This window comes from Ruditapes philippinarum, unplaced genomic scaffold (genome assembly GCF_026571515.1).
Source record: "Ruditapes philippinarum isolate M1 unplaced genomic scaffold, ASM2657151v2 ctg3469_1_1_1_1, whole genome shotgun sequence".
Classification (NCBI taxonomy): Eukaryota; Metazoa; Mollusca; class Bivalvia; order Venerida; family Veneridae; genus Ruditapes; species Ruditapes philippinarum.
Genome location: NW_026865765.1, coordinates 7,368 through 151,546, shown reverse-complemented (window position 1 = coordinate 151,546; position 144,179 = coordinate 7,368). Strand labels below are relative to the sequence as shown.

The window sequence follows — 144,179 nt, the reverse complement described above, 5'->3', positions numbered from 1 at the left end:
ATATATGATAAGATCACAATACATGTATACCAGAGATCATGAAAGTACAACAATACAGTGCTTTCGTACAGAAACCAGTTTCATAGCTCCAACCTTTTTCTTTTGGCAGAAATGTTATTATATTATATTAATTTTGATGTAAATGAATAATTTTTGATATTATGTTTTTGTGTAGGATATACAAATAAGGTAACTTTTGTGGAAACAATTTTCATTGTTATCTATATTCACACATTTATTTACAACACTGCCAAATCCAAATCCTTATATAATAAAAGACATAACTCTAACCTCCAGAGATTTTGTCATGTCAATGTTAAAATAAACAAGAAGTTTTATAATAAATGTAGTCTTGAAATGATTTGCATTGAAGCTTGCATTTACTCTTTAAAGAAAAGATATCTTGGATAATAAGAATCTTAATCAATAATGGTAAATGGATCAGTTTAGCATGCACAATTTTTGATATAGAGAAATTGATTAATTGGGGTATTTAGTATTTAAAATAAAGATAAGTGAAATAAAAAAATGATTTTGGAAGGAAACTTTAATATGTAAATGAAAATGAGTTATTTTCTTATCCAATTTTCTATAATCCTTTCATAATTATTGGTTATCAGCCACTGTTCTTTTAAACCTGGTTAAATTAATGTAGGTGTACATGTCAAAGGTGATCTTTTGAAACCAAATGGAAAATTCTATGGTTTAAACGAATTTTATGACACATATAACATAGATTCTAACTTTATGCACTAGTTTGGTATCCAGTTTCCTTTCAAGTTATGACAGAACATGCAATGTCCCTCAAAGACCTTTTATACCACTGTTCTTTTAAGTTATTTTAAAATTTACTAAGGGCACAAGCTTATGTACGAGGTATTTCTTAAAAACAAAATACAACCTACTTGTATATAGAAATGGTGCGAAAAGCTGAATGTAACATTAAGTGTAGAAGAATAAAGTTACTATTTAGCTCACCTGAACATAAGGTTCAGGGTGAGCTATTAGTATCAAAGGGGGGATACTCCGGCGTCCGTCCTCCGTCGTCCGTCGTCATACGTCAACAATCATCTTCTCTGAAACTAATGGGCAGATTTACCTCAAATTTGGTCTGTAGCATCCTTGTGAGAGTCACACCTAAATTTGCCCATGCCATTTCAATTGGCCTCTTTTAGGGGTCAACAGAGCTAAAAATAGGAAAAACGTTAAAATATCTTCTACTTCTAAAGTAAATGACGGATCCTCACCAAATTTTGAATGTAGCATTCTTAGGTAGTCTTGTATCAAATTTGCTCATTTTTATTTGATTAGCCCCTTTTAGGGGCCACTGAAGCTAAAAATAGAGACACATTTGATTATCATCTCCTACTGAAATAATTGATGGACAATCCCCAAATCTTGTCTGAAACATAGTCTATTATCAAGTTTGCTCATATTAATTTGATTGGCTGATTTAAAGGGCCACTAAAACTAAAAATAGAAATAACTTTAAACATCTGCTTCTACAGAACTAATTGATGGGCCCTGTTGGTTTCAGTAAAATAAAAGCAACTAATTCATTACTTTTAAAATTGAAATTAAAAGAGAACGGACTCTATAGTTATTTTTAAAATGAGATAGAATCATAAGAACACCTGCTTTGGTATTGTCTGACAAACCACAATTTATTATTTTCTGTCTTCGAAAAGTATGGCAATTTTAGATCTTTGCTCAACTGTTGTAACTTTATTTTAGGTTTGAAAAATAGCAACTCAACTGCATAAATATGCTTTTTCTTAAATGATTTATTTAAAGAACAAATACCAAATACTACAAGAGCACACCAATATAATAAATACCAATTTGTAATTATGAGAGAGACATCAATTTTTCAGAATGATTTAAATACCTTCCATAAGACCTGGAATCTTTTATGTCAAAAGATAGACCCATAGTTACCCTTTTATATGTTTGTAAAGCAAAAAACGATAGCCAGATGTAAAAATGATCAAACTTATATTATAAGCAAAGAAAAGCCTTTGCCCTTTTTTCAGGTCAAAAATAAATATATAGCCTAATGAAGTTCCTTGTTAACTGAATAATATATAACATATGATTATATGTAACATTGGTAAATATAGAATTGTAAATTGGTCATTAAACACCTGCAATACATTACATGTATGTTATTGTTATATTAATTCATAGGTTTTATACGCACAAATACAATGTACGGTATAGAGTAGGATGCCCTCGGCCTACATATACCTATTGACGAGGAAAATAAATAACATGGAACACACACACACACACACAAATTGTTGTGGAAACAAACCAATCGTCGTACGTACTGTAGTCAAAGGAATATATTGAGAGCCAGAGAGATCATAGGTTAGTGTTGACTGTTTTTAAGAGCACGCGGATCTACATATAACAAGACAAATATTCTATAACATAGATAACAATTTATGTTAAAGGTCGCCGATAGAAACAAATATTCACAGAGGTCAAAGCATCAAAGTCTGACATACTCTTCAAATCAAGGATTGAGAAGAATTTCATTTACAGAGATGAATGATATCTTTATTGTAAATATATGAAATAACCCATGCTTTAATAGCTTTATTACTTTTGTATATACATGTATTTGTATGCAAATCAGTTGAGCAAAAGAGCGAGTTCTCTGCATTTTAGTGCTATCCGATTTCAGATAACGGCAAGAAAATATAATTATTTAAATTAAGTGCAGAATTTCTGATATTACGTAAATATTGAAGTGATTCAAACCAAATGAACTATACTGGCCCTATTTGCTCTGTTATATTTTTTCTTACTTTCATCAACATTTTCGAAAAATCAGTAAATAGTAAATAAATAATTTATTCATTAATGTAATATTTAAAAGATAATTTTAGAAATATTTCAATTTTATTCAATGCCGTCAATAGTTGATTGCAGCTGCATGCCATACAACAGTTAAAAACATGGCTTCACACAAAAGTGCAAAATTTACATACACTGTCTTCTTTTATGTGAAAATAAGTAACTTAATCAGAAATAAGATTAAAAGAGAATTATTTATTAACATTGATAATAGTTCGAAAGTTTGTTCATAATGATATAACAGTTTCCGAGTATACAAACATTGCCTTTAAGGCTGGCTGATAGTCCATTATCTTCCGCATAATCACCGTTCATCTGTAATTATACCATTTTTATTAATTTTAAAGTATTAAGTATAATTTGATAAATTAGCTCTTTTATTATTTTGCACTTATGTAAAAGTCGTTTTACGATGCCGATGAAAGAAAATCTGCCATTAAATTAATTAAGGTATCTTGCAGTTCATGAAAATCCAGAGTGTAAGTTAGGTAATTTAATATATTATCATATGCCAATCGTTATTGATAGTGCATATTTTCTTGAAAAATTCCAACAATTTGTTAGTTTATTCACCTTCCCGGATGGATGAAAAACTCAAACTATTGCAAGCGTGTAAATTTCTGATTTGACGTACAATGCCACAATGTTGTTGTGTCAACACTATTTAATATACCAACCTGTATGTAATTAATTTTAAGGTGTTTTTCTGTATCAACTATTAACATAAGCGATCCCTCGGAAGCTTTTTTAAGCAGCAAATAACACAGAAACAAATTATTTTTTTCGTTAGAAAACATGAGTTTAACAACGTTTAAAAAAGTAGCGTATAATGTGAATTATTTGTCATTAAAGTAATAACATTTAAACAAAGTACTAGTAGTATTTTGACTTTTTTTATAAAATGCAACATCATTATAACTGTACGATTTGCGTACGATTATTTGTAGACTACAGACCTTCCAACAAAATTTTATATGGAGTTTTACGATAACAGATTTCAATAAAATGTTGATTTGATGTCTTAAGTGCAGATAGAAAGCTTGTTTTTATTTATTTTGGTACAAAATTATACCGCTTCGTGCGAATTACTATCGCTGCCAATTTTCACATAATTCAAACAATGTTCTCTAAAACCACAAAACGTAGGATAATGCACTTTGTATTGTTATTTGGAGAACATCTCCGCGCATAATGATACGCTAGCTTTTGTTTAGATTTAAGAATCGTTTGTCACCTTAATCTAACATAATAAGGAACTTACCGGGGCTCAGCAGACGACATTTTCTCGCGAGTATATTTTATATATAGTCACGTGGTTCCCCTTGTGGGATTTGTGCAAATCTTTGGCTTTTCGTTAGTGACGTTCTTTAGGGATTTGAATTCTCTCCAGTATTTCTTACTTAACTATTGTATTATCACCCTTATGTGATTCAAACTTCATAATCTCTGATCTCCTTTTGAAATTCTATTTTAATTAGCTTAGTTTATTGTATACACGCATTCCTTTACCTGGGGACCATTCGCCGTAATACATGGAATGGCACTAACGTGTCATATCAAGACATCTGCGGATGTTTCCAAAATAGTAAAATGCAAATTCGCTTCAGCCGGTGCTTGGGATGTGGATAGTAGTTGACAATTTCAGTACCGCCCATGAACAGGCTAAATCAAATCGAACTTTCTTTTGGTATTCTATTTCCCTTCTCCCTATTTAACGTTTGACTTTGGATTTTACTCGTATTGATCTAAAGGATTTGATATTCAAATGCAATCTGATTAAAATCAGTTACAAATAACGCTCCGCTTTTAGATCTGACCGTGACCATATACGAAATTATTTCTGGTGACTATTTACACAGCCAATCATCGGCGAGCTTTCATAATTTTGAAAGCGATGTAGTTTCTAATGTCAATCCTGGGAAAACCAATACTGAGTAGGTAATTTTAAAGATTTCAAGAATAAAAATGGCGTTGTCCATATAGCCGACAGGTAAACTTGCTAAACAATCTTGCCCATTAAAAATTGACCCTTTTTTTCAAGTAATTTGTTAAAAACTACTTCAAACGTATTTTTTCTATTATTTTCTATTCTAGTATTCTAAGGCCTATGTAAATAAAAGCACAGAAGGCGCTGAATTTGTTTGGGTCTCAGAATGTCAGAAAGGTGAATGTTGTGAGATTATCAACCAATTTGTTTTAGTGTAGTGTCAGCAATGCTGTTTCCAGTGTTATAACTGCATTAAATTGGCTATAAGGCTAAAAGCAACACTGATATTCAATTCAATGTTATTTTGCTTAAACAATTTTAAAAAAATGAGTTGCCATTAATGGGATTTGAACACCAGACCTCTTGCTTCCTAAACGAGCGTGAAACCCCTTGACAACGGGGAAGTCATAAGAAAACTGCCTAAAGCAAACAACATTATTCTAAATTAGGGTTTGTAATCCTTGTTAATTTCGAATTAAATTGAAAATGATTATCGATCGTCTACTGCCTAAAGTCGACTTGTCCTAGAGTCAACATCCTTATCTTATTTTTTCAAAAAGTCTAAATAACAAATGTTCATTTAGGCGATCACAATAATCCGAAGCTTTAAGCAAATAGCCGAGCAATTTTCATTGATGAAAATGAAATTCATCCGCGCAACAAAATTATTTGAATATATTACCGGTAATTTGCGGAAACGTTAAAGAATTACACAATATTAGAAATATTCAACCAATCGGGAACAATTTTTTATTCTCTAAAATGTTTGAAAATTAATGCGCTTTGTCGCAAATAGCGAGTGTATATATACAATTAAGTTGTCGGAGTCAGTTGATGACCGGTTGAGTCAAGACTCCGTCGGAACCTGAAAGAACTCCGTCAGAATCCGTTGGAGTCGATACTTAAATATTTCATGTATCACGAGTTTCATGCTATTTTCAGGTTAATTGTTACCTATATAAAGGGAATGAAATTGGAAACAGGGGTTATTAGTTTGGGATTAGTTTAGTTGAGTTTAGTTGTGTTAAGAGAATATTACATGTGAGGATTATTCAGGAATATTGTCTGTAAAATAAAATAAAATATTTGGATTTATAAAAAAAAAGAAAGTTAACAAGAAATTATTGTGTTTTACTTTAAATAAAATAAATTCCAGTGTGGCAAAGAAATAGCATGCTACAGTCCTAAAACTGAAAGTTATAACACTTCGCCACATTGTTTGGTCCCACAAACCGGATAACATTCAGTGGATACAATAAGTGAAGGAGAGTGCTTTTAATAAGAAATGTGATTTGGATATTGTTCAGTGAAGAATTGTTTGTTATTGGATAAAGTTATTTGGTGAGTGTGACTTCAACTAAAACTAAAAATGACTAAAGTTAAACATTTAAAAGGTGTTAGGACAAGATTTAGAAATATTCTGCAGAAAAATATTGATTTTGGAAACGATCTGATAAGTATTGATAGCGAAAGCTGTAATATTGAGAAAAATGTGCTGGAAACAAATAAATGTATTCAAACTTTCAAAGTGTATTGTGAAAAGTTAGAAGTACAAAGTGAAAAATTGGCAGCAGCTATCGAAGAAGGTGATTCAAAAGTAATTGAAACAATTACTGAAGAAGATTGTGAACTGTGTTCTGAAGCTGTAGAATGCACTATAAATCTACAACAGTTTAAAGAAATGCTTCTCAACGAAAAAGAGAAGAGCGAAATGAAACATGTTAAAAGTGAATCCAGTGTAGAAACACATTCAGATGAGTTTATGGCACTACACAAGGACATGCAAAAACTCATGCAGCTACAAATTCAACAACAAGAAAGACAACTGGACATTGAAGTAAACAAAGGTAAACATTCTTCTACAAAATTACCTAAACTAGATTTAATATCATTTGGAGGAGATAAGACAAAATGGAGTGAATTTTGGGATTCATTTACATGTTCAGTGCATGAAAATCAATCACTTTCAAATAGTGAAAAATTCAATTATTTACATAATAAAGTCTTCGGAGAGGCTCATCGTGCGATCTCAGGTCTAACATTATCGGACGCTAATTATAAAATTGCAATCGATATCTTAAGGGAAAGATTTGGAAAAGTGCAAGAAGTAGTTGACTTACATTACAATAAATTAATCAATTTGGAGCCAGCATCGAATAAAACCGGATGTTTAAGAAGCTTGCTCGATACAGTTGAAAGGCATTTACGCAGTCTAGAAGTGTTACATCAAGATATTGATCAAGCTGTGTTTGTGTCAATGATACGAGCTAAACTACCAGAAGAAGTTCTTGTTCAGTTAGAACTATTAAATGGGTCGAACAATGAGTGGAGTATAGACAAGCTTCGAAAACTATTGAATGAATATATTCTTGCCAGGGAAAGAGCAGAAAAGAAAGATAATGTGTTGGAAAAGAGAATACATGCATCGTCTACTCAATCAGGATACAAGCAAAATTCAGCTAAACTAAGGAGTTATACATATTCAGCTCAGCCAAGAAATTATACAAATTCACCCCAAACGAGGAGTTATTCGAAATCAGCACAATCAAGAAGTTATTCAAGTTCTGCTCATGTGCTTACAGTAAATAACCCTAAGCAACTTACACATAGACAACAGACTGAAAATTATGCAGATAAATGTCGTTATTGTCAGCAGAAACATTGGAGCGATGAGTGCACACAATGCCGAACTATAAATGAAAGAAAACAGCAATTGAAAGACAGCTGCTTCAAGTGTTTAAAGACAGGCCACAAATCAAGTGAATGTAAGAAAAACAAAATTTGTGCACACTGTGGTGAAGTGAACAAGCATCACAGAAGTTTGTGTCCTCAAAAATTCAAGGTGAAGGTATCAATGACGCATTTAGCAAACGAAGAAACAGAATATAAAGAGACTGAAAATTCTGAGGAAAATATTCTCGTGTCGTCAAATGAAATGGTTCTAATGCAGACGGCAATTACAGATATTAAAAATCCAGATACCTCTGCAACACAGTCTGTTAGACTTTTGTTGGACTCTGGATCTCATCGGACATATATAGCTGAAAACTTAGCAAGAAAGTTACATCTCAAAGTAACGGGAGAACAGGAAATAAAACTTGTAACGTTTGGTAATGATAGTACGCAATGCATCAAAACAAAATGTGCTAACATTGATGTTAAACTGAAAAATGGTGAATACCATTCAATCAGTGTGAACATAGTTCCGATAATAAGTGGCAATTTGCATCGAAGTCCAGCACGTGTTTTGAATAAGGAGCACGTTAAACATATTATTGGAAGTGTTAATTTAGCTGATTCATTACCAACTAGAAACGAAACATAATCAATAGAAATGTTAGTTGGAAACGACTATTATTTGGATTTTATTCTGTGTCAAAAGATCGAACTAAATCCTGGTTTGTTCCTTCTTGGGTCTAAGTTAGGATGGTACCTTACCGGAAGAACTTCTGATCAAGATAGCGATGGCCCATGTATGCTTATTCTAACGCATGGTAATAATGCAACAAATACAAGTTTATTTGCCGATGTGGATAGTGTTGTACCTGTGAAACCAAATTTAGAAGACTTTTGGAATGTGGAGTCAATAGGTATTATAGAAAAACAAAATATCTCAGATGATGAACATGCAATGAAAATGTTTCAGGATACAATTCAGTTTGAAAATGGCCGATACCAAGTCACGTGGCATTGGACTGAAGAATTTCCTGATTTACCTGTGAACAGGGACTTGGCAATAGGTCGCTTAAAAAGCTGTGTTAATAAACTAAAAACAAAACCTGAGTTAATGATGAAATATGATGAAGTTATGAGAGATCAGCTAAGTAAAGGTGTTATAAAGAAAGTTGAAAAACCACAAGTAGATGGTTTGGTACATTATTTGCCACACCATGCTATTACCACACCACAGAAAACAACCCTTAAGATACGCGTAGTATACGATGCTTGGGCGAGAACCAGAAAAGAAAATAAAAGTCTAAATGAGTGCATGTACAGGGGACCAGTAATGCTACAGGACCTCTGTGGTATGTTACTACGATTCAGGATGCAGCCGATAGCAATCGTTGCCGATATAGAAAAAGCATTTTTGCAAATTGGATTAAAACCTAGTCAGCGTGATGTCACAAGATTTCTTTGGTTGAAAGACTGTAAAAATCCTACTGTAGTTACTGACAATATACAAGAATTCAGATTTTGTAGGATTCCTTTTGGAGTAATCAGTAGTCCGTTCTTATTAGGAGCAACGGTAGACTTCCATTTAAAATGTTATGAAAATCCAGTTGCAGAAAATCTAAGAAACAACATTTATTTAGACAATGTTATCACCGGAGCTGAAAACACAAGTGAAGCAATACAGCTATATACAAAATCAAGGGCAATGTTTGCAGATGCCTCGATGAATTTACGGGAATGGATTACCAATAGTGATTTTGTAAATGAGTCATTCCAAAGGAAGACAGAGCCGATACGAAAAGTGTTAAAGTACTTGGACATCATTGGAATGTCAATGAAGATACAGTTACAATAACAGGCCCAAAAAACAAATCAAATGAACCGGAGTGGACAAAACGTACTGTGTTGAAAGCAATTTCGTCCGTTATTGATCAACTTGGCTTGCTATCACCAGTACTCTTACGAGGAAAAGTGTTTATTCAATCATTATGGTAGAAAAATATCGACTGGGATGACAATGTGACTAAAGAAGATAAAGAAAAATGGTTGTCTATTTTAATAGATATTCGCAAAATAGACACGTTGCAAATTCAAAGATGCGTTTGTGCGTTAACAGGACATTCTAAGAAATATTTATTGTTATGTTTCTGTGATGCATCGGAAAAGGCATTCTCAACAGTGATATATTTGCATGTTTCAGAGGAAAATACAACCGACGTAAATGTAATATTTGCAAAGACAAGACTTGCGCCTATTAAGAAACTAACAATTCCTAGGATGGAGCTTCTAGCAGTTCTGATTGGACTGAGGTGCTTAAAATTTGTTAAAGAGCAATTAAGAGTGCCTATTGAAAAGCAATATTTATGGACAGATTCAAAATGTGTTTTACAATGGGATACGTCGGATAAGAAATTACCGTTATTTGTAAAGAACAGAGTCAGTGAAATCAAAGAGCAAATTGATGTTTACATGACAAACATACCAAGTAAAGAAAATCCTGCAGATGTTGCATCCCGAGGGACAACACTGGAAACATTAGCAACTGACTTTAATTGGTAGCACGGTCCTAAGTGGTTGTTGAAGCCTACCTCTGATTGGCCAACCGATTATAAAAAAAACGATGATAGCTCACAAATAGTTGAAATGGAAGAACAAACAAACAAACAAGACAATAAAGAGACAATGTTAATGCAAGCTAAAATTAATGCGGAAGAACATAGTAATAATCCTCCATTTGACATTGACAGTAAAAGATTTTCTTCACTTACAAAACTGCTAAGAGTAACAGCTTTTGTGTTGCGATTCATACAGAAACTAAAGAAAGTTGAAAGAAAATATGGTTATTTAGAATGTGAAGAATTGTTAGAAGCTGAGAACATGTGGATTAAGCATATTCAAGAAACTCATTTTCAAAGTGACATCAATTCTATTTGAGGTAAAAAAAGGTACAAATAGACAACACCAATTAGGGCTATTTCTTGACGATCAAGGGGTATTAAGATGCACTGGAAGACTTGAAAATGCGAATTTAAGTGAAGGTGCCAGACAACCAATACTTCTTCCAAGGAACGATCATTTTACTGAATTGATTGTGGAAAAACCGCATAAAGAACTACTACATAGCGGTGTTTCGCAGACGCTTGCAACAACGAGACAAAGATTCTGGATTTTACATGGTCGTGCAACAGTGAAAAGAGTGCTAAATAAGTATGTTGTCTGCAGACGCAACGAAGGTGGTTGCTATAAAATGCCACCATTTTGACGCTACCGAGGTCAAGAGTGACAGAATCAGTACCATTTTCAAGAATAGGACTAGACTATTTTGGTCCAGTGTACTTGAAAACAACAACAGGTGACGAGAAAAGGGCACGGGTATGCTTATTTACGTGCTTAGTAACTCGTGCTGTGCACCTTGAACTAGTTTGTGACATGACCACAGAAGAATTTCCCGTCGGTTCATAGCTCAAAGAGGTACTCCATTGCAAATAATAAGTGATAATGCAAAACAGTTTAAAACCGCTAGTTTAGTGATAGATAAGATTTGGCATGGTATATTAAATAGTAACGAAGTTCAAAGCTACTCTGCAAATGCATGCATCCAATAGAATTTTATTATAGAGCTCGCACCCTGGATGGGCGGATTTTACGAGAGGCTAGTCGGTCTTGTAAAAAGATCATTCAGAAAAGCTGTGGGGCGAAAACTCTTAACTATCATTCAAGCTCAAACACTTATCAAAGAAATTGAAGCCGTAGTGAACTCAAGACCTTTAGTATATATTGGTGATGATGTAAACTCTACAATTGCATTAACACCGAGTCATTTTCTTACGTTGAATCCAAAGATCGGTATTCCACAAGTTTCGGACGAAAAGGACAGTGACTATTTGCCAACAGAAAGCTCTTCGGAAAAGTTGTTGAAAATTTGGAAGAAAGGTCAAAAACTTTTAAATAAATTTTGGCTGATATGGAAGAATGATTACTTACTAAGCTTGCGAGAAAAAATGCAAACACGTTTGAAAACAAGTCGTATTCAGTCACCTGTAAATCCAACAATTGGAGATATTGTTATTGTAAAAGAAAACTTTTCTCGAGGCAACTGGAAACTGGCAAAATTGAGAAGTTAAATGTCAGTCGAGATGGTGCTATAAGATCTTGTCAAATTAAATTGGCTTCAGGAAATGTTCTGAATCGTCCAATGAATTTACTTTTTCCCATTGAAACGACTCAAAATAATATTGTTTCAAAAGAAAAAAAGTGATGAAAATGTGCTTGAAGAGCAATTAATACGTTCAAACAGCAACAAAAAAAGATGCAAAGTTATCAGATGTCCGAACGTTATGTACGTTCTGCAGCATCAAAAGCGTTAAAGGCAATTAAACAACAGTTATCTGAATAAAAAGTGAATAGTTAAGGCGGAGTTTAATTAAAAAACTATGTTCACTTTAACGTTAAAGTTTATACACTGTGAATGCTCCGCCGGACATTTGTTTGTTTACGCAAGACTCACATGTACAAATAACCTCAACGGAGCATAGTTACTTTGTAAAATTACCAAAAGTTTTTCTCGCAAAAATCGTGCAAGTCATGGAAATAGCATATAAAATATGAAGAAACTTTGTATTGTGTCATCATTTCACAGTAGACACCTACAGATAAATATTAGAAAAATCGCAAAAATATTAAAATGTATCAATGCAATACTTGTCAAAAGATGTATAAGTATAAGAGAAATCTACTAAGACATGTTAAAGAACGACACAGAGAGGTTGAACATGGGAATTGTCCTGTTTATTCATACATCGGGGATATTTGTGCAAACATTTGACACTAAAACATGGCTACACATCATCGAAGTCACGTGAAACTGCTATATCAGCCACCAGAGGAAACGCGCATTCACAGAACTCATACTACGATGACGTCAGTGACGATGATTCTATACTAGATTTATTGTCATACAACGACACACACAACGACTTTGGGCCAGTTTTAGACAGTTTTGATTTGAACATGCTTGATGAAACGAACAACAATCAGTATGATGACGTCAGTAGAAATAACGTCAGAGACGTAGACGTAAATGATTGTCAGGCAAGTGTTGAGTGCAAGGATGTTGAAGTTCCAATTGAAATAAACAATAGTGGAAGTGAACGTCAGAATGATATTTGTGACTCAATAAGTGACGTTAACGTCAACGTAAACATCAACAGAATAAATGGCAACCAAAAGGATTCTGGACATAGTACAGAAATTAAAAACAGTGAAACTGAAAGTGATAGTGAGAAGGAGGACGGTTATAGTGTCGTAACAAGTTTCTACGAGGGAGATAATATTGACGTCGACGTTGACAGTCATTATGATCAAAACACAGAAAATTCGACGTCTGAAAGTATTGTTTATGAAAATAACAACTGTTGTTTGGATAGTAAAGACACAGATCTTTCCGACGTCGGCAGTGACAACGACGCTATCAATAATAACGTTTGTGATAAAGATATGGTTATTATTTCAAGTGACGGAGAATCTAGTGGAGGAGACAGTGACCCAGAATATCAACAAATCGAACCAGCCACGTTTCAATACAAATCCAAAGTGTGGAACTTTACATTTAGACAACGGTTATGTATACGTCAAGGAAAAGAATACGTTTAAGGGGAGGATATTGGGTGTGACTATTTTGAGTTTGACAAATAGAAAAAAAAAATGTGTTCGTGTGTTTAATTATGTTAAAAAGACTAATATTACTTTTCAATATGGGAACAAGAATTTGAGACTGCCATGAGAAAATTGATATCTTATTTTTTTGTATATTATACTTGTTTCTGTATATATTGACTTGGAAATGATATTGTTGGAAAACATTTTGATTGAAATGCTTTTATAATAAGTAATTACAAGTATAATATCAAATTTACATATGATAGATGAATATTAACAGTTGTATAATATCTGAATAGTTGAAAATGTTCTTATTACATAATAACATCATACAGGATAAATATTGTTGAAATTTCAACTCTTTAATTTGAACTTAAAGCAATGCTTTGTTTATTTCGCTTTGGCGGGAGTGTCGCAAATAGCGAGTGAATATATACAATTAAGTTGTCGGAGTCAGTTGATGACCGTTTGAGTCAAGACTACGTCGGAACCTGAAAGAACTCCGTCAGAATCCGTTGGAGTCGATACTTAAATATTTCATGTATCACGAGTTTCATGCTATTTTCAGGTTAATTGTTACCTATATAAAGGGAATGAAATTGGAAACCGGGGTTATTAGTTTGGAATTAGTTTAGTTGAGTTTAGTTGTGTTAAGAGAAAATTACATGTGAGGATTATTCAGGAATATTGTCTGTAAAATAAATAAAATAATTGGATTTATAAAATAAAGAACGTTAACAAGAAATGATTGTGTTTTACTTTAAATAAATAAATTCCATTGTGGCAAAGAAATAGCATGCTACAGTCCTAAAACTGAAAGTTATAACACTTCGACATACGCTTGTCATTTGACAATCTTTACGCAGTGATTTCTCCTGAATTTTTCAGCGTAAGTGTACTTATAAAGGGAAGTAACCGTTTGAGGAGTTCGTGATGGACTTCATGCGGATTTTGCAAATAAGCATATCAGGGTCTGAAATTTAAACATTATTTGTTTGGTCTGATTACCAAAAACAAATAAAAACGGTTTGATTGCATGGCTAAAAATAGCTTTCTCGGGAAATCCGAATTATAAAGAAGGCGAAACATATACAGTCGTCATCAGATCTACATAAAAGAAATAAGTAGATCTGAACTTTAGTCAGATTGTATTCAAAAGCAGCCGATGACCTGATAATGGAGGAGCAAGAAACCATGTTCAATGAAAGATTTTACAAGATTTTAATAACGTAATAACGCAATACATGTTGATATGAGTATTACCGCTTACTTTCAGATAGTTACTGATCTATATGTTTTATACATGTTTACATGTGTAAATGATAATTTAGTACCAGGTATTTTTTGGATAAAAGTCTTGATGTATACGCATTGTTATTATATCTATAAATAAGAAATTCATCAAAACCCATAAATAAACGTTCCCTCAGAGATTCATATGTTCTTATTTTTGCTGAGCAAACACTTTGATTTTATTAGCACAGCAGTAACATAGTATATTGGCTAAATTATCGGGCTTGGTTCTAATGTAACATTTCAACATATCTTTCTGAAAGCTGTTTTGAGCTGTTTAATAAAGATTTGGGAAAAAACCCCACAAATATATATTTATTTCAAAATACATACGGGCGTACACAGTACGTATAACAAATAAGCATATAATATATTCAAACGGTCAAAGTCAAAACTTAATTTATAAACATATATCATTAATTTACACAGTATTTTAGCAATGAGAAAATGTTAAGTATCAAAAATATCACTTATTGACACAATAAACCAAATTTCAATGAAAGTACTGGTAAATGAATACTTAGGACAGATACCATTCTGTCAATAAGGGTATTAACACAAATATAAGTATATAATACACATGTGTTGCTGACATACACATATCTCCGCTGTTCCAGACCGCTTGACTTTGTTGGACAGCCCTCGTATATACATGTTCAACAATCACACGTGTTCTTAGGTTCAACATTTTACACATACCAAATCACCACATAGTTTAACCGCACACTGTAAGCATGTTTTTCCATTGAAATACAAAACAAAAGCTTCAAATGTTTTATTTCTGGAAAATACATTTCATACATGTGTACTCAATTAATTATATAACAAAATGTATTTAAATTAGAAAACTTTGATTAATCAAAGTTTTCATTTTCCTTTCAATATATATTTAAACAATAAAATCGCCATGTTCTAATATTTCATTCAGGTAATAAATTGTTAATTTAGTGCGTAGCGTGCATTTTATTAGATATAATAATTAGCCAATAAGATTCCTTTCTTTTTTGTTAATTTCGTTTACGATTAGAATAAATTCGCTTTGACGGAGGAGTTAACCTAAGATCTAATTGCTTATTTGTTCAGTAATCATAGCTTAACACGAATTACCTAAGTGATTATTTTGACTGTTTGATAATGTAAAATACCCGAAGAAAAGTAAATCATACTACTGTTTGCGATCATGGCCAATTCGTGGATATCATTGATAATTTTAGATATTTAGGTTATAAATTTTCATATACTGGTAGTTCTTCTGAAACAACTAGGCCTGCTTCAGATCAAGATCTTGGAGCATCTTATAATTTATTGGATATCTTTAATAGAATAAAGCTAGATATTAAAATAAATTGCAACTTTTTTGATAGTCTCATAGTCCTAATTACATGTATGTTAATATGTTTTGGAATAAAATCAACTTGCGCTTACATATAGCATGTACCTGGACCAGTATGTCAATTGTAATTAAGCAAGCGCATACTATGATTTATGGTTGTCATAGTTTCATATGTATAGTGAAATTTTACTGACATTTTAATTTTAGCTTAATTTCTAAACAACGCCTATGAGATTAGATCAAGTTTTACTGGCATAGGCAGCTAAAAACATGCCAAAACTTAATACTTTAAAGAAATTCAAATCAAAGTTTTTTTGTTTACTATAGAGCTATAACCAAAGCGATACAAAATAACAAATTAAGAAAGCAGCTGACATGTTTCACTTTTAGTTTTTATTCCTTAGAAATTTAAACTTGGAGATATAAAGGTTTAAACAAAAATGAGAGGACATGTAAAATTTGCACTCACACTTAGTGGACCTTTGGACATTTAAAAGAATACACATTTATATATCGTGGGTCAGCTCTGCAAGGAAGGCAGTATTAATTGAATTTTTGGGTTGAAGTGAATACTAACGCAACAAAAGATACGATGCTGTACTTATATATATTATGATCATATACAAAAGGCATTATTTAATTGAATACACCATATAACATTAACTGACATACATGATTCATTTGAGTATATATTTATACCTGTAATTATATAAATGAATAAATACAAAAATGGAAATATATTGTATAGCACAAACTGGCTTTTTGACTGTTTTAAATAATGGCGGAGAAAGGCGGAAGGAGTTATGATTGGTTATTGACCCTAGCAAAAGTAAATCGAATTCATCGAAAAGGAGTATTTAATAAATGAGACCCTGTAAGAGTATCATTAATCTAAGGGCTGCAAGCTCTGTGGTATTATCTGATCTTTGCAATCTAAATCGTACTGTATATATGTATGTATTTTCCTGTATAAGTTTATTTTATGTACTATAATTCATCTTGCAGGGCACCAGAGTTTGATACATACGGAATAATGCATGAGTCCTAGAGTTGCATTAATTATCATTTATGATAGCCACACTTTATTCTTCCATATCGTTGCTACTTCCTTAACAAAGAAACTTAAAATTAAAAAAATAGTTGCCTCGAATGGGATTTGAAGCCCAGACCTCTGACACACTAAACGAGCGCGTTACCCCTGCACCACGGAGTTATACGAAGAACGCCTGAATAAAATCAAGTAATACTAAATTTAGAATTTCCATTGCATTTCGCGTTTGTAATCCTTATTAATTTCGACGTATTTTGTTCACGATAAACTTGTTGTTTAACATTGATGTAAATAATTTAGCGAAAATCTTCTCGCCAAAACAGTCCGACAGCCACATTTATTTGTGTAATACGCTCTGATCGACATCGCTAAAAATAGCATTTTCATTGATTAAAATCATATTCATCCGCGTAATTTGTGATTGTGCGGTTATTGACAATTCTATAACCCAAAGTTACTTTTAAACTTTGAATGCGTTGTAATTTGTCGGATACTTGCAACAAATTAAAAATATTTCTTTCTTTTAAATCGCTAGTTTTAAGCTGTTTTAAGAACTACTTGTTGTTAGGTTTGTCGTGAAACCGCTGTGTCAGAGATTGAATGTCAGCTTTGTATTTCCTGATCTTTGATCAGAAAATACAAAAATGATGTAATTTGCTGTGTGTGTATATGTGTGTGTATTTAAAAATGATATAATCTAGGATAGTTCATTGGAAGTATAGGTTAAGTATATGTTAATAAACATTTACCAGTACTATGTAATTAATATATACACCCTATGACATATATCAATTTGTTATTAGCCAATATTAACAATTTTCTGAAGAATTGTATTAAGTTTTATCTTTATAAATGGAAGAAGATTTGTTTCCATTGAAGGTGACAAAAGGAAAAAAAATCTAAAGCCTTTTCAAATCAGGGCATATTGAGAGAAACACTCAGGTGTCTTCGTCTTACTGAAATATTGCACGGAGTGGGCATCTGAAGGCTTCCTCTGCCACTAAAGATAGCAAGTCGCCATATAAATCTAAACATATCTGTGTTACTTAATAATAATAATCTACCCAGCTAGATTACGGAACGTGGATGGTTCTATGGAGGCCTAATAAAGTAAGTTAAGCACATTTAAAAAATATAATTCAAACTGCAGGGATCCATGAAAAACAAGATAAATTCGTCGTTAGAATGTAATTCGTGAATCACGTACGAGTACATAAGGGGCGCTATCACAGCGGTAATGAACAAACATACTTTGTTCAAATGTTGTGGACAATTTTTATGCAAATATACTTCAAGAAATATTATATTATATATTATATTGAAATGGTAGAAATAAAATTTAGCATTGAATGCAAACGCCTTTTTACCATTACATTGTATCTGTGTATGCTTCAAATGAAATGATATAGTATATAATGTAGATTATAAAGTAAACAGAGTTTATCAATTGATGGAAATGGCGGAAGCTAGTCGAGATAGAGATATGTTGAGAACATTCTGTACCTCTGAAGCTGACTGTCAATCATTGCTGTTTGAAAATGCCTCCTTAACACTAGTCTGCCTATTGCAATTTTAGATGCGGTGTGACACCACTCAGAATTGAAACAATAGAAACAAGAGAATATGAAAATTTGGAGAATAAATATCCAAACATTGCTGCGAGTTGTGTACAATGTAAAATGTTTGAAGATTTCAGGAACCAAATGTTGAGCAGGAAGAATATTGTTGAACCTAATCTTATAGATTTTAATGACAATGTTGCAAGTTGTATTTACAGATGATCCAATTATTCGAATATATGTCACAAAATATGAAACTGAAAAAATCTTTTTTGTGTGTAAATTATGTATATTTTCCCTTAAAAAGTATTTTAAGTATTAAATATTACAGAATGTTAACAAGAGGGAAATTCTTAAATATCTTCTGTCTTGAATAAAAATGTTTTACAGCGATTCAATAAAAGCATCCTGTTAATTTGTGTTAAAGCTATATTGTTTGTGTTAATTGTATGATCTGCATGTATTACATAATATTGATGCATAGCAAGAATATATGCACAAGATGCCAAGTTATGATATTCTGTAAAATAAATAGATAAATAAATATTAATTGATTAAAAAATTAATTAATTAATCAATTAATGAATTAATCAATTTTATAAATAAATACAGTAATTCTAATTTGTAATGTTAACAAAATCAAAAATCATATTGTGGAAATATGAAATATTATACAACGAAATATATTATCCACGGCTAAAATAAACACGTGAATTTGTATTACAGATACGGTACGCCACTGCACAGATATTTATGATCATTTCTCGACATGAAATAGATAAGTATGTACTTTGTAGATACAAAATACTGCTACTGATTAACACCGGCAGCAGTAAAATTTCTTCAAACATGTGTTTATCTTAATCTAATTCAGCATTTAATCAATCTTGAAGAGCAATTACTTAGTTACTGATGATAAACTATGTAATTAAATCTTACAATTAATGTAGAGGAAAAAGCCTTAAACGGTCTATTTAAAAACCTCTATCTCAAAGGTCCCATTATCAGATTCCATAACACAAATGTTATTTTTGTGATTTATGAAGAGCTTAATTGTATAATATTTTTTTAAACATATTTAAAGTGTTCAACTGTTCAAATATCAAAATTACGTGTAAGAGTTTTTATCATGTAGCAAAGACTGAAAATCTGGAAGAAGGGCGATCCTTCAGAAGTATAAATCACAACAAAATGATATGAAAATTGCAGATTTGCTTTGATTGAATCTGTACATGAAACAGTGCAACATCCCTCACGCCCCTTAGCATCGGCTTGAGCCATACTCAATCTTCAACGTTTAAAAGTGCTGGAATCAATCATCCCGAAGGATCAAAACATTATAACAACACTTAAGTAAAGAACGGGGCACCATTTTACAGCTGTCACAGGGCACGTGACACCTGCTAGTGAAGTATAAAAATCTGAAAGAAGGGTTAACACTGGGAAGCCCTTTTACATATGACACTGAAAACGGGAAAGTGGACAAATGAATAATATTTACATTCTTTTGCTGTTTATTTGTTATTAATAAAATGATCCATTTATTTAAACATCGGAAACTGACATTTTGATAATATAATAAATCATTGCCGAACTGATATTGAATTTACATAATTTGCACCGGTTTGTAGCCTTAACTAATTATTTAACATTGAAGCGGACTTTAATATAAAATGCCAAGCAAAAAAATCAAGTAATCAAGTACCCAATTGTCTGGACACAGTGGATTGGTGTACCAGTTTTCCTGCTCGCGTTAAGTGAATATTAAGATATCATATTATATATCGGAATAGGTAATATAACGAGTTGATTATGTATCTGTTGTACACACATATTATCATTTGACACTTTAAAATGTTTTATTTAACAGATGTTGATGTGATATATTTACAAAGTAAACTTACCTACCTACCTACCTACCTACCTACCTACCAACTTCTTACTGACTTACTTACTGACTGACTGACTGACTGACTGACTTACTTACTTACTTACTTACTTACTTACTTACTTACTTTACTTACTTTACTTACTTACTTACTTACTTACTTACTTACTTACTTACTTACTTACTTTAGGATTTTCTTTTACTAGAGTTATAGCATACTGTTCAAACAATATTTGTGAAAATGTAAATAAAATATATTGAGTATTGATGAATTAATAAATCACCTTATCTGGGACAACATTTGTAGTATTTCACGTGATGCCTTTGTGAAATAAATTAAATCTATTAAAAACGTGTACACGATTTTTTAATATTGAACATTATTTAATTTAAGTGAATGCATTCGTCAAAGAATGACTTTACTTTTCGATAAAGTGTAAAGGTCCACATTTGGATTGGATTGGTTGAATAGTGTTGTACGAACATTTTTATATCAAGTAATAAGTACTAGCTTAATGACAATAAAATAAAACACATTTATAGCATTCACAAAATTCTCCCATTTGTTAGGGTAAAACAGTAAAACTAAAAACAATAGTTAGGCACAGAAATCTAAACATATTAACTAAATTAACATCAATAAGCATGTGACATCTAGAATAAGCAATACCAATATTTCTTTTTTGAATTTGTAGGTCATAAATTAATTTTATATTCAAATGTAGAAACTTTTATCTATTATTGCTAAACACTTTTTAATAAATTAAAGATTGTTTATATTTTCCAATCAAATATACCTGTATAAAAAGTTACAAAATATGTCGAACAATAACAACAAGTAATATCTGTGAAAAATAAGAACTAAAACGTATAACATTTGCATCACTATATTCCTGTTTTAGTGAATTTTGTTTATTGTCTTCTTCTGTTTTATTACAGTTAACTTCATCCTTTTCGCCATTACCATTCCGAAAGTTCAAAATTTCATCATCTCTATCTCTTATTGCGGTCATGTTTTGAATAAGTGCTGGCCAAATTTCTTTAATACCAGAAACAAATTCTATCGTATCCTCAATAGCAAGAATTTGCTTAGCGTCCGTAATAGATACACTGTCGTAAAAGCTTTGATCCACAGTTTTATTCAACTCATTTAGTCGCGAATTGATTTTTAAAATATTTGTATCAATAGCATGACTCTTCGCCTTGAAAACGGCATTGTAATTCTCAAGTTTTGCTTGTAAATCCTTCTGGGATTTTATTGTAGCTTGCAGGAGATTCGATATTGATTGCAGATGATTGTTTAAATGATCTGCCCTCATATTTAAAGCATTATACTTATTTTGCAATTTCTGCAGAATACTGTTTTCCATTGCTACTATTTCTTGAGTAAACTGTTTCTTAATATCCTTATTTTCAAACATGTTGTCGTGAAGGGCAGATATTCCGTTTGCCAGCGTTTCAATATCGTGTTCAATTTCTTCGAACTTTCTCGTCATGTACACCCTGTTTTTAATAATATCGTGATTGCCATACATTCCCGATGAGTTACTGTCTGATTTTATATTTAAACTTTTTCCATCGATTGTTCCTTGGTAGCTTCTAATATACGCACCATCGGCCTGTAAATGTTCTTTTCCATGATTCGTAGATTCAACAATTTTACCTTTCACCGGTGCCTTTTTACACCTCTTCAGTCTTTCAATAATCTCCAAACTCATTGATGAAAAATTATTGTTCTTAAACTCATGATCATTTAACATGCACAAAGCGAAACTACGTTTAAGCACAGCCAACTCTTTCCTGATAACATGTCTTATACTACGAGTTAATTGCTTGTTTTCAAATTGATTTTTTGTCTTTGATTGAATTTTTGTGTGTGCCGGTTTGGTTAATTTCGGAACTCCTGCTGATTGAAATAGTTTTTCTGGAGTACTTCTCTCACGTTCTGTATAACGACGTAAGTTATACGCCAGTCTTATGTTGACATCATTAACATTACGTCTTAATAAAGACAACTGCTTATCTACAGATATAAGTTTCTGATCAATATGATAATGGTCACTGTCGGCACAAACCGTTTTTATGCTCTCCGGAGAAATTGAAAAACTCACCAAACATCCTTTAGAATCCTTTGACACGCTTTTCGAGTTGGTAAATAAAAATCCTTCCGTCAAAATTAGAATGGAAATTTTAAGAAAAAAAGACATTTTAGATAAACATTATTTACGTAATTAAAATGTCAAATGTAAGACTATTACACCTCTTAACAACAGACGCAACTAGTCCATAAACGCACACACGCATGTTTTTTTTTCAAATAACAGTACTTTTTTCATTTTTTTCATGAAGCGAAATATTAGTTAACTTCATTTATTGTCAAAAAATTTTCCTCATTGCAAAAACTTTGATTATTTTTCTTTCTTTATTTCTTTTTCCATTTTTTTTTCAAATAGTTTCAAGCAGATGGAAAACTTAATTAAATGAAAATTATCCGATTCATGCTATTTAAGATAATTAAATAGTTATGTTCTAATCAAAACACGGAACATATTTATGCCAATTAACAACGGCAACTAACTATTTATATAGGGTGCAAATTGTTGTTTATTACATAAAATGTCAGTTACGTATGCGCCTGCTTAATCATAAAAAGAACTTTTTTAGCATTGCTGTAGGAGTAAACACATAGATCTTATATAACCATTGGTTAAGGAATCATAGCTTAACGTGAGCCACGTGCTGTTATCATTTTCTAAAGTAGATATATTTTCTTCCGCTTGGAATAAGAAATCAAATAGCTTTTATATATAATTACTTATAATGACAGATTTGCGTCCATATTTATGTTTATGTTTACGTGGAATATATTTGCTCAATGAAACGTAATTGATTCCATGTATGTCCTAATTGTTTTTGTTTTTTTTTGCTAACACTTTACTACAATATCAATAGATATTTTTTCTATAAGTAGAATTGACCAAACTCTACAACAAAGATAAATATAAAACAACCACAAACATTGAAGGTAAACCTTAAATCTTCTTTTCAAACTGAATATTGAAAAAATCATGTATGTGTATTTATACTTCATATGTAATATCTTGGTTCTATGGCAGAGATACCGTAGCTGTTTTCTTTTATTTAAAGGCTATCTTGGCTTTGTCTTTAAGCCGTATTTTACATTGAAGTGGCAGGTATGTGGTATTTACAAATATTACTGTGATATGAAGAAAAATCATATAATAAAGATCATTATCGAGATTTAAATGCAACACTAACAATTTCCAATTACTTATATAATTTTTCGTCTCTTTATCGGACGTATTTATCGTTACATCTTGCCATTATATCCTATTGATATGGGTATTTAATGTCATTTTAAAATGTTTATGTGCACATTTTATTCACAACCAGTGTTTATCATACTGATACAACCTTTTTATACTTGCATGAATATATTTCATAGCTAGATAAAATCTTTTATGTCATTGTGACTTATTTCTTTTCTTAAACACAAGTTATCAGTTCGGTAATTTAACACCACTTTTGCCTTTCTGTTAATTTATTATGTAGCTCAATAGCCAATCAGACAGTGTTCTGCTTATACGTGATAATTATCGATCAATCAGCGTTCAGCTTCCTCATAACAAAGAAATTAGTCAGAACGTTCTTCATGTTCTTGCTTGTTACATATTACTAGACATATTCCTGCTTTTTGACTAATTTTTCATCCACCACCTCCCTTTCCATTTCCTCGTAAATTTAATGTAACACATGTTTCTGTTTCACTATTATTTTGAACTTTTTTATTGTTTTCTATGTGTCTTTATTTTGTATTTCATATTGCTATTGTAATGGCGCATTTTTTTCAGCCAGATATGTGGATATCTTTTTACTTAATAGACTTCATATACTGTTGTTGTTTTTATTGATCTCCCCGTACTAGTACACAGTTTTTCTGCTTATCCGCCAACAGATGCACATAAACATAGTTTATACACATGTAATCTAATATGAATCTATGCTACTCAATAAACAAACATACTTAAGATTATTTTACTAGACACAGAAAAAAAAACGGAATCGGATCACTTTTGTCAAGAAAAACATCATGCATTGATCGTGATTATTTCTATGTTCGAAAGAGATGTGCACTCACAAGTTTCATAACCAAACATACATTGTATCAGCATCTCGCTTCTATGTTAATGTTAACTTTGTTTAACAAATTCACTTTCAATCATAAGACAATGCTATTAGCGGAGACAGAATTGTTTCATACTTGTCTTATTTCTTTTCTTATATACTTGTATACACATTCAGGGCTTACACTGGCTCAAATAAAATAATAGCCAATATTTTTAACTTAAAAAAGTTCAGCGGACTATTCACAATTTAGCGATTAACAACATAACCACTTGATTAAATAAACATTACATATAAAACTTTTTCAGTTTTATAAGGATTCTCAAATAAACTGATACATTTGTGTATATTGATAACTACCTTTTTCTAAATAGAAACACAACTTTAATTGTTATTATAGAACAGAATAAAAATGTTATATAGTATAATCACTGTATAACAATAATATTAAAGATTAATTATATAATGCTGTTATCAGGAAATTTCTTTTGATTGTTCTTATCAAATTTTGACAGCTATAACCACCTTCAATTTCCACATTTCACACAGAATTGGAGTAGATCTAGGTCATATTATAGCATACAGAAATAACACTTGCAAACTCATTCACAGAATGCAGCCTTTTTTCTGAATAACTTACTGAAAAATGTCATCACCACCAATGTAATACAAATTTTCTGCCATAATTGTAAAGATTTTTAAACAGAACATAGCTTATTTTCACCTTTAAATAAAGATCAAAATTATCGGTGTCGCGAAAATATGTGACAATCGGATTTTTTCCTGTTTTCTGAAGAAATATTCACAATAGTGGTTGTTGTGCAAATAGTTGTTTGGAAGTTGATACTTTTAAATTATTTTATCATTGTTTTCCACTAGCGATTTAGTCAAGCAGCTTAAAACAAAAAAATTCAAAAATTGCAATTACTGCAATTTACGGTAAATTTTGGGTTGGTCAATATCCAGTTCATCAATTTTAAGACGATTTTTGTGGCTTATTGACGGATATTTGAGGGCTATTTATAATCATAGTCAATAAACGACTGTTTTCTTTACAGATACCCGCAGGTCAGTTGGTGTTCATTCTTAAGATATATTTTACTAATGTTTCAAGACATTGTTTGAATAGTTATTTTCTTTTTTATTTGTAGGTAGGAATTGCGAGTACTGTGCGTTGAACCCACTTTCCCGCAATCATACAAACTTTGCGCGACTGATGACACAGCTTTAAAACTGGGAAAAAACAAAAATGCCGGAACATATGTTTTAAATGTAAAATAAGGGAAAAACACCAATAGAAAAAAATGCTGAACATGAATGTATTGGTATGTGTAAACTATTTGTTTTGTCTCGATTCTTTATGAGAGACAGTGTAATTCACTGTTGCTATACTTTTATATTATATATTGTATTTTATTTAAAAATGCTTAAAACCAAAATAGCCCATCCCGAGAAATAAATGCAAGAACAACTGCGGATTTGTAACTTAATATATGTACAAAGACAACATTTATATTATAAGAAAAATCAGAGTATCAAAAATTTAGATTTGGTTGTTATTTCTGTCAAGTTATTAGGTATACACGTCATAACGGCATCGCTTTTCTTTCGTAAAAATGAAGACAAATGTCAGGAACAACATACTAGCTGAACAAAATGTCCATGCATGAAAAGATATATCCCATTGAAATAAAATAAAACTGAAGATTTTTGTTTTTCATTTAAAACTGATCTATGTCACATTTACGATTTATTATACATGTATATCAAAAACAGTTGTTCATAGATGATAATTCTTTTTCTTTTCTCCCTCTATCTTAACAAATTTGTTCTAATATTATTTTTGATGATAACGAAATATATTTTTGTTTTCCCAGTGCCATTGACGAAAGTACATGTAAATATTGCAGAATCAAACTTACCAGTTACTTTTATTTCTTTTTAAGTGTCATTTAAGTAATCATTGTCCATGCTCCGCCTTGCGCCCTGTCCTTTTTTGCTTAGGTCCTCCTTGGCTCCTTGCCACTGGCTCTTGTTGCTGGATCGTTTAAGGGTTGCGTTCAATGAACGCCCTATTTCCTTGTTGATCATGTTTACCATATTTAGCGTGATTACATGTTAAAAATTACATTGAAAGCCACACAGAACAATTTTTGTATGCTGACATTCAATCTCAGGCACAGTTTTTCCCGACAAACCTAACAACAAGTAGTTCTCAAAACAGCTTAAAAACTAGCGATGTAAAAGAAAGAAATATTTTTATTTTGTTACAAGTATCCATCCAATAACCAAGCATTCAAAGTTAAAAAGTAGCTTTGGCTTATAGAATTGTCAATAAATGCACAACAAAAATTACGCGGATGAATATCAGTTTAATCAATGAAAATGGCTCGGCTATTTCCATAAAGCTTTGGATTATTGTGATCTGAATTAAAATTTGTTATTAGACTTTCTGAAAAATAAAGTAAAGATGTTGACTCTCGGACAGGGACGAATTTAGGGCAGTCGACAATCGATAATCAGGATATGCAAGCCAGGATATGCAAGGATAAAGTGTGGCTGCCATAAAAAATGAAATAAATGATTTCATGATGCAAGTAGAAACTCTTGTCATGCAAAATACCGAATATCAAACTCAAACTGTTATAGCAAAAAAATCTAAACGCAGTCGCTGCAACTCGGTGCCCTGCAAGATTAATTAAAGTATTTCAAAATAAACTTATACAGGGAAAAACACACATCTATACAGTACGATTTTATTTTTTCAAGCTTGCAAAGATCAGAAAATACCACAGAGCTCGAAGCCCTTTGATTAAGATATGGCAAGAAATGGAATACGATTTTATGAAAAAGTATACACAAAATATTTTTTGTTTTTATTTTAATCATAAGTCGAACCATCTAGATTGACATTACCTTCCAGTGACTGTTCGAAAGTAAGTTTCATTATAAAGATGAGTGATATCTTATAAGTAAATAAATGAAATACCTGATATACCTATAACTCATACTTCAATGGCTTATTTTCACTTCTTTATCGATTTGTATAATTTTACGGGCAAATAATTTAGTGAAGGCGCCTTAAGAATAATATGTTGTTTGTTTTCTAATTGCTTTTCTGATTAAATTAAATATCGGCAAAAGAAGTTAATTATTAAGATTTCTTTTCCGATATGACTTGAGTATTTTAGGGATTCAAACAACTGTAATTATAAAACTCGTCTTGATATTGTGTTGTTTATTACCGGCTAAAGGGCAATAGATTATTTGACAATCTAGCATGCAAAAACTAAATATGTGAATGCCTAGACTGTTTCCATTACATTTGACGTAGACTGATCGAACTGATTTTCAATAGACTTGCCGTCCTTTGAAAGCTTTGAATTAAAAGACATTTGTGCGATTATCTAAAAGTTACTATTGTAAACATGTGCTGAAGTCCTGCGTGCTTAACAACCAAGACAATTAATGTGCAGATTCATTGCATTGAACTTATTTATACTTGTACTTCAAAAGCATAAATGCTTATCGCGCCAATACAGCACTAAAAATCAAAAACTTACGCCCTAACTTTTTCATAACTTTTCATATGCTTTCAACAAAAGTTATGACATATATGCATGTTAAGATGAATCAAATTCACAAAAACATGTCTGTCATTCTTATATAAAAACTTACACGCAACGTATTTCTTTGTATTTAAATTATTTGACCAGCTATACATACAAAATATTTAAAATGATATACATAGATGATAATTTGAGCGTTTATAATATTCTGCAGAAATAAATATCGCTTTTTTAACCTTTATCTTCAACTTAGTTTTTTTTAGATTGTTCCTTTTTAATGGATATTTTCATATGCAGTATGATTAATATAAATAAGTTTTAAGATACTAGTACATTTGTAATTTCATAAGCTGGCTACAAAAAATAAAACAACTCTACAATGTTTAGGAAAAACTTAATTCTATTTCACTTACTTCATTTGCAAATACCAATCGTTGATAGTTTATTTTGCATTTTAAAGATTTAAGTAATATTTTCTATCTATTTGTCAGTTTATTTGCATTTCCGGTTAAGCTTAAACTATTGCACATGTTTCAATCATATGTTCATTTTTTTGTACAATATCATAAAGAATAAACATCATTCAAAGTTCTTTGTCAGTACTTTGTGTTTGGTTTTCGTTTCAAAAATGTTGAAGCATTTCATTTGTATGCTACTTAACCGATATACATCAGGCTATGTACTTCAGTTAAATGTATTGTGTATCTAATAGGAAGCACACCACACTGAATAGAGCCACAGATTTGAACGGTGTGACTTTTCTGGATTTAAATGACGGGTTGTCTTGAAAATGCATTTTTAGCATCAAAATTGTTTTTGTGACTCCTAATATGAATTGTGGCAAATTTGAAAACATGGCCAGAAATCACACGCTGTTGATCATAAATGTCAAGGACGCCATCTTTTGCAAACAATTATTTTGAACTGAATGCTCGATAAAATCAAGAATTTGCAGTGGGGTACAAATATTTAGCCATAGCAAAACGTCTGCAAGGCGAAGCACCTAGCTGTTTCTTTGTCATATTTTGCATGTACAAGGTGTTGCTGAAGCAAAGACAATGTTTCTGTAGCCCCTAAATTTGCAGGTAATTTTGCTACAAAGACAAATGTGTTTTTTCAGGTTTCGAACCACATTAGATTTTGGGCTTCTACAAAATGATATCCAGTTTTTTGAACTGCCTGACCAATGCAAATGGGATATTTTTTTAAAGATTTGCAATGTTATGATACATATGTTCTCAACAAAATCTTTATTCTTTATCAGGTTGTAAAGTTTGGGGTCATAAATAATCAGATTTATTGCTTTCAGGACATGTACATCATTCGGAGTGCTACGAAATGCAAAGCTTAAAATCATTAGGAATCGAAAGCATACAAAGGTGAATTTCAGCTAACCAGAAATAATTAGAGGATATTTGTTAGTCTGTGGGAAGTGTTATATTGTTTCATCAAGAAAGCTGCTATAAAACAGTATTCTCACAAGTGTACGACAGCTTGCACAACTTCTGCTGTAATGTAATATTCAATGGTCGTTTTTCATACTTTCACTAATAGGTATTGTACGTCTTTCTGACTTTCGGGACTGAAACGCTTTGATTGTAACATCAGTCAATACATTTGTAGATAATTCCCGTTATATAAATTCGTACTGGTCTGATTTCAATTTTGGACTGTAATTGAATGGGCACAGTTCATTTAATTAAGTTATGAAATTGCGAAATGAAATAGTAGTAAACATTATAACTCTGCATTAATATAACGATTCTACCGATTCTAGCAGTAAATGTGTTTTAAACAATGTGTTTAACTTCTTGATTTAATCAACCCTTTTTACTTTTATTCCGATAAAATTTTAAAAGGCAATTTATTTATACCATCTGCCATAGAAGTGTTAAATAATAAAAGAAAATCATAAAATAAAATGGAAGTTCATTGGTTCTATTTTGCTAGATATAAAGAGCTTAGAAAAAGTTTTTAAGGGTTGCCAACTTTTAACAAATTTGAATTTTTATTAAATTCTTAATCGAAAATAGAGCTATACAATCTTTCGAAGTAGTTGTATTTCGCTAATAAAGAGTGAATATCTTGATGATGTAGTATCAATATCATATTTAAGTATTTAATTTTTGTGCAACATGCTATTTCCTCAGTATTTTCAGACCTTTCAGGAAAAAGAGTTCAAACCGAGCCTGCAACATTTTCAATTTTACCGCGTTTGACTTTCTTTGGGGATTCTGTTTTTCTATACTTTGTATTTTATACATATGTACATTTCATGAAAATCTGTGTGTGTGTGTTTTGTTTTTGCTATAAACATTGTAATAATGTTTAACTTGCAATAAAGTAATTTTTATTGTTTTATTTCACAAGGTGCTAAATAAGCCTGTATATTGTAAATGTTTGCATTTGCTTTGGTGAATAGTATTGCACGTGTATTTACATATGTATTTTACATATCAATTATTATAGATTTATAAAAATATAAAATAACACATTCATTTCAACATAAAATAAATGAATAGCAGACAAATTCATTAAAATTTTGATTGCAATATCAGATTTGACTGTTATTTAATTATTCAAGGATACACAAACATAAAACTTTCAAATGCCAATCATCTTTCTGAATGGAATTATGAGCTTTATAATTAACATTTATATTAATTTTCAATTCCATATTTAACAACATGAAAACCAATCCTGTTTAGAAAAATAAAAAAAAAATTTAAAAATAAACATCATCTTTGAGTCAAATTGTAGTTTTATTTTATTCCTGGTCAAATTTCTAATTTTCTAATGCGAAAAGCACACACCCTCGAATCACAAATAGCCACAATTTGCTTCTCGTCAGTAATATACAAAATGTTGTGATAGCTTTGATCGAAGGCTTGTGTTTACTAAAAATTAATTTTCAAAATACTCTTATCCATTTCATGACTCTGTAATTTTGAATTTGAGAAGAAAAACTGTTCAATCAAGATTCGGCATTTGTTACAGTTGGTTGTTTGCAAATTCCACCATAATGATTTATTTTCAGATTTGTTGTCAGTTCCAGTTTATGAAAATATTCAAGATTTTTTTCTGATTTATTTGTCACTAAATCATTCTAGAATCCATACTAATATATTGATGCTTTTAAATTATAACGTCGTTTGTCGTATGCCAGTTGAACAATTTTCTTGTTTAGATGTTGAATTCGGCTAAGGCCGGCGCGGGGTGGGGTCGTTGCTGATATGGTGCATTTACCATTTATGCAAATGTACAGGCTCAATAAAACCAAGCCTGCAACATTTTCAATTTTGCAATTTTGTACGTATTTTAAGTTTCTTGTTTTTTGACCGTTTGTTTGATTTTATCTCAAAGTTGGCTTTATCTCGAAGTTTCATCAAAAATTTATAATACACTGAAGTAAACCTGTGTGGTATAAACAACTTTAACCATGATAAGAAATCAAAACATGAACTAAAGTTCGATATCGGTGTTTTATTGGTACACCAACTAAGTTCAATTACTACAATTATATTTTATTTCATAACAAACTATATTTATCAATATATCTTGACATAAAATATCATTGATACTGGTATTTTATGACTCTTTCAAATGTTCAAGTGCAATTTTAATACATACGCACAAATGCGTTATTGCCAGTGTTGTTCTTATGATAGATAAATTCAATCTGTGCGATCCTTTATTGAATACTGATTTAAATACATTGATGTGATCTTTTCATATGAACAAAGGTGGGCCAATATGCAATGCAATATTGTCAATGAATTAAACAAAAGAGCAAATATTCTTATAGAAATTTTCTAAAAGAAATACAAAGTTTCAAACGTTAAATCCAATTTTAAAATGCTTTAACATAGTCTTATTTAAAAACGCTATTCAAACATTGGGACTGTATTAAGTATTTACAAGAAAGTAAAATGCGCTACTTTGATACTCAGGTTAAAGCTTAGAACAATAAGAACGTGACGTGCCTAAATGTATAACTGAAAGTTTATAATTTTAATAATTTAGAATCTGAAAAGACAATATAGAAATGAATGGTTCATCTGAAGGGCTATAGGTGTAATGTTCAAAACTGTAAGGATCAGTTTTTAAATTAAAAATATGTATGGTCTGTCTATAGTTAAACATATTTTTTTGAAACAAGGTCATTTTAAACGTTGACAATTAATCAATTAATCAGTTTAAATGACATTTTTCAGTTGGAAGACTCATGCCTTAATTTGCCAAAATGTTATCATATGATTTTCCTTTTGTCTGGTTGTGTAGTAAAGTTGCAAGTAACTATTGGAGCAAACTTGCTATGGTTTTATGGTTTGGGGAATTCAATGACAGCCAAACAGACATTTGCTTTTTTACATTTTAGTGCAAGCAAGCTAAAATACTGCAAAGTACATGAACAAGGAAAGTTTGTCTTATTTTGATTAGAAATCGATGAATCATATTTTAACAGTGCCTTCCAGTGACGGGTTAAAAAGAATCTCAATTAAAAATATGTATGTTATCTAGTTTGTAAATCAATGAGATATCTGATATACCTATAACTCATACTGTAATAGCTATTTAACTATCTGCATGATTTTACAAACTAATTAGCAAAGACGGTTCTAGAATAATGTGTTATTTGTTGTCTATTGACTTATTTATATTACGTCAATAAAAAGAATATTTTAAGATTTTTAGAGCCTACTTTATATTGCGGAAGTATTTAACTGATTCAAACAAACTGAAATGTATCGGACCTCTTTTTCTTTCCATAATCCAACCACATCAATTATTATTTCAATAAAAATTGTATTCATTAATGTAACATCTGTAAGATCATTAAAAAATATTTGATTGAAATACACACCTATGTAGCTATTGCCAATGTTAATTTTGGTTTTGTGCAGACATGCCTGCATATATGTTTCTGGATGCTTTGCAATATTGGTTTAGAGAAATCGTCAAAATTAAATCATTAGTGTTGCCCGAGCAAAGTTGCCTATGTCTGATTAAACTTATACATGAAGCTACCGTCAATAATTTACAATATTGGCACTTGAATATGGTCTATAATATTGGTATAATTATTGTTTCCTCTCAATTTAATATTTCATTGAATAAAACTGGCTTTTTTAAATATAAATCTAGCAATCATCGGTCATATTCTCAGTCCTCCATGTCGTTCTTAGTTAATCCTGACCAACTTACAAAAATTCACTATGCCATCTGTTGATTCATTCTATACTTTTTGAACTAAACGAATGTTGATTAAGAACTTTTTTTTAATAAGTGAATGCATCTTGGTCACTTTCAAGTGTATATTACTTTTAATTAATTTTGAGGGCTTAACAAATACTTTTTATTCACATTATGTTGCACCATTGTTTTAGGTCCATCTTTGAAACTGTTTCATCCTAAGTTATTATCTAATTAGATTAAACAGCGCATACTGTTTAATACATCTTTGGAATGTTTTGAAAACAATTAAACGTAATATTGATGACATTAAAATGGTGTCTAGGCAGGTGCTCTATAGGAATATCTTTTTTTTTATTAGTATCATTTAGTTATAATCAGACAAATGTTGTATTATATGATGAAAATGCTACTATTGATAACATTTCTGATGACATCTCTACTACTGATAATGGTGTTTGCTTTGAAATCAAATTGGCATTATGTTAGTGATAAATTGGCGGATAAAGTGGCGGGCAAAAAGATAAAAGCCAATTTACAGTGACATCATGATGTTTTAAACGGTATGTGCAAAATACAATGAAGAAAAAACTTTGTTCACTGGACCATCTACAATTACAGCTATCAGGATTTATTTGAAAAAGAACAATAAAAGTATTTGATCAGCTTTTGACGAACGAACAAAGAAAATAGAAGTGCGTGTGATAAGAAGAAAAATACTGACATTAGTTCAGCTTTGTTTGGATATTAAAGTGGGTGTATTAGAGAAATTTCATGTTACAGAACAAAAGTTCAGAAGTCTTCTTCAAAAAGCCTTGAAGATTTCAAAGGAGATAGTCAAAAGATGAAGGGAAAGACGTTGTTTCCTTGAGCAAGATCTTTACACTCATTGCTTAGTACTAGTATGTTCAAGGGGTTCAATAAACTTCAAGCTTCCAACACAATGGCACTAAAATAATAAGTATAAATTGACTGTGAGCAAGTACGCAGACAGAAATTCAAAAGGAACAGTTTTTAAATTGAAAGGAAAAACAATTTCCATAGGAATCGGTTTCTAAAAGGAGAAGAGTTTGCTATTTCCTAAGTTAAAGGTAGTTCTATATGAAGAGAAAGTGACATGGCGTATTTTACTTATATACGGACGACTGATCAAATATAAACAGTGCGACGGAGATGAACTTTCCATATTTTCATGGAATTTCCATGTTCTTACTTATGATAAAAAAGTGAATAAAACTATTGCTTATATTATTATAAATCACGATATTTGTTTTATATGAATCATGGACAAATGTTCAAATTATTTTTCCTATTAATGGTTACGTCAGTTAAAACCTTTTACGAAAACATTTGAGGTAAGAATACGCAGATGCAGTAGAGAACATGTGTAAACAAAACCTTTTAATGATAAAATTTATCCATTTTGCTCATTAAAAAGAAAATAACAGACAAGCGTATAAGTTAACAGCTATAATCATATGCTTCAAAATAAAATAACTGTTCTGTTTCATTTCAAACATGAATAAAATAGTTCAATAAAGCTATGTTTGACTTGCACAATTTGTTCATAAAACTCGTTTTTTAATCTTAAGACTTTCTAAAGAACTTACTTTTATTTACACGAAATATGTTTTTTCTTCTTTTTTTCTTCTTTTCATTTAAAATATATTTTGGAAAGCAGACGTTTGCTTGGGGTAAAGCGCTTTTATTTATTTTAAAAAGTATTTTTTCGTGACATAATTTGTTCGACAGATATAGAGATGCTTTTAGCTTTTAGCTTATAATAATTTTATATTGCTTTTAAATAATGCACATTCAAGGCACCCGGCGCACTGTAGAAACCCGCAGTTAGTCATCATATATCTTTTGTTAAAGGACGAATAATAAACGTAGAAAAAACCCGCTAAACATCGCATGTTTCTTCTATGACGTCATGTATGTAATTCTTTAAAATTATAGAGGACACTTCCGTTATTTATGTTGATATCGCTAGAAACGCCGGACGCCGATATTGTTTACAACGTGAAAATGACGGACACGAAGAAATTAGAAAATCGCGCCATCATAAAATTTTGTTGTAATTTGGGAATGTCACCTGTAAAAACATTTTAAAAAATCAGCAGTCGAACAAAGAAAGTAATATTTTACGATGATACGTGTTTAAGTGGCATAAGAAATTTAGTGATGGACATTACTTTGAAAAGACGTAACGGTCATTGACTGCGTAACGTTGAAGCACAACTTGTACGTTATCATGACGTTGCCGTCAATAACTTTTTGGGGTGCGCCACTGTCGCCGATATGTGTTAATGTAAAATTAAATATTGTTGTTATATAAGAAGCTACTAACATGAACTTTTCTGTGTTTATTTGTTATTTATTCTTCTAAGCAGTGTAAGAATTTGAAATCAATATCTCAGATATATTTTACGCAACAAAGATATGTATCATACTAATGCTTTTTTCTTTAAGGCATATAAAATATGTCAGGGTGGGGGTCAGTATACTCTTGCGTAATAAACAGTAAAAGTCACCGCTAAATGTGGTATTATTTTTTTGCTGCACATATGTTTGTGTCCCATTAACAAATACAATCAAATTTCGCATAAACGTTGATACAAAATATCTCAGTATGAATATCAAGTAAAAACTTTCTGTATGATTAAGATACTGCATAATTAATTTAATTTACATTATAGAACACACACATAATAATATGGAAACACAATATATACAAGAAATTACAAATACATATCCATTGTACAAGAAATAAATCAGCTCTTTTTTTTAAATTGCATATATTTCTCTTCAGAAACCATATATATATATTTACAAATTAAGGAAAAATATACAATATGAGTGAGTATATTCCGCAGTCGTAGTTAAGTACATCTGTAGAGAAACCATATAGGAACGAGGCAACCGATTTCAGATAGCATGTAAAACCAGGAAATAGCTGAATACAAAATTTCCATATTTCGAATCAACGAATGCAGGTAACGTTGTCATAGTCAGTCATTCTACTTTAAAAAAATTCTCAGTCAAATTACATCCTGTTTTTTATGCAGGAACGTTTATTCACTTCAGCAAACATCGGTATAAATGTACCTGGAAAATGTAAAAGCAGTGCATCAATTATTACAACTTATTTGTTTAAGCAAAGAATGTATGCGATTTGAATGATTTCTCTAAGTTAGAAATATTTTACGTAACTTAAAAAATTAAATTGAAAAAGTTTGATAAAAAAAAGATAATAATATCAAAATTATAATGCATTCCACTAATTAAATGATTGCAAATATTCATTAGGTGTCTTGAGTTATTGTTTATTTTTGCGAAGAATTCAGCAGGCAGAATTCTAAATAATTTGACTTCTAAAATAACTTAATCCTTACGTCATCAATATATCCAACAAAACCACGCCCATGACAGCTGCCAATCATTATGCCGTTGTATCGAGTGTTGATATTACCTGTAACAAATTAAAGTATTAACCGCATGCATGTTCTTCATATCGTGAAATTAGTGCAGATGCATCAATTTTTGTACGCTTTTTGCTAGCTTTAGCAATTAAAGAAGATGGTGTTCGTAAATTTAACAAATGTGTGTGTATAAAAGATGTTCGTAAAACTGCTTATAAGCTGTCACTATTCAAATAACGTAAGCTGTATATTTTGCTTTTAAAGATTTTATATATTTAATATAAAACAAATAGAAAAAAACACAAATTGGTTTACAACTTTTTTTATATTAGTTGACAAAATAGAAGAAGAAGAAGAAGAAGTAGAAGAAGAAAACACACCTTGAAGTGGAGCAGTTTTTGTGCTTCCATCAACTTCAGCTGTCACAGTGCTTCCGTCATACATTAATTTTACATTTGTCCAGACTCCTTCCTATAAATAAAAAATAAAATCAATCAGGTTCTTTTCCATATCCGTCAAAACTTTTACAACGCACTACAATAAGACATTAGAAGTAACTTTCTGGCACATGGTGATTTACCGCAAATAGGTTTATGAAATCTCAATCAGTTTAAAAGCTAGAAGTATGATTTACAACAATAATTATATAGATTACCGAAGGTGAATCAGAACAACCACTTGGTGTTTGAAATTATTTTTTGTCCAATAGAATTGCAGTATTTTAAATGAATCGTAACACATTGACTTTGGTAAACTTATTGGACAAAAAATAATTTCAAACACTAAAATTCAAACACAGGGTGAATATACGTACATGTGTTAAAGGCTATTAAATTAATACTGTGATTAACCAAATAGTATGTCAGATATATAACTTACCGTGAAGGGTTGTCGAACCTCAGCTTGCTCAGTGATGCTTCCTACTCTTGATTCTATCCTGAATACAATTTCTTTTGTTTGTAGATCAAGAGCAATTTCAACAGAACCAAATCTTCCTCCGATACAATTGGATATTAACACCTGGAATAAAATGACTTGACTGTCAAACCAAGTGTCCCGTTTTGTTTGAAGAAAATGATATGTTTATCGAAGTTCAATTTCCATAAATTATCTTCCATTATTCACAACAGACAACACATTGTTTTTAATTAAATAATTTGGACGAATTATATATCCGCAACTAAAAGACAATTCCTATATTTTTATTTTCTTTGCATTGACATAGAAGGAAAATTAATAAATTAACAGAATTTTCTAAAATTTTGCATGATTAAAGAGAGTCATAATTGTAAAAAATAGAAGTCATTGCCCTACATATTTAGTTCTTAAAAATGGACACTTTAATGTCAAATTCTTGATATTATTAAGATGTGAAAATTTTGATAATTTTTTAATTGCAGATTTAATTCTATAATGTTTACACGAATTTATAGTTTTCTTCCAGATATGTCCCCTTTTTTGAAGAAAATAGCTGTAAGTTTCCTCATTGAAGCATAGAAAACTGTATATTGGATAGAAATGGTTGAAACTTTGCATAATGATTTATAATAAAATAAAAAAGTGATATTGGAAATAAAAGAAGATGCCAGTATAAATGGTTTTGGATCATCTGCTTTTGAAAATGACTTAGAGTAGTAAAAATCTCACTGTCAGCGGCAGTGTACCATGTTCCCAAATTTTTGCCACACATTTCTCTTAATTATATTTATTTCTTGTTACGTTTTAAATTGAATAAGCTAGTTTAATATTGTAGGTAACTATGGGAAATATTTTTTAAATACAAGATGAATGAATAATTAAATGCTTGACAGACATTAAAAATATTAAATATACAGAAATAAATATATCAAAATAGGTCACATGATACTGTTTATATGTTTTGCAAGGTCAGTTGTTATGTTTTATTGTCAACGGCAGGTGACAGCATCTGTCATAAATAACATTTTAACTTCGCCAACTGTTTTTTAAATGAATGAATGTATTATTTAGAAAAAACAAGTTAAACAGGACTGTTTTTTATGAATTTTATTAATCGGAGAGAAAAAATACCTGATCATTTGAAGCCCCACCAGTCGATTTATAGAATCGAAGTGTTACTGTAAGTTTTGTTCCAAAACTTTGTTTCGAATATTGAAAAGCTGCAAGAACACCTGTGCCGTCAAAACGACCAGCATTTTGGAAATTTACTACATTTCCGTTATTGCCGATAGAAATATGGTTTCCGCTGGAATCATCTATTGTATCACTATTAAAATCTATCAATAACTCAGGTCTGCAAACTAAAAAGAAAGACGTTCATTGAAATATTTTGCAGGACGCGCTTTTAAACATTTTTTACGCGTATAAAGACGAGAACAGATTATTTGTTTCGTAACTATGCAACACAGAATCCCGTTACAAAGTACAAAGCAATTGAAATAACGAATCGCCATTTATCATTTTATTGTGATAAAAATAGAATATAAGTACATGTACATGAGTAAATGACTCTCACGGTGTTACATTTCTTCTATATGGCATTTTTTATGTTGACATAATTTTACTTTTTTTGCATTTTAACAAATTAATTAAAACAATATAGATTTTTTTTTGGACGATTGAAGTAATCTATAATGTACAAGTTTCCAATTATACATGCCGTACATAACTAGTATATATAGTATTTAAAAGTACGTGTAGATTGGACCGTAAGAGACGTTAAAGAATAAATTCATAACGCACATGTACACACATGCACGGGTATTTCTGATGCCATTGCTAGGGAAAAATCAATGATTTATTAATGTTATTAACGTGCTTAAAATGTTATGAATAGATAAAAATCTATCTCTGATGATATGTAATTATATCTAAGAATATTTTTATGAAATACAGGGAAAAAGAATCTAGGGCTAAAGAAAGTCCAAAACAATAATATTGAAAATGTTGAACACCAGGTAGATATAATATCAGAAGGATTCGTTTAAGTTTAACTTAAAGCATCAGGATCATAAATATATAGGGAAGTTACATTTTTGAAAGCATAAACTTGAAATAGACAAAAGCAGAATCCCTAAAGAACGCCCAAAATGGCAAAATTGAAAATGTTGCATTTCGGTTTGATTGAGCCTGTTCATGGATGGCACTAGAAATTTCAAGCTACCGTCCATGCCTAATGTCGATTTTTTATATTTTGTGCAGAATATATTGAATAAGAGAAATAGAAATTTAATAAACAACACTTGGGAAGAAGATAATTACCAAAGACTTGTCTTAGATCTATATTATGACAAGCACAAGCTTCGGCACTGTAGAGTGTACCAGGAGGACATAATCGAGGCTGCCAGTCAAACCCAGGAATAAAGTGCTCATACATATGCTTCTCGTGATGTGGCCGCGACTGACAGGCTGAAGTAAGATGTACAATACAATACAATTAATTACTAGTATAATAATAATGATAATATAATATAATTTAACGAGATAACTCATTTGAATACCATATCAATCTTCCACGAGACCCTCAACAAGGAACAATATAAATTTAACACTTTCAAACTATTACATTACATAAATGTTAATACATACATGAGATTATCAATTTGTATACGTCGATGTGTGATAATATCTCAAGTATAAGGTTTTAAAAAGGGTCACAGATGTAGCAGTCTTGATATAATCAGGAAGGCCGTTCCGAATACAAGATACAGAATAAACAAAAGACTTACGAAATTGTGAAGTATTTGGTCTGTAAAGGTGTAAATTTGAATCAAATGATGAACGCAAAATGCTATTATGAACATCTGACGATAAATTGAAATTATTCAATAAACAGGAAGGCACCTAGCTGATTATTCGTTATCTTAAACATCATAATAGCTTTTGAAAAACAACTCTTTGTGAAAAGGTCATCCAGCGGAGCTCAGATACTAGTTCAGCAGATGGAGTGCCATAATCTTTGTCAGGAATTAGTTTTGGAACTTAATGAGTTTATCGTCTAGAAAAGACATACAATTACGGTAAATTATGCAACAATAGTCAAGATGTGATTAAATATATGCATTGTAATACATTTTACGTACATGTATAGATATGAATAATTTTATACAGATAATAAATATAACAATGTGTTGCATTTTTGAGTACATTATCAATATGACTTTGATAAGACAATATGTTATTAATTAAAATGCCCAAATAATTTTCTTCAGAGCTACAAACAAATTGCTATGTTTAATACGAAATACAAGGATTACTTTTATAAATATACAATATAGTTTTGATTGTGTTTTGAGGAAATATACAAAACCTTAGTTTTGTTAGCATTGAAAGAAATGCGATTCAAATCACACCATTTGCTGGCATTTAAAAGATCACGAGTAAGAGATTCAACTACTCTAATAAGGGATACATCAGAAGTTGAAAGGGTGGTGTCATCAGCAAAAGTATCAGTTTCTGTTTTTCCTAAGACAAAAGTAGGTCATTGATATAGATTAAAATAGTACAGGAACTAGCACTGAGTCCTGGGGAATTGCAGTAGTTACTAAAATTGACTCTGAATATAAAAGTATTATTACAGAAATGACAATAATTCAAAACCTGGTGAAAAAGAAAGGGGTCTTAATGTATGATGTTTAATGAGAGTTTGAGTTTTAAAACTATTACAATATACTTATGAGTAAGGAGTCACAGGTAAAACTAACAAAACGTTACGAAAAGTCGGATTTCCTGTCATTGTTTAAGACAACGAATTACTGAAATTCAAATGTAATTACATTAACCTTTGTTAAAAAATAGCATGACATAAAATTTTGAATAGTTTTGGAGAAAAATAATAAATTAGATCTATAAATGAAAAAACCAACACTTTATTTGATTTGGATTATTTCTCAATTAGAAGAACGACTTTTCAATAAATACAGTTGAGAGACATTGTATGATATTTATTTTAATAACAAACACATGTCCAATAAATGTGATGGTGCATAAAAAGTAAATGTCGCAAAATTATTTCATTTGTGATTTCTATTCTAAATCAACATATTTCTACCTTGATTTTAATAACTACATGGCAGTTTTATTTATCGTTGAACATTTAATATTAGGGGAGAATTTTAGCTTAAGAAATCTTGGCTAGTTACTAGGCGATCGTCTGCTGTACTCCACATTGGAGTTCAGGAATACTGTTGACACGAACAATGTATTCATTAACAGCAATCTCAGGGCCAATCATAACCAATGCGATGAACTTCTTAATCTATCGATGTCTTAAGAACAACACATGATTACTGTTTCTACAGGATTTCTTAGAAGCAGACGTCCAGGGCGCCAACAATTTTTCTGAACATTCTAAACATCAACGTCATGGAATCTCACCAAAATATTTCGACATAAATGTGATAGAAGCTTTAAGGGGTAAAATTAACCGCCTCATAAGAAGTTTTTGTGCAGTGCCAAAAACCATCGCAAACGAATATGCGAAATTGTCTAACAGTGAATAATTCTACCCTAATATTATGAAAAAGATTGGGACACATCCATGCTACAACGCTGCATAGCTGTAATAAACAATCAGGTTGGGCATGCGATATTAGAATAATTTTCAATGATATAAAACTTATCTTGCGGCATTGACCTTGAACGCAACGCACTATCACATTTATTGGGCATGTTTATTAAATTTGTGTTTCTTAAGAAATTTAATAAATGTAATATATCATGTCTCTTAACTGTATTTATTGAAAATTTCAGCATAACTGCACCAAAATTGACACACATATAAAACCATTTATGCATACACAATTATAATAATTGTTAAGTGTACATACAGCCTTAACATGTCAATGTTATGTTAGTATGGTTGATGTAAGTACATGTACTTTGTATTAATGTATTAATTACATCTGAGAAGGGTTGTCGTTAAAGCAGCAAGCCTCCACAGGACAACAAATTTTAAAACTAATTAGGCAAGTAATTACCATTCTCTTGATATAAACATTTTTCATTTTACGATCTGGCAGGGGTACCATGACCAGCTTTTCATTTTAATTCTTTTTAAATCATGGATAATGATTATTCTAAGATTATCAAGTCAATTTGTATTCCACATTAAACATCAAGCAACCGCTCCACCAACACACACGCACGCACATAGAGCACAACATAATGCTTACGGTTTTGTGTCGTTGTTAGCATGAACATTATTCCTGAACCAAAAGGGTTTATTTGACTAATGTCGAGTTGTCCTGTTCCTGCAAAGTCCATTTGTGCTATAAAAAGACCAATAAATGTTTTAACATACTCGAATGTCTTTAAATGTAGGCGAACTGTAACTTACTTATTCGCACAATGTTTAAAAATTAAAGAATTTAATCTATTTTTAAGAAAAAGAAACAACAAAAACAGTAACCCCCACCCCCAATAAAAACAAAAAAAAAACAACAAAAAACAACAACAACAACAAAAAAACGACGACAACAATAAGAAAAAGAGTTGAAGAAATGAGTATTTATTTAGAATCAGCCACTTTGCTTGCCTACTGAAGGCTGTTTATTTGAGCAAGTGTAAAAAGATATATATAAATGAATAAATATAAAACGGTACTTACATTGTCCCTTTGTGACAGCCAACAATGCAGACATTGTTAGAAACGTTAGCAGCCGAGTCATTTTAGCTGTACATGAAAGATCTTCAATTCAGACAGCACAAACCTGACCATCAAAAATTTGAAATTCATATCAACACTTGCCCAAAATTATTAAATACTAGTAGTTAACCTTCAATAAATCGTATACAATTAAGATAGTTTTGTAATCTTTGATTTTGATGAAGGCTAAATTCATTACATGTACTTTATTTTCTATTTTGACTTTGCACAACATGTATAATACCGAAATTTAAAGCATCTTTACTTATAATATACAACATATTAATATGATATTGTAATAATTATATACAACATATTGTTATAAAAAACAAATTTTGCATGATATCATTGACATTAAGTGACATATCCATATCCAGCAAATTGAATACACATTGCTTATTATAATAAAATGCATTTACAGCCTATTTAAATAAAAAAAATATTTAGTAAATAAGATGATATACATACATGTATAGTATACCAATACAAATCTAGAAAATACATTATACTTACGACTTACGTAGAATTCGTTTGTTTTTCTTTCTGTGCTCTCTCTGTGCTTCATAAAATGTTAATTTCAACCGCATGAATGCGTTATACATATAAATCATATTTAAAACCTACATTTGGAAAAATGGGGTTGTGCCAAGTCAAGATTTCTCTATATTTACACAAAAACATAGTAAATAAAAATTCACTTTCACAAAACGTGAATATATTATAGAATTGATTATTCTTTAAAAATGTAAATCATGCCCATAAAATGCTCGAGTGATGAATGTTATTGTTTTGTTCTTGTCACAAGCTTCATAGATAATGTCAACAATTAAAGTTAGACTCAGTTTAAATTAAAAAGAACGAGTAATAAAACATCAAGGACAGTTTTATGTCATGGTAAGTACAGTTACAGTAAAACAGTATAAACTGTGTTTCAGATGTCATAATATTATGATGTAAGGTTAAATTCAACTAAAATGACATAATTATTGGTCACACATACATGCCCACAATTTGACCTTTTTTTTAAAAAAGAAAATATGGTTTGTTAATGGTCATAATGATATGTCTTTTTGATAGCACAACTTTGGCAAAAGAATTTCAAATGTGGGTTACTTTCAACAGAAAATGCGCCGCATGATTATTACTTGAAAAATACAAACGTTTCCATGGTCGTGACATAGGTGCTGTAGATGCAAGAAACATCGCTAAGCAAATATTTATTGTGACTGGATCTCATTAACAGCTAGCTGTTCATACAATTCGCAAAAAAGTGCTAGATGGATTCCACATCTGCTAACAGATCAGCAAAACATTGCGCGTATTCGTTGCTTAACCCGTTTTCAAGTTATACTATTTTTACTTCCTTCAAACAATCGTTTTCCATAGACGCAAAATATCCACTTTTATTTTATAACATCATATATGACTTTGAATAAGAAGCATGATTTACTGCAAAATGGCACGATTTATTCTGCGAGTCCATAATAAAGATACAAGAATATGAAAAAATTCACATACATCAGGAACGAATTTTTATTATTTTGCTTTGTAGCAAAGCACTTTTTTTACATTTTCATCAAATGAAAAGACAATGTTTTACGTTTGCGAAAACCCTTACTTGTTTTAACTTTTCTAACTTTTTTGGCTACTTTATGTCTTATAAAACTCCGAATTTATATATTTTCCTTCAGTACCAGCAATTAGAATGGCAACACCTGCGATGTTGTGAGACAAACCGTAATACATATTGTCCTCTTTGAAATGCATGGTCCCCAGATTTTTTTACCAATATTTTGCTTTAAATCTTTCGATTTGGTTCAAAAAGTGAAGTCTTGTCTCGTCCACATTGTGACAGTTTCGAACGGCAGTTTATTCCAACACTCCATATTCACCAGACTTTCTCCATGCGACTTATATTTGTTAAACAAGATCAACGAGGGAGGGTAGCATTCAATTAACGCATCCCATAACACAACACATCAACACAGGACTACCGGCAAGACTAACGGTCGACAATGCGCCCAGCGCAAATACTTGGTATGTATACAATTTCCCTCATATAATACACAGACAAGAATAGAGGTTGGATCAAAACACTGTCTGAATTTTGCATATCTGTTGTAGATTTTTTTTATATTAAAAGATGTATTAACATGTGCTAAGATACATACATATTTGATCATTCCTCGTAGCCGTCTACCTAAGGGCAGAGGTAAATGATGTTTCTACCTTATGTTCTTGTTATCATTTTAAATAATTTATGGACATCATTTGTCATCAACATTAACTAACTACTAGTTCTCTGCGGTCTGAAGACCGCAAGGTATTTTGAGGCATGGAGGAGCACGTGACCTGTTTTCGGTACATGGAGGAGCATGTGATCTGTAAACCGGACATGATTGGTTAATTGACCTTTTTGAAAACCTAGCTAAAAACCGTTTGCCGGTACGTTACGGATTTACCTCTAAGGAATTAGTCAGAATTACACCTCATTACAACAAAAAACTATTACGTGATATTTCTAATTTTCTATAATTATTTTACCGTTTAAGGTGGAAAAACTTGAATGATGTGTTTGAAAATTATCAATGTTTTGTTTAATATCTATCTCAAATTTTACAAACAATAAATTGTTTACACTGAAAATCTACAAATCTAAAATATTCGTAGTGGCATCTGTCATACCAAATACAGATATGTTCTGCGTAAACTTATGTGTTTACTTTAATTTTTTCTTGCTCGGAATTATTCAGAAAGTGGTTTTTAATGATTTTCATGTTCGACCTTCTCCGGTCTCAGGTCTTCAACGGTCACAAGTCTTCTATATTGATCGATTATTGTCAACTATATTCCTGATACAAACGTTTATGTAAACACGCATCCACTTCAAAATTGTGGTGTACGGTAAAACGAGCGAACGACATTTCCGAGATAGAGCAGAAACGCCGATTTAAACGGATAATTGTAAGTGTTGTTATGTTTTTGTCTTGTTATTCATTTAAGTTGTATACTTTTTCGAAAAATGGAAAATGTAGTTCCGTGTAGGATTGATTTAAGGCTTCCAATGGTCTAAGCTGTAACAAAAAGAAAATTATATCAAGCCTGGGGAGAACTTTTCTTCCTTATGAAGCGAACAACGATTTGTAGAATATTGAACTTCCAAACCTAAATTTATTTAAAATGCCATACCCTTCTGATTTTAAAAAAAAAGTGTATTAGGAAAATATCAACACGTAATAAGAACTTGTCCTTCGTGCAACATAAATTACTCCTGAAGGATTTCTTACATTTGTAAATCGATAGTTTTTGAAAGTAGTGGAGCCAATTTAAATGAATAACAAGACAAAAACATAAACAACACTTCAATTATCCGTTTAAATCGGCCTTTCGCTCTATCTCTGAAATGCCGTTCGCTCGTTTTACCGTACACCACAATTTTGAAGTGGAGCGACAGTTTGCCGGGCGTGGTTTATTTATCCCCCGAAACAATGTTGAAAATAAATAAATGAAATATCTTTATATTATTAAGAATGTTCCCCGCAGGAAACCATGGTATATATGATACAATAATTGGAATTCTTGTGAATCTATGGCACAGAAATATGCATGTAATGGACATAACTTGTTCAGTAAATTTATCTGTGTTTTGACAATACATACTAACATGCAACAATCATTGAAATCTTGCAAAAGTAATCTTGCAGAGACCATTAAAATGCTTAAAAGGAGACATTACACTATCATTTAATCATTTGATTGGAGCAAAAACAAATCATGTATTTTGATATAACATTCATAGAAAATACAAACACAATCATTGAAATCGTTCAATTTCCAAAAATCAATTTCAGATTCCCTAAAAAGAGGAATTAACTCTCAATAATAAGATGATTTGCAGCAATAATCGAATTTATGCTGTTTTGATATAACAATACTTACATGCCTCATAAAAATCCTTCATAAGTTAAACTTTAAACTGTGCAAACCAAAAATGTCAAAGATTTGCTTCAAAAGGGGTTTAACTCTTATAAATAACAAGGTAGCCTTGGTGATAACTATATCCCCTGCTGAAGTAGAGCATTGGAATGGATAACAATTAGACCTCAAAATATGACAGAGAATAATAATCTATATGGAAAATGGGCAAGTACATTTCGCTATGCAGAGTGATGACCATTTGTGCCCAGATATTTTAAAAACTTTTCATTAGTTTAACGGACACAAAATGTGGACTTTTTTCATTTGACCATTACGCGGCCTTGAGCTTGGGGGTTGCGACCTGATTGTTGCGCTCAAGATTCACCTCCTGATCATTCATGGAAACTTTTTAAAACGTTTATTTAGTGTCAAAGTAGAGGAGCAAACACATAGCATTATAGTTGGACAGAACGAGGCCATTCCTAAGCGGCAGGGGATAAATAAGTTGATTGTTGCGAAAATCGAACTTATCCTAGGCCTGTGAACGGACTGAAACATTTGACCGATGAGCAGGAGATATTGAACCCACGAGACATTTGAATATTCAATGACAAAAAATTGACATGTGCTCTTTTGTTAACAAATATGTTGTGGTGAAACTCTTTTTGTATTCATTAATCTGATAATTAGAATAAGGCAGGTCAGGGATCTATGCATTATCGGATTCCTAAGTAAACCATACGGACTTTTAATAACCTATGATACAACGGTAAATGTAGAAATTAAAACAAGAGCTGTCACGCAAGTGACGAATGCCCCCGAAAGGGTTTCTTAAGCATACAGGCATTATGAAAATAAAAGCGAATGTAAGTAACCAATTGTTTAACCCATTACTTCATGAGCATTTTGTGAAAATGGTTGTTTTCATTGAAAAGTCTCCCGTTACAAGTTCAAATTGCTATCATACTATAAAAACTACTTCAACACTAATCAAACTTGGCACAAATGTTGACTGGACCATTGCCCTTAAAACACATGCTCACGCTCAAATTTTCTGTTACCATGGCAACGAGGGGACATCTCAAAATTGCAAAAAAAATCACTAGTTTGCGTTGATTTTTTCCATCAAAATTGATTTCAAAGTGCTGCAACTTCAATCTGGGGTCATTTATAGCCTCTCACAAGTCCAAAATTTTCTTGGCGATGAGGGGGACACCGCCCCCTTACCCCCCCCCCCCAAACAGAAGGGGACCCATCCCCCTTCTGGCATCCCCCTGATGTATCTTTTGGTTGGGGGACCGCGCCGGAAAAGTGGTCACTTTTTTTAACAACATCTCTCAAACAAAAACAAGTGTTGGAGCCTAAATGAGGCATTTTTTTCACCATTTGAGACGACAAAAATAGGGGGGGGGGTGAAAAAGGTGTTTAAAGGCGTGTATATCGCGTAATGGGTTAATATTGTTCTTGTGAAATGAAGTGCTATTTATAGCAAACTTAACATCTTGGGACAAGGGTCTTGGATGAAACACATCATCTTGATGCGGTAGACATTTATGCCAAGTTTTAAAATCCTTCAATGCATGACAGTGTTACAGTTTTGAAACTAATGTGTACCTTCAAACTCTTCTAATAAGCATAAGAACCTTCAAACTTATTAGAGTGACCTTGACCTTGGAGGTAGGAACACGGGTCTTATACACAACACGTGCAAAGTTATTTTAAAATCCTTCCATGCATGACAAAGTTATATTCCGGACACGAATGTGCGTACCTAAAATCTCTAATTGTGATAGCGTGAAGCTTCAAAATATAAGAGTGACCTTGACCTTTGAAAAGGGACATGGTTCTTGGACGCAAAACATCATTGTCATGTGATAGACATTTGTGCCAAGTCATTCTAAAATCCTTCGATGCATGACAAAGTTACAGTCCGGACACAAATGTGTGTACCTATAAACTCTTATTGTGATAAAGTGAAACTTAAAAATGTTAGTGTGACCTTGACATTTGAAGCAGGGACGTGATTCTTGGGCGCAACACATCGTCTTGATGTTGTAGACATTTATGCCAAGTTATTCCAAAATACTTTGGTGCATGACAAAGTTACAGTCCGGTCATATTGTATGTGAAACTTCAAAATGGTGGTGTGACCTTGATCTTTGAGGTAGGGATGTAATTCTTGGACACGACACATCTTCTTGGTGTGGTAGACACTTATGCTTAGTTATTTTAAAATATTTCGATGTCCGGACACGAATGTGTGTACCTATTAACTCAGTGTGATCGTGTGAAACTTCAAAATGTAAGTGTGACCTTAACCTTTAAAGTTGGGACAAGGTTCTTGAACGCGTCACATCGTCTTGATGTGGTAGACATTTGTGCCAAACGATTTCAAAATCCCCCCGCGTATGACAAAGTTACAGGCCGGACACGAATGAAGTGGGGACGCCCACAGACAGACGGACGGTGCGTAAATTATGGAAACTAAACCTCCCGAAAGTTTACGAGTTGCCACATGCCGAATATAAATAAACTCAATAATTTAAATCTTTCAAACCTTAATGCCAACAGAGTACTCTTTTCTAACGTTGGTCAGTAAATTTTGCACACACTGAATGTTTCATTCAATTAAGGATGTGCACTCTGCTGAATACAAGTATGCACTTATCTGCACTTTTGTTTCCAATATTTGATTTTCTTTAGACCGGGCGGTCAAGGATAACCTACGAACGTGCAAGCATTTATTTCCAGTAGGGTCCTTACCTCAGCAGACACTGGAGACGGCTATGAGATACAAGGAAATCCAGTAACCAGTCTCTAGCTCTTATTAAATATATTCCTTGGTTCTTTTACATGCCCAGTGTATAGCACTGAGGATTACCTGGGTTTCGTACCAGTAACCCTCTATTTAGGTGGGAAACACTGAAAGTGTTTCTGAAAAATAAATACCTTCATAAAGACATCTAACAGACTTACTCCAGAATTAAGAATATCTTGGATTTTCCAAGACCCCCGGGTACAAACTTTTATAGTTACAGCTTCGAACCAGTAACCCTCTTTTTAGGTGGGAAACACTGAAAGCGTTTCTGAAAAATAAATACCTTCATAAAGACATCTAACAGTCTTACTCCAGAATTAAGAATATCTTGGATTTTCCAAGACCCCCTGGGTACAAACTTTTATAGTTACAGCTTCGAAAATAAGTGCAACTGGTTTACTTATCTATTGTTTAAGTTAGTGCCAGAACTGAAGTTTGTACGACAAGCTTGTAAAACCCCAACATTTGCCGAGACTTTTTGTTTTTATACATGAACTTGTATAGGCAGTTGAGCCCTGAATAAGCAAGACCAAGGAGGCTTCCATCCTGGCATTCAAATAACTTGTCCAATTACCAAATCAATTGTGTTAAATGTGTTTCCATATCAATTTGTAAACTCTGCAACACCAGAGACCTACATAACAGCTCTGTGGTAAAACTAACTTCAGACATTTACATCCAATTTATAACATCCAATTCAAAAGGATCATTTGGCAATAAATACGAAACAACAAGTTTTTCAGGATTTTATCATTTATTTTTTCTTTTTAAGACATTCGCTCCATTTTAAAATGCAGGAGTTTATGCTATCTCTTGGTTTTTAAGTTAAAATCATTTGACTCTCAACTTTCAACTATGGTAGTTTCCTCGTTTCAAAATATGACACATGATTGGCAAAATAATTATATGTCACATGACAGAAGATTCAACTGTCATATGAATGTCACGTGATCTCACATAGGTCACATGATATCTAAATATAAGACACATTTATAATATAAATGTAAGTGCTGGCCTACTATATGCTCAACAATGTCAAAAAGTATTCTTTGACAACAACTTTCAGTATAAAAACGTCCCCACCTCTTCACAATATTGCAACAACTACCCCTCCTATATATTCTCCCTCAAAATACATAAATTGAAACATAAATGTAGCAATGCAAATAACAGTCACACATTCCATCTCATTCCTCGTTTATAACAAATGTCATTGGATCAAACTATGATACAATGAACTCAAAGAGGAAAAAATGATGCTTCAGGAAGAAAAACAATGTGAAAGAAAGAAGAATAATGCAAAAGATTTCAGGACAAACACTGTTAAGATTGGGAAACCTTCATATTCAATATCAAAGTCAACCAAAGAACTCTAAATGACATGATGAAAGTCGACCTATCTCATTAACGTCTGTTAGCAAGTTAACCTGGAAATAAATGCTTATGTTTGAGGCGATTTTTTGTGACGTAAAGACAAGGCAGTTTTGCCTACATTTAAGGTTCTGTTTACATATATTGCATAAATCTGTAAAACATGTTTTTCTTGTGTAAAAAATACAGAAGTCTTATGATTCATTTGAAAATAAAAATAAAACCCAACATACCAAATGTTGTTTTCATGCAAATTATGAAGAAATGTTGTTTTTTATTCAGTAAATATGGAATGCATTTCACTTCAAAGAATTTTTTATTATTTTCACTTGCGCCTTTGAGCTCTTGAAAATATTTTAATAGTCCCACTCGAAAGTGATATATATACTCCATATTTACTAAAAAAACACCCTGAATATTTTCTATATATGTCAATCTACTTCTTATTCATTACATTTTTTTTTACTCACCTCTGTAATAAATTCATAATCAAAATAATAAGAAAATGTGTACATTGTTTCACTTATAACTTCCCTTAGTTTATCATTATCAAATATTTGTACAACAAACAATACATTTTCCTTCGTATGTAAAAATTATAAATGAAATCTATTTAAAAGTGGAAAATGACGAAAAGATAACTTGCTTTACTTATTTCTGACTTATCTATGATTTTACCTGGTTTATTCTTTATTAGTAGATGTTCAGATATTTTAGTGTCAATTAACCACTGTTACACTAAATTTATATATAATTATCTATTTAAAGCTATCAGTCTGATGTATTAAATACAAAAGTTGAGAGTAGATACCAACAGGATAGTGTAGTCAGACTAGAACTGTTATGACTAGCCTTGTGACTTGCTCTATACTGTTAATAAAAGACCTGCAGTTATAACTGGTAAGTGTACAGAACCTTAACAAAGTGTTAATTATTAACATTTAATGCTGAGATGAACACATTCACACCTCATTATCACATTTTTGCAGGTACTTGTAGTGACAAGTAAAAGTATGTCCAAAAATCTCATACAAAAATTTACGAAAAAGACAAAAACATCCATTATTGATGATTCCCTTTTAATCAATCTTAGATTATGAAAGTTTTATTTTTTTCTTTATTACATTTGAAATTAGAGCTCAAATGATTGGTCCTAACAACTTGATGCACAATATTAAATCTTATCAAGAACAACCATATTTTAACATTTAAATATCTAATGTAATTAACAATTAGTTTCTAAATAATTGAATGCAGGGTAACTGTAACTTTATTTAAAACATGATATATAATCACAGTTTAATATTAACTACAGTAACCTTTTGAAACTTCATGGTACACAAAATATTGGACACCTTTTACCCATCACTACCATTTAACAAAGAAAAGGAAACAAGACAAAAAATAATCCTCACTTGACAATCTATGAGGAAAGTAAACAATGAGATTTCTGTAAAAGATCAGAGGTATCACCTATACATTCTAATTGTTACCATGGCAATATGACTGTATTTAAAGTATTCATTTAGAACATAGTAATTTCAAATATTGAGTTTTTAGCTTATCAAGCACAAAACCCTGACAATTTGACATCATTTTTTTTTCTTTACAACAAAACATTTAATTATTTCAACAATTGATAAACTCTGTACTTTGCAAACAAGTTGATGAGGAAAAAATAAAAACAAAGACAATTTTACACAACCTCCTATAAAGTTAAGTTAGCACTCTATATTTTTTAACAGGGAAGGAATACAGGTATAGGTTAAAGTTGCCTTATAAATTATATAATAAGAACATTTCTATTCAAATTTCCAGATATAAATCTGGTTTTCAAATAAACACTTTCACACATTACAGTAATGAAATATTTTTGACATTTCTTTTGGTTCATTCTTTTTGTAATTTGTATGTTTGTAACAACACAGTCGCTTGGCAACAATGTCCAATTCTCTGTGTCAGATAATAATGTTATGAAGGATGGACAGTAAGAGAAAAGAGAAAGAAAGATCGGGTCAAATGTCATCAAACACACACATGTATTCTCTTCATCATTTTCTCAGGTGCTGAACTATGAAATGTTCGGGCCTCACGTGCAGGGCACTCGTCAGTGCAGCTGCAGTCAATCCTGCAAAAAATAAAATAATAAATTACCCATAAAAATTTGTTTCTTACAATAACTAGCCATTATGATAATAACTGTTCGTGGGGTTTTATTTTTTTCAGAACTTAAAAAAACACAACAACCTTTTGAACGAATTATTTTACAGCCCTTTACACTTTATCTAAGGTACTACTCAGAAAATAAAAGTGGTAGGATTGCCACTAACATATCTGCATGTGGCATGTTTTTTTTTTGTTTTTTTAAATCTGCATATTGATGTTTTTTTAATTTATATTTTGAGTGTTTACAGTTTGACATTTACACAAACAATTGCATTCACTTGCTTTTATAATGCTGCATTAAGCAATAGATGCATTCTTTTTATTTACATGCATCTACTTGAGACAACTTTAATATATAAGCCTCTGCTTGTAGATTCAGAACCAAACATTGAAACCCCTGTATCTTCCTGGATACCCATTGTTTGGAATGGTCATAAGGAAACCAGCCGTATGGGGAACGTAGTTTTTTTTTTTTGCTAAAGAATGAATACTATATGGGATTCACATCTCATCATGCAGTGCCATTATCATTCACTTCATGCTTATATACATTTACATGCTGTCTTTCTAGAATTAGTATTGTAAGAGCAGCAAACAAGTAAACAATACTCTTTTATGCTGCCATACAAGTACACAATACTATTTTATGCTGCCATACAAGTACACAATACTCTTTTATGCTGCCATACAAGTATACAATACTCTTTTATGCTGCCATACAAGAACACAATACTCTTTTATGCTGCCATACAAGAACACAATACTCTTTTATGCTGCCATACAAGTATACAATACTCCTTTATGCTGTCATGTTTGAAGAAGTTTTTACAGCAAACTATGACAGTTTTTATATCAGTTTCTCCTACATATACAACACTGAGCTTATATTCAAATTTCTGCAAAGGTCTAATTAACAACTTGGTCTAACAAATGCTCCTGTAGTTATTGCTACCAGGATTCAGATTAAATTAACCTTTAACTGACAAGCCTTCACTCCCAAAGATTGACAATATTTGCCTGATTTCTTCCAATATTATAAACCAGGAACATGGTGATCCCTTAAAACAAATCACATGTTTTCTAACATGCTACAAAATACTTAAGTAACACATACAAACAGTATTCAATCAAATATCATATAATAGAACTTTTTTAGATTTTAAATTACAACATGTCCGAAGAATAATACTGACAGAAATATATAAGGATAAAATACAGATTTTAGTCAAACATTTACAGAAAAAAGTGTATTACAGTAAAATTGAACATTCCAGTAACATTCCAATCATCTTTTTAGGAATAGGTACTCCAGTTGTTTGTTTTTTTTACCTTTACACTTCTAGAACCAAAAGTGATAAGCCTTTGCCTCCAGTAGAGCCAAATAGTTTTCCATGCAGTCTGACCAGGAACTAAACTGCTGACTGGCAAACTTAAAAGTTTTAATCTTGATATCTTCAAATTGATAATGGACATGTTTAAGGAATTCAACAGGTTAAGGGTTACGGTAATAATCTGGTTCAAAAGTAGACCCAACAAAGTCATTACTTAGCAATAAAGGGAATCTTCAAAGGGACAAGGCTAAATTTTGTCTGTATCTTACTACAGTCTTTGTATGTCATGTATCCTGGAACTGTGATAAGCTTAACAGTCTCGGTAGGATCATATATCAATTAATCAACATATTTCACTGTGATTTAACAGATAGTCTTAGTTGGAAAATATACAGTCTTAATCATAGATATTTCACTGTTTTATTTTAAGTGGTACTAACACAGCATAGATCATACGGCGACTTTCCAGCTTTACTAGTGGAGGAAGACCTCAGGTGTCCTTCCTTGCATTATTTCAGAGAAGGACTGGTACCTAAGTAGAATCACAGATGTTCTGTAAGCTAGCTGGAAAGCTTCCTCACATGAAAGAATCCAAAGTTCTGACTGGATTTGAACCCATGGCAGTGAGAGGCATGTGGTCTGAAGTCAAGGACCTTAACCATTAGGCCATGGACGCGCCTTTGAACAGAATATAGTTTTAATCATAAATATTTCTCTGTGATCAACAGAACTCTTGGTGGATGTTTAAAGATAATTTTTTCACTTTATTTCCTTTGGTTTAATATCACAGACAGACAGAAATTTTTCATGGTGGTAACAACAAAAGCTGAGTACTTTCAATTCATATGCTCAAAATTCATAAATGACAGTTCTAAGAAAAATGGAAGCTAGACAAGTCAATTCAAGAAAAGTATTTTAGAATAAAAACTAAACTTATTTACATGGACTTTCACTGAAACTAAAGTACAATAACATTGAATTCCAAACTAGCAGGAAACGGCAACTGATATGTGAGAAATTATCGAATGTGAATTTGTGCTTTTGGTTGTACGAGATACAACAGTTGGAGAAAAACTATACATGCCTTTCTCAAAAATAAAATAATGATGAAATAAAAAATATAGCTGGCAACTAATTAAAAACTTTAGATTATAATGCTGCGGCTGCATCTTTATATACACAAAACTAAATGGTAAGCATTTCAATACTAACTAACAGAAACTAGTTAAGTCTTCACAGACAAGCTTTTTTTATATCTTTACTTGCCGTATTTGTTATTTGTTATGTAAATGTTTTTCTTCTAATTTGCAATGAATAATTATTGTATTAGCTTTTATGCATCTATTGATCTAATAGACTGCTAAAGATAAGCTTTGAGAACATATTCAAGCCAAGCTCAGGGACAGGAGGTGAAGTATGGAAGCTGGGTGGGAACAGTACATTAATACTGGTTTGGACCAGGAGGTACATAGGAGCCCTACCTCATGCTTTCTTCAGTTACATTTCTGTTATACCATGATAATAACAATATTTAGATTAATATCTCATGCAATTAAACTAGATACATGACATTCGTTTATCATACATAATTGTTAGGAATTAATTTTTTGGTTTCACGTCCTGTATAGAACAATGTGGAGCTATATCTGTTGTCACTTATGGCGAAAAAGTTAGGGCATCCTTTTTTAACTGTATCTTTCAGATATAAGGTATGTTAACTGTCAAATTTTCTGATTTCAGGAAACATGGTATTAATATGTTGTTGAAAACACATCTCTAAGATTATAAACCCCCCTATCCTCCCCCATCCCAACACTGAAAACCTGTATTGTGCTCCAACATGCAATACTCGGCCACTGTTAATTGATCTTTTAGAAATTTATAAATACCCTGTGGCTCAGAAATGCAAAATGCTAGAATAATCTCCATAGCACTACAACTGCATATACTGTTTGTCAGCTGTACACGTATACAATATTTAACAACATTGTACAGAATTTTTTTTAATTTCAAAGTGTTCCCCGGCTATAATTTATATATAACACGTCACTTATTGTATTATACAACTAAAACTTTAGCTATGCATATAAACAAGCATTATATATATAATTATGCGCAACATATGTGTAACATAACTTAAGAAAACTCTGACAACATAGAACTTTGACTATTATCAATATGCATGGTAGAATAATGTTACTGGAATATTCAACTAGGAACTTTGAACAATGTAAACAATCTTAAATTAACCAACAGTCTATGTGTATTACAGTTAGTATGAGGAGACATGATTCTGAATTAACCAACAGGAAAAATACAGTCTAAAATTCTTCTGATTAATTGTACTAGCATCTGTGAAGTGTTTTAGCCATTTTGTTTTGTTTTTCTTAACCCCCCCCCCCCCACAAAAAAACCCCAGTGTTTTATCCATTTTGTTTTGTTTTTCTTACCCCCCCCCCCCCACAAAAAAACCCCTGTGTTTTATCCATTATGTTTTGTTTTTCTTAACCCCCCCCCCACACACACACAAAAAAACCCCAGTGTTTTATCCATTTTGTTTTGTTTTTCTTAAACTCTAGCCCCCCCCCCCCCACATAAATTATTTTCCCTTTTTTTCAGTCAATTTGTAATCCAAAATATCTTAAATATACTTATCCATCTTTCAATCTGGACAAAACCATTTATCATTTTCAAAGGAAATTTCATAACAAGTTCTGACTGAGTAATGAACAGAGCTGTCCCTGATCAGATGACACTGCTGGCTGATCTTTGTCTGCATGGGTAAAATTTGTCGTCACCAGCAAAATGCATTATTATTTTGTGGAATCTGTAAAAATTTCAATTTGAGACCATAGCTATCAGCTTTTTTTTGTATGCCTTTTATGAAAATTAAAGGGGGAAAAGCAAAGCTTTGCATAAATATAGAATAAGTTGGCAAACAAATAAATAAAACACAAGATTCTTTTTGTCAAAAACAAATTACTGCTAATTTTTATCCTTGATCTTGTGTCAAGTCACATCTAACCATGCAGAACTTGATAATCTCTAACCACTTTCTAGTACAACTAAATGCTTTATAGCATTATTATGTAAATATAAAATTAAATAATTTTATTGTACAAAGACAACTAGAACAGGTTTTTCACAAAGTCATATCTCCCCTGGTAATTGTGTTACGAAACAAAGACTGTTGCCTACTTACATGTTGTTTGTTTTGTTTCGAGAGTTTTAACGATTTAGTGTATTTACTGCGAGGGTTGGTAGTTCTGCACGTGCTGGCCCCCATGATGCTGGACTGGCAATAGAAACAAACAAACTCAACTCATGCAATGTAAATAACGCAGGTTGTTTGTAAAAAATCAAAAAAAATTCAGGCAAGCTGTCGGTAGGCTTCAAAAATATATAACAAAATTACTCAAGCTTCTCTTATAACACAGATATCAAACAAACTTGAAAATCTCAGTCCAATAAAAAAATTCTCTTAAAAAATAATAAAACTTTACACAAAAATGATCCCAATCATACCTTTTATGGGAATTGTACAAACAGATCCATTCTTTGCTTGCAACATTTATGTTTTCATGTGACATGAAAAATAAATCGATTAAAAAACAATTTTGCAATACTGAAGACGGACACTCTTTTATGGCCACTGACAGACAGCAAGAAAAATAACAATCGGTTCTGTGAATGAACTACATACAAGATCAATTAGGCAATTCCTTTTTTCGACTTGGTGACTTTGATCTCAAAGCGCCTACACACCAACTACATACCATCTTAATAGAATATATATTTTATCTTAAGTATCAAGTCACAATCACGCTAAAAAATGGGAAATTTTTTCTTTCTTTTAGAAAGGGCTAGCATGTGATTATACAATTTTAATAATGGACATGTTCCACAAGTATCACCTTCAACAAGAAGTGCTAATAGGTAATAATTTGTTATAAAGGTAGCGAAATGTTATTCAAGTGGTATTTTTCATGTATTTCAAACAAAAATGTTATTGTCAGATATTATGTGTAAGAATTACCTATAATTTATCAAGTGATATAACTGTGTGGTGACATTGCCGAATGAACAACGTGTCTGACTAGTAAACTAAGGATTTGAGAAAAACAACAAGTATATAATAATTTTCTTGAAAAAAAAAAGAAAAATCAAAGATAAAGTATCCAAGCTTTTTAATTTACAAAATCACAAGTATATTTGAAGCACAGCCAATTACACAACATCACCTTTGAAACTGACCAATATAGCAGTACTTACTGAGGATTATTTACCTACAACCATTATATTTTTCTAATACAATGTATAATACAACAATGCCCAGAAAACCTGTAGGAAGCATTTATCAAAGTGCAAATGAAGCTTGAGTAATTTTGTCACAATACAGAAACCTTGCTTTATTATTTCATACATGCAAAGGGGGCTTACATGATTTTTGGAAAAATAACTGGTGTTCTTATATTGCATTGTGGGAAAAAAGAAATATTATAAATACTTGTTCAATCAAACTCAAATATCTCTAAACAAAATAATGTCTTCCTTAACAAACAGAAACACATTTGCATTTGTAAAGAACAAAAAAAAAAGATTATTATCACAAATCATTTTTTTTTACATTACATTTTGAGCTTTAACTTTTCTGCCTCGACAAGATAAAATATATACAATAATGCCATGCAATAATAGGCTACCGGTCAAATGTATTTTTACTGTCCACTCTGTATATAATAAATCATTATGCAACAATATGATCTAAAATAGATTCTGCTTTCTATCTCATCTAACTAGACTTTGATGTTTTCTTCTTTTATAAACACAGCTGTATCTACAGTAGGAGCATTTAGTTCAACAGCACACAGAAGATTGTAGATTATTTAAATCACCCTTGAGTCTGCTTCCTGGAGCTAACCAGTACTTGTGTCAATGAGTCAATCCTATAATCCTTGAATTTTGAGAAAACATCTTTACTTTTAGATAACCACTTCCTTTTAGTAGGAGGTTACCAGGAGGTATATTTAAAATGCAGAATGCAGATACCTTGACAGCTTCAGTTAACTAACAGACCACGTTTACTTTTGCCAATTATCACCCTAATTATCATTACTTTGCCAATTATCACCCTAATTATCATTTACTTTTACTATATCGTTCCGCACTTTCAAAACCTTACTTTTCCTCATCGTCCATTTTACTCTTTTGGTGACCAACAACAAAAATATTATTTCAGTAACTAAATTTTGAATCAATATATGTATATAATACTTGTATGTAATTAAAGCATTTTCACAGCTAATAAATTCAACTCATATCATGTAGTGTTAATACTCATGCATGAAAGCTCAGCAAAAATAAGCAGTTAGCTTGGACTGGAATTAACATGTTGGCATGCCTGATTTGTGGTTATCAAATAAGAACCGTTGAACTGATTTTGATGGCAATAATTGAAATGGCAAGCATTATGTATTCAATACTCTATATCTGTACATATATCTTAAGCTGAGATAAAACAATAAATGTGTTGGTGCTTAAGCTAAAAAAACCCCTTTCATTTTAATGCGTTATTTATGCATTCATTTTTCTCCCGATAATGGAAATTTTTCTGTTTTTTTTTGTAAAATCACTGTTGGAGAACAATTTTAAGAAAAAATCTCAAATAATCATGTTATAAAAGAAACTGTTCTTTTTTCCATTGTTATAATACTCATAATGAAAAAGTAATCAATATCAACATAGAACAGGGAACATAGTTATTATACTGGTTAACCAGTCTCAACTTCAGCATCTGATTGGTTGATTTTCACCACATTTTGAAATAGACCAATGAAAAGACTCCATTGTTGAGACTGGTTCACACAATCAAGTGTTCAAAACCCTTGTACCAGGTTCACAAACAATGAACAATGCAGTTTTGTTGTGTTGATTAGCTAGGATTGTAATGCAGGCTTAGAACATGAGCATAGGAATATTGATGGCTTACCCTGTGGGATAAAATGCTGCATCTGATGATGGGAACCCTGTCCCCCAGTCTGACCAGTAAGATTCTGTACACCAGATTGTGACATCAACTGTTGTTGCATGTTGGCTATTTTGAGAGAAACAACAAAAGAAATACATATGTTTTTTTTATACCATTTACACAATCTTATTCATTCAAAGTCATTTTCAAACACTGCAGCCTTTTTGCTACATACTGCCCTGACATTTTGTAAATGTTACATATACCATGGGATTATTGGTAAAGAACAATAAAACATCAACATCACGAGTAGCTCAAAGCTTCTGCAACCTTTAGATTATAGTGAAATTTTACATGTATTTTTAGGATATTGAGGGTAATTTTACTTCTAATAATATAGAGGCATTCACCAGGAATACAGCATTTAAACAAATTCAAGATAATTCCAAGTACCGGAATATTCTATATAAATCTCAAGTTTAAAGAGTCACTTTTAATGTATATGGAATTTTTATTCAACTGTAACAACAAATGTTTAAAGCAACTATGTACCTGTAATTTTAAAGCATTTCAAGCTTATTTGCTTTCCTCATTGTAATTTTTATAACCTAAACACCTTTGAAATATGCCAAAAAGAAAACCTTATTGGTTTATGTAAATAAGACATAATACACGATAATTTGAAAACTGTACATACCAGCCATATGGTGTCCCTGGAATTGTGAATTATGTAAAGGGTGTGGAGTTAATCCTGGAGCAGGTGGCATCATAACAATCTGGTGTTGCATATTAGGTGACTGGTGCGGGTGTGGCTGTAAACTGTACGTTACTGAAGTGGGCACCGATGACTGATGCGGGACGGAGAATTGCTGACCACCTGCTGAGCCCTGCATCTGCATTGGGTGCCCGTGAGACGTGTACTGTTGGAAGTGCATCTGCTGCATGGTTTGAGGGGACGTTGGATTGTGGGGACTTGGTTGTAATGGGGGATGACCTTGTAGTGGGTTTTGTGGGTAGCCTCCCTGATGAGGCTGGGGCGTGCCTGATGGCGGGGGATGCTGACCAGGATTCATCGTCGGTTGAGTGGGGTTTGTGTGAACCGGACTAGGTGCTGGATGATGTTGACCGGAGGCACCCGAAGGGGGAGGGGGGTTCATTTGTGAGTTGTGTTGGGGCTGCTGGGAGTTAGGATTTGACATTATGATGTGGTTTGGTTGATTAAAATGTGATTGATGTGATATATGAGCTGGCATGGGCACCTGTTGATTTGGCGTTGTCACTGAAACAAAATCAAAATTACCATATTGTATTGTACTGTACAAAAAACAAAACAAACACAAAAATCCTCATAACGATCTGTCAATTTAACACCTAAGAGTCCTTTTAAGCAATTAAGGAATTTACCAAACAGTGAAAACTAATCATTATGCTAAAATAAAGACCTTACAAGCCATTAGGATACCAAATAACAGAAATTGTCTTTTCTATGCAAAAAAGTTTGAACTTACTATAGACTTGTGAAGCCTGATGTGCTGGGTTACTCTGCTCCATTCCATGCTGCATACTTGAAGGCTGAACTCCCTGACCCGAAGTTGGTGTCATAAATCTCTGACCTCCAGATGGATTGGCTGCTGGCATTGGCATGACCTGCTTGGTGAAGAAACAAAACAAAATCTACTGTATTTAAGCTCTACTTAATTAAAGGGCATACATGGAGCATTTTTTATGCAGGGATCAAAAACTCCACTTGTATTTATGAGTAGACATCGGTCCTAGACAAGTACAAAATCATTGTATGCTCGTCAGGCAGGACGAGTGGAAAGTTGTCAATGTAAAAGAAAGCTAGAATTCTCAAAATCAGTTTACTTACATTGTTATGATTTTACGATAGGGAATGTGCCTGACAATACCCTATAAAGTGCGCAATTTATACATGACCTAAAACACAAGCTTGTGTGCAGTTTTGGTTTGTTAAATTTATGTAAACAAACCGATAATGAGAATTTTTAGCCATCTCTTGCATACGTGAGTTTTTTTTGCATTGGCGAAGTTTACCTTGAAAATCAAGTCAAAAATGAAGGACAAGAAGCAAAGCATGCAGGACAAGTAGAAATTTGAAGCTTCTCGTCCTGCCGGACTAGTGGCTCTGAAAAGAATTTTCAAATATGTTTCAGAAATGACAAAATTCTGCCTATTCATGTTAATTAGCTTTTTTTTTTCAATACTGTAACACATCTTAATAAAGTCAAATGAAATCCAAAACAAGAGCAATGTAAGCAGCAATAATGATTTTCTGTTAAAATAGCCACTTTGACAAAATATGGCTGCAGAATTATGCCCCTGGTCTAGCAACTGCCTCTTGTCATGATAGGTAAGGATTCTAAGTTTCATATTCATACTGATATCTTCATAATCATTTAATGGCCTAAAATGAAGTTTTTGTATGACAACAACAAAGTTGCAGTATTCAAAATAGCTGGACTTTTTCTTTAAAACAGGTGAGCTAAAAATGTACATTCCAACCTTTTCTTCAGAAAGCTTTCAACATTACTAGATTTTTACTTCATACAAAATCCAAATTGGGAATTTAAGAGTACCACAAAAGAAACTACTAAACACAATGAATTAAAGAATACCCTTTGAAGTAATAAATTCTTGTAATTTCCAAGGATTTCCTTTTCAATGAATTTAAAATACCTCTTAAATGGAAATAAACAATAATAATAAAGGAGACTTATTTGACTATGAGGATTTCATGCTACTGAAAAACATGTTTTAACATTGCAAATATCTCAATTTAGTGGTAGTATCCAATTAAGGACATCAGGCTTAAAATTCTCCATTCAGGAGTCTACTAATTTCAATTTCACATATAGACCCTAACCTAGCAAACAGACTCAATAATTAGTTGAACTATGCATTCTTTTATAAAAATCCAATTGTCTTTATGTCTGTCCACACAGTCTGTCCACTACATAACTTAAAACAAGAGGGCCATGATGGCCCTGAGGTCGCTCACCTGTATATAGCCCCCCCCCCCCCAGACGTTGCAGGGCCAATTTAATCCAAGGGCTTTTATTTGCACAAACTTGGTAGACACCCATAAGAAGATGTTTCATGCTAAACATCTAAGCTCTAGCTCATTGGGCTTTTTAAAAGAAGATTTTTTTAAAGTTTTTACTATACACATATAGTTAAAAACAATGACACCCCTGGGGCCGGGCCAGGGCTTTTATTTGAACAAACTTTGTAGACACTTACTAGAAGATGTTTCATGCTTAATATCTAAACTCTAGCTATTTGGGTTTTTTCAAAGAAGATTTTTTAAGTTTTTGCTATACACATATAAGGAAAATCAATGACCCCCGGGGCGGTGCCAATTTTGACCCCAGGGCTTTTATTTGAACAAACTTGGTAGACACCTATTAGAACATGTTTGATGCTAAATATCTTAGCCATAGCTCTTTGAGTTCTTTAAAAGAAGATTTTTTAAGTTTTTAATATATGCATATAGGGAAAATCAATGACCCCCCGGGGCGGGGCCAATTTTGACCCCAGGGCTTTTATTTGAACAAACTTGGTAGACACTTATTAGAACATGTTTCATGCTAAATATCTTAGCTCTAACTCTTTTGGTTCTTTAAAAGAAGATTTTTTAAGTTTTTACTATATGCATATAGGGAAAATCAATGACCCCCCGGGGGCGGGGCCAATTTTGACCCCAGGGCTTTTATTTGAACAAACTTGGTAGACACCTCTTAGAACATGTTTGATGCTAAATATCTTAGCCATAGCTCTTTGAGTTCTTTAAAAGAAGATTTTTTAAGTTTTTACTATATGCATATAGGGAAAATCAATGACCCCCCGGGGCGGGGCCAATTTTGACCCCCAGGGCTTTTATTTGAACAAACTTGGTAGACACCCATTAGAACATATTTCATACTAAATATCTTAGCTCTAGCTCTTTGGGTTCTTTAAAAGAAGATTTTTTAAGTTTTTACTATATGCATATAGGGAAAATCAATGACCCCTCGGGGCAGGGCCAATTTTAACCCCAGGGCTTTTATTTGAACAAACTTGGTAGACACTCACTAGAAGATGTTTCATGCCAAATATCTAAGCTCTAGCTCTTATGGTTTTTTAAAAGAAGATATTTAAAGTTTTTTCTTTCGGTTGCCATGGCAACCAGAGTTCTGCATGGAATTAAATTCTTTGAACAATTTTTAAAGGTGACCACCAAAGGAACATTCCTGTGAAGTTTGGATGAAATTGGCTTAGTGGTTTATGAGGAGATGTCATTTAAAGTAAAAGTTTACGGACGGACGACGGACGGACGGACGGACGCCGGACGAAAAGCGATCATAAAAGCTCACCCTGTCACTTTGTGACAGGTGAGCTAAAAAAAACAAGATTGCATTTGAGAAAAATGCTATGCCACCGCATGGTTCAAATTTCATAGCTGTTCATGGAAAAGAAAGTAGGTCACATCATCAAAATCTGGTCACCTGATATCAAAGTTCAATTTTACAACTAAAACTGTGCACATGGTCAAAATGTCACTGCTGTACATCAAAGGACAAGAAAGTACGTCATTGTCCCCTCGTGCAAGGCATAATTTCGACCCAAGGTTTTAATTCAAAACAATCTTGATACAGGTCCACCAAACAACATTTCAAGTCAAATATCTAAGCTATAGCTTTCTCCCATTCAGAAAACATTTGTTTTATTTTCTGTTTTTACTATGTGTACATAATGAGAATCATTGCCCCCGGGCAGGGCCAATTTTGACACCAGGGGAAAAATTTGAACAACTTTGGTAGAGGACCTTTAAATGATATTATATATCAAACATCAAAGCTCTATGCCTTGTACCTTCACACAAAAATATTTTTATTTTTTCACTATATGTACATAATGAAAATCAATGACCCCCCGGACGGAACCAATTTTGACCCCAGGGCTATAATTTGAACAATCTTGCTAGAGGTTCACTACACAATGTTTCATGCAAAATATCTTAACTCTAGCCTTTGTAAATTTAGAGCAGATGATTTTTTAAGTTTTTACCATATACATATAAGGAAAACCTATGGCCCCCGGGGGTGGGGCTAATTTTGACACAAGAAGCAAAATTTGAACAACTTTGGTAGATTACCTTTAGATAATATTATTTAACAAATATTAAAGCTCTAAGCCTGGTACCTTCAGACAAAAAGATTTTTTGATTTTTTACTATATGTATATATTGAAATCAATGACCCCCAGGGCGGGGGCAATTTGACTCCAGGGCTATAATTTGAACAATCTTGCTAATGGTTTACTACACAACGTTTCATGCAAAATATCTAATATCTAACCTCTAGTATTTGTCAATTGCTAGAAGAATCTTTTTTAAAGTTTTTACTATATACATATAAGGAAAACCAATGACCCCCGGGGCAGGGCAGGGCCGATTTTGACCCCAAGGGCTATAATTTGAACAATTCTGGGTAGAGGTCCACCAGACAATGCCTTATGCAAAATATCTAAGCTAGATGCCTTTTGGGTCTTTACAAGGTGTTTTTAATTTTTACTATATGCACATATAGTGAAAATCAATGACCCCGGGGTGGAGCCAATTTTGACCCCAGGGCTATAATTTGAACAATCTTGTTAGAGGTCTACGAGACAATGCCTTATGCAAAATATCTAAGCTCTAGGCCTTTTGGGTCTTTACAAGAAGATTTTTTAAATTTATTCTCATAATTCCTTTTGGTTGCCATGGCAACCAGATTTCTGCATGGAATGAAATTCTTTGAACAACTTTAAAAGTCCTTCACCCAAGGAACAAGCCTGCCAAGTTTGGTTGAAATTGGACTAGTGGTTTTTCACAAGAAGATTTTTTAAGTTCACTATATAATCTATATAACACACACACTAACACACACACACACAGGTGAATCGCTATATGCCACCGCATCGCAGATGCTGCGGTGGCATAAAAACCCCAAAAAATTGAAATCAATAGTCATAAAGCTATGAAAAAAGACAAGTGCTTTGTGTATATCTGCCAAAAAAACCAAACTAACCTGTCCCATCTGGTAACCTGTAGGTTGTGGTGGCATTAATTGTGGTATAAATTGTATATACTGTTGCTGTTGGGACTGTGCTAACAAAGGCTGCCCTGTTGCTGCTTGCACTGCTGAGGCAGTATAGTCTGGCTTCACTGACACAACCGCTGCAAAAAATAACATTCATTTTCATGGTTTAAGTGATACACAATTGATGACAATCTCCTAGATTAGACCCTCTATATACCTGAGAAGTAAAACTTGTATATAACAAGAGCCATGTCAACATGGCCATCCCCCGCCGAATGTGTTTGCTCATTGGAAGAATGTATATGTAGTAGAGCGGAATAATTCTATTTTAAGAGGTCTTTTGGTAATGAAAACTGATGGCTATAGTGATTACAGATTTGAAACCTATGTGAATACTGATGGCTGAAAATAACAAAGGGCAATTACTGAAAAATAATGCAGGGTAGGTTATCATTATTGTGTGCTGCATCCCTCCTCAGTAAAATCTATCCACCTATGAAGTTTCAAGTTGATACCTCAAATACTTTTTGAGAAAAAATTAAAGTATGAAAAAGAACAAAGGGCAATAACTCAAAAATTATAAAAGGTAGAGTTATCATTCTTGTGCAGTGCACACCTCCTGAGTCAGAGATCTATGCACCTATGAAGTTTCATTTTGATATCTCAAAGGCTTTTTGAGTTATGCTCTGGACAAAAATTAATTTTGAAAAATAACAAAGGGCAATAACTCAAAAATAATGCAGGGTAGAGTTATCATTCTTAAGCACTGCACTTCTCCTCAATGAGATCCATCCACCTTTGAAGTTTAAAGTTGATACCTCAAATACTTTTTGAGATAAGCTCTGGACAAAATAGCATGAAAAAAAAAGGGGGAAATAACTCAAAAATTGTATAGGTAAGAGTTATCATTCTTGCGCACAACAGTCCTCCTCAATAAGATCTATCCACCTATGACATTTCATGTTGATATCTCAAACACTTTTTGAGTTATGCTCCACTCAGGTGAAAAATTAGGTATGAAAAATAACAAAGGGCAATAACTCAAAAATTATGAAAGGTAGAGTTATCATTCTTGTGCACTGCACACCTCCTGAGTGAGATCTATGCACCTATGAAGTTTCATGTTAATATGTCATAGGCTTTTGGAGTTATGCTCTGGACAAAAATCAATTTTGAAAAATAACAAAGGGCAATAACTCAAAAATCATGCAAGGTAGAGTTATCATTCTTGTGCACTGCACCCCTCCTCAATGAGGTCTATCCACCTATGAAGTTTCAAGTTGATAACTCAAATACTTTTAGAGATATGCTCCGGACAAAAATGTCGGACGGAAGGACGGACGGACGGAGACTATTTCTATATCCTCCGCCGAAATTTTTCGGCGGGGGATGATAAACTAAAGATAACGAAATGAACCGTATATATACTCCTTGTTTAGACCCTGTGGTCTATTCCAGGATATTGCCTAATTGATATAACACACTGTATCAAAGTTACTGTCTAAATATTTGCCTTTCAGAATTTACTGTAAAACCAAATAAATAATCTTTACAGTGTGCAGGAAATTCACCTTAAATCAAATATTTTTGTAATTGTTCAAGTCAAACAAGCTTCTTATTCTTAAACCAAAACTCATGCACATTTCAAGATTTTATGAGGAGTCAGGCAACTGTTATATATAATCTTTCTCCTCTGATTTTAAAAGTGCGCCCTCAACATGCGGATACAAACATTTTTTTACACCACTGATAACAAGTTTAGGCATACTCCAGACAAAATTTTGGTCACTGCATTACAGAATTTATATAGCACTATTCTATACAAATTTCTTATATATAATATAGACACATGTGATTTCATCAGTTTTAACCTTTAACCTACTTGTTGGTAATAACAGACTCTACACCCATGCTACCAGTGCAGACCATGATCAGCTGGCAAATAATCTGCACCGTTTATAATTCAGTCAAAAATTATTTTGAAATGTCCCTACAGACAATTTTTTCATTGTTCAATTTCATAAATATGATGCTCAAATTAGGATTTGTCAATATTGTAGGTTCCAATAAGCATTATTTATAAAGATATTACCCAAATTAACATTTCATGTAAATAAAGAGAGGTAATTAGAAATTTATTTTCTACAAATTCTATGTCAAATTTTCCAATAAGAAATGAATGCATGTAATTTATTGATTAAATATAATGTGCACAAATATTTGCAGCACACATTTTACATATTCTTCGATGTTTGAAAATAGTTTTATTTGCATAATTATATACATATTTATTTAATTTTACCCATAAAATATGGTGCTATATCAGTCAAATATATTTCATATTTTTAAAAAAAATAAATATGATATATAAATATGAAAGTAGGTGGGGTCAAATCTCATATTTATTTTAAGGGACTTCTTTCGCCATTTTGTTTGAAAAATCTGAAAAACACAAAACAAATTTTTGTTGAATTTTTGCTTTGAAAACTATCTTGAATGATAGAAAATGGTCTAACTAAGAAAATTAATCCGAACACCAATATCTTTAATTCAGTCATTAACGCTGTACAGACGTTTAAAGAGATGTTTACTTGACGTCACAATGTAGCGCCAAATATCGCGTGCAAAACAAGACACAATAATATATTACTGCGCGCTGTACAATGGCAGTTGTGTAGCAATCAATAGGGTTAGTAACCATTTTTCTTTGATAATGAAATTAAATAAAAAGGTTATTTTTTCGTGAAATATGGAATATATTTTCACTCAACGTGATAAAATGCCTCATATTTTCACTCGCCGTCCTGGCTCGTGAAAATATGTGGCATTTTATCATGTTGAGTGAAAATATATTCCATATTTCACGAAAAACGAAAAAATATCCTCTATTTTTTGCAAGTGTGGTATACACACAGTAACAATATCAATCACAAAACATACAGGATATTTAAAAGATGGACAAGTCCATTTAAGATATATATCATGGTAAAGGTTAATATCATATATGACTCTCACACCAACACTCCAAACAGATCAAGTTAACACTTACCTCTTTTAGGTCTGATGTTGTATGGGGGTTGATTTCCAGGGTTATTAAGCACCATTTGGGGAGGCATTATATAATGCTGGTTTGAGCCTGGGTATCCTGGAGGGATGCTCATGGGTTGGTTCATTGGACTTTGGGTCTGGGGACGGGGAGGAGTAGGTGTCTGTTGATGACTTGCTTGTTTCTGAAATAAAAACAAATGAAAATATTTTATTTTAACCTATTAACATTCTCAGTGTTTCTGCCAGAATAGATTTTTTGGGGGTCATTTGTGACCCTCTGTATAGAAATATGAGGGTCATTTGAAATTTTTAAAATTCAAAAAAAGTAAAAACTACAAAAGTTTATCTCAGAACTGTTTGATTTCACATGTTAACTTCAATTTCTCACTTTTTATGGTTGCAAATGAAAATTCTTCTATTTAAAAGAAGAACCAAGGCTTATTTGCAATAAACATTTCACATGTCAGACATCTGTTTATAGCAGAAACTTTTAGATATTTTGGCCACTGAAGCCCCTATCTTTAGTGGTGTGTTTACCATTGTGAGAAAAGCATCGGCATGCACAAGTTGCTTGTTTACCCAGACCGTATATGTCTAAATCCTGGATACCGTGACTGATTGTAGAACGGTTAAAAGTCGGACAGAAAATGTACCGATAACGACACAGAATGGGCTAGCAATTTATACATACAGTTACCGGAAATAAACAAATTTCAGACACTCGAACAATAATTGCCAATATTAACGAGATGGCGCTATTAATAGCAGAAATAACTTAATGGAAAGACATCTCATTAAGGTAGATTATAACTACTTCATGAAAAATTATAAAGAATCTGGAGACATGTCCCTTTAAAGGGTTCAACTTACAGGTTGGAAAGACTGTTGCTGAGTTGACTGCCTGGGAACCCATTCATCTGCTTTAGGATTTAATGTGGATTTTTCCAATCTAAAAAAAGAAACATAAAAAAATATATTATCTAATTCAATAACAACTAAAAGTATTCAACATCTAGCACCTCGTAATACACATATCTAAAGTTGTAACTCATTTTATCTTTGGGCAATAGTAACTAGCTCATGTCAATAACCTGCACATTTTAAGCTCTCTAGATCCAGTGCTACCTGTCTAACCAGGCCCTCTAGTTGCTGCTTATATATCAAAACCACTTTTAACTGTTGATCATTATTTTCTTAAAATCAATCAACAAATCTGGGTATTAATTAAAACCTAATTAAAATGGTACATGTATATCTGTTCCACTAGTTGTGACAAAACCCCTATAAAAGTTTGTTCCATCCTGGGAAAATTTTCATAACCAACTTGACAGTTTTGTTAAATTTTGCAACAACATCATTTACAAATAACACAAACTTTGTATATTCCTTAAAGAGTAAAGAAAATAACAGAACCGAGATATATAACTCACATTTTTAAAGCATTATCTTGCACAGTATCAGATCCTGTAGCCTCTGCTGATGATGAACTAGTTTCCATTTTCTTCTCTTCACTATGTGCCGTCGTCCCATGTTGTGAAGCAGAAGTCACTGGCACTGAAGACTGTACATTTTCTTTACTCTCAGATGAACTTAACTTCTCCGATCCTGAATCCTTTTCTTCACTAACACTCTCTTTACGTTCTAAACTAGCTTTCTCTTTAATGTCTTTTGTATTGTGTTCTTTTTCTTTATCTTTATCTTTTGATGTGTCTTTATTATCATCCAACTGGAAGAATCACAAAAACACACCATGCAATGCTGGTATCAAAAACAAGACCCTTGAAATTATTAGTAGTTAATAGGACCAATGATATCAATGATAATAGAGCTTATGGACACGAAAAATACATGTATAAGCAGAGACAATTTGTAAGATACAAAATAAAACGCTTTACATGCAACAAAATACCCCCCCAAGTAGTCTTGTTGACTTAAAGCATAGTTCATAATGGAAACTTTCTTACTATAGCTATATCTAACATTCTTATAACCACTAAAGAAAACCTTTTCAGACAGCGTACTCCCCCTTTTCACTGCTGAATAGTGAAATATAAACATTAAAACTTTTGAAAAAATAAATTTAGGATTATCTGCCCTTTTGAAATGGCATCCTTTTTATAATATTACACATGTAGATCAAGTTTGAAGTACATAGTTTAGTTTATGAGAAATTGGACCTTACTGAAAAAGGTTAACAAATGCTGTCAATGACATGACAATAGCTCCACTTTTTTCTTTGATAAGCCAAGCTAACAAGAGCCTGGATAATGTAGAAGTTCAAAAAGGGTCATAATTCCATATTTAACCATTTCTATAATCAAAGTAGTTTTGCAGATACCAACTTTGCACATAAAATGTTAACCAAAGTGTGACCCGCAGGGATGATCACAAATAGCTCTCCTTATCCTTGAAATAGTCAAGCTAACTAAGATAGAAGCCACACATTTTGCAATATTTTACATCAGGCTGCTTGTCCAGCAACAAATATTTTAAATCTTACTTGCAGATACTATCAGAGGATCATGAAAAAACAATCATGTACTTAATTCTCTGGAATATAAAATGTTTTGTTTTTGTTGTACTTTTTCTTTAGTAGATTGTTTGTAACATATATATGCTTACCTTAAATTTTGAACTAAACTCTTTTAATTCCTTTATCTGTTCATCCCTTCCTACAAAACAAAAAGTAAGGCTTTAAATATTTACACTAAACAGATCAAATATATGACTTCAGCAAGAATAAGACAAGTTTCAAACAAATTTATATTAAATTTTTTATTTTTACAAAATTCAATATTATCTTGATATTGCAGCATACACTTATACAGTTTCATGACACCAAAGTTTTAAATCATATGACCATAATGGCAAAATGTTAAATTTCATCGTTTTCAAGGATACCAATTGACCAGAGTTTCATCCAACAACAACCAACCATTAATATGTCTTATTCCATTTTAATGACATTAGATTCTACCAATCAAGTGTCTAGTGATTCACATTAAATTTTACCAATAATTGTCAAGTGGCAAACAATCAAAATTGTTGTATTTTACAACAACTCATCAATTATATGATTTTCATTTACAAACATCAACACAGATGACAAAGACAGTCTTTCAAACATATTTCTTGCATGAAAATTTGCATGAAACATTGGCATAAAAAATTAAAGATATCCCTATTCATAAAAATTTCCAAGAAATAAGAACTGTCCGTAAGACAGCGCACTAGACTTATCTCAGTGCTTGACAGAAAGACAAGAGGGAAATTTCTCTGTAAAAAGGTAAATCAGAGTATGAGAATAGTGTTAATCATGTTAGATAACCACAGAGAACAATGGTATGAAATTTTAACAAATTTCCTTCAGCAGTTTTTGAGAAACAAACCAAGGTGAGTATAAAAGCTCTCTCTCTCTTCTTCGCATATTCAAGCTTATTACAGATTAAAATAACAACCATCTTTCATCGAATTCATTAAATTCTATGTACACAACAAACCTTTCATTGGCTTTTTGCCCTCTTTACCAGCATGTGTTAGATGTGGTACATGATCTTGTTTATCTGTGACAGGTGGTGGCCCGTGATCGTGACCTACCAGACTAGTTTTAACTGTTGGCCCTGCTGTTGATGCAGGTATTGAAGATCGCCCAGTCTCCTCTGTAAACAAAATAAATATCAATGTCTAATAATTATTAATGTTAATAATTATGATTTTAATCACTATCATGGTAAAAATAAATAGAAACAAACAAAATGTATTTATTTGAATAGTTGTCATAAAAGTTGTCAAATCAGATTGAAAATATTAAATATTGATAAATTGAACAATTGATATTATACATGAATAAATCACAGCAAAATGACAAGATTCATGTTATATCAGTTACAAACCTCCATTAACATTTTCTACTGTAGATTGTGAAGACACTTGAGTGGTTTGTAGAGACTGTTGATTAGGTATATTGCGGTTTGACTGGGCTGAATAGCCTCCACGGTTTGACTTTGACATGCCCCCACTTCCTGTAGGACGTTTGTTTGGAGGTATATATCTGCAAGTGACCAATTTCATTCTCTATTCTTAAGAAGGCAAAATATCAGAAAACATCAAAATGGCTCCAAGCATGTCCTCAACAAATTCATTTACCTTTAGTTGTCTTTTAAAAGCAAAATTGTACAAAATTTTCTATATCTTACAATGTTTGAATAAGGATAAACATGACCAATAGCAAGAAATAATCAAATTTACGGTTAAAGTTAATATTTATAATTATAATCATGAACATTTACTGTTAACCAATGAAACTTTAAATAAAATGTTATCTAAATAAATAGAAATAGAAAAATTAATTAGGCTGATTAAACAATAGAATTCCTTGCAACTTATAAAGGTTTCTTTTTTTTCATGTAAGTGAGTGCTTCTTCAAATAAAATAACTTTTTACAAACAAATATTTCCAAATTAATTTATTTCCCAGATACCCCAAAAAGAAAAATTTGAACAAATCTTTGTACAGAAGAACAGTTTAAGTAAACTTTGCAAAATTACATGGTTTTCGATTTTGAAAAGCAAAAAAAAGATCGTCCTTTCCTTCCAAGTCTCTCTTGTAAATTAATAGAAAACTAGGAGAACTTACTTTCCTGGCCCTCCAGCACCAGTGGGCTGTGACTGACTACTGGACTCTCCAGGTCGCACAACCGAGCTGAACGCCGCCTCTTCATCGTCCCCTTCTCCATTCTCCAGGGCTATATGTTTCTTATAAGATTCACACCTCTCTATTTCAGCCGCTAATTTTGAGGCTTGTTGTTCACGGCGTCTGTATTCTTCTGAATTACCTCTCTCTAACCTTGTTCTGTAAACATAGTTAAAACACTGAATGATCATAAAATACAATATACTTTTTTGATTTCAAGGTAATATATAGCACTGATGTGATAACATTATCTAGCTTAAAATGAGAATACAGGGCCCTCGATCAACCAAATCTGCGGCCGATATTCGGCCGCAGTCCCCCACCAAAATAGTATGTTTTTCCCCCCTAACAGAGGTAAAAATTCCCCCTCAAAACATATAAAGTGTTAAAGAGAAAAATGAAAACTAATGTTGTTTTTGAAAATTAAAATCAATCTATTTGACGTCTATTTTGTAAGCGGAATATCGTTCAGTTCATGTCTGCACGTTTCCGTTTGTTTTTTCCCCCAAAATCTACCGTCACATATTGGCCTTTCATCCTGTAAAAATGCTAAAATTTCAACAGAAATATGCAGAAAAAAATCACAATTCCCATCAACAATTTGATTTCAAATTGTTTATTCATGAAATCATTTTTTTGTCTTCAAAATGTTACATCAACCACGGTAAATTTTGCCGTAAATTACAAACTTGTAAGTTTTGTTTTCATGATACTTTATTAAATAACTGATGAAAAACGATCTTATAATAAACAATCAATTTAATTTTATATAATTTACATCAATAGAATTGTGGATGTGTAAAAAGAAAACAAACACATTTTCATTTGTCACATATTTTCGCAATGCTGGTTTTTATGGTTGTTTTACAAAGTCAAGAAAAGGAAGCTTTGTCTTATTAAAGGTGTGTAATAACACTAGAAATGTTTATGGATAAAATTTATTTTAGGTCCATGTATTGTTCATATTAGTGGAAATGGGGACATTTGTCTGAATGTGTTTCTCAATGCTTATTTTTTTTTTTTTTTTTTTTGGGGGGGGGGGGGGGGGTGAATCATAAAGAAAGCTAAATTTTTAAATAAGTTTATTTGATATTTGATCATAAAAAAAAGAGGACAATTCCCCCCATACACTAAAATTCCCCCTGCTGAGGGTAGCGACCCGCTTCCCCTAAATTTGATTGAGGGCCCTGGAATACAGTATCCCTCTTAACATTGCAGTTGGGTATTTTCTTTTTAAGTACTTTACCCATGTGTAAGAAGACGTAATATTTCTAAGAAATTTTTTTACTCCCTTTACCCATTAGTTCAAAGATGTGCTATCAAATTGACTAACCTTTTAAATGTCACATTACATAAAATTTCACATTACACTGAACTGTAAATATGAAAATGTGACATTACACTGAACTGTTTGTTTGTTTGTTTGTTTCATTTTACGCCTTTTTCAACAGTATTTCAGTCATATAGGCGGTTAGTTCTCTAACCATCGTTCCTGGAGAGTTACACCAGTACTAGACTACCTTCCTCCGCGCTAAACTACCAAAGCATCTCCCGGGGATCGAACCCACGCCAGAGAGGTAACTGGATTAGAAGTCATCGACTCTAACCCCTCGACCACGGAGGCGGTCAACACTGAACTGTAAATCTGAAAATGTGACATTACACTGAACTGTAAATAGGAAAATGTGACAATGTACATACGTGTATTGCTCCAATGAGTCATCATATGACGATTGTACATTAAACTGTACCGCATTTGTATGGAACATATCATTGGGATCCCACCCATTCTGAAAAATTAAAATAAACATATAAAGTAAAAGAGAATCCATACCTGAAATAAAACAATGAATAATAATTTGTCACCTTAAAGCAATAGCTGCAATTAAATTTAGAAGGACTTATTACATTATTGCACTAAGGTGACAAATAAACCTTAGTAATGTTCAATTTTCTATGTTTAAAAAAGGGCCATAATTCTGCAAAAATTTCATGTTAGAGTTAATAGCCTTGGATAATGACCCACTATTATGCTTTCATAAAAGTGACTGAAGTTTCAACCCATTTCCTGCAGTAGTTTTGGAGATACAAACTTGAAAGTAAAATCTTAACCTAAGAATGTTGATGACATTGATGCTTGGGTGAGTCCAATAGCTCTCCCTATTCTTTGGATTGAGCTTAAGCTAATAAGCTCTACCTTTTTTTTCCCCAAGCAATAAAAAACTTTCAATCTATTAGTTAAGCAAAATGAATCCCAGTTAATTAAATGACTAAATTTGTTTAAGCATATATTTACAATACATTTTTATACAATATTTTGCAAGGCTTGGCACCAAACATACAACGCACTTGTGTAAGACTTAGAACAGGTACATCTATTTAGTATCTTCTGTATCATGCTAATCAGACAAAATGTTGAAACATTTTAAAGTGCCATGTTATAAAAATAATGTAGAATAAAAAATTTTTGACATAATTTTTGTTTAAGACATTTTAGCTTTTAAACAAAAACTGTTTTCTGCTATTTCTAAACTTGCTGTCACTATCATTTGTAGGTCAAAGCTTAATTGCAAAAACCTCTGATTCTTAGTTAGATTGCAGGCAACAATGTTTCTATCTCTTACAGGAACGTATATCGGGTTATTTTTCTGGATATGGGACTTTAATTGATACATACTGAAGACTTATCACCCGTGCCGTCTAAAGAAATCTCATCCCCTCCCTCAGAATCCCATGGCTGCAATTCTTTCATCTCTTTTTCCTTCATTTCACCATTGAATTTACTAATACCTGTGTCTGTGAATGAGTCTGAAATAAACAATATAAATCTCTTAATAAAAACAGTCAATCATTATGAAAGAAATTCCTATAAAGCGAGTGTGTGATATATTGTCTTAACACGGTGAATATTTAAGCAAACTTATGTCTTCCAAATGGTCAGGGTCAAAAACAAAACACACACACACACACACAAAAACAAACCAACACAATATGTACTTTGTTTCCCCTGAATTTTGTTTACATCTAATTTCCACAATTTCCCCAATTTAAACCACAACTTCTGTTTCAATTTATTGCAGAGAACTTTCCTCCTGTGCTTGAAATAAAGTGTTGAGAACTAAAAGAAACAGACTCCAAACATTTCAATAATGTTTCAATGTGCGGATATAAATATTTATAGTTCAATTTCTTAAATTTTCCAAATAATAGAAACAACGATATACTTATAAATTCAGGATTCAATGTACTCATTAACAGTATATGGGTAAAATTCATTTGTAAAGCTTGATACTAATGATTGTGCTATACAAGTCCAATGTACAAAGTTTTAATAAACTTAAATAACATAGGATTGGATGAATAATGATAAACTAACAAAACACAGGATCATTCAAAGTAACACAAAAAGTTAAATTGTATATAGATTTCATGAAAACATCAACAACCGTGTCTATTCTAGACATATGAGAATTTTGTAAATTTATAAATAGGACAAATACTGAATGAGGCATGCTCAAATACTAACAAATATGACTCTGAAGACAAATTATGTAAATTTCCCAATGGTTTTTTGGAAAGAACATACTAGCAAATTTTGAGTTTGTATCCATGGTCTCGGAAAGTGACTGCAAGCTTAACTATTACTACATACAGAATGATGTAAAGGTTTAAGCTAATACCAAACAATTAGTGTTGGATATCGGACTCAAAAATCACTATCGATAATCAGACCGCCACAATCGATTGTCTGCCGATAGTATAATCGCACTTATTATGGCCCTTTTTTCTTTTAAGGTACCAATCTTTGTATGTTTTTTTAATACAGTGTGACCACATTTTGAGAATAAATAAACTCTTGTTTCCAAGATTAAAGTATGTTTTGCTCTTTAAATTCAAAACAAACAATACAAAGACCTAAAACTACTTTGTGACATTCAATTTTTGTATAAAATAAAATCTGGAATTAAAGAGATTTGGTCCGGAAACTTCTATTTGACCGCATGTAAAAAGTTAAAGGCAATTCAGCTGTGGTAGAACATTAAAATAATCGATTTTTAAAAAGAACTATCGATTGTTGCCGATTTTGGGGTGGTCCGATTAGTTATCGATTTTCAGAGACAATCGGGACAACACTACAAACAATTAAATAAGATATAAATTTGCATGCAAACCTTAATAAAATGTTACCTCATTGCTTTGTATCGTTCAACTGAAAGTATTTATTAAATAGGGTATACAAGAAAGCTGATCAAATTTTTATCAGTTACTAACAGCTTAAATATATAATATCATAAGATGTACCTTTTACAGCATAGTCCAGATCTAGGTTTGCAGCATTAATAGTAACAAGATCCGCGTACTTCACAACCAGCTTTGGTAAAATGCGTTCTTTCGACGGTGTCGATGATTGCGTCTGGCCCCCATTTCCATTTTCCTCTACCATATGCACATAATCCAATACAAAATCTCCCTGAAAAAGATAATGCAATGTTCATTAGTTTTGATCCATAACTTTGTTGCAAGTTGACACAACAGAGTTGCTCTTTACTAAAGTCATGCAAAACAAAATTTAACAAATCTATTAAAATCAAAAACGTTTTATATTAAAGCTATCAAAATCATATAGATTTACTTGAAAAAGAGCTGGCAATACTCAATTTTTTGCCATCAACAAAATGTTTTTGATAACAACATTAAAATAAACAAAGATGAACTCACTGTTGGAGAAACTGTCTTCAGAATTCCTTCATAAATAATTCCATTTTTCACCTGCGCTTGGACAACAGACCCCTATTGAAAACAAAACATTAAAATGACATCTGCTATTATTTACTATGGTTTCTTTCCCTTATAAAACTTAAACTTACTGTATTTCTTAAAAGGACTTGTCCAGCTTCCAGCTTTTTGAACTATGGAGTATCAACTTTAGTGTTGTCAAGATGAAAATTTTAAGTTGTACAGCAAACATTAAAGTACAGTATGACTCACAGACATGCATGCGGATCCTTACACTATAGTGTATACTGGTGGCAAATGATTTCCACTTCCTGTTCCTGTACTATAAGCATTAATCACAACCAAATTAAAATGAAATTTTCAAGATATACAATTAAATTTTACAATTTCAGAACTCGGAAAAATATCAGAAAATGAAATTCATGTACATGGTTTATATAAAACTTTATCAGTATTAATTTAATAAAAATATTTAGAAAGCATGATTTCTAATTTTGAAAAAGCAATTCTTTGTATGATTCTTTCTCAAAATCATTCCTTTTAGTTCTCTCAGACCTTGGATATACAGTCCAATTACATCTGAAAGATAATGGTTACTTTAGTCAAGACACTAAAAGACAACTTGTTTTACTTAGTAAAAATCCACCACAAAAAAATATAAAGTTTAAAAATGCTTACCACCAATGAAAATATAACATGGGTTAACCTTGTATTTTTATATATTCCTTCAATCTGAAAATAAACAAAAAACACTTTACTTACAACAATGCTACAAAGAATGTCAAGAGCAAGTAATTCAGAGCATAAATGAGTAATGTTTATAAATTAATGCATGTCTAAAACTTGTGTTAGTTAAATTTTGCCTTGTGGTTTCAAGGCATTAACTCCAAGCCAGGTATATGGCCCAAAACAATCCAAAATAAAAATCTCAACTCCTATTTGCCAATTTCAAAAAGAACTAGAAATGTGTCATTTAGTCTGTCAACCTGTCCATAGGACACTTATTCCCCCTTAGTGGCATATTTACATAAATGCATATTTTTAGTATTTAGTGACTGTATTATATTAACACATATATATATAATTACCAATAGTATTGTCACTATTTAGTTTCAGAAACCTATGACTTAGGAAACTTTGTTCTTAAGGGGGTCTTCCATAGGCCAAGGGCAAGCTTTATAAACTTATGACTTTGTTGCACAAAATTTGTCAGATCTTATTTCAACAGCAAGTGATTTTGTTGAACAAAGTACTGACTAAGAAAAAGAAGTTTTCATTTTACTTCAAGGAACAGACAATTTATGGTATCAGTGATCTTTTAGAATATATTAAAAACAATAAATATACATTTCAACAATGAAATTATTGAAATAGGATTTTAGAAAATTCCCGAACATAAATCAGATGCATGTAGTCTAATTTTTAATTTTTTTACCATCACTATAGTAGAACTAATTTTAGGGAACACTGAATGATTTCAAAGAATTAAACTGTCTGTAAACAGCTCCTGTGAAAGAAGTAAAAAAAGAGAATTTTGTGAGGATTTTGAATACTTACACTCTTTTCATTAACTGGACCTCTGTTTCTCGGTTGTCTGAAAACATACAAGATAAATTATATCAGTATTTAGATTTATAAATTAATCTCAGCTACTATAGACTCTTACAAAAATTTTCACTTATTAAAAACATTAGAAGAGAAATCAATAAATCCAATTCACCCCTTACGTTACGACATCTAGGTGATAGTTACAAAAAAAAATAAATGCATGAATTTTGTTGACCTTTGCCATTTAACTAGCAACAATCCCTAATTAATCAATTTAATGCATTTCTAAAACAATAAGACAAACATTCTGAAAATTGTTTTAGCATTACTGGATATTTTGTCCAGTAATTTTTGAAGAATCACAGGACAAAATAGACCAAATGGAAATCAGGAAAAAAAATTAATCGTTCCGTGGCTCTAACATACATATAGTAATTTTAGCATAGTGTCTCCTCAACTGGGAAAAATAAAGTGTGATGGTAATGTTTCTACTGTACATAAAAAGATAATTTGCTTCTACTGGGTTTTAAAACTGTTGTTTTTTCTCCTCTTGCATGTTTTACTCTCCTTACTCTCCAATAGAGCTGTCATTGATTAAGGGCAATCATAATATATTATATCAGATGAAAATATTGATGATACACCAATAATGGCAATATATATAAAATATCACCAAAGCTTCAAATAATTTTTCATGCAATTATAGTGTTTCTGCCAGACTAGATATTTGGGGGTCATTTGTTACCCTCTGTATAAAAATGTAAGGGTCATTTGAACTTATGAAGGGTCAAATTAAAAAATTGAAAAAAAAACTCAGAACTGTTTGATTTCAAGTTAACTTCAATTTCTTAATTTTTGTGGTTGCCAACGAAAAATCTAAAGAAAGAACAAATTATTTGCATATTCATATGCATTAAAACAAACTGTCAGACATCTGTTTAAAGCAGAAACTTTGATATTTGGTCACTAAAGACCCTATCTTTGGTTGGTGTTTACCATTGTGAGATAAGCATCTGCATGCACAAATCTCTTGTTAAGACTATACATGTCTAAATCCTGGATACCTTGACTGATTGTAGAACAGTTAAAAGTTCGACAGTATATGTGCTGATATTGACACAGAAAACGTTAGCAATTAAATTGAATTTAAACATATTATGCAGTTACCCGAAATAAATAAATTTCGGATACTCAAACAGTAATTGCCAATTTAAACAGTATGGCGCTAATAATAGGAGAAATCACTTAATAAAAAGACCTCCAATTAAGGTAGATAACAACTAAATTGCAAATTTCAATGTGTCATTCCTGAGATTATTTCGTCAAAAATCAGAGTAGCAGAAACACTGCAATTAGTTTTTTTACTGCTCAGATTTGTTATAATATAATATCATTTATCATGGTAAAGACATTGTCTACTAAGGGTGTAACGGTTTACCGGTATACCGATATATTGCAATATGAAAAAATAAATTTCGTACCGCGGTACGATTTTTGGAAAACCGGTATTTTATAAAAATCATAATTTTCAATTAATTGCCTTCTAATTTTGTACAAAATTCACATAAAATCTTTAATTGGCGAATTTTGTTGGCGCCAACGTAAGATAAAAGTATCCGACAACTAGTACACTTAAAAATAATAAGCGGCCGCATAATTTACATAATCGGCCCAGATGTGAAAGGTCACACGCGACTAGTTTTGTTTATCAAATTGTGTGACACTTTACTTTCTATTTATTCCTTACATATTTATTAAGTTTCTACTAAAAATATATGCATATAATAATAGTATATGAATGTTACTCCATCTTTACATCAAAACATATACACGACAATACGTATTGCAATATATTGCAATACGCTTCAGCAAAATGGCAATATATTGCAATACGGTTTTTGCTGTATTGTTACACCCCTATTGTCTACAATACAATACATATATACAAATGATACATTTGTCACGGTTCAACTGTTCACTATAATTTTAGGGGAGAAGATGTGTAAGCTTACAAGTGCGAGATTCTTCTATACTGGGTCAGAATATTGCTGGACATTAAACTTTAACAATAGGAAAATATGAGAAGGTAACATTTTCATTTGGTCAAACTGTCAACTATTCAATGCCCGAGTACGATCAAAAGATTGCAAAACTTGTTTTTGTAAACTTAATTATGTAGACATGCAAAATTATGGATCAATAAAATTCCCTGCAAACAATCATACATAGCAAGACAAGTAAGGAATCATAACTCTAAGTAGCGAATAGGTTAATTATGACAGTACCTATCTTGAATATAATTTTGTCTCTTGTCTGTGCGATTGCCAGAATTCATCCGGCCACCTCTGTTTCTCTTGCTGTTGATCGTGTTCATGGCAGACAGTGGATGGGGTAAGCGTCATAAAAAAAACTTAATTACAAGGTCATACCGCAAGAAATGTGAGTTAAAGGATGACAAATCATTGAAAGGGGACTTCGCATACAATAGCAACTCCTAGTCTTATGAATAGATGATGAGCACAATCAAAACAAATAAATTTCTCGGCTTTGCCAAGAACATGTAGAACGGCTGGGCGTAGTAATACAAACTACTAATTCATTTCTGACGGAATTTGTTATTAGCAAAAACTTTAGTATTTATTCCTGAATATTACAGTTTTTCTACTTATGGATATAAAAATCCGTATGCAATTTGTTTGGTAAATGTATGATTTATTAATCAATTACGTGCATGTTTTGGGATTATTTTAGGGACTACTTTACAATTTTGTTGAGATAATTTGAACTTCCGGTTGCATTACTTTTTTCTTTAATAACCTAATTAAACCTTTATAACTGACTTAAACTGATCTTCATTAACATTTAACAAAGTAAAAACAACTTGTACTATCTTTTATATTTGCAGAATAAAAAAAACATATTTCACATACGCATATATTTTAAAATCTGACGAATAAGTCTTTGGTAACGGAAAGTAGTCAGCTCAGATGGTACGGTAATGACTTTCCATCCATCCGCCCGATCGCATTAAGTAACGGTAATTAATTCGCAAAAAAAAGAGAGAAAATGTTCAAAAAGTCAAAGCATCTGATTTTATTTATTCCATGGATTCTTCAAAAAAGTTATTCACTCCAGTGATTTTTGCATTTTCATTTATCCATAAGTTTTAACCTTTGTGTGTATTAGAAGAATTAGGCTATTGTAGGCGATGTATAAACTGTAACAATGCGTTATACATTTACAAAAGGTTGCAAAGTATGATTTGTGAAAAAAAATATTGCAGAGAACATTGAACGGAATTAATTTTCAACTTAATTTCTTTAAAAATATGAATAGAAATATACTGATAACGGGACACATACTAATCGCACTTACAGTCTAAAACTTCATAATGAGTAAAACGTAATGAGCATCACACATCAAACGGGAATTTCTTAAGAGCTTTTAAGTGGATCTTGTACTCAGTGCTTAAATTAATTTGAAATTGTTATCAAAAAATATTCTTTATAGGGCTTTTGGCTGGGATTTTACCATGTGACCGTCCCCGCATGGCAAGACATTTACCGGGGTTCGAAACTCATAAAGCGCGCGCGTGCGTGTGTGATGGATTACAACTGTTTGATTGTGTTGCATGTAAGATGCTCCTCTATGAATGACTTGTGTGAATGTTGACACTGTGATACTATATAATAGCCGTCCGATAAGGTTATGTTTCTTTTGATAGCACTTACGTGTATTAATTTTCCTAGTTTGATTTAACGGTCAATGAGTACATGTAATAGAAAGAGACCCCTCATACAAATCAGATAGCCTCTTGTGTCGATGTCCTTTCTCTTTTGCAAAAATTGGCAAAAATATAAAAAACATTCCCTGTTATCATAATATGAAACTCAAGAAAAAAGTAACCAATGAACGAGCATATGAATATGATATTTCTATCGCTATCCCTTTCTTTGCCGCCACAATTAGTAAACCCCAGAAAAAATGAGCCGATCAAATGGTATGCTCTAGAGTGCGGATAACCAATTCCTGCACTTCAGTTAAGGCACAGTGCCTGTATACGATTTAACTCTGACACATTTTCAACAGAAAGGTCCCCAAACTATGATACAAGTACACTAATCTATCAAAAGATGAAATACGTACAAATCATGCAAATATAGAAATCTACACTAAACGTCGTCAATAAAATAATGCGTTGTTTTAGTGCGGTTATCTCTTTCTATTAGAAAATGTTCATTTTAAATGAATATACTAGGTAAATTTAATTCCTAATGTTCCTTTTTCATTTATATAAGTTTCAGCGAGACTTAAAATAGTATAATATTCGATATGTCGTCAGCAGTCCGACAAAAAAGTATAGCAAGCGCATTCTCGAGACCACTAATATTTAGCGGCGTGCAACCGCGAGGACCATTTTACTGTTAAAACGCGCGTAATATAAGCTGCCAACAAATTTTCAGAACATTTTACAAGAAATTTTGTGATTGAAACAATATGATTTTCGACTTTTACCATTATGTTCTAGGGAAATGCGGAACAGTATAAGAAATAGCACACATGCAGTACTTTGGACTTTAATGCATTATAGTTAGTTACCTGTCAGTCCAGAAAATGAACATACCTTGTCTTCGGCTGCGGTCCGGGCTGACTGACCGCGGTCACTGTAATGCTATGACTAAAACAGACGGGAATGAATGACGAGGCGTCATTTTCCAAGGAAGGGAAGTGTGTAACAGGGTCATCTTTTCGTGTTTTAAACATAGCTGGGTTGAATCCAGTTACTTCCCTTGTACTATTATTTTTAATTGTATTTTCAACAAATCAGATGATCGCTTTGAATTTCCCTCCAAATGTGTTTAGGCTGATGATTTTTTGCGGAAGTTGAAAAGTATTTTCAATAGAGAATACATGTAGTTGTGCTTTATGTGTTTTAAGGATTTGGGAATTGTATCATGGTATATTTTAAACTTTATTGTAAGACAATAACATCTTTATTTCATGTAAACAGTGTATTTGTATTCATGATTTTCATGTATTTAGAATTGAGTAAAGTATTGAGATGGTTCAGAAATAGCATTCCAATTTAACTTCACCTTACTCTTTCTGTTATTCACATTGCTCTTAATAATATGCATCCTTTATTTGATAAATTGCAGCACCCAGTCATTTTGTGAATAAAGTGTTGATTGGAGTAAAGTAAATTAGATGGTATTGATTCATGTGATTATATATTTAATATACCAAATGAATATATACACAAATAAGATAAAAAATAACATGTTAATAGTGGGTATAAAAAGATAATACACCCAAAATAGTATCTCTGCAAATATTTTATAGGTTATACTAACATTATGGATAAGTTTTACCATGTTCTGTATTAATTCTGTATGACAATTACTCTCAGTAAACAGCCTAATTAATAGGTTGCACTCCACACTTAACTTGAAGTTTCTGTCGTCAATGTCCTACAAGCAATACGTCAGATAATTCTGACCCCAAACTAAACAACCTAGAAAAGAAAATACAATTTAATGAGAATATATATGTCATAATTTTGCAAATATATTATATATATCTATCCCATGTATAATAGCCAGGTTCTTAAAAAATTGTCATTCATTCCATTGAAGCTTAAAATCTACTGTGGCCAGACATTTCGTCTGTCTGGTAAAATTACCTGCACATATACTGGTTACAAAAATACTGTCTTTTGCTTTAGCAACTCCCTATACATGCAACATATCACATAAAAACTGGTACTCCGCCTTGAAGAATTTTTGCGACTGCTTAAAGTTGTCCTGGATGTAAAATGTCTTGATTTTAACGAGCAAAATTTACAAAAATTTTTTATGCAAATATAGTGACAGAAAGTTCATTTTCACTTACCTCTTGGCTTAAGTTTTTACTTTTCCTTATGAATTTTAAGATCACCATTTTGATTATTTAATGTGCCCGTTCTACCAAATGGTAGTCTGAAATTGAATGAGCTGACATTCTCTCGAAGGATTCCTAAAATTTGTCAATGTTTTTATATTATATGCATCGACTTCTGTAATCTAGCTTGCGTCGAAGCTTTCCCTTATTTCCATAATTTTTATCTTCTGTTTTGAAGGCTTATATTACAATAAGGTCTTTAAAAAAGAACACATGATATTATGAATGCTTGATTCGATCCAAAATATATATGTGATCTTCTTTCACAGTATGTAATTACGCTGCCAGCAATATATGTCAATAGCGAACATGTTTGTTGGTCAGAATTTAGATAAAATGTAGGAGTTTACTTTATTTGATAAGATTTTTTTGCGGTGAATCTGTACGACGCACCTGACTTCTTGGAGAATGACAGAGCGGAAGTAAGTGTAATACAAAGCGGAAGCACACATGCGCAGAAGCAGTTTAATATTTTACCTGAGCTGTATGACTGGTGTGTGTTTTTGCTAGGGTTTTTGAAGCGTGATTGATTTTCCCGTGATTTCTTGTGTTACTTTTCTCACGATCATGTTTAACAAATTGTGATCTTTAAATTCATAAGGAAAAGGAAAAACTTAAACCAAAAGGTAAGCTGAAAATAATTTTCTTTCACTATATTGGCTTATGTAAAACACTTAGTAATATGTTACGTCGAACGTGTGTATCTTATTCAACTACTATCACTGTGTCTGTTGTTTTAAAAACCGTTAACGTAATAAAAAAGTATGAAACATTGGAAATGATATTTTTGAAAACTGTGTTGAAAAATTATCTCTCAAAAGGTCAAGTGTCTATAAAAATTCAGCTTGAAATATAAAACCTTTTCTTAGCATTAAACGTTTATAATGCCATTAAATTTGTCACCTCTGTACAAAGAAGTTCAGCCGTATGTTAGATGGTTAGAATGATTCAGCATTGCGCATGGCATCTTTAAAAGTACGTACCAGAAAATATTTTATTCCAAAGGAGATATGTTGATAATATGCCAACATTTAAATTCCTGATCAAGAATTTTCGAGGTTTTGAATTCTTGACAAGTGACGCGTGTTGTACTTATTTACGAAGACTACATGCAAAATTTTCAGAGTACAATTGAAGAAGGTTTAGATTAAATTGTCATACATAATATTTTTATATGTTAAAGAAAACAAATAATGCAAACATTTCGTTCAGTTCACACAAGTAATGTTTTTTAGTAGTACCCAGATGGATAACTGTATAACTTTAGTATTGCAAATACTTGAAAAAACCTAAAACAATACGAAGATTAATGACATGAAATAGTATAAATGTTAAAAGTACACGTGCACCACAGACCACTAATTCCATTAAGGTACCTGTATTTCTGTTATTCTATGATTTCCATTTTAATTTTAAATCTTTACGCTGTCCAATGGTCAATATCCTTATTGTTTGTATACAAGAAAAGATTTGACCACTTATCTTGATATTGACAGTATATTGTAAATATATTAGTGTTTTTCTAAGTAGTCTAGCCATCTGTAAGCATAATCATCAAATGCATTCCATGTAGCTAGTATATTCCTATCGTTGCTATGGCAACGGATATTTTGGCATATTCATTATTTGTAGCATGAAGTGTGTTTTACTAGCATGCGGTATCTAAACCTTCAAGCAATGATATTTGTATCTTGTTTCCATTTTCCTGATTTAACATGCTCACCATCTTTCCCCGAAAATTGGAGAAAAAATATAATCAATCGAAAACAATGATAAACCTGCGCGAGAATAGTTCATTACAAAATACATGATGAACATACATATGTTATTGTTTTGACAATAAATTATCTGTACCGAAATAGAATGAAAGCTACTGTTTGAATATTTTGGTTTATAACATTTTTTGACTCACGTCCAAAATCGCTTTTTACCGTCGTTTAATGATCGACACGATTATCTCAATGTTCTTTAAAGTTTAGAACTATCATAATTTCTCCTGAAATTTGGATCAGTATAGAATCGAAGTACGGACAAAAATAACACTTAAATAAACATGCTGATCTTACTGCCAAGGAGTTTTAAACGTTCACTGAAAAGGGCAATGAAAGTGTAATCTGTAAGTTAATTCATAAGTGACTTTTTTCTAAACAAATAATGTCGAGAACAACAAAGTACTAATTCAAGGGTTCTCCTAGACATACTGTATATAATTCTAAAATTCTAGTTCTCATCCGTCAGTACATGTAATGTACTCCTAATATAACACCAAAGTAAATTGACGACACATGTAATACCGGCGTCCATTTTGTTGTCGAATTTCTTATATTTAAAAAATATGACACAGAAAGAGGTAAGCAGAATTTTTGTTACTTAATGCATTTAATTCATCGAGAAAGGTATAAATTTTAATATAATATTTCTGCCCAAACATAAAGTCAACATGCATCCGAAACTAAAATAAGGCAATAAAGACATTAAATGCTTAACCCATCAATACATTGTATCACTTTGGTTCTAAATCAAGGTTAAACAAGGTATACAGAAGGTTTATAAATATGTTCTGTGAAAGAAAATTTAGTTTGATGAAAACATTAACTCTGAAAATTCCATATTCTATCCTACACGGTATCAAGCACTTTAAGTACATTTGTTCCATCATTCTAAGTCTTCTTTTTTGTCGTATCAATGAATGGTTTATCTAATTTAATTATTATTGCATATACCATTACATAATGCGTTTAAAACAAAGGCATTCCAAACATTATATAATTAAATGCTACTTTGTTGGCTTATCAAATGATGGACAGCTGTTGAGTGGCCTTATACTGACCACAAAGGCTACTTGTCTGTTAAGATTATCAGATTTACAGTAATATCACTAATAGAAGTCACTGATTAGTTCCTAATTAACGCACCGCTAGGCCTGATACCAGCTATTTCCACAGCGTGAGATGGGGTTGTTGGAAAAAAGAAATCTTTATATTATTCCAATGCTCACTTTTTAAAAGCAGAAGAAAAATTGTCTTGATACTAAATAAATCATGCAATTAATAAGGTTTGGTACACTTTACCTTCAATAAAGTGTTTTGAGGATTGTTTTATACCATTAAACAATCTCCGAGAAGACGAGATGTTTTAAGACTTGATATTTCCACCTCTATTTATGAACATTTATGTAATTAATCAATCATGTAATTGAACGGGCTATATGTACAATGTTCACTTTTAGGTTGTTTTTGTCATTGAGTCTGCAGGAAGAACTCTGATTTGGTTAGAAGGGCTCCTCCTTTATTTACAGGCAAATCACTCATTTAATAATTTAATCAATTTAATAATATATAAATGATTAACAGCGTTAATAAATGGAAATGAAAATTCTGCAGAAGAAAAGCACCAAACAATAACGACATTTTGGCTATAATTTCTTACTACAACATACATTGCATATAATGAATCATTCAAAAATTGAAAGTGTAATTTTATCAAGATAAACGCCGGAAATACAATTTAGGTTTCATTAATTATATAGGTGTGTGCATCTACTTGTACATGTAACTTGAAGGATCTGGCGGATTACCTCCATGTGCACATATCTGATGTAAGCATTTTGCACAATGGTATATAGTTTTTAATCATCCTGTCTATCCGATGATTCAACACAGAAATATTGCTTACTGTAAATTATATTCTAAGCCGAATACATACCATATTGTTAAATCAACGCTGCTTGAATGGTGGTGAGGAACTGCAATTTAGATATAAAATTATAAATCCGAATTTTATTTAAAACACAAATTTAACTCGAGAATCATTTGATGTTCTTTTGTATAAACCTAATATAATGTATTATAAGTAATCATAATTATACGTTTGAAATTATAATCAATTCTACATTGAACATATTATTTTATCATGCTAATATGATAAGCAACACAACGAATAAATCTTAAATCAGACACCAGTCAAGTCAAATGTGTCTCACAATTTGAAGTTCTGTCTGCTTTAATTCGTAACAAAAATGCCTTTCATTCATTTTGAAATTTTGTTGTTTAACATATGGGCGGTTATAAATCAACATACCTATGACGCTGCTTATTTCTTTAATCAAAAGCACCTTATGCCTCATAAACAAATAAATTTTTACTTTTCTAGAAAGGGAAAACATGAATTTTATTATGTTTAAATAATTGTTTTAGAGAATCTTGGATGCTTGTTACCTGAAGGAAAGTAACGATAAATGTGAATTTAAATGTCATAAAAGTAGCAAAATGTAAACAAATTAGTATTTTGACTTCCATACAAAATACTAATTCACTAAAACTACATTCTTCTTGCCAAAAAGCAACAGGTAAAAAAGTTGGTTCAGGTAATTGGCCGATGAATTTTTAGATACTATAAAAGTACACTAACATTAAAAATCTTTTGAGAAATAAATGAGGCATAATGGGCCTTTAAAAAAACACAACTCTTAACCTTTGAAGATTGCAGTAAGCGAGTATATCAGTAAACATTTTCTTTGTTGTTATTGTAGGTATAAACTATCATAAATTAACAAAAACAATAAGGTGCTTAATACTTCTGCCTATCACTATTTCAAGAAGTTCCGGGTATAAACTAAAAATAACTCTGGATTGAAGAGCCATTTCAATCATGGCTGTTAACAGACGCTTTCATGCTAGAAATAGATCTGGTAAATTGTAATCTGAAGTCAGATAAAATCAATTTATTTTCAGAATTTCCAGACGCGTAATTCATGATTGGTTTATACATTCTATATCTTTCAAATAAATGACTCATCTTTTGAACACGATATGGATCGTTTAGAACAGGTAGCCTGTTGGAATAATCCATTTCCGCTTTAGTTTCTTTAGTCTTTTCACTTTTCACTAGTTTTACATGGACAATAATGACCTAGAAATATATGCACATTCAACACAATGGGTTCATTGAAAAGCGTTTACTTAGAACATCATATGTACTTACACATCCTTAAAAATACAATCAACACACGAGTAGACACAGGTGATGTAGAATTTAATGATATAGAAATAAATACTGATGCTTAATTTTTTTTGGCCTGTCGTGTGCCAATATACCTTGAGGTGTCGGCGGGGGGGGGCTAATCTGGAAAAGTGGGAAAGACTCGCAACTCGCAAAAATAAGTTAAGTATAAACAATACGAGTTTATGACATACTCAATAAGTAGAGAACGAGCAAAAATGCAAATTGTATCTGCAGTATCAGCTTATATCGTTGAATTCATAGACTGCTCTAAGTACAACAAACACTCTTTTTCCAAACATACATAATTATATATACAGAGCCAAATCTGTGTTATAGACCAAATTTAACACAAATCACATGCAGGTAACATTGAAGACCACCGTTTTATTTAATCCCCTTCCAATTTTACACTTTGTACTGCAAAAGTACTTGCTAGAGGACCTTCTGACACGTATAACCCCTTTCCTATAATTATTAAGCTTTCATTCTAACAAGAATTTGTTATGGTGTCATAGATGTTTTCTTCTGATATTCTTAATCAATATTATCATTGATCATGTTGTATTTTAAATGTTATAATTTATGACTCAATAAACTCAACATACTTAATTCTGATATCATGTACTTTATAAAGCTGACAATAATGTTAAAGATTTTAAACATGTTAAAACTTAAATTATGTACCATTATACTACAAGACATTTAAGCCATATGTAATAAATTATCTAACAAAAATTTTGTATCGCGAGTTAGGTATAACCAATTTTAAAAGCAGACATGTTTATAAATATTCTGATTTATTTTTGTTAATTTACGGGTCTACTACTTCAACACCTGTCATGGTGATGAAGTTTTACAGGAATCATGTATTATCACATCTGCCGACACATGTATTGCAGTGTATTTAGAATACATGCTCTTACTTTAACTCCAATCTCAATATGCTGTAGAAAACTATATTATGTATATCCTTAGAGCGGACAACATTTTTTTCAAGCATTTTTTATTAAGTGCCATACATGCCACTTCTAAATTTCGGACATATGGACTCTACGGAGGACAAAAGGTGTCACCTTTGCGATAGCATTATATTAAACTATGGTCGTTGTAAGTGTATAAGGTATTGCGCGTATCAATATTTCGTAAAACCCGATTTCATGACTAGTTAGAATTATACTTCTAACAAACTTGACCAATTTGATCCGATTCGCATAACTAATTTGAATAATACTTCGTATATGAACTCAACCAATGTCGTAACTTCCCATAACTTGTTAAAACTTGTACTTATTATATGCATTCAAAAGCTTCTTTCCGTAATTTTTCCGTAAATTCGGCCAATTTCTTTATTTTCCGTTAGTTGTATAAATGGCCATAGTCGTGAAATATTTATCCGAATGTTAATTATACCCCCACCATAAAATGGGGGGGGGGGGGCGGGGGCTATAATGGATTCGCTTTCCATTATCGTGTCCGCTCTATAAATCATATACTAATTGAAGGATTTTCTTCAAACTGAACTCAAATGTTCACCTCAACAAGGGGATGTGCAGAACCCGTGTTGTCCATGTGTCAGCTTAAGGTCAATGTCACAATTGAAGGTCAAATATCTAACAATCAAATATAAGACAGTATGTCGTGTCCGCTCTGTAAGTCCTACACTAATTGAAAGATTTTCTTCAATCTTGGCTCAAATGTTCACCTTAACAAGGGGATGTGCAGAACCCATGTTGCCCAACCCATGTCAGGTCAAGGTCACACTTGAAGGTAAAAATTGACCTAGAAAATATTCTTAAATTTTAACATGTATTTGAATATATCTGAAACTAGAAAAGGTATTTGCTTGAAACTTAAAATATATATGAAGTGTCACAATTAAAATATGCAAGTCAAGTTTTATAACTCTGTATTGCATTTTGACAAAGTTATGCCCCTTTTAAAGTCTTCAAATTTGCATACAATCAAATATTAGACAATATGTCGTGTCCGCTCTATAAATCCTATACTAATGGAAGAATTTTCTTCAAACTTTACTCAAATGTTCATCTCAACAAGGTTATGTGCAGAAACCATGTTACCTTTGTATCGGCTTAAGGTCAAGGTCACACTTGTAGGTTAAAAATTGACTTGGAAAATGTTCTTAAATTTTAACATGTACTTGAATATTTCTGAAACTAACACAGGTATTTGCTTGAAACTTAAAAGATATATGAGGTGTCACAAGTAAGATATGCAGGTCACGTTTCATAACTCTGTATTGCATTTTGATAAAGTTATGCCCCTTTTTAAGTCTTTGTATTTACATACAATCAATACTAGACAATATGTCATGTCCGCTCTATAAATTCTATACTAATTGAAGGATTTTCTTCACACTTGACTCAAATGTTCACCCCAACTGGGCAATGTGCAGAACCCATCTTACCCTTGTGCCAGCTTAAGGGCAAGGCCACACTTGAAGGTCAAAATTGACTCAGAAAAAGTTCTGAACTTTTAACAGGAACTTGAATATTTCTAAAACTAGAACAGATAATCATTTGAAACTTCAAATCTATACGAAGTGTCGCAAGTAAGATATGCAGATCAAGTTTCATAACTAAAAAATGTGTGTGGGGGTGGGGGGGGGGTTTAACTTTGTATTCTATTTTGACAAAGTTAAGTCCATTTTAAGTCCATTTTTATGTCTTTAAATTTATTTACTATGATATTTCTTAAACCAGAACAGTTATTTACTTGAAACTTAAAATTTATATGAATGGTTACAAGCAAGCTCAGATGGCGAACATTCTACAATTCCATTTAATTATGACACAAGTTATGCACCTTTTAGACTTAGAAAATGTTCTGATAAAACCATTAATACTTAAATGTTTCTGAAACTAGAACAGATATTCACTTGAAACTATATAATATATGAAGGGTCACAAATAAGCTCAGTATGCAACGTTTTTTCACTCTAAATTACATTTTGACATAATTATCCTATTTTCTTAACTTCACTGCTTTTGTTTGTTTTAGTACATTGGGAAAATGAAAGGTTATTTGTAACTGTTTCGAACATGATTTAACAATATATATTTATACTATTACCTGTACAATTTGTCTTTTTTCACCAGAGATAATTTCTTTTTATGTATATGTTTTTGTGCCACTAAAGTTATTCCTTAACCACCTTTCTAAGTCGTCTTCTGTCAAAAACATTGGTGGGGGTATGATAGTTCTAGTTTAATGAGAATTGAGATAGTCAAAAGTAACATAGTTATATGTTCAATTAGAAAAATATTTGGTACATGCCCGTAAGGCACAGAGCTGTATTTAAATCTGTAGTATAGATATCTGTAAACAAAACCGTTAAATTCGATAATGGAATTATTTCCCCCAAATGCCAGTACATGTATATAAAACATGTGTAACTAAGTATAAAACATGACTCAAAACGTAGAGCAGTCATGCTTTAATAATGTTATAAGTATGCAATTAATGTGAGTATTAATTAACGTATAGCGTACTGTTAGAGAAGTATACAAAAAAGAAAAGAAGAAAAAAAAAACACTTATCTGCGAATACCATTGTACAGTTACAAACGTTCTCACACATTGTCAGTCATATTTCCTAAATTACACGACAGGTAAAAAGTTCAATGAGGTAACAGTATAGACAGTACTAGTATCAGTGTTTTTTATGATCTTTTTGTGTTTCATATATCCTTAGTTCATAGTATTTTGGTCAAGGTCCTAGTATGTGTTATTTTCTATAAACAAATTTTTATTATATAAGAGCTCTTTGATTGTCACAAAAAATTGGCGATACGTATATGCCAAATTCTCACGAACATGTCGCGAAATGTTTTCTAAAACTAGCCTTATATTTTTTAAGACTGGTATCTTTTTTAAAATGTTTATATTTAATCATTTAACGCATAAGATAATGACCCGGTTATCATTCCAACCTCAAGAATATTTCAGACATGGCTCATGTGGTCACAAAGAGGCACAACGTAGGCCTGCCCCTTTATTTTAAACCGGTGGCATGGGAACTAAGAGAATGTCGACACACAACTCATAAAAAACTTTCAAATGAAGGTGATTAAACAAGTCTCAAATGCGACTTTATAGCTACCTCATGCGGCATTCTTGTAATGAAGAATGTAAATGACTTCGTTGTTTTGAACTTCTTTAAGTCCTAGAAAATCCAGATTATATAATTATACAAATGTAGTTCAACCTTTTTCTAACCAAAATCAAACCAACGACTAGGAACTACTATAACAGTAAATACACTTTTTCATCTCACCGCTTTTGTTTAAAATGTGAAATATGGAAGATTGAGAAATTGACCGAATTTACATAAAAATTTATATACACGTAACCCGTTTTATCCTTTTTATTCATATGCTAGTATCTAATTTACAATTGATGAGGATAATTTATTTAACAATAACGAGTTATGTAGACTTTACCTTTTCTCTACAAACTACCTGTTGATACAATCATTCTGATGGGTTTGGCATTAGATACTTTTACTTGGTGATATTTCAACAATCTGATTCTACAAGAAGTGTTTTCCTGAAATTGATGCCAAAAATAGAACCGCGTGCGCACGAGCTGACATCATTTTTTATACTGAAAGGATCGATGATGACGTTTAACATTTACTTGCTTTGAGTAATCATTTAATTTTGTTCCAACACTTCGGTAGAGATAAAGAATAACGTAAATCATCCATTCTATATTTATAATATTTATAATATTCATGTTTTCTGTAAACATTAAATAATATGCCCGGCTAAAACTAATTTAACTATCTGTGCACACCGAGTTTTGTTGGACTGAACGCCACTTAATTTACACCATTACTTATGTATACTTCTTAAGACGCAGTAAATCTATAACATTTTAGCATTCATTTGTTTTTCTCGAAAATATAAAAAAAATATGTAAACAATTATCTAAACAGGGTTGAGGCATATGGAAGAACATAAATAACGTTGCATTACCATTTCCAATATAAACCCATCAATCAAGCGACAGCTTACAAACCGTTGTTACTTGTTTCTTTTGTAGATTTAAATAACTTCCATTTGATTTGTCACTACTGCTCAAAATAACTTGTGCAGTTCTATTTTGTAGTAAAAATCTTGAAGCATAACAAAATGCATGCATTCGTGTTTTACGAGATATAACGCATACACTGCTTACGCTTAATAAATTCTGGCAAAATGAACTTTAATGTATTATAATATGAACTTAATGCTACCCTTTTGTCATTTAATGAATTTCATCCTTTTACCCAAATAGTGACATAAACGGTAACCAATCGGTGTACATTTAAGCGTGAACACTTAATATAACTCTTTCCACTTTGACATTGTCACAAAGTCATAACTCGCACACTTATTGTTATTATGCACAAATCTAAATTGCCCAGCTAACCTGCATGTCTGCATGAATTACGTAAATGATTTTCCTGCTCACAGGACCTTCATCTAGAACATCTCCATAGTCGGTTTGATGTGCAAGCCGGTCATTGTTCAACTACCATTTGTGCTTGTGTAATTTTGTCTAAAACCGCTAGTAAAAAATAGATGTTTTTGTGCTTTTTGTGTCTTTTGCGTAATTTCGTCGCGCTATAACAATGCTCCGACTAAATTTATGTGTGTGCTGCGTTTAAATAGATTTCTTACCGAGTTCAAACAATTACAGTAAAACAAGTTCATGTTTGCAGGGTGTAGTGTTTAACAAACGTTAAAAGTTTTTTAAGTGTAGCAGCTTTAATACGTTTCGCAAATAAAATTGCCGTTTTTGCTGTATTTAGATAACACAAGAGCGGGATTAAACAGCGGTATGACATCATTTCCGGCTTGCAAAGGGAGATAATCAACTTAACATATTTATAGCTGACTAACAACCAATCATAGAGCATTTGTAGTCACGTTACCATGACGACAATGCAGTCATATCGCGAGAGGAAGGAGGCACGAGAGCGGGAACTGCATGGTACAAGTAGTCGAGAGGACTCTATAGTTGATGACGAGGACACATGGTAAGTAAATGACCGTGACCTTGACCTTCATCCCTTCATGACCTCTCAAATAATATTGCATTTAGATGCTACATGTTGAGTACTAATGGCTTGAGTTATACAAATACTAACTTAATACTAATTTTATACATTTTCAAGATATCAAAGCAACATAATTTATCGTCGGGAAAACAAACTAAGAAAGACCTTGAATTCCATGTGCATAGAACATTTACATGTTATGTATCTTTCATAATAATATAGAGTAGAATCTTTATAAAAAATATTATATTAAATTGAATATATTTTAAGAACATGTTTTGCATAATCTTTCAATTATTTATTTTGTTACAGGTAATTTTATTTTGTAAATATTTTCACACGTAAGGAAATGATCTTGTTCATATATATATACAGGTGTAATTTTGATGAAGTGATTTTAGATATTCTAACTAAATACATTAGTCTTACTTTATTGCTATTAATCGTTTTTTCAGACGATGCCAGGTTCTTTTTAATGTATTGTAATCATGTTCGTTGCCATTGTGGATCTCCCATTTTTCCTCATTAGTAGAGTCAGTGTTGTGTGGTGACGCCTGTAGGAAATTGCTCCGTATATCATTCTAGTCTTAATATATTTCTGGTCTTCCGATATCATTCATCATAATATGTTTAGGCTAGGACATAAGATATCTTATGTCCCAAGTTTAGGCCAATGCTGTAAGAGGTATATTACGAATTCATCTCCTAATCTACTGAACAGTCTCTATAAAACTTATGTCAGTGACATTGCATCAATGTAATTTTGGAAATTGGCATCACAATGTTTTAGAAGTCATTACTTTTATTTATCAAAGTGGTAATTTCACTGTTTCAAACAGTGAAATTACCAGTTTTATATCACTGATATATTTCTATAAACCACCGAAAAGCATGTAATAAATGAGTATATACATACACGTTTACAGAAAATAATTCGGATTCAATTTCTATAATTATTTTCGTATTTCTTCATGCAGCCTCATTTTTTTCCTGATATATCTTGAAATAATTATCCTCTTATTTTTATTTCAATAAAACGCATCCCATGTTTATAATTAAAGCAGTATTGGCAATAATCATCCTTTACAATATTGATTAAAGTAAGTATAAAAAATGAAAATACGAAAATAAGAAGTCAGCAGTTTCTATTTGCTTAAAGAAAATAGGAATTCGTAAGGAAGATTTCTGATAAAGATCATGTACATGTTTCTTGAGTTGTTAAAGATATTCATACAGCAAACAGTTCTGTAGTCAATACACAATAAAAGAGTATTATCCAGATGGTACTATTTATCCGATACCCTATCTTTGAACTTGTTCTGCCAGTGTAATTGCGTTGGGTTCGAGCCAAACACATTCAAGGGAGAATAATCTCGTACAATGTTTTTCTCCTGAATTTCTTAGTAGCTCAGTAGTAGCCTCCCTTACAAGAAAAGGACAATATTTAAAACCATAAACATTGCCACATGCTTTTGTTTAAATATTCATTCAAAGTCAAGCTGATCGTTGATGAACATGCACTATTCTTATATCAATATCAAAAGCTCATTTTCTGATAATTGTCTTGAAAGGTTTTTAATTTATTTTCATTTGAAATATGTTTATCAACTGTTTGAACCATGTTTTGGATCCACAATATGTTTAAGGTTTGTTGTTGACCCCTCCCCTAACAAACCATGGAGGCAGATTGGCAATACAGTTCGGGACAGGTGAGGAGTTCGTCTGTTTAAAACTTTATCAGTCATTGGTTTTCTTTCAAACGAAACAAATTTTGAAATTAATTTGCAAAACGGACCATTAAAACTCCATCAAGCAACATTTAAATTAACCACGCGTTATATAACATATATGATTCATTTCTTTTATTTATCAACTTCTTTCTAGAAGTATAAATATCCAACTCTCCTCTATTTTGGATTAAGTGTATTTATGCTTTTGAAGTATTTGTTAAAATAAATAATAAAAAAAACTACATGAAAACTCGAAAAGTAAATGGTAGAACAACAAGAAAGCTGATTTTCTAACTTTTGCATAGTCTGAATGTTTTTACTGAATTTTCATGTTTAGATAAATTCTGCATCTAATGTTTTTTTTTTCTAAAATGTAGAGGTATCTTATATTGAATGGTATACTTATAAAGACTTTTGTTGTTTTCTTTGATAAAACAGAAATCATTCCAATTAATAGTATGTCATAATATATTTGACCAATAGAGTTTCAAACAGATGCTTAGTAATTGAAGTGACCCCATTAGATATTTCAGTAGCTATTTAGATTACATGTTTATCGCAGATAGACAAAAGTTAAAATGAAATTAATAGAAATGATAGATGAAAAATATATAGCATTTTAGATATATAGATCTAGAAATGACCTACGTAGAAAGGGATTTGAAGTATTTGACTTAAATAACCTTACGCATAAATGGATAAAAGTTAAAATAACCTTGGTATGATAAAATGATGACATATTTAGCTTTAAACAGGCGGGCATAAGTAGCAGTTGCTCGAATAGAAGTACATCGGAAAAAATTTAGAAGCATTGTTCGATAGGAATGTATATTTTTACATAGATGGACAAAAGTTGTATAAAAATTTAGCTAGAAGTTTTTGAGGTTTATAGTTTTACACCGTTAGACATAAGCAGAATGTACCTACGTAGATATTGTGATTAAGTATTCTATTGCAGGTGAAGAACAGGTTTTGCTTGTTTGTTTCTTGTGTGCTCATTCCATCATATGTTTAGCTATACTGTTTATATTTCCTCTGTTAGTTGGCCAGAAACTGTGCAAATTGGATGAGAAAAAAATGACTTAGCATTATAGCTGTGTCAACAAAGTCGTTTTGAATTTTAGTATATTGTTGTATTGTCATTTACATAGTTTCAGTATATAATTATATATGAGTGAGAAAATGATGTTGGCACATAGTGCGTTTAGCTCAAGTTCATACATATTTGTTTTACTTTGATTCTGATTACACAATGGGTAAGCTCATCTACTTCCTGTGCTCACAAAATATGATATAAAATTAAATTAAGTATGTTTTGAATAGTGCTCGGAGATAACAGGGTCAAGTGCTCGCAGAAAACCATTCAAATTGAATTATATTGACACAGTGATTCCGTTTATCTCATACGGACATTTATTGGCTACTCTAGAACCGTTTTATTTATAATGAAATGAAATAGTTAGATAAATTTATCTATTGCAGTCCTGTTATAAGATTCCTTAAGTCTTATTTTGTTTTGAATAAATTGGAAAAATTCTCTGACTGTCTTTCTCGCACGAATTCTCGTTATGAACATATATATGTCTATTCTTATTGGATTAAACACGCGTACATAAAACATACGAAAATAATAGTCTGTTGCTCTGCTCCACCCTTTTAGCTGTTTAATATCAAAATAAGCACATACGTTTTGTTCTAAGCAATGAAAAGTATAATACGTTAAGGTTTTATACAAGATTTTGATATAAGAAATGATTTACAGTGCATCATTATTCCATTTAATAAATAATTTGGGTGTTCCATAAATACACTCTTCTATTATAAAAAAGGAATAAACTAAAAGTCAACACTGCCCGCACTATTCCACTTCTTGATATGAAAGAATACACAAGAAAAAACCTAACTAATAAGTAAAGCATGTAATAAAACGAGATAAAAATAGCTTTTCTAATCCAAACATCCTCCGAGTCTGTATATATAACATTCGGTACAAAATCTAAAAACATGTTTCATATACGCTTAAATCAAGATAAAAGAAGGAGAAAAACTATCTTATGACTTGGCAAGTGTTCAGAGACCTCAATGTTTGACCTGAAATCAAGGTGTTAAAAGACGATGCTTTTGACACCCATGGAAAATCCGTTCCAAAATCTGGCACTCATGGAAAAACCGTTCCAAAATAAATCTGGTTTAACAGTTGTGAAACAGAGCTTTGAAACAAGATTGTCCATGACATATCAGATACATTTAACTCACTTGAAAAAAGGTCAACTAAAAACTCACATCAAGAGATGATGGTTTGTTTTAGGAAACAAACTCAACATGGGGTACTTATGTCAAAGATTTCAACGATACAATGAAAATGAGATAAATACAAAAACATAAACAGACAAAAGATTTTATATAGAAAATGAGGCACTGTTTATAACTAAACACTTTTTTACTTGATTGTAAAAGTTGTTACTTGTACCCAAACTCATTATTAGATAATATAAACATTCATGTTGTATGAGACAGTTTGTTGAAAACATAAGTATCCTCCTTTTCTTTTGTGTTTTGGCAAACTTTCTGTACAGGTGCGCCAAATCAAGGGAAATTCATTCTTCTTTCTTTTGTATAAGTTTAGTTACGTAATAGGTATATATTGCAAAACATTCATATCAAGATGTATACAATTGTGAATGAATCAACGCCTCTCGCATAGAAACTGCTTTATTTTCAATAAGAAAACAAAAGTTTCATTATGCCGTGTACTCATTCAGCATTTTAACAGTTTGTAATCTTCCATGAAAATCTAGATTCATTGTAAATACAATAAAAAAACCCCATAAACAAACCCCATAAACATGATAATATAACATCATTATTATATGGGGCTTAATGTCAGTATATTTTGGTCATTTCAATACAGATATCTTTTTAAAAGAGATATATATTTATTTACATGTATTTATTGTTTTCACTTAATTCGAGATTGGAACCCCCATTTGATTAAGGTCCTATTTGAACGACATAGATGTCTCTTTGCTGAATAACCATTTCAGCACTTACATGACTTGTTTTTTCCTGGCACCGACATAACTATTAAAAAACTTGACTAAATGTGATATCTCGAAAGCATTAATTACATCAAAATTACATGTAAATTTCAGACTCTGTTTGATTGAGGGATAATGAGGGATAATGAAAAAGTGCAACATAGCTCACCCCCATACTCAATCCGAGCAATCTTACCAGACCCCTCGACTGAAATATTTTGATATTTGATTATTCCAAATTCCAAGCAGCACAAGTACATTGCTCAAATTAAAACGTTAAGATATGATCCGAGATAACATGTTCCATAATTACTAAACAATTCTTGGTCTTTTCTTTTTAAAATACAAATTTGTTGCACTCATTCACGGTTCCAATTTATCGTACCGCATATTGGTTGTTTCTATTGTAAGATATTTTTACCACGTTTCAAGACAAGGCCGTGACAGAAAAGTGGTTTGGCTTCAAATTCTTAAAACTATACTGATATGAGTGTGTCTGTGTTTTAGAGAGCTTTTTCATTGTTTGCGACTGGGTGTCGCGAACTCCTTCCCGATTTACAGATTTGATCTTAAAATGGTTTAAAGTTTACTTGCTGGTTTAAAGATCCTGTAACACAATTTCTTCATGGTTTTATTTCATAAATATGATGCTCAAATTAAGAGTTGTCAAAGTTGTAAGTTCCAATAAGCATTATTTATAAAGATATTACCCAATTTTAACATTTCGTGTAAATAAAGGGAGGTAATTAAAATTTATTTTCTATAAATTCTAAGTCAAATTATCCAAAAAGAAATTAATGTATGTAATTTATTGATTAAATATAATGTGCAAAAATATTTGCAATACATATTTTACATATTCTTTGATGTTTGAAAATTGTTTTATTTGCATAATTATATACATATATATTTTTTTGCGAGTGTGGTATACACACAGTGACAATATCAATCACAAAACATACAGGATCTTTAACATGTTCTTAAAATAGTTCCAAAAACCTTTCCCCTTTGTGTCTGAGATTTGTTTTTATTTGTTTGGGTCGTCAGACCAAACAAATAATGGTAGCGAAATTTCAGAGTCTAATGTTGTTAATTGCAAATGCCGAAAGTAGTCCACTTTTATGAAGCGGTTACTTCCCTTTTGTATGTACACTAAAGCCGAAAAATTCAGGGGAGATCACTGCGTAAAGATTGTCAAAGACAGGCGCATCAATTTTCAAGCAAAGTAATTCCCGAATGGTCGAAGATTTCTAATATTGTTTTATTGTATTTTCTGATCGAAAATAACTAAATACAAAGCGGACATTCAATCTCTGACACAGAAGTTTACGACAAACCTAACAACAAGTAGTTCTCAAACAGCTTAAAACTAGCGATTTAAAAGAAAGAAATATTTTATTTTGTTACAAGTATCCAACAAATTACAACGCATTTAAAGTTAAACAATAGCGTTGGCTTATAGAATTGTCAATCACAAATTACGCGGATGAATATGATTTTATCAATGAAAATACTATTTATTACCGAATACTACACAAACCGAGTAGGGTAGTGGAATATATAGATTCTACATGTCGGACTGTTTGGGCGAGAGGATTTTCGCTAAAATATTTACTTCAATTTTAAACAACAGGTTTACCCTGAACAAAATACCTCGAAATTAATAAGGATTACAAACCCGAAATGCAATGGAAGTTCTAAATTTAGAATGACTTAATATTATTCAGCCTTTCTGTGTATAACTTCTCCGTGGTACAGTGGTAACGCGCTCGCTTAGTGAGTGAGAGGTCTCGAATTCGTATCCCAGTCGAGGAAACCTTTTTTTTTTGTTAAATTCTTTTTTAAGTGTTTTTGTTAAGGAAGTAGCCATGATATGCAAGGATAAAGTGTGACTGTCGTAAAAAATGAACATAAATGATTTTTTGATGCAACTCTAGTTATGCAGAATTCCGTATGTATCAAACTCTGGTGCCTTGCAAAATGAATTATAATACATAAAAATAAACCTATACAGGAAAATGCATACAGATATACAGTACGATTTAGATTGCAAAGATCAGAAAATACCACAGAACTTGCAGCCCTTTGATTCTTTATAAATATAAATGCTTCTAGTAAGCTCCAGGATTATTTACATCTGTGTTAAACAACAGTTAAAGTCGTTACAAGCCCTAATTTAGAATAATATGGTTTTCTTCAGCCCGTTCACATATAAATTCACCGTGGCTGAAGGGTTTTCGGGCTCGCTTAGGAAGCGAGAGGTCTGGAGTTCAAATCCCAGTAAAGGTAACTCATTTTTTTCAAATTGTTAAAGTCAAATAAACATTGGATTGAATATCAGTGTTGCAATTAGTCTTATAGCCAATTTACTACAATTAAAACGCTGGAAAGCATTGGTGGCACTATACATATAATCTCACAACCTGCACCTTTCTTACATTCTGAGACCCAAACAAATTCAGCGCCTTCTGTGCTTTGATTTTAAGTGTAGCATGTTTTCCTTATTGCCTCAATACCAATCGGCGTTTGAAAGCACCATTTGACACATTGTCCGGAAAACGACTTCACCTATGAAGGGGCAATGACTTGCCAACTGTCTAGTGCTCTTCATTTTTCATTATTCTTCAAGACTTGATGGCTGCATAAGAAATAGTATCCGTATGATTCGCACATAGTTCTTGTTGTGAAAGACTCATAATAACAGTAATATAATGTGACATCATAATCTAAACAAGTCTGTATATGATTATATGAGGGTTGGTAAAAATGTTTTTTTCTTCCGCATAGTCAGGAACGTTTCTGGCTTGCTTTAAGGGTTGGTTAGAAAGTTAGTTTTTTCTGTAAAGTCAGAAAATGTGTTGTTTTTTTCTACAAAAATATTTGATATAGGATGCTGTGTGTAGTTGGAAAGATTAAACTAGTATAAGTGCTGACATGAACTCGTATATTTTCTATTCTTTTCTAAACCTTTCAAAGAATTAATTTGGTCAGAAATATTTATTTGAAATTCTTGATGCAAGATAAAATATAAATATTTTGATGCAATAATTAATTTATGTATAAAAAACAGACACTTATTATATTATATTGTCTTTCATTGTTCTATTCATTTAGTGCTTCAAAAAGCATTGGAAATAATCTATTCTACTTTTACTAGTCGTACTTCTAAAGATATGTTTAGATAAGCATTTGGTGTGGATTTGAGAATCGTTTGGAACTGTCCTATTTAAGTTGGAAACGTTCAAGCTTTATGATGAAAACGACCCTATTTTGTTTTGGGAACTGTTCTTTGTGTTGGGAACTGTCTTACTTTGTGTTAGAACCTGTCCTACATTATGTTGGGAACTGTCTTACTTTGAGTTTGGAAATGTCCAGCTTTGAGTTTGGAATTGTTCTTCTTTGTGTTGGAGACTGTCCTACATTATGTTGGGAACTGTTTTACTTTGAGTTTGAGACTGTCCTACTTTGAGTTGGGAACTGTTCAGCTTTGAGTTTGGAACTGTCCTACTCTGTGTTGGAGACTGTCCTACTTTGAGTTGGGAACTGTCCTGCTTTGAGTTGGAGACTGTCCGACTTTGAGTTGGGAACTGTTCAGCTTTGAGTTTGGAACTGTTTTACTTTGTGTTGGAGACTGTCCTACTTTGAGTTGGGAACTGTCCTTCTTTGAGTTGGGAACTGTCCTACTTTGTGTTAGAGACTGTCCTACTTTGAGTTGGGAACTGTCCTACTTTGAGTTGGAGACTGTCCTACTTTGAGTTGGGAACTGTCCTACTTTGTGATGAAGACTGTCCTACTTTGTGTTAGAGACTGTCCTACATTGAGTTGGGAACTGTCCTACTTTGAGTTGGAGACTGTCCTACTTTGAGTTGGGAACTGTCCTACTTTGTGATGAAGACTGTCCTACTTTGTGTTAGAGACTGTCCTACTTTGAGTTGGGAACTGTCCTACTTTGTGATGAAGACTGTCCTACTTTGTATTGGAGACTGTCCTACTTTGTGTTGGAGACTGTCCTACATTAAGTTGCAAACTGACCTACTTTGAGTTGGAAACTGCCTTACTTTGAGTTTAGAGCTCTTATACTTTGAGTTGGGAACTGTCCTACTTTGAGATGGTAACTGCCAAACCTTGTAGCTGGGAACTGATCTACTTTGAGTTGAGAGTTTTCATACTTTGAGTTGGGAACTGTCCTACTTTGTGTTATTTTATACGGCTTCATAGTTATTTTATACGGGTTCACTGATAACTTTTAATTTGTATTGACTGCACAAAGAAGTAACTTTAGTTTCGTTAATGCTCTAGCGACTATAGCGTTGCTTTCGAAATTATTTCAAATAAAACCTTTTTCTTTTTATAACATATATTCCAACATTCGCTCCTGGATTTTGACTTGGCATGAATACGCTTGTTATAAAGGCAGAGATGTATATTTAAATAAATCTTTCTTGCATTCTTCACATATTTTATGTCATAGTAAATTACTTGAAATTTAGAAAAGTTACCCGGATGAAGGTGAATCTTTTCTTTGTTGTATTTATTTAAAATATTTGAATATGTCTATTCAGTAACCCAGTATTAATCATAACTGTTCATCCTTTTTAGAATTGATTTATTTATCTATTAATTTATCGATTGATTTATTTATTGATTAAGTGACTTATAAATACTTGTTGACTGATTATCATATTAATATCGTCATATCTGCATCATCATGGTCATTTGTTATCAAAAATCACGTGATCAAGGTAATGATATATCATTATTCATGTTCTTCTTAAAGAAACATACAGCAGTGACTATTTGGGGAGGGAGCTTAGTTGTTGGTTGTTGAATGGGTTTGGGTGGGTCCGGTCGGGAATGTTTACTCTGGTAGTCAGGGAAACATGCTATGATACTATTTTATTCATTTGTAATAAATAAAAAACATCATCAACGAAAGGAACAGAATTTAGTATATTAGTTGATGACAGATGAGTTGTAAATGTGATTTTGTAATATAGAAATTACAATAGTATATAAATATAATTATGTTATTAACTACTCATGTTAGGTTATCAGTAATATATAAATCACCATCAAAACATAACATAGGTGAAGCTACTGTATGTTTAATATAACATTTATTTTTACTCTTATTTTTGTATTAATAAGCTAGGGTAAACTTTGTTCAATCGTTAGTTTCTAATTCTACATTACGTGTTTTTTTTTTAATTTTCAATTTTAAAATGTTTCGTTTCTAAGAATCAACATGTTATAAAATTTTCATGTTTCTTCTGCGTAGTATGTTAACAAAATCAAATGTTCTATAAATAATATCCAGGTAACGTCGAAAAAAAGAGTAGGTAAACAGAAAATCACTGGAGAGCGAAAAAATATAGATATGTTAATAATAAAAACAAACACCTGTGATTAGTTCTTTAGAGGGTATACGGTAGTGCGCTGAGTTATCCAGATAAATGCGTTAGATACAGACACCCGTGAAACATTTTCCCCAGTTCGAACTGATATGTGAGCAAGGAAGGATTTATAAATGGATGACTCAATGATAATAACCGAGAAGGTTTCGAAAGCCAGGTGGGTGGAGTACTGTATTTTTATTCTTGTTCTTCAAATATTATATTTTTACTCGATTAAATATTATTGTTCAGATGAAAACATAAAACAAGTTTAGCTGTATGGCGGGGAATGTGATGGCTTCCAGGTATAAACTATTAAGAAAGGTGGGAAATTATCCCAGAAAGACAGAACATAATGATTCTTGTATAACATGTAACAGATTTGTTCAGTGTTTGTACCATCTACCAAGTGTAAATTGTCTACATACGTTTATGAAACATATACAACTATATAGGTCTATGTTTTCTGCACTTTCATTTGTTTTGAATAATTACATGTGGTTATTCCAACCTATTTATCAGATCGAACGTTGACTAGGCCCATAGAAACATGATTATGGATTCTGTAAGGTTACTTTCGATTACTTTATGTATTTTGGAAAGTATATGGGAATTCAAACATGTTTCGTTTAAGAGTGGTGTGTTGTTTTTCAGAGATCTCGTTTGAACTTGATTTTGTATTTCTTGGAGTCTGGAAAACGTCAGAATAATTTTATATGAGGGCACTTAGTACATTTAATCGTCTGCTAATTGATTTTCGTATCCATTAGTTTTTCATATATAACAATTTTCTTACAATCTTAACATACACATTTTGAACAAAGAATTACCTTTTGGCTCTCAAAACCAGTATGAATAACTGTTCCATAATTCATCATAACGTTGTGGTGACTCATAGACCTTCCTTAAAACAAAGAAATATTACTGTTTTCCAAGGAAATCGTTTTCTCATAAACAACGAGAGGTGTATTAATTGACACCTGTTATATATTGACTAAATAATGTTATATTTTATGCAAAACATTTTGGCAATGTAGTGAACAGATTCAATTCTTAAGAGAAAATGTGTATGTACATAATTTATATAATTCGGATTAATTTCCTCAAATAGAATTGATAGATAAAAATTTGTCAGGCATGTGTAAAACTGTCATTGAAAAAATATTCTATAAATATTTCAAAATCTATACACATTTGTGATTACATTAAGTACCCTTTTGGATCATTTGTTAAAAAAGTTAACAAATAGTGCCTCACATGAATAATATGATCAGAATAAAAAGTTATTCATATGCCGCTCGCTTGAAATCCCGAAATTTTACAAATATTTCTTTCCCATATCATGTACATTGTACTTCGTAACCGCAAACAGTCGTTTAGATTCTTATGGTTCTTCACGTTTACTGAATTCTTAAAATAAACACGTGACCTAATAATTGCACCAGACGACATTTTTTTCTCTCTAAATTTAGAAGGTAAATCCCGCAAAAATACAATTTTCTGTATAAAATCTCAGGTAATATACCTGAAAACATATAAAAACATATGAGAATTGATTGAGGGCATACAAATGTTCCAGCCACGATAAGATCTAATCAGAGCTGTACATGAGAAACCCCAGCATGTTTAGTTACAGGGCGTTCACTTAACATGTTTCCTGCAGTGAGCTGAAATATGCAGCCAGAAAATATATCGACAGAATAAATGTTATTTATGTATTCTTGATTTTTGCAATCAAGTAGGAATGACAGGCATTTGGCAAAATTGACCGTTTACATCACTTATACGTTATATTAAAACAACAATAACAACAAATTAGGTCAGTTCGTTATTCTTTTCAAATCCAGGTCAAATGACTAGCAACAGAAGAAGTCTTTGATTGCCAATACCCAAAAATAATTGTATCATCATACTTAACATAAGTTCGCAGCTCACATTTAAAGCTTTGTTTTGAAACTTGTCTCAAATTTTGAACAGACGCTGGAAATTTAATCTAAGACCAGGTCAGGGTGTAGGTCAGCGGTCACTAATGTTCAGCACTACCAGTCAAGTAATCCCCTACCATACCAACCGAAATATTATAATGAAATACCAATTTAAACGAAATGATGACATTGATTTATTACGACGATAAACCAACCAAATGTTTAATATCAATCTTTTGCATAAAATAAACGTTACTGAATTATGACAACACTTATATACAATACTTATATAGAATACAATAAATCATTAATGTTGAGCAACACCATGACTTCATGCTGTTGTCCATCATAACATGATACCGAAACGGATTAAAAAACCGTTGCAGAGGGAGGTACAGTTGTGCCTACTGTCTGCAAACTCTGGACATTCCCAACTCATTTGCATAGTAATATTAGTACTGCTTTCCGTAAACTTTGGGAGTCGTCACAGTTTGCATCAGAACCTACAGTACTGGTTAATGCAACTGCTGCGGGGGTATAGTGAAAGAGTAAAGTTTCCTGTTGGAACGGAGCACTTTTCCCGATCTTGTAGCTTTCTATGTGGAAAATATGAATGAATAATCCAAACAAAAACAAAAGTCAAAGGTTAAATACAGAATTTCCACACTTTATATTGAAGTATGAAATATCAAGTTGAATATTTAATACATTTAACAAAAATGATTGTATCAAATCCTTATAAGTCATGGTATCCAGAAAGCAAGAATAAAGTGATAATAAATACGTAGTCTGTGTTTATCATTGAGATATGTGGGAAAACTTTCTTGTAAGAGTAACATACATATGTAATTGATTGTCATTCTAGTAATTGTATAACATTTTAAAGCACTCTTGAATCAAGATTAATGGTCAGGGGCAATATGAAGTATTTTAAATGTCACCACACTCCTTTTTGCGTATATTTCAACATAAGAACAATTCAGTAAGAGTAATTTCTTAAAAATCTTGCAGTATTGTACCTAGTTACTAAACAGCCATAAGTAAATATTAAAGTTCACAGAAAGAACATAAAAAATACAATCCAAAAGGTGACAATAAGGATCCAGTTTATACGATGAAGATGTGAACCGTGACCTGTTTCATACCAGCTTCTTTTTCACTGTATTTTGTATTTGCTGCTGTTGTTATTTAAGAAAAATTTGCATTGCTAATATTGTACTAATTTTCTTGAACATACAGCATGAGACCAAAGGATTAGCAACATCTTGAAAGAAACTGCGTCGTTTCTATCTATATGTATACACGAATAACAAAGAGATGATGTTGTTTGTTTATGCTCTTAGTTAATCATTTGTTTTTGCAATATTTTAGTGAATTACAGAATTCCACGAGTGTTTTTACATTTTGTTAGTAAGTAGGAACTATTAACATGTCTCATGGTTTAATATTGGAGTATAATTATATACATGTATAATTAATTACTACAATTGCGTAGTTCAGTTAATATCCGAACATTGGGTCTCTGAACGGTGTCTTACGTCAAGTTATTTGCACAAATATGACAACTTCGAGATCTTATTGGCCCATTGTTCAAGTCGTTTATACAAAAGAAAACAGACACTGTCACAAACTATTTGTTGATCAATTAGCTTAAAGATAAATCTGGTAAAGTCTCAATGGTTGAGTGTTTATCAGGAAGCACATCTAGTGATTCACCTGATGTAAGATTGCCAAAACCCTCTTCACATAGTCCTTAACGTCAGTATTTGAAATATGTATGTACATTTGGTGTATAAACAACACATTTTTGTCGTTGTTTGTGGGCGAACTATAGTCCCAGAGGAAACTGCATATATTTTAGTTCACTTCCTGGATTCATTCAGTATAGATACTATACGTGTTGCTGTAAAGGTGCTCGGTTTTTATTGTGATATGCAGGACTTGAACTTAGAACCTCACTTAGTTAAAATATTTTAGAGGAAAACTGGAGAATTTTATAAACACGATGATGGAATTAAACGACACGTTAGAAGAATCGTAAGATTTACGGTTGTGTGTTTCTATTTTGTGTGTGTGTTCGGCTTTGTGTGATTTAACATACTTATTTTAAGTCCACGATCTTCTACAGTAATGAAGTAAGTAGTAATTAATAAAAGATATAAACTTTAAGTCATAATTTCTTATATAATTTATATTCAATGTTGTTTCTGATAAACATTTGTGAAAGTTGATAAACATTTGTGAACGATTCGTGTTTAAAGTTTCCAAACGCATCAACATGTCGTGTATCAGAAATATTTATTAAAATTTATCCAGGTCTTTATCAAGTCTTCGTGATGTTACTTAAATGACATCCATGCTATTGTTTATTTAGCGATATATATTTAATGTCAGATTTTTTTCTTCCCATTTTAGAAAAGAAGACCTAGAATAAGCATGCATGAAATGTAATTATTTACATTTATTTTTATTTCGTTACCACATATACTATAAAAAAGCGAGAGGAATATATCAAATTAAGTTGCAAATCAGGTTTATTGCGGCGCTGTCGGACCGTATTTGGTACAAAAACGAATATGGTACAAATTTGTACCATATTCGGCCGAATATGGTACAACTGTCTAATTGTACCATATACGTATCTGCAGTTTTGGGGTAAAATGCCTGACCAAATATGGTACAAACTTGTACCATATTCGGATGAAAAATGTACCACATTCGTTCCGAATATGGTACACACTCATCATCGTCATCATCATCATCATCATCGTTATCTCATCATCATCATCATCATCATCATCATCATCATCATCATCATCATCATCATCATCATCATAACTACAATTTGCATCAACGTCATCAAATACCATCATGAAAATAATCATCATCGTCATCTCATCATCATCATCATCATCAATCATCATCATCATCATCATCATCAATCATCATCACCATCATCATCGTCATCAATCGTCATCGTCATCATCATCATTATCATCATCATCATCATCATCATAACTACAATTTGCATCAACGTCATCAATACCATCATGAAAATAATCATCATCGTCATCATCATCATCATCATCATCAGCATCATCATCAATCATCATAATCATCATCATCGCGGCCGGTAATCATTGGCGTCAACATAATAAAAAACTTTTTTCATCATCATCATTAATAATCATTATCATCGGCCGATAAACATCGCAGTTATCATCATCACAATCATCAAACCCCAATCATCATCACCATTGTCATCATCATCAATTACATCATCATCGTCACCATTAACACCATCATCATCATCGTCACCATTAACGCCATTATCATCATCATCGTCATGATGATGACAAAAGTTTTGATGATGATGAACGACGATCAAAATTACCGTCATCATCATCATCACAAACTTTTATCATCATTGTCATCATCATCACCATCATTATCACTACAATCATCAAAGGTCATCATCATCATCAACACCATCATCATCATCACCATTATCATCATCGTAATGAAGATCACAAAAAAGTGATGATGATAACTGCGATGTTTTTCGGTCGATGGTGATGATGATGACAAAAGTTTTGTAATGATGATAACGACGGTCAGCACATCATCATCATCAATAATCTACCGATAAAAATCGCCGTCAGCATCATCAAAACACATTTGTCATCATAATCATGCATGCATTATAATAATCATCATCGACCGATAAACATCGCTGTCATAATCATCAAAATTCGTTGTTATCATCATCATCATCATCATCACATCAATTATCAACACCCCAATGATCATCATCGTTGTTATCTTCACCAACACCACCATCATCATCACCATCAAAACCAACATCATCATATCCATTATCATGATCGTAATGGTGATCACAAAAGTTTTTTTTTGTGATGATAATGACAGCGATGTTTTCGGTCGATAATGAGGATGTTGTGATGATGATGACGACGATGAGAATATCATCATCATCATCGGCCAATAAACATCGCCATCATCATCATCACAAATATTTTGTTATCATCATCATCATTATCATCATCGTCGGCCGATAAACATCGCCGTCATCATCATCTAAAATCTTATCATCATCATTATAACCATCATCATCGTCCGATAAACATCGCTGTCATCATCATCCCAAAACGTTTGTTATCATCATCATCATCATTATTATCATCATCATCACCACAATCATCAAACCCCAATCATCATAACCACTGTCATCATCATCACCACCACCATCATCATCACACCGACGACGACGATGATGATGATGATGATGATGATGATACTTTTGTCACTTCCAATATTAGGTTAATACAATGTATTTGAGTTTGAAAAAAAGTTTACACATCGGCAGACTATTTCATTTATTAAGAAATACATAATTTATGTACCATATACGTAGGCCATTTTCATTTTATGAGTTTTTTTGGTATGTACCAAATACGTTTTGGCGAGCATAGAAAAACTTATTCCAACCGAATATGGTACAATGTTTGTACCATATTCGGTCGAAAATTGTACCATATTCGGTCCGAATATGGTACATTTGTACCATATTCGACCGAATATGGTACATTTGTACCATATTCGTTTTTGTACCAAATACGGTCCAACAGGCGCACGTAAGTTATTGTCACTATGTGAATGGAATAATTTACTTATTCATCGGTTCCATTCATTACCATCATACTGACCTAATTCTGAAATAATGCGAATAAATTCTAAATTTTGACCAAGACAAAAAGTTGTTTTTTCTTTCACAACAACAGTGTTCTTTGTTTGAATTCTGCCAAAAATTTCTTTATTCCGTTGACTCAAAATGCCAGAAAATGTTTTCAATTTAGTCAAGCGGTGTACAGACAGGTGTTATCGTAGATATTACGTTTATAATGACCAATTACCGACACTGACCTATTATCGGATAGATTATTCCCAACAGTATTGGCGCTTCGTTCTCTCTATCTTTGATATTATTACAGATATGATCAGATATATGAGATTCCTCCAAACATCTCAACATAAATGTATGTAGTTATTGTTTACTCTGAAGCAATAAGCGTTTTGCGAAATCTCGAGATGAAAAATATACTTACTTAACCTCGAACACTTAGATTTTAATAAATTATATCATTTGACTTTTGTATGTATGAAATAACACACGTTTCGCTCTTTGATATGCTTGTTTTTAACAATCGTATTGTTTTTAACAATCGCATTTGAAGATAGTCTAAACAATTTTTAAAAGTTCCACGTTCGAACTTGTTCCTGAATATATGCAGATCTAAACGGAGACTTTGTTCAGGCCATTAACACATACAAGCGGAAAATGTATCGTGAGACAACAATTTTAAGTATTGTTAGAGTATGGAATATAGGCTTTTTGTATAGGTTAGCGTTTAATAATATGCATTAACAAAAATAATTGGTCAAGCCTGCAGCAGGCAGGCGACCAATTATTTTTGTTAATGCATATTATTAAACATTAACCTATTTAATGATCAACATTATTTTTTTCAACTAACAACAAGGCATTTCTCTAAATCACCTGTAGCTCCGCCCTTTCGCTCTACAACATGTCTACACCTTGTCAAGTTGCTAACATGTCACATTTAGATAAGCTAAATAAATGGCCCAGGCACATTATTTACTGAAATGTCACAGAATTTATACCTTTATCTACAGTAAGACTATCATGTTTATAATATGTCTGGAAAAAACAGCGAGGAAAACGATGCAATTAGGTAAAAACAATGGAGTTAATGAAAATTTGACATCCTCTAAAAATAAATGGAAAATGTGAGAAAAAAATACATTAGAGATTATTCATTGATACAAATTTGTTATTAGCTTCAAGTTATTCACTATTATTAAAAATCCCTATTGATTTGTTCATTTGAAAAACAGTTCATTTTTTTCTGTGTGAAGGGGGTACATTTTCAATGAGTTTTCCAGCCAAAAAATGTAGTAATTATTGTATTCTTAATATAAATGATTGTTAATGCAGTTTATTCCTATCAAGTGAAAGAAAATAATGTTTTGGTTACTTTTTCTATAAAAAATAAAGTTTAAAACAGTCAGCAATTTATAACAGTCATTTTTCTTAGAGTTCAAAGGATATAAAAAAGTTAATATGCAATCATTTGTCTCTGCGTACCCAACATGTATTATCTATGTAATAAATCAGTTGATTGTATCCTCACATTAAGAAACACCTGACCTCGACTAAATTTTGTTATGTTGGCATTGTTTTGCTAACTTTGACATTTTACAAATCAGAGTGTAAACCATACCTCTAACTCCTCCCTAATATAATGCATTATTAAAATTTGTTAGACTGAGGTTAGACGACAGATTAAGTGAATTTTATTTAGTTAGTACACATTAACCAAAGTTAGACAAAGCAGAAATTTGAAAAATACTACAATGTGATTGGACAAAAAATAATGTTGATCATTAAGTTGACATATACATCCTTTTGTTAGCAAACTCGCTGGAAGTGAATGACCTTTTCCAAGACGCAGAAGACGCTTGTGTGTATGAAAAAACGCTTGCCGATTCTATAAACGCTTGATTGTTCATGTTTTATGATAGAAGTCTGCTGCATTCTGCAGATTACGAGCAGATTTTATCAGTATTGTCTGTTTGAATTTATCAGTATTGTTGTATTCTCACATCAAAAATGCCTCTCCCATACGAGCGGTCGCGTCTTATAACTGTTTCAAGCATCTAGGTCAAATTTAGCAATCCCATACCCAGCGACATTTATGTTTGTAACAATACACTTAAAGATCGTCTACATCTTTCTCTATAGGCCAAAAAGGGGTAAAAATATAAGAAAATGAAATTAAAACATCGTGTTAAGAACTTTTTGAAGGACAAGAATTTGTATTCATAATCTTTAGAAGGCATGTAGTCAAATTATTTACCTAGCTACACCTTCAATTTAAACTCGTCTAGAACAACCCTTTCTTATAACTTATAATTATGTTGATCTGCTCTGCTTGAAGCTGTTTCAGCAACTGTACTTTAAGTGTCCATTAATCTTAATAATTGTCATACATAATATGATGATTTAGTATTCTTAGATATTTGCGTTAACTGTCAGTGAAGGTAGCGTTATAAAATGATGCTGTTTGCAACTCTTTCCGTTATAATTTTCGCTCTTTTGCCTTTGCCGTTTGGAAAGGTAGCAATGTAGCATTTAAAGACGCTTGTGCATGCCACAATGCCTTCAATGGTTTTACAGACTCAATATTTCAACCCTTGGTCTAATGTTCTTTTTATATATGAGAACATATAATTATCATGCTACAAAGAGAGACATTAAGGATGCATACATTATTAATATTTGCCAGAAATCTGAAGACAAGAATGATTTAAGATCATGAAAAGTTCATAAATTATACATAAGTTTTATTGAAATCTTTCAGCGTATCGGTTTCAATATTATCTTTGAAATATCTCGTGCAGAGGCAACGCTGACGTCATAGGGTTGTAACGAGGAACGCGAGATAGAACTGTTATCAACAGGAGAATATCTTACTGAACTAAAAACACAAATTGTTTATAGTTTTATTCGGGTACCTTAGTTCCTGAAAAAAGATTGGTGCAGTGTGTTTTGTCCTGGTATTTGTTTGGCTTTACTATGTTACAGGACTTCATTTAGTACACACTAAACGCAAGGACTTATTTTGAAATAATAATTAATTAGAAGTATCTTTTAGCGTACCTTTGACATCTATCTGCTCATACCGCAAATAAATAAAACTTTTTTTACCATTGCATAGATTTTCTGATTACTATTGACTTAATTTTAAGCTGTCGGCGGATCTCCCCTTTGCAGACATTTTTATAATCACAACAGCTGATGTCAATTGTTGCCTGGCAACGGTTAAAAGTTTCTTGTACTTCGTCTCAAAGTTTAGACATTTTCAGGGCCCATTGTATCAGTTATCAGTGGTACTGGCCATTATGTCACATTAATTGACTCTGTAAAACTTAGTTTGAATTTTTCACTTTTAACTTTTTATTTCAATTGTCCTCGATGCATATTCTTTTTAGATTGTTCAAAACAATTACTTACTAATACTAACGCAGGGACAACTACTATATTCAATGCAAATTGTACATTTGATGTTTTAGAACAATTTAAGATTTGTTAAAGTACGGGCGTACATTTTATCAACAGTAAATACGTACACACGTTATATTTGGACTACTATATTGTTTGCATATAGACTATCCTTTGTTGAAACGTGCATTAGTGTTGTTTGTTTTACTCAAATGCTTCCAATTTGATTTGTTCCAATATAGCCTTTATACATGATGCTTGAGTTGGAGGAGTGTGGAACTTAAAACTACAAGTTCTTTGTAGCATTTACACTAAATTTGACTTATTTGAATGCATCAGCTAGTGAGATTATTTGATGTAAATTGCAAAATAAAACTCTTAATCGAAACTAAAATAATGTCAATGGTGAAATTTGAAACAATGTTTGTATCCTCATTTTGTGGTCGGTAATTTGAAAAAGATGAGTTATGGGTGGGGTGGACTTTCATAGAACAGGAGCTAATATAAAATTTGAAAGGCAATTTAGACATGTGCTACCACAATAATTGTCTTGTGTTCAGTATATGATTACATGTACTGGTGTTATTTTAGTTGCCACTGACACATCTTTTATAGACCTGTATGTACGAGTATTTGAATAAACTTTATAGCAAATCAATTGAAACTATTAGCACAAGTAAGTATACAACAAAGAAAATAACTAAAGAATGAATGCAAATAATGACAATGTTAATGATGGTCATACAGTCATCTTTTTAAAATTAAACTTGCTTTTTGTTACTTTCTAATGATTTTACATAAGAATGTTGTTTTCCAATCTTAAACGTAAATTATTATTTATTTTACATTGTACCGATCAACAGGAAACATAATAATTATATATACATCACGCATGAGATAAGGCATCACGTTTTTGTACTAATATAATATTTGTATGTGGAATTTTGGAGAGATCACGTGATTTAACATTGTAGAGACCAGCATGCTGTTTTGTATTTTTGTATTATTTTTACTGAGTAATATAGAATACACAAAGAAACCATATGCACGGTAGGGTATATTTTCTGGCACAATAACCAATCTTAAACATATACATAGTGTATGTGTTCTAATAATAGACATTCCTTAGGTAAATCATAGGTAACTCTCTATGGTGTAGACTGCGGGCCATCTTATCTAAGATTTCTTCATGTAGATTTTTTTATCAGTACATCAAAAGCAACGGGGTTTCATGATATACGCAAAAGAAATTATCTAGAAAGAAACAAGTTAAATTGCGTATTTTACATTTATTAATCGTGAGATCTTAAAGAGAGAATTTTATTTTAAATAACTTGAAATGAGTTGTAAAATACAAATCATATATAGCACAAACTTTTTTACAGGTGGGGTATGCTTTTGGTCAGAAAATAATTAATTGTTGATAAATTGTTTGTTTTTTTTGTTATCTAAGATTAACAGGCGGTGTAAACAAAGTTAATTTACATTACCACATATTTGTACATGTTAGTATATTCAAGACTGTATTTCTTTCACACATATAATTATGTAGATGCGTATTTGGATCACACGCATATGGTACTAATCGTCTTATCTATATATTTCAGGTTTCGCAGACGACAGGAAAGAGAACGTTACCACACGACTTCCATTGACCACAACACTATAAACGAGATCAAGTCCTCGATGACGGCAACTACCGGAAGTGGTAAACTTGCGCAGGAAATCCACGATGAATTTCTCACATGCAAGATCTGTTTGGAAGGGTACAAGAGTCCAAAATGTTTGGATTGCCTCCATACCTTCTGCGAAGGATGCATCGACAATCACGTAATGTCAGAATGTACTTACAAGAAATACAGCGATTATCGAGAATTTACTTGTCCACTGTGCCGGAAACGAACACAATTGCCGATAGGGGGCGTAAAGAAACTTCCGGATAACTTTCTTGTCTCTAATCTTTCGGAGCTCGTTGTACGACAACGACCGTCAAAGTTTCCATTTTGCGACATCTGTAAACTGGTAAACAGGAAACATCGAGAGGCGGCGTCCAAATGCCTGGATTGTAATAAGTTGCTGTGTAAACCTTGCGTAGAGCTTCACAGGGAAACGAAGGTCACGAAGAATCACAGCATTTTCGACTGCGAGATAGAGAAAGATATAGAATGTAAAGAACACAAAGAGGAGGCGGTTCGATTTTATTGTGAGCCTTGCGAAACATGCATATGTGTACTGTGTACATTTAATGAACACAAAGATCACGAAATAACTTCGTTCACAGATGCTGTTGTAAAATACAAAGAGAATATTCAGACACTATTGGATAACTGTAAATCTAAGATAGATCTGTATGATATACAGTTAGTAACGCTGGGTAAATGCGAATCCCTTATAAAAGCGGCTGAACAACAAATAAGAGATACAGCAATTCAATTTATTGCAGACGTGAGGTCAAGAGAAAAAGAGCTTATAGATGATTTACATCAATTGTATGGCGCGGAATTAATGAAGCATGTTGATCAAAGAAATGAGTTACAAGTAAATCTTGATGCTGTTAAAAGCACATGTAGTCTTACTGAACTGGTTCTGAAGGGTAAAGACATTGAACTTTTGTTGTTGAAAAAGCAGGTTCAAGAAAAACTTACAGCTCTAAATGACATTGAACTTAACTCTCTACCTGAGACAGTAGGTAAACAGGTTTGCTTTATCCCTGGAAATTTAGATCTTGGTACTTTAGAGGATGCTGGAACTCCACGACAAAGTATGAATCGCCAGCTGTCCATGCCTGGTACAATGCGCAAGGGAGGGATGCGATCCGCGTGTGTACAAACTGAAAAAGAAGAGCCACTACCAAAAACGAAGCAAATTGACGAAGAAACACAAACCGAGGCTGAGCAAAAGGAGAAAGATGACGAAGGTTCGGAAGAGTCAGATAGCGTTTTTTCGAATGTAGATGACAAATCAACGGAAACAGAGGCCGTTGAAACGAGTGAAAAAGGCGTGAATACACGTTCGAGAAGTCTAGTCCACTCTGTTCAATCTAGCAGTTCCCAGGATAATCCGTCTGAGGGTCAAAATGGTTTCCAGGATGCACCGTCTTCTCCAGTAGGTCAGCGTCGTCATCGACGCAGACGAGAACGCTCGAGACAAGAGGTATCCGCGCCAATGACAGCTACTATTACTAACGTTGAGCCTCAGGCACCGCCAGTCAGCAGGGCTCCAGTGCTTTCCTATAGTAGTAGCATCGACGATAACTATATGTCCCCAACGGACGGAGGTACATCGGTAACGCCAGGTCAATATAAGTCTTATAGTCAATTTGGTCCTCAAGGTGCAGACTTCTTTTGACTTCTGTAATTTTCATTTATCCCATTATTCTTTCATTTACCTATTATTGTGTCACATTATTTTAGTTTAGTCCCCCCACATTTTCCAGTATATCCCATATATAGATCTACTATTGTCAAACCTATGGTGTTTCCCTTCACCCAAAACACTCAAATATATCTCTATACACCCCAGTGTGCTCTATGGATTACAGTGGTAAATGTTGTCCTTTGTGCTTTGTTTTGTGTTCGTACAGTATTGTCTGTTTTCGCCCAGAAAAGAAAGTCACGTGACAATCCTCACAAATATAAATCCACAATAATACATCTTCCACTCCTCCTTTTCACCACCGGTCAGCATAGCCCACAGTGCATGCTATTTGTACATGTTTCCTAAAAATCTTACAAACATATAACTATATGTTGTTTCCAAAGCTCAAAAAATTATTTATTTTGTTCTAACAATATTAATAGAGCACTTATTTGAGACTATAAATAACTTTATGTATCTATTTTTTAGACTTTCGATCTGGTAAAACTGTCGTGACCTTGGCCTTTGACCTTGTACCTAACCTCCGTCCTGGTGCTACTACTATTGCTTCTTGGACTTGTATCAACGCAATTAACTTGCCTTTGATGACATTAATATTGCTCTTGATGACGTAATATTATGTGCTTTTTACGTCATAAATGGCCTGCTGACCAGTGCATACGTCATTATGTACGTCATGTTTCGTCTGATTCTCATGTGCCTGTTACTAAAATTGCTTGATATATGTGTGAATGGATTTTCTTTAGAATGTGACTGTATGATTTTTCGTAACACGACAGACAGGAAAAAAGGGGCCATGATAAAGATGGGAGTTTGCATAAAATCGATTTGAATGAAAAGGGATTTAAACTACATGAAAATCAATGGGAGGAGAGAGAATATACATAGACATGCATTCCGTACGTTCATTTCTACTATTACGTGGAAACCTGTGGATTTGATTGGCTTTCTGAGAAAGTTCCGCTTCATTTTTAACAAAACTGTCTTTCGTTATTATTTAATCGAATGAATTTTATTCTTATTTTGCAATGCCTAACTGCTTACAGTTTTTGCTTTACCTCAACGCACTTACATTAAATAAGCTGATGTGGATTTGTATTTAATATGCTTACATTTTTTAGACTTATTTTTAGTACTATGGTTCTACTTTAGTACATTTACTTAATCTTTATTTTAGATAAAATGTTTTATTTGGACATTTCATTTCATGATACATGATAGAATTTGTTTTAAGATTTTTTAGAAAAAATGTGGACAAATAGATCTCATACTTCCGTTGCTTAAGTAATTGACGACACCATTTTTACGAAAAATTACAAATCAGATTTCAATATTTGTAATTATTTTAGAAACACTGAAGATTTATTTGTCCACCTTAAAGCAATATTAGGAAATATACGAGTACAAATATATCATAGACCTGTGTATTGAATGTTTTGAATCCAGAGTGAGTGAATACAGTAGAATAAATATATTTTATCATATAATCAAGTGCACGAAATGAAAAAACGCATGAAATTCATAAAATTTGCAATACATTTAACTTTATATAAATTACCTTTTTATCGGCGGCAACCATTTCTTCCATTTACGCTTTATATGATTTATAATGTTCGCCTGATATGTAATTTTTATTAACTTTTAATCTCCCTGTTCGACAAATTTTATATTTTGGTTTTGATACAGTTCATTTACTAATTCTACTAGCCTTTAATAAATATCATACAAATAAAATGCTTCAATAAATATGTCTAAGATAATTAAATATTTTCGTATTTTTATGTAATATTAGATATTTTTAAGTTATTTAAGGTTAGCCTGTGTCAAGTAAGTTTAATTTAAAATATCTGACGTTGTCGCTGGTTTTAAAGGTAAATGTTTAGTAAAATGCATCAAAATTTCTACTTCCAGTCAAAGTGCGTTCTTGAATAAGATACTCAGTCAAACGGATCATAAGAATAAAAAGAGAAAAGGGAAAAAAACAAATTTAGTATTGACCCCCAAATATTTGGGCTATGCAATGAACCTTATTGATATACGGCACATAGTCAGTGGGAAAATATGGAAAAAAAATATTGACCCCAAATATTTGGGGAAAAAGAACTTTTTGATATGAAAGATTTGATAAGTTATTGGACACATTGTATATTCAATGCTTGACCTGGATATTTCAGAAAAGTCCGAGCCCCGATCAACGACCATCGCATACTTCAGCTTCGGTAGTGGACCAAGCTCACCCTAGATACAACAAACCGGGAACGTTTTCAATGTTGCGCATGCCCTGAACACATATCACGTGTCCAAGAAGTGCGCATGTGCTCTGTGTATTATGTGAAGATATTAACTATGAAACTGAACCAAATTAAGTCGCTTACATATAATATCGAAATTAAATGGATGACAAAAGAAAATAAATGGATGCTATAATTTAGAACAGTCACTCAAAAGTTTAATTGGTTAAACTTAATAAAAATGTTTATACAAGAAGTGTGTTAAAGTTAAATTTATAAATGAGTAATGAATAAATCGTGCAATTGAAAAGCCATGGTAACAAAGATGAACTTATATCACGATTATTTTTTGTTAAGAATAAAGTCATTCAGAGACATTTTTTTACATGAGTTAAATATATCAGCTTAAATAAGTCTAATAGCTTGAAGACAGGGTTACTCAACAGGTTTTGTTTACCTAATTAGAGCGAAAATTTTCTCTACACTTAGTGTACTTCAAAACGCTTTTTTATTTGCGTTCCCTTGCAAAATTGGTGTCTATTCTTTATTTTTTTTTAATTTCAGCATTGTTTCATCGCAGTTATGTTTCTAGTTCAGCTTGTATATACGGTTTTATTCTGCATTAGACAATGATATACATTCAAATGCTAGATTTATATGTTCGAAAACTTAATTGTGTTAACATTATCCATGTGGAATCTTAATGACGTAGATCCACAATTCTAATGTCAAATGATGACGTATTAAAACAAGTATTCTTTAGATTTATTCTTGAATTGAAAGAAAATCTAATCAACTTCATTCACAATTTCAAATTTGAACAGATAAATATAGCTCTTGAACGATTCATTTCATTTTACAATACAAATGTATGCACATAATCCGTAATCATTAGGTTATTTTTTAAAGTCATTTATTGTTATATAATAACCACTAGAATTGGAGTTACCATGGGATCATTTGTTTCATGAAATGTTTATGTGTGTTTAAATACAAATCCATTCACTTAAATGCTTATATTTCCTTTATTTTTAGAATTTCATTTCGCAAACCCCGCCCCCTTCTTTTTGCGGTGAATTTTAACACCATTACATAATTAGCATGACACTATTGTATAAAGGCTGGCTTTTCACTGCTTTAATTACTAAGGAAAAGGTTTTGTTATATACATGTATAATAACAACCTTTTATTCAGCTAATCTAAAGACATATTAATTCCGTGCTTCGCTCTATATATGGGGTGTCCTGATTTTATACGAACACCGTTTTTTAACATAAATTTCACAAGACTGGATTACAATGTATGCAAACTACAGTATTTAATTTGTTGTCTTTGAGTTTTGAAAATGTGTAAGTTTGGCTGGAACTTGAGCTGGAGTTTTCTTCAAATGTAGGAACGGAAATGAGGGTTTATACTGCCATTGATAAAATCCTGCCTGCAATCAGTTTTAAGACCAAAACTGAGGCATTGTGCGTTTCAAAGAACATGTCCTAACTTATGACCCCTATGTTATGACTAGCAATACGGATGGGCATTTATACATTGCAAATAAAAGAGTCTGCCACGGTATTTCTTAACTTTTCTCAGGAGAATGAATTTTATAGATTACAGTATTTGACTAAAGATTAAAAAGATCAAGTTGGTCTCATGTCCTAAGACTTAATATACACTAAGGATCATCTATGAAGTGCAGCCCTGGATGTCTGAGTTGTAGAGAATTTATATATTGTAAGCGGCAATGAATTTAAACAGCCAGTGTTTATACTTTAGTGAGTAAAGTTCAAAGTTCATCTTACTTGTTAAGCAATTTATATTTTAGGCATGTTTAGTTATTATGTGACCATATCTGTACCTTATTTCTATCAATAATGTAGACGGCTTGATTTAGATTCATGAAAGCTAGCCTTAATTGAGTATAAGTGCTAATTATGTCCATGATTAAAGAACAATCTGATACAATATGTTTTAACGAACTGTATATTTTAGCGGATAAAAAGGCAAACCATTGAAAGAGATATTATAACAATATATATCATTGCCTATACATAGATTACATACAATTGTCATAGTTTACGTGCATTTATCGTCCGCATACAGGCCTGAAGATTTGCACCACATTTCTTTCTTGAAAAATAAGAAATTTCTTTTTTTTGGTCAAATATTTGTACAGTCAGTAAAGGTTAAGGTATGGTCACACAGAAAAAAATGGCATATTAAAATGAAATTTAAGCAAGGGCGGGTTTTTAGTCGTTATTACGTGATGTATAATGAAAAAGTTAACGGTTATAGATTGACTAATTTGTTTTTTATGACATCAAACTGTCTTGAATTGTGTCTTCTTTTCATATATATGGATACTATCATAATCTCGAATTAAAATAGTAGTGTTATATAGTTATGTAAATATAAAAATATATGATGTGCAATTTATATTGAATGTAATAATTTTAGAGTAGATGTAAATAATATAATTCACATATCTGTATGTTACATTATCAACAACACGTGTGCAATATTTTACATGTTATTGTTAAAGCTATTACATTATATAGAAATTTGTGTATATACCATTTATATATGGGTTGTGCTAACATGCATTAAATCATTTTTTACAAACCCTTAAGTGGCGAACGAAGTTATGCAGACTTGAATGTAGTACGATTTGTAGGTGTTTTTTACACTAAAAAACAACAACAATTATTTAAAATATCGCGTAACATCGGTTGCTATTAAAATGGTTGCAACTGGATCATGTCTGGAAGAAATTTAACAACTTTTAGTTTTAAAACTTTCTGTGACATAGTTCTTGTCGTACTGATATATGAATCTCTTAATGCTAACAACGATTTACTTTTAACCGTACGGACCTTAAGGGGTCTGCTATGGTAGAATTGTTATAGTGCATACGTGTTTATGTCAATATATTACTCCGTTAAAGGGGTCATTTTTTACAATTACTGAGAATATAATAGTTACCGAACTGAACAAATCAAGCAAAACGATCGAAATGATAAGATATTTTAGTTACATTGCGAGATTGCGAGCCAGAAGTAATAAAATTCTTTGATATTAACAAAAAAATGTGTTTTTTTTTTTATCAGAACGTTGCTTCTTTGAACAAACATGTCACGTGAAGAATTTCATTTATTAAAAAACGATTTATTTGTTAAATATTTTTTCCGCTGTTTAGAAACTTTTCGCGCATTATTTTTCGGAATGTATCGGTGTAGAAAGGACACAAAGTACGAATCAAACTGCGGAAAAGTTGAAAATGTGATTGCACTGAAATAGCGTAGCTTATGTTAAGGGTCTACCTTTCTTTTTCTTATTTCAATCTGTAGTTTTTTGCTTGCAAAACATTGCATTTTTTTGTTTTGTTTTCTAGTAAATAAAATGAATGGGGAACGTTTTAAATTCAATTAATATCATGCGGGAAAAGCCTAATAAATAGGATATATTTTGACTCCCGACTGTCGCAATTTGTTTAATTCAATTATAAAGTACGACAGAATACTGTTTTATCTTTTACCATTTTGTATCTAGCAAGCATTTATCACGTTTATCAAAATAAACGGGGATGTAGGAGACGTTGATATCAAAGAACACAAAAGGCTTTCAAAACAAGAAAAGTTATCTTAAACCCGAAAAGTACGTAACAACGTAACACTCAATATAACGTGGTCAAAATATGTCCTAAAAATACAAATAGTATTTAAGATGTCTTGAGAAAACAGAACAAGGTTAGATTTATAGCTTATTATGACAGTATGCCTGTTAAAGTGTATATTAGATACTCGTAAATCATCACAATAAAATGTTTTATCCAAATAGTCACTTGATTTTGTTTTCAATCAGTAAATTAGAAATAAGTAACGATTGTGATAATTTTCTTTGAACATGCAACAAAGTATCACTCGTGCAATTAATAGGCAATCTTTGGTTTAAACATATTTATTTTTTCATCAAGTTACAATTTTCACATCAAACACAAAATTTATACAAAATCATGATAAAGTGGATTGAACTGGAAGCTCAAAGCTTATTGTAATTCTCTCCACTTCTAGCTATACATCGGTACATATTTTGGCGATACAGATGATTTAATAAATTGTTACATCCAAGATATATCAACATTATTATTATTAGGAAAATAAGACAAAATTAGAACAAAACAATCGAAAAAAAAATCGAAAGAAAAACATAAAGAAGTGTAAAGAAGTTTAAATTAGGAATGAAATTCGAGTAAAGAAGAAAATATGAGAAAATTTTAAGATATAAAGAAGTGTGAAGCTATAGAATTGGGCGAACTGCAGAATGACACATTCATAAAGATGATGGATCTTTTCAGATCAGTCAAAACGTTTAGACTTTTCAATATAAGTGTGAACAGCTTTGAATATACTTTCATTCTCTCCAACTGATAAAGATGTGTTTCCTGAAATAATGGTTTTAAGAGAAACAATACAATAAGTATTGATAACATTTATCAAGGAAGGTCTGATATTATCATACTGCCTACAATGCAAGAAGAAGTGAGATGCTGTTTCACGTAATCCACAGGTACAAAGAGGTGATAGGCAATCTTTCCACGGGATATAATAAATCATATTGTCTATATATGCTACCAAATGTATCAAAGACAACACTTGTATTGTATGCAGTATTTTGAATAAAATGTATATTTTTCAATTCTTCTTTCTAGAAATCTAAATATTTACTAAATGCGACTGAATATTTTAACATTATCAAATTTTGTAATCTTTTTTTAAAATTTAGATTTTGAAAAAAGGATAACTTCAGTTTGATAGCGGTCTACAAAACGTTTGATATTTTTGATACGAAATTTGTTTTTAAGCAGGCTTGAATGACACTAAAAACCGCATTTGTTTTGATTTCCCTGGAGTTTGATATACAACGTTTCAACTGCAAAGTGTACAAAGATCATTAAAAACACACACGTGGGCTACTAAAAATGTGGTGACTTCGAAAAAGTGACGGGATAATTCATTTGCACCCTATCATTTAACTTTGATTTTCAATCCAATTCTTTATTTTTAAGCACGAATAATTGCATATTTAAGAGATTTTTTCCTCTGTTAGAAATCAGAAAAAAACTCCGCGACTATTTTCCTGGAATCTCATAAGGAAAAAAATACAGCATTACAAATTATCATTTCGTGAAACAGTTCATATCCAGTGTTATATAAGCATATATACGCACAACATTAACAATAAATAATTTGCATTTAAACTTATTTTATAAGTTACAATCTGTCTTATCTTTAAAACAAAACTTCATTGCATGCTAGTTGTTTAACACAGGTGTCTTATAATATCAACAATACAGTATATCTATTTAAATTAGTATTGTCAAATTGTAAATAAAACCCATTCTGCCCATATCGATTATCTATACAACAAAAATACGACAAATTATTCTTACGCACACCGAGTCATCGTGTACCGTGCTGTAATCGATAAAGAAAACCGATATAACATGTATACAAGGTTGTGACATTTAAATACATTGCATAGTTTGTTCAACAGGTTAAACAAGTGATTCTTTTGGATTATTTCAGTAAGTATTGTATTTAACAAAACACCATTCTAGTATGTTTATCATGACATTTCGATTTAAACATGTATTATCAGATTATATGAATTGCATTCACGCGTAATAGATACACTTGGTAAATTGCTGTATAAATGGTACTTTTATGTTGTGAAACAGTTGTATTCAATACAAGCGTATATGTCAAGTAAATATGCCACACGGATGACATATTCGACCATAATAGCAAGCGCATGCAACATTTTAATAATACCATAGGGAAATCTGTCTTTATTTTATTAATACACTTACTGTACATGTACAAGCTACAAGTGCACAAAAAGGAACTTGTCACATGTAGGGGACATCGAATTATTACTTTTTCACTGAGCGGTATTTTAAAATTTAAGCAAGCATCGTATATAGACATATTTTTATTTCAATCATGTAAGGCTTATATGCCAACGATGACATGATAATACCATAATACAAGACAACGAACAGTGCACATACATAAATATGGATTATTTTACATACAGCATGGAAGGTCATAACGACAAACTCTTCAAGTATAAATACTAGTACTTTAACCTACATAATATATATATGTATAGTATCATTTGATATAAATGTTATCGAAAACATATATTTGATAAATGTTTAAAGTTTAAACCTATATGAAATTTTATAATACTGCACGTTTGTAACGTTATTTTTCATTGGATAATCGTGACGTTTATGTATAGGTTAGAGTGCATATTGGGTGTTCTTCGTAAATAAGAAAGCTAATAAGGAACAGATTTTATATAAACTGGACGTTTAAAATTATAAAACGCAAGTGGGCGGAGCACTAGATAGTTTTATATACACGGCTGTAGTCGATTCGTGAAGAAATCTCAATTTTTTCTCTAGCGGCTCGGTTATATTTACAAATAGCCGTTTATATAGGGCCATATAACCTGTCAACAATCTTTATAACTAATAATATATATTCATCAAATAATATGTTACATATATACATGTACTGGATATATCCACGATTCTTGCCACATTTTAAGACAAGAAACATAGAATATAATTGATGCATATTTAATTCATTTGTAATGGTAATAACATAAACATATCGGCCTTACCGAAAAAAAAACTGCAAGACCGATAAATATGTTATAAATTAACAATCATGTTCAAAATGACTTGTTATCATTAAAATGTTCGTTTTACATAAACGTTTATATAAAACAAAATGAGCACATCGCATACAATGGAATAAATGTGCATACCACACAATGTATTTTTAACAACAGCTCTTTCGCCATAGAGACAAAAGAAAATTTATGAAGTAACGTTATTCAAAGTTACCCTAGAATATACCAATCATCTTTTGAAAAATATATATCACTTTAATGGTATGCATAGTTTATAGAAAAAAAGACATTTTAGTTATCAGTATAGATAGACACTGTGTTAACATTAATGACTACATGATATTGTTTCTACTAATGGTATTCACAAAAATAATTCTTATCTTAACAAATAATTAAATGAATATCTTAGTTTAAAAGCTTTTTCAACAAATATTCCTAGGTTTCTTATCACTTTTTTATTTTCTGAATTTAATAATTCTATTGATTTATACATATTTGGTCTGTTCCAAAACTTCTTGTGTATATAAGTGTTTCTTAATTCTGTATATAATAAGCATTCAATAACAAAATGATACTCGTCTTCAATAGTATTTCATATTGAACATTTTCTATCGTTTAAGGGTATTCTGGTTGGTTTTTGTCACCTACCAGCTTCTACTTGTAGTCTATGAGAGAACACTCTCAAACGTGTTAAGGACTGAACAAATGTATTTGCAGTAAAACAATCAAGATATGGTTGGTATCTAAAGGAAGAAATATTTCTATAAAACAAAGCTCTACTAGAATTTGATAATCTTGAGTTCCAGTTCTGTATAAATTGGTCATTTAATTTCAAGGACAAAAATATCTTATCATCACCTACACCTTGATATAACCATGCATCAACAAATTCTAGTGAACATAACAAATCTTTTAACAAGGAACACCAATTTCGCCTATTTTCATACTGTTCAAAATCATCTTTTAACAAAGAGTAAATAATGAAGACATATACTTGTTTGTTCCCAAATGTAATATTTTTAACCAATATTTAATAATATTTAAAAAGATGCACAGTTTTAAAGGATACACGACCTAATTCCCCACAAATAAAGTCAAATTTGTTTAAATATTCATTAAGCGTAAATACTGCTTTTTGAGCTTGGCCTGCTATAGTATTGTGGTCGGTACTTAATGAACCTCCACTTGTGAAAACAACGCCTAAATAACAAAAATTGTTCACAATCTGAATAGACTGTCCATTGTATAAAAATTCTAAATTTCGTGGTATTGTTCCCTCTTTTTTAAAAATCATAATTTTTGTTTTAGAAACATTGACCTTCATTTTCCACAGCTCATAATACTTGCGTAATAAATCAATACTTTTTTGGAGTTCTTAATATAACAATATCGTCTGCGTATAGTAATAAAAATATTTTAAACATGTTTACATCTAACGGGGTCATATAACCATGAATGAAAATTCTTCAAGGTCATTTATGAACGTGGAAAATAAGATATATATGTGTTTTTACAAACTATGCCCATCCAAGTGTATAAATGAGTGAGCAGGTGAAAGTCAAAATAAGTTTTCATTTTGCCATAATTCCTTTTAATAAAAACATTTTTTCCCACATTAACAATAAACAACGCATGGATCCAAACTATTCTTTCTTAAATATCCATTAGAATTTACCACTAACGTACATTTCATAAAAAGAGTTGGGCAGTCTTTTTTTTTTAACTTTCAGGCAGATTTTAAAGTTTGTCAAAAACATTTTCCAATATGAACTGTTGGTCAATCACCATTATAACTGTCATTCTTTAGCTCGACTATACGAAATATATGGAGAGCTGTAATACTCGCACCGGCGTCGGCGTCCGCGTCCAGATTTCAGAGTTAATTAAAAAAATAAAAAATTTCAAAAACCAACAATTTTTCACCAAAATTAGGTGTTAGGGCACGTGTTAACATGGAAAAACTAGTTTTTGGGTAATTCCAAGGTTTTTCATCATTTTTTGTTAACCTTTTCCCTTATATAAGCGTGTTTCGACGGCTTTTTGCCCCCCCCCTTTTTGAGGCCTCAAACAGTGAAAAATGCCCTATTTAGGCCCCAAACACTGTTTTTCGTTTGAGAAATGTTGTTAAAAAAGTGACCACTTTTTCGGCGCCGTCCCCCATCCAAATGTTACATCAGGGGGTTGCCAGAAGGGGAATGTGCCCCTTTCTGTTTGGGAGTTTGAAGGGGGGCGGAGTCCCCCTCATCGCCAAGAATATTTTGGACTTGTGACAGGCTAAAAATGGCCTCAGGGTAATAATTAACCGACGCTGAAAAGCCTTGTACTCTATCTCAATTCATTGAGAAGTTACAGCACTTTGAAATCAGTTTTGATAGAAAAAACAATGCAAAGTAGTGATTTTTGGCAATTTTGAGACGTCCCCCGTTGCCATGGTAACAGGAAATTTACGATTGAGCATGCTGTTCTAGTCAACATTTGTGCCAAGATTCATCAGTATTAAAGCATTTTTCATAGTTTCATAGCAGTTTGCACTTGTTACAGGAGGCTTTTCAATGAAAACGGCCATTTTTGCAATATGCTCATGGGGTAAAAGGTTAAAGTTTTGGTGCAGTCAAATATTTTTCAAAATAACTTTTTCATTAAGGTATCAACTTCAAACTTCAAATATATGGTTAAAGTTTTGGTGCAGTCAAATATTTTTCAAAATAACTTTTTCATTAAGGTATCAACTTCAAACTTCAAATATATGTTTCTTATCATCAACCACATCTTATGTGACAAGGTTCATAATTTTAGCACCAATATTACCTGTTTCAGGGCAAAGAGGGTACCGTTTTAGTACATTTCGCAAAGAGGGTACCGACATGAATATGCATCGTGTAATTGTCATCGTTGTGTAACAAGAGAAAATTCACTGACACGCCGTTAAATCGAGTACACTGCCATATTCTTTTACCTACAGTATGTGTAGGCAATCCGAATCTTAGACATTTCGAATAACATCATTTACTGTCTGTTATTCAACAATAACAATTCCTTATGTTTCCTTTATAGTGGCTGATTTGCGCCATTCCTGTTTTCGCCCCGCGGGTCAGTCAAGCGAAAAGTCGAGTCGATTAAAAAGTTAAAACGGCGGGGTCGCGGGACGAAAACACGCTTATTAGCGAGGGCGCGGGCGAAGTTAAATAAAACTTCCCCTGCGGGTGCGCGGATCGAGATTTAAGAAATAAAACGGCGGGGCGCGGAGCAAAAACATGCTTATTAGCGGGGGAGTTAATAAGCGTGTTTTTTTAAATTGTTAATTATCGACTTTTCGCTTGTTGGGGTCGCGGGACGAAAACACGCTAATTAGCGGGGGCGCGCGGCGAAGTTCAAACTTCGCCACGCGGCTCCGCTTATCAGCGTGTTTTCGTCCCGCGGCCAACTTCACCGCGCTTCCGCTCATTAGCGTGTTTTCGTCCCGCGACCCCGCCGTTTTATTTCTTTAATCTCGCTCCGCGCCCCCGCGGGACGAAGTTTTATTTATCAAACTTTTCCCCGCACCCTCGCTAATCAGGGTGTTTTGCGCTCCGCGCCCCACCATTTTAACTTGCTTATTCTCGACTTTTCGCTTGGCGGGGTCGCGGGACGAAAACACGCTAATTAGCGGAAGTTCGTTTGGCGGGGTCGCGGGACGAAACACGCTAATTAGCGGGGGCGCGCGGCGAAGTTTTATTTATTAAACTTCGCCCCGCGCCCCCGCTAATTAGCGTGTTTTCGTCCCGCGACCCCGCCGTTTTATTTCTTAAATCTCGCTCCGCGCCCCCGCGGGACGAAGTTTTATTTATTAAACTTCGCCCCGCGCCCTCGCTAATTAGCGTGTTTTCGCTGCGCGCCCCCGCCATTTTAACTTGTTTATTTTCGACTTTTCGCTTGGCGGGGTCGCGGGGCGAAAACACGAATGGCACAAATCAGCCACCATATTCCTTGGTTTATATATGTTTGAAAAACAACCAGACTTAAGTATAAGGAATTGTATATATATGTGTGTTTTGAATGGTCCAGAAGTAATTGAATGTCAAGTTGTTCAGACTTTAAAACTTTAATTGAAGTATTTAATATTTTCAAATGAACATATCTGTAGTTACTGTACAACATTTGAATAATGTTGTGCAATAACCAAGTTAAATTTTTCATGTTGATGTTGAGTTTTTATCAAATCAGTATTTAATGTCACGATTTTCAAGAAAACAAGAGTAAGCAGTGTGACAATAAGTACTGTGATTTTAGATTATGATATTTAAATGTACAGCGAACGACAATACAAATTTACAGAAAATTAAGCTTTTTATAAGGTGATTCTGAGTGCCTACACTTACTGTAGCGTATGTTTACATGTCAAAATACAGATTGTCACGTAATTAATGTCAAGGACGAATTTTGAACACCGCTATATATACTTTTAAAAAAAATGGACAAAAATTGATGATTTTAATTAAAGGTCAGGTGACTACCTGCCCAAAAATCAAAGGGGCACAAATGCAAAACCAAAGTGTCAGAAGCCCATTCTTAACATTTTACTAAAATTATGTGTACGTTAATGGAAGACAAGGGCAACCACTCTCATAGGAATGTGTCTATAATTAATCAGAGTTTGCTTCTCGTCTGATATAACATATCACGTGTATTGTTCCATACATTGCTTGATTTTATAATATGATGAATGAAACATTTTAAGCGTTTTTGAGTTGTTTTAAAATAATATTCTTGAAATGTTCTTACTTACCGCTGTTATGTTTTGGATACACCCACACATTTTCGGTGTATAATGTTATGCTAATATTCATCCGTTCGTCCGTTAGGAATTTCGTCTCCTCTCTGTAGATTATGAACCGATGGATGGAAACTGAAATTGGCAGAAATGTTAACCATAATGAGGTGAATTACAGAGCGCAGGTTGTTGGCTTCATCGAGTTAATGTCACGGTTATAATGATGGGGTTTCAAAATTGCGTGTGCACTCTGTATCTTTGGACCGATGAAATGTTATTAAAACTATTCGACAGAAGAAATATAAATGATAATGAGACAGAACGCAGGGTATTCACCAAGTTCAGTAACGCAGGGTACTCACCAAGTTTATTAACGCAGGGTATTCACCAAGTTTAATAACACAGGGTACTCACCAAGTTTAATAACGCAGGGTACTCACCAAGTTTAAAAACGCAGGGTACTCACCAAGTTTAAGACTTATATTGGAAAACATATTTAACTCTCTCTGAATCTAAAAGAGTTTAGAATAGACATTTGGCATGTGACATTGTCTTGTTGGGTCTCTGTAATAACGCACATCTGGATCAGCGGAAATTCACATTATATGTTTTACCGATGCTAAATTTTGAGATCCATATTTTGTTCAACCCCACCCCCTCTCAGTGTTAGATACTAGGCATGTAGCTTTGTCTTTGTATGTATAAATATACAAATATGAATTTAGCAAATTCGCCTCGGGAGTTTCATAATACGGTGATGATAATTAAGGTACACATTTCGTGACTGATTCTCTTTATTTTTGATTATTCGGAACTTATGATATAACCTTGCCATAACAAAATATTGTTTCTCCAACATAAACTCTATAATTGAAAAAAAGAAGAAAAATAAAAAACAGGAGTTTCATGTTTGATAGAATTTTAAAATCTATATGTACTCTTATATCTCAACTCGAAACGAAAACGCAGTTAATTGACGGATGGAAATATTAAATTTTTAATTATCCCATTATTCAGTTTGGGTTTCTAAGTGCTCGCACTTTGTCAATGTGAATGCACGTGTAAAATATGCAGCAATATTCTACAAAATCGTAATATGATATTCTCATATCTCGGCGATTAACTTTTATGCAACATTAAACTATACCTAATAAAGATATTTTAATGTATACATATAAAACAGTTTCAGGACTATAACTTCGGAAATAATTGATCTGTCCTGTTTATAGTGTAACTATATCATTGCCATCGTAAATAATGGATGTAAAAACAACTCAAATATACACCTGATAAACTTATCAAATTTAAAACATGTGTCAATGCACCGTACATCTTTAAAGTATCAAGGCCCTGAATTCGACGTTTAAAGTGCATCGGTCTATAATGGAAGCTCTGATATACTAGAAATATTTATATTGATAGTACGTGAAATCAAACCCCCAAAGGTTTACATTGTATATATAGATGTTGTTGGTAAGTGTTAAATACATGATCCAATATGACATATAAATATATTGCAGATAATAAAATGTTCTGGAACAAAATATTATTATTCATCCCATAAAAGTGCATCCTAAATCACTTGAGAACCCTAACAGCGTTTCGTTCTCCCGAAATATCCAAATGATACATTTTTATCGTTTTTTGTGTCGCCTCTACGGAGTAGTGGCGGCATAAAGGGATCACTTCTCCGTCGTCTGTCTGTACGTCTGTCTGACCGTCCGTCACAAAACTTGTCCGCACTACTCCTCATAAACTGCTGGTTCAATTTCATCCAAACGTTACAGTAATGATAAGTACCAGGACTTGTTGTACTTATCATCGGCTTTTTATGGTTCAATAAATTTTATTGCAGTTATGGCCGTTTAATTATTTTTTCTGTTTTTTAAAGTTTATCCGCACTACTCATGTTATACCATTTTCAATTTCAATGGAATTTACAGGATTAATTGATAGCTCAAGTATTTGCGCATATTACACGTTTTTTTGCTTGAATTTTTTTTGTTAGACTTATTGCCCTCGAATGAAAAGGGTGTTCATAAAAGTTTGTCAGGACAACTCCTCTTATAACATTAATGCAATTGCTATGAAACGCTACAGGATTGATTGGTAGTCCATGTACTAGTGCATGACACTGTACAAGGTTTTCGCTTGAACGATTTTCAGCTGAGTTATTGCCCTTGAATAAAAATGTGTTTTGCCCTGTTGATGATTTTTGGGTCTCCTGCTACACAGTAGCTGCAGCATGCGATTTGGCAGGGCGACTCATATCATCACTGATGGTCCTTGCTATCAATATTTGGCTTGGAAAATGTATCTATAGTAGACCAATCCACTTTAAATGTACTCTTCCTTGAAAATGAAATATCATCAACACAAACTCGTATTACATATGTTTATGTACACATAGTAAACAGAAAATTTATGGACGAATTTTGCATGCATTAATCTTCTCAATCAAAGCATTTTGAAGATAATTTTATAATGTCAAAATCATTAGTTTAGCTACATTAAATGAAATACCTGTACATTATATCTTTCAAAGAAACGTATTCATTTGTGACTGCCTGCATGACAAAATGTGGCGTAAATATGGTAATTATAAAGTATGCTCTTAGTTTATGAACCCATTTAACAAAGTTTCAAACATTTACACTTTAGGTGTATGTTCATTATGTTCACTTGACGAAAGTTTACTACATTATCATCCTAATTTAATACTGGCTCTTTCTCATGTTGGTGAATTGTTCAAAAGAGAGCCCTCTATCAAAACAAAGCTGAAAAAAGGTAAACACAGTTCCTAAGAATATGCGTTTATAAAGATTTTGCTTGTTTTTCAAAAATCGAAGAATGCTTTGCCACATAGAACATTTTTCTTATCATTTTGAATGAAGTTACCTTAAATCAACTTGTTTATTTTTTTACATGTAGACATATCTGTAGTTATTTCTTCACCATAAAGTAAATGTCTGCCCACTTCATCGTGGAACATGATCCCAAACCTCCCCTTTAGTTCAACACAAAATAATTTTAAGAAGCTTGGTTAAAAATAAAAAACTAACATTTATTCAAATGTGATCGAGCCATCGACAATGTGAATGAGTCCTCGCAAATGTGAGGGACCCAACATTGCCGTTCAATAAATGATAGCGTACAATTATGGCGATTAATATATATGGATAGACTAAATAGGAACCACTGAAATGATTGGGATAGAGTCGACATCATTCCACAATATCGGCCCTTAATGAATGATCGTGTTGGCTTCATTACATATGCGAGGGCTCTTTCAGAATACCAATGACGCCAGTACCTTGTCGATGTCTCGAGTTTTGTGTTGAGTCAAAGAAGGGGGGGGGGGGGGTTAAGGGGTGTTACGGCAAAATAAACATGATACTGAATTAACTTCATCAATTTCTTACGCTGTAATTAATTGTTAACCACTTGCCCCTCACCGCTGTGGGTTCGAATCCCGACAGGTACTTTGGATTCTTTCATGTGAGGAAGCTATCCAGCTAGCTTACGGAACCTCGGTGGTTCTACTCAGGTGCCCGTTCGTGCCTGAAATAATGCACGGAAGGGCACCTGAGGTCTTCCTCCACCAGTAAAGCTGGAACGTCGCGATATGACCTATGTCATGTGACGTATAACCCAAAACAAACTAACAAAAATAATTGTTAAAAGGCCAATATGCCTGAGAAATGGTTTTATTTTTTTTTATTTCTTAAAATGTTTATCTTTTTTGTGTTCTGTTTTAGTTTCAGAAAGTTACTCAAGTGCCAGTAACTTGACCCATCATATGCTTCTGTTGCTTTCAGGCAATAAGTACAATTATAGTTATTTAGTAATTTAGTTATTTATTTTTGGAAACACAAATACTTCTTTGTTTGAACTTTGCAGCTGTTATGACAAAGCTACATCATTGCTTCTTTCGTCAGGGAACAAGCATCTAACATACTCTTTAACCGATATTTAACGTTATAAAACTCTTGTTTGCTTTTTATTCGTTTTCGAGGCAAAATGTGCTTTTATTTCAGTGGCTTGAAGTTTTTACTTAATTGCTTATTAATTATTTGTGTCTTTTGTCCAATTTAAATGAATTTGATATGTTTACAAAAGAAGTCGATTAATGATAAATCTCCTAAAGTATTCAGTATCAGTTCCGATCAAACAAAGCAAATAATGATAATAATACGATGAGAGATACATTATCCTGTAACTTGTAAACATAATCATGGGCAACCTCGTAGCATCACGTGTGATACCATTTACACTTTATATGCTTCTATGTAGAACATATGCCATATACGTATGTTAATTTCTTGAAAGTATAGTTACTATCAACCACCATCATCATCATCATTATTATTATAATAAAAAATGAGTTTTAATACATTTTGTAGCTGGAAAAAAGGTGATCTCTCGGAAGCACGTTTTTCTTCGGAAACCGACACTAGCCTAAGTACAGATCACAGAATATTAAAAGGTTACATGTCAGTCGTGCTAAATGTTAGCAATATACTATAAACGCGTCAATGAAAAAAATGGCTCTTTTTTTTTACTTCAAACGGTCTTTATTTTTGGTATGTGATAGGAGGAATATTAAAATAGTATAGTTCATTACTGAATTTATTGAACTCGTAGAATATATGTAATAATATGTTCGCCAGAGGCTCGCAGAATATAATTTTAGTCAACTTGTTCAATATTTTCAGTATTAAACATACATTCATTCAATACCCTCTTTATATACCTGCAAGCTTTTTCGCAAAGGATGCTTGTTTTGGAGGTATTGTCATGACTCGTTTGACGGTATTGGCATGGGCAATAGCTAACAGTTAAATTTTCGTTGATGGTCATAAACTTTCATAATATCTAATAATACATTGAAACCTACCTTCTTAAATTATTTTAAGTCAAAGGTCAAGGTCACAGAGATTATTCAAGTTAAGCATTATGCATTCACCGAGGAACATGAATAATTGAATGTAGATGCATCTTGAGGTCATAATAAATCAATGTCATCTAAAGATTGGAAAAAGAAATAAAAACATGATATTTAAAGCTGTATTGATATGATGTTTATAATGTACATATTTATGTTGTCTTAATGTTGATTGTGATTGTATATTATGTTATTTTTGTATATACTGAGGCCCGCATGGAAGATCAGGAAACTGAATGTGTAAGCCTCATTAAATAAAGACGTAACTTACTTTACTACTTTACTTGACTTGACTTGACTTGACTTGACTTGACTTGACTTGACTTGACTTTACTTTTCTTTACTTTACTTTACTTTACTTTACTTTACTTATCTTTACTTTACTTTACTTTACTTACTATGGCGCCAGATAAGCCAAGTGCCGTTTACAAAGTGTAAATTGCTTTCTTTGTTAAACTTTTAACCGTACTCTCAAAATTTTCATGAAAATTGAAACTGGAGATGTGCTTCTTTAATCATCGTGCATTGACTTCGGAAGTTCAAACAGTGTACATACCTGACACATTTTAGATATAAAGGTAAAATATCACTAGGATGCGTAACAACATAGCAACTATTAAATCAAAATGCATTGGCTGAGGAACGTCACATTTGTATGTAGATACGAAGATAATGATAATAATAATGAAAATAATAATAATAAAAAAGAATATTTCTATATTTCAGAAAAATTTGGATAAAATATGTCTAGTGACAATAAGAAACCGGTAGTTTACATTTCCCGGACAGATTCATTCAGCGCATGTCATCGTCTTCATTCTAAAGAACTCTCGGCCGAAGAAAATCAGAAAATATTTGGTAAATGTAATAATCCAAACGGACATGGTCATAACTATAAAGTCGAAGTGACTCTTCGTGGTCCTGTTGACCCTGTGACCGGAATGGTGCTTAATCTTACCGATCTTAAAGCTTACATGGAAAAAGCCTTTATGTCAACACTTGATCATAAAAATTTGGATTTAGACGTGGACCACTTTAAAGATAAAGTCAGTACAGCAGAGAATATTGCAGTGTATATTTGGGAGAGAATGGCTGAACAACTTCAACCTGGACTTTTATATGAGGTCAAAGTGCATGAAACTGAAAAGAATATCACTATTTATAGAGGCGAGCAGACGACATGACGGGCCGGAAGTGAACATTTAATGCATGTTTCATTCATGTTTTTTTCCAGACGCAAAGACAGGTCAATGATTTTACCCATCTAGTCAAATTATATTTTCTTAGATGTCAAGTCTTGTTCAAAATAAAAGTTGCCATGACAAAAGAGTTTTTGCCTTCAAACGATAATTAATCTTCATATAACAGTTCTGTGTGTGTGTTTTGTTTACTTTTCATTAAAGCGCCAATGATTGTTTTTTTTATGTCAGAGACAACCGGAAACATGACATTTTGTAAATACACGATGATAAGCACGCCGTTCCCTTCGCCAAGCAAACATGTGTGGTAGAATGGGTAAAATACCTCGAGTGCAATTGCTCGATCTATAAATGGTACGTGTTTTGACATTAGTAAAACTTGCTATGATCACCATAACGAGTATTCTTGCATATCAGACTGGCGTTTCCGTTAGTTTTACACATGCCGGAAATTTCATCTGGCATGGGGGGTTCCAGATGAGTCGCGTGCTGTACAATGGCACGATAAAGATGACGTCATTTTACCGCTATGAATGATTTTGTAATTAATACGCTGTTGAATGAAAGTAGTTACGGTTGTAATGATATAAATTTTCATTGAAAATAAGTAATAGAAAGAGCACCGAAACACGAAGCTATCTGATTTGTACGAGGGGGCGTAGCCCCCGAGTATTAATCAGATTACCGAGTGTTTTGGTGTTCTTTCTCTTTTGTATCATAGTCAAAGATAAAAGCACGTTCCCTGTTGTCACAATATGAAACCCCGGCAAAAATGAACCAATGAACGGACATCTGAATATGACATTTCTGTCGCTTTCCCTTTCTCTGCCGTCACAATATGTAAACCCCAGCAAAAATGAGCCAATCAATGGGCACGCTCTGGAGTGCGGGTAACTAATACCCGCACTCCAGTTAACGCACTGTGCATGTATATGTATACGATTTAACCCGGACACATTTTCAACAGAAAGGTCTCCAAACTATGATACAAAGATATAATAGAATAATATAATAAAATATGACAGATATTATTAATATTGCGCGACAAGATACACTCATAATTAATATCTATGTCCAAAACATTTTAAATGCTTGACATGATACACATTTAATCAGTACAATTTTTACAGCATAGTTATACAGGAGTTGTCTTGTCTGCAATAGAATTGGATTATTGTTAAGTCTTTTAAAGAACTGAAAGCTACTTGGTTTTTTTACTTGAAGCGGAAACTTTTAAATAAAATTTTAAAGACCCTGGTAAAAGTAATTCAGTCGTGTTAATTTTCAAACGGATTGTGTTACAGGACGTCAGAGACTGGCAACTCCATATATATCATTGTAGACATCAGACAGACGAAATATGTCTCACTGCCGGCGGATAATATGTTTTCGAACTTGCAAAGTCGAGGCCTGATACCCATATGCTTACGGATACTGTACTGATCGGCCGGATCTAATTAAATGTGATCATTAATTCGAACCCATACTTACCAAAATAAAGTAGTGCGGAGAAATCATAAAACTCACAGTGTATATGCAAGCATGTTTCGTTTTGAACAATTGCGGGGATAGTATACAGTTTTCAAGACAGAATTCAACATTAAAAAAAACACTTATTTACTTGTAACAAAAATGATGCAGCAATCCTGGCTCAATTTTATACATGTACTTGTAACCCAATATTAAATTATTTATGACAGTTTATGCACTGATAAAATGACTTCAAATACCATAACATTGTTCACCATCACAAGATAAACGTAACGGAATCATTCCCCCAAAGTGGGTCTATGGACCTTTAAAGTAAATAAATATAATTGAGCCGCGTCACGACAAAACCAACATAGTGCGTTTGCGACCAGCATGGATCCAGACCAGCCTGCGCATCCGTGCAGTCTGATCAGGATCCATGCTGTTCGCTTACCAACTCTATTACAAGTAAGAAACTGATAGCGAACAGCATGGATCCTGATCAGACGCGGCTTATACATGTTAACATTTTCTTAAGACACCCCCATACTTATTATTCTTGATGGCTATTGATTTATTACATAGATAATACATGTTGGGCACGCAGAGACAAATGACTACATAATATTTTTTATATCCGTTTAACTCTAAGAAAAATGTCTGTTATAAATTGCCGAGTGTTTTAAACTTTATATTTTCCAAAACTTTATTTTTTTTCACTTGATAGGAATGAACTGCATTAACAATCATTGATATTAAGAATACAATGATTACATTTTTTGGCTGGAACACTCATTGTAAATGGACCCCACCTACATTTTCCATTTATTTTAAAAGGATATACACATTTCATTAACTCCATTGTTTTGCATCGTTTTCCTCACTGTTTTTTTCTCAGATATTTTATAGAAACATGATAGTCTTACTGTAGACACAGGTGGCAGTATCAGTGTTTGGACACCCCACCCCTATCTGCCCCTGGACCCCTACTACAACCCTGAAAAAAAAATCAACACTCTAAGGCTTACTAAAAGGTACCAAATACAAAACCACCGATGAAATTATATTAAAAATTTTTTTTTTCCACTATCAAAATTATAGTTATAGAAAGGTGAAAAGCCTACTATAAGTTCATTTGCCAAACAATGTGGAACACGGGAAATCGTCGTTTCGGCGACTGAGGCGCATTCCGAAGGCATTTGGCTGCATCATTCATTTACATCAATAAAAAGAACTTGAATTCCACAGCTAACTTAATTCAAGTCTGACGAATATCAATATTATATCGATTTTTTCTATTTCACGGTATTTTTTTACTTGTCGTTGCCATTTTGATTCTGATACCTACATGTGTTATACGCGATCTGATTGGACGT

General features: G+C 32.2%; 5 protein-coding genes across 17 annotated transcripts; 3 read left to right on the top strand and 2 right to left on the bottom strand.

Annotated features, from left to right (window-relative positions):
- Window positions 1–8,183: 8,183 nt before the first annotated feature.
- Window positions 8,184–9,377, top strand: LOC132730216 (uncharacterized). Its single transcript, XM_060716083.1, has one exon. The coding sequence runs from the start codon at window positions 8,184–8,186 to the stop codon at window positions 9,375–9,377; it is 1,194 nt and encodes a 397-aa protein (XP_060572066.1).
- Window positions 9,378–35,580: 26,203 nt separating this feature from the next.
- On the bottom strand, window positions 35,581–43,845 carry LOC132730223 (uncharacterized). The gene is made up of 9 exons (XM_060716091.1): window positions 43,773–43,845; window positions 43,221–43,323; window positions 42,787–42,882; window positions 39,875–40,021; window positions 38,684–38,913; window positions 37,514–37,654; window positions 37,015–37,105; window positions 36,608–36,684; window positions 35,581–36,320 (listed from the first exon to the last, which is right to left on the bottom strand). The coding sequence occupies exons 2-9, from the start codon at window positions 43,279–43,281 to the stop codon at window positions 36,291–36,293; spliced, it is 873 nt and encodes a 290-aa protein (XP_060572074.1). The 5' UTR covers window positions 43,282–43,323; window positions 43,773–43,845; the 3' UTR covers window positions 35,581–36,290.
- A 6,885-nt stretch (window positions 43,846–50,730) lies between these two features.
- Window positions 50,731–83,539, bottom strand: LOC132730220 (ataxin-2-like protein). Of its 3 annotated transcripts, XM_060716089.1 has the most exons (20): window positions 83,222–83,538; window positions 80,946–80,982; window positions 80,067–80,120; window positions 79,371–79,442; window positions 78,954–79,122; window positions 77,329–77,459; window positions 76,353–76,441; window positions 74,595–74,810; window positions 73,853–74,010; window positions 73,460–73,618; window positions 72,582–72,631; window positions 71,390–71,685; window positions 70,830–70,908; window positions 69,961–70,141; window positions 66,900–67,048; window positions 62,340–62,481; window positions 61,529–62,110; window positions 60,853–60,957; window positions 58,066–58,158; window positions 50,731–53,494 (listed from the first exon to the last, which is right to left on the bottom strand). In XM_060716089.1, the coding sequence occupies exons 1-19, from the start codon at window positions 83,308–83,310 to the stop codon at window positions 58,109–58,111; spliced, it is 2,808 nt and encodes a 935-aa protein (XP_060572072.1). In that variant the 5' UTR covers window positions 83,311–83,538; the 3' UTR covers window positions 50,731–53,494; window positions 58,066–58,108. The 3 variants fall into 3 exon arrangements, with proteins under 3 accessions (XP_060572072.1, XP_060572070.1, XP_060572071.1); XM_060716087.1 differs by lacking the exon at window positions 58,066–58,158 and having other exon boundaries at window positions 83,222–83,539; XM_060716088.1 differs by lacking the exon at window positions 58,066–58,158 and having other exon boundaries at window positions 62,340–62,478; window positions 83,222–83,539.
- Window positions 83,540–87,329: 3,790 nt separating this feature from the next.
- On the top strand, window positions 87,330–127,577 carry LOC132730224 (E3 ubiquitin-protein ligase TRIM56-like). 11 transcript variants are annotated; one of them, XM_060716092.1, is made up of 4 exons: window positions 87,330–87,502; window positions 97,695–97,922; window positions 119,741–121,464; window positions 123,686–127,577. In XM_060716092.1, the coding sequence occupies exons 2-4, from the start codon at window positions 97,819–97,821 to the stop codon at window positions 123,751–123,753; spliced, it is 1,896 nt and encodes a 631-aa protein (XP_060572075.1). In that variant the 5' UTR covers window positions 87,330–87,502; window positions 97,695–97,818; the 3' UTR covers window positions 123,754–127,577. The 11 variants fall into 11 exon arrangements, 9 of the variants coding, with proteins under 9 accessions (XP_060572075.1, XP_060572076.1, XP_060572084.1 ...); XR_009625732.1 differs by having other exon boundaries at window positions 87,331–87,502; window positions 119,741–122,410; XR_009625733.1 differs by lacking the exon at window positions 123,686–127,577 and adding an exon at window positions 123,423–123,493 and having other exon boundaries at window positions 87,331–87,502; window positions 119,741–122,410.
- A 1,645-nt stretch (window positions 127,578–129,222) lies between these two features.
- LOC132730226 (6-pyruvoyl tetrahydrobiopterin synthase-like) lies at window positions 129,223–141,549 on the top strand. Its single transcript, XM_060716102.1, has 2 exons — window positions 129,223–129,321; window positions 140,861–141,549. The coding sequence occupies exon 2, from the start codon at window positions 140,878–140,880 to the stop codon at window positions 141,316–141,318; it is 441 nt and encodes a 146-aa protein (XP_060572085.1). The 5' UTR covers window positions 129,223–129,321; window positions 140,861–140,877; the 3' UTR covers window positions 141,319–141,549.
- Window positions 141,550–144,179: the final 2,630 nt, after the last annotated feature.

Excerpts from the sequence above, each read along its gene's own strand:
- LOC132730216 (XM_060716083.1), top strand. The coding sequence starts at position 8,184 with ATGTTAGTTGGAAACGACTATTATTTGGATTTTATTCTGTGTCAAAAG.
- LOC132730223 (XM_060716091.1), bottom strand. The coding sequence starts at position 43,281 with ATGACTCGGCTGCTAACGTTTCTAACAATGTCTGCATTGTTGGCTGTC. Across the intron at positions 42,883-43,220 it reads GGCTGTCACAAAGGGACAAT|CACAAATGGACTTTGCAGGA; the intron begins GTAAGTACCGTT and ends GTCTTTTTATAG. Across the intron at positions 36,685-37,014 it reads AAAAACTGCTCCACTTCAAG|GTAATATCAACACTCGATAC; the intron begins GTGTGTTTTCTT and ends AATTTGTTACAG.
- LOC132730220 (XM_060716087.1), bottom strand. The coding sequence starts at position 83,310 with ATGAACACGATCAACAGCAAGAGAAACAGAGGTGGCCGGATGAATTCT. Across the intron at positions 73,619-73,852 it reads AGTAGAAAATGTTAATGGAG|AGGAGACTGGGCGATCTTCA; the intron begins GTTTGTAACTGA and ends TTTTGTTTACAG. Across the intron at positions 53,495-60,852 it reads GCAGCATTTTATCCCACAGG|GATTGACTGCAGCTGCACTG; the intron begins GTAAGCCATCAA and ends TATTTTTTGCAG.
- LOC132730224 (XM_060716092.1), top strand. The coding sequence starts at position 97,819 with ATGACGACAATGCAGTCATATCGCGAGAGGAAGGAGGCACGAGAGCGG. Across the intron at positions 97,923-119,740 it reads GTTGATGACGAGGACACATG|GTTTCGCAGACGACAGGAAA; the intron begins GTAAGTAAATGA and ends TATATATTTCAG. Across the intron at positions 121,465-123,685 it reads TAGTCAATTTGGTCCTCAAG|AAAAGTCCGAGCCCCGATCA; the intron begins GTGCAGACTTCT and ends TGGATATTTCAG.
- LOC132730226 (XM_060716102.1), top strand. The coding sequence starts at position 140,878 with ATGTCTAGTGACAATAAGAAACCGGTAGTTTACATTTCCCGGACAGAT.